Below are 126,097 nucleotides of genomic sequence, written 5' to 3'. Positions count from 1 at the left end.
ATAATGAATTATACATATACAGTCTACACTCCCCCTTCAGAGTCACCCTGCTACCGTGAAGACTTCTTTGAGAAACTCCACTCTGAGATCACTCATTTCCAGGCCCGGAGTAATGTACTGTTGTGTGGAGATCTTAATGTCAGAAAGGTATCTCAACCAATAGATCCTACAGGTAATAGTCATATTTTCAGAGAGGCTTCTCTATACTTGACTCCCACCACTACACAAAGAAACAACCCTGACAGTGTTGTGAGCAACAATTATAGAGTTAGTGCTTCTCTGTTGAGCCTTAGGCCTGTACATGCTTAATGGTAGGATCAGAGGGGAGCCTTTAGGGAGTTCACATAGCGTTAAGCTCCTGGGACTAGTGGTGTCAATTATGCAATTACTGACATGGAATCCTACTTCATTAGTGCCACTAATGCCTGAAAACACACCACTATTTTCCCACTGTCAAATATATATTTTAAAAAAAGAACAAGAATAACGAAAGTAGTGAGAATGCTGTAAATGAGTTTCAAACAGACCAATAAGGAATAAACGTGGCTGTAAAAAAAAAAAAAATATTGAAATCTTTTAAAAATCATTCAATAAAGTTGAACTAAACAAAACCAGCTCCTCATTCCAAAACCTCAGAAGGAAAGTTTGGTGCGGACCACAGAAGTCTAAGAAAAGAACTGAGACACTTGTCCAGTCAAAAACACCATCAACCACAAAATAAAGACCTGGGTCAAAATTACACAGAAGCGCTGACAGAATATAAACTGATCCTAAAGCAGTAAAAACAAGAATATTATAACCAGACAGGGAGGAGGTGGACGGGTGGTTGAGATGGCAATAGCTTTCTGACATTGTTATTATTAACCTTTATTTAACCATAAAACAAGAAATTGAGCACTCCACTGACAAAAACAACTGTGGGAGAGATGGAACACTGTAAGTATCAAAACGCCACAAAACCTGGTCACACAAAATGGCAACATCTGGAAAGAACACATTGAAACTTCATGAACAAATATTACTTAGTGATCTCAATTCTGAACAGAAAACTATCCAAGAAAATGTTAAAAACCTAGAATCAAACAAAAACAATCAGAATCAAACTATCACATGTCAGTGAAAGATCTTAAACAAGCGTTAAAAAGTTAAACATAGAAAAACTTGTGGCCCTGACATCATAAAGACACAGACACTTAAACACAGCCTCCCTGAGCTGCAGCGAGCATCGTAGTTCATCGTAGTTCTTCCAACCAGCTCTTTCCCTGACATCTGGAATAAAGGCTATATTTGTTTTCCCAAATCACCACACTACTGACCATATTTACACCCGACACACCTTAGTGTGTCAGCATATCCGCTAACGAAATAGAGGAAAATCATTTGCATGCTGCTTTGATGTTAAGAAAGCATTTGATTCAATCTGGGGAGAAGGGTTATATTATAAAAGTCTTCATAGTGGTGTAGAGGGTAAAAGTCTATGACCTAATCAAATCAATATTTGTCAACAATAAATGTGAAGTGAAAACAATGAGGAAGTTAAATTTCTGCTCCATGCAGATGATCTAGTGCTGCTGTAACCCACCAAATGCACGCAGACACATCTTCACTCTCTAGGAAACACAGCACTAGAGCACACTTTGTCTTATGATGACCTGGGACTGACAAGCAGTACTTCAGGAACATTTGATCTGGCAATGGAAAAGGCCAGCACAACTTTCTGCATAGTACGAAAGAATTCACCAACTCAATGCATCGTTTATAATATTGTCTAAAATCTTTGCCAATTGCTTTACAAGGAAATGAAGTATAGGGTCCACTCAGTCAGCACAACTAGATGGGACAAGCATGTAGAATTCTGTAGAAATTAGAAGGAAGACTCTAAAAAGCACATGCATGAACAGAATTAAGAAGATTTCCACAGATAATACATGATCTATTTTAAATCAATCCCCATGACACATGCAATTCCAGGCATTTCAAACCCAAGAGCCGAACCCTAAAACAAGGCCCCTCAGTTGTTCCTGGGAATTTCTAACCATGTAGCACCTAACATTCACCAGTCTCAGACTAACACTGCTTTGCAATCACAGATTAGAGTGAACCAAATGGTAAACAAACTCAAATTACCTGAAACGCTGGAATAGCAAAACCAGAACACAACATAAAACTTAATTGCTATCTGGCCCTAAAAAGAAATTACAAAATTTACAATGTTTCATTATTGTCTGAGAGCAAAGACAGATCCTTACCAAGCACAGGCTTAGTGGCCACAGTCTAGCCCTTGAAAAGGGCAGGCACTAAAAATCATGGGTATGAAATGAAGAAAGAATATGTGGTTACTGTATGACAGGTGAGGCTGACACAGAGATGTACTTTTTCCTTGAATGTGAGAAAATTGATAGATCTAAGGAAACAGTACTTCAGTATATTTACTAGAATCATTTCAAATTTTAAAGAACCGGATGGTCTAGATGAGCTGACCATCCTCTCAGGAGAGGAACGGACAGCAACTCTCGCTGTGCAATATGTGTCAGAATGCAATAACCGAAGGGACAGCGGCCGACCAACCTGTACACTGTCAAGGTCACTGTTATTAATATTGTGTATTTTTTGTGTTTTATTTGACATTATCTTTACAGGAAGTATTTTGTTACTTTGTTCTCCAGGAGTGCAGACTGAAAAACAGAACAATGGATCTGATATGTCAACCTCACTAGAGTGCCACTTCCACAAGTGGCTGTACACCATACACAAATCACAACATGTAACACCAGAATCAGCTGACGCCAAAATATTTTTATGCTTTGTGTGGAGCTCATTGACACCTATCTAGAGTGACTGGGAGAAATTTTGGATAATCCCCATCCACACAAGTTATTTTGCCAAAGAATTTAGAAACTGGCTCAAGATCTAATTTCAGAACAGGTTCACGATCGTTCAGGGAACTAGAAGTGTTTGGCAACACAGTCATGTGATGACAAAAAGAGAAGGAAATAGAGTTCAGTGTTAAGCCCAGTGTTATTTTTGCCCTGCAAGGCCACTCCTTGGTTAAAGGTTAAGCTGAAAGAGAAAGTAAATGCATTTCTTTTTCCAAAAAGCCCCTAGCAACTGAGAAACCCCCTATTACTGCAATAGTGCGGAATGTGTCCTGACTGTTTTACAGATAAATCTCCCCATTATACTACTGGCCTGCAAAGGTGTATAATCTTCATATCATAGAGTCTTCCAATGAGTGTTACTGTAGTAGAGCATGTTTTTTGCTAAGCGCTGTCAGTTATGGGCTTGTTGGCAACAGATTTATTTTGTAAGAAGACAGCTTCTGTCCTCACTATGTGGGGACACCAGCCTGAGGTGTTGCTCAGCTCTCCCTGCGGGTGTGGCTCGTCTGACTCATTTGGAGTCTCCGCTCCAGGTGATTCCCCGTTACACTCCATCAACTGCCTCACCTCGACTCACAAGACAAATTTAATAAGTACAATTTAATAAAGGAATTCATAACAGCTTCACATTAGTAAAGTGAGAAAGTTTTTTTTTTTTTGCAAAACAGTTGCAAACTTCACATTTAAAACAAAAATAGCTACTAAAATCACCAGCATGAGATGGACTTCGTACACTGTTAATGGAGGATAGCGCTCTGCTGAGTTGTAACCTCTGAGCTGTTCTTTAAAAATGCCATAATTAAGATTTGTGAAAGTGCAAATTAGCAACTTGTCATTAGTCTAATTTCTCCATTTTTCCATAACTTTTGGTGATAACAACACATTCCAGACATAAAATTGGACCCCTGGTCTGACTGAATGGACTTAGGAAGACCAAAAACAGAAAAAAAATTTTAGTAGGGCTTTCACCACCACTTCAGCAGTAATCTTTCTTCCTACCATCTGACAGTTCTTTTTCATTTAACTCTGGGCGAAAATAAATAATTGGACTTCACTCTTCTCTGCAGTAAATGAACTCCTTTCTCAATCTGAAGCTGATTTGTAGGGTGTATCCATTGAACCGTGTCATTGTAGTGTATTGATAGTGAATAATGTTCACTATCAAATCTTCAAATCCATTTTTCTAACAGAGCTCAGGGTGCACTGGGGAAAGTACCACTATAGTCTGACTGGGGAAAGAAGAGCTTTGACCACCCGTCAGCTAGCCATCCACATTATTCAGGTTAAACACAATACAGAGAAGCTGTCTGCATATGCTACAAGCAAATGCTGATGCCTGCACATGCTTGGGACATTACATAATAAAAGGGGAACTACACACAAAAGTAGAAACATTATTTATTACCCCAAGGACAGCCTCGAATTTTTCATGTGATACATCCAGTGCTATATTGTAATACTGTAGTGTTTATCTTGGCAATATGCCCTCTCTGGTACATAGGTGGGATACATGAGGTTTTGCTCTCTCCTTATTTCCAGTTTGGCATGTACAGTTGTTGCAAGTCTCTCATTTTGGGCATTAATCCAAACAGCAAAATTGTCTAAATAATGCAAATGTGTTTATGTGCAAAACAGAAGAAACATTTAGTTCATTGGAAGCTTTCTTTACTGTCAGTGAATCACAAAATCTCAGTCACAACAGCAATGGGCCAATTCTCCCTTGAATACTGAGAAGAACTTTCTTGTTGACATCAGAGAGCAGTTATCTTCCTTTGCAGCTGCTGCTGGTAGCCTTGAAATAAATTGCTACTTTTAATACTTCCTTTGAGTGAAGCTGTTTTTGAAAAAAAAAAAAAAATCTATATCTGTTAGTTACTGCTACATACCTACAGTAAAACTAAAACATATTTGAAAAGAATGGCTCTTTAATTATGAGTAATCTTTACAATTATGTGACATTGATTTGTAATATGTCCAATTGTTTTGTTCCATAATGTCCGTGTTTCAGAATTCATAAATGAAATCATAAAAAAAATCAAAGTGGACAATCGTATATCTGTCATACATGCAGTTATAAGATCTTTATGCTGTGGGTTCATTCCCTTTGTCTCCTCAGACACCCTCTTCCCTGCCACAAGCTCATACGAGCTCCCATCACTGCCTCCAACGGCTGGAGTCTGACCATACACTCTTATGACAGGAGACGCATGTCCTGACGGCCCATTCAGCTTTGGGTTATGAACAACATTGCTTCTCATGTGTGTTTTGAACTCAGCTGCATTAAAAGGCATCTTAGTGTGCTCTATGTACTGTATTCAACATTTTTGTTTACCACCACTTACAGTCATACATCTAAAAGCATCAGATTCCTATAGTGCTTTTCATACATCTGATGAAGTTCCTTAGCGGTTGAAAAAAGAGTCTTAACCCCACTGAATATTTGCTTTTGTGGTTATGACAATGAAACGGCCTCCTTTAAGGTAAAAATCATAGAAACCCATTTTGAGCATGGATGGTGGGGAATTGTCTTTTCATTCCATTCTGTAAAAAGTTTATTACAGAAGTCACAATAACTTTACAGTTACCTACAACACAAAAAAGTTGCCAGTGAGGTATGGTAAAATTGTAAGGATTTACTGTAGAAATTACAATAATCTGTTACAGTGCAAATCCTACAGGTTTGGCCAGGTACCTGTCTATCAGCAACTGTGTTTCACAACGCAATGTGATTGACATGTCAACATATTTACCATTACTGAATGAAGAAGACAAGCAAAACTTTCCTGAACTGAACCAAGGCACTGAAATGCTCAACTGGACAAACATTACTCCTGAAAAAGCACATCATACTTGGTGTAAAATAAATTTAAACGACCAAATCTGATCTTCCTAGGAACATCTAACATCAACACATGGAGTGTGAAACATATAGGTTTAGTCAATGTGTTATAAATGTTAATCATTGACTCATGATTTCAGATCTTTGAGTTTCATCTGGTTAATCAGTCTACCGTTTAATCAAAGAAACAACCGCAAATGCTGTTTCCCCCCTGAGTTTAGTTCAGAAAACACTTTACTTCTCTGTGACTATTGTAGTTTCCTCTCTGTTCCCCAGTGATACTTCCCTTCAAAGAGAATCTATGAACTTATATCTGGGGGTGAGTGGGTTTCACTTCTGTCACAGGTTCCTCTTTGTTGGCATATATTCAGCCCACACTTTTCCGCTTTGCTGATGGGCACGTATGCATGCACACACGTCACACACACTCACTCACATGCAAACACAGACAAGCATATACAAAATAAAAACTACCGAGGCAAAAAACAGGTTTTAAGTTTGAATCAATTACATTCTGCCATACATGGAGTCCATTAATACTAGGAAAAATCTTTATGTCTGTATGATTGCATGCTATCACATCCATAAATAACATAATAACGTGTTTATACATCAATAAGATGTAAATATTCAGCTGTAAAACACATCATTCAACACGGTGTTTATTGTTTTATCCCCACATTGTACCTACACACATATTGTATAAATGTACACATAAGGAAAAAGAAGAAACACACACGTACTCACGCAGACAGAAATAACAAATAACCCTTAAGTATTCATATAGGTTTTTCTGTACAAGATTTGTGGTTCAGGTTTCTGAGCTGGAGCAGGACCAGTGTGGATTTTAGTGTGTATGTATTTTTTTAAACTAATTTTAAAGTTGATGTAGCACACTTTGTTATGACCAGGAATCTGAAAGCAACATGACTCAGACCTGGTCTTGTGACTGACGCTTGTGGGGACTAGAGGTTTCCTGCCTCAACAGGTCTCGTAGACAGTTTTTTTTTTTTTTTATCTCTTCGCGTCATTAATAGGGGAGAAGTCCTGTTTCGCTTGCTCCATTCTCACAACTGACGCAGCCATGTACCTGAGAGTAGCCACACTGTGTCTCCTGCTCTCTCTCATCCCCGAATGCTGCCCTCGCGCCCTCGGTCGCCCGAGCAACGGGCTCCGGGAGTGCCGGGCCAGCTCCGGGACCACGCCTGCGCTGGAGGTGCTGCCCGGAGGGGGCTGGGACAACCTGCGAAACGTGGACGCGGGCCGGGTGATGAACCTCAGCTACTCGCTGTGCCAGACCTCCGAGGACGGCGCCTACCTCATCCCGGACGAGGTCTTCGTCGTCCCGCAGAAGATGAGCGGGGTGGAGACCAACTCGGAGATTATCACCAGCTGGCTGGAGCAGCGCAGCTCCACGGCCCACTCCATCAACGGGGACTTCTCCTTCCTCTCCGTGCTCAACGCCAAGTTCTCCACCGAGAACCAGCGCATGAAGACCCACCAGGTCAAGGAGGGGTCCGTCACCACCCGCGTGCAGGTGAGTGGGGCTTCCCAACCAAGCACGGAGAGTGCGGTTCAGCTTGTCACAGACAGACACAAACACTAGCAAAGCTTTACCTGTTATAAATTGACATCTAAAATTAAACAGCAGAGTTCACAAACATTTCTTTAAACAAAGTAAAAAGGGAAACCGCTTTGAGATTGTTAGTGCTTTTTTTTTCATGTTCAATGTCTTCGGTACAATGAAGAAGCTTAGAAATTGAGACATTGTCTGTGAAAGCCCTGCATCTTGGTTGAGATGCATTACCATTACTGGGAGAGCTTTATGAATGCTGTTTTTTGGTTTATTTGTTTTTGCTGAGAATGTAGTTTAAATGGCTTATTTAACCGTTCATATAGAGAAAAAACACCTTTAGTAATTTGCCTCTTCATTCTTCATGACAGTCATATTTAAATATTTCAGAAACCAATAGGATCCATGGTTGTGACTATACTTTGATCACTGAAAATAATGTAACAATATTAATACAAAAAGCAAGATAAGGAGTGGGAGATCTGCACAAATGACTGGCAAGTATTTGTTCTTTGGATTCCAGGGCTATTTTGAGTGCTTGTCTTCAGAGTTAAACTTCCACTTCATCCCTTCCTTCCCATCCCTTCATCGCTTCCTAACTCTGCCTCCCCTCATCTTTTCCTCCATTTATTTCTTATTGTTTATACCCCCCCTCCCCCAGGTGCGTAACTTCATATACACCGTGAGGGCTCACCCAGATTTCACGCTGGACACCCGCTTCACCCAGCAGGTGGCAGAAATCGCAGATGCCTTGGAAAACAACCGCTCACGGCACGCCACATACCTCTCTGAGAAGCTGGTGCTCGACTACGGCACACATGTGGTGACGTCGGTGGACGCCGGCGCCACCTTGGTGCAGGAGGACTACCTGCGGGCATCCTTTGTGTCCGACAGCGAGACGGCTCGATCCTCTGTCACTGCCTCAGCTGGCATAAACTTCTTTAACAAGGTCAACTTTGGCATAGGTGGAGGGGAGTCACATGAGACTGCAGAAACCCGCACATATGAGGGCAACACCACCTACTCCCTGACTCAGAGCCACGGTGGGGTCCCTTATTACCCAGGCATCACTCTGCAGAAGTGGCAAGAAAGCATCACCAACAACCTGGTGGCCATCGATCGCGCCGGACTGCCGCTGCACTACTTCCTGAACCGTGCGACACTCCCGGACCTCCCGGAGCCCACTGTTCAGAAGTTAGCAGTGTCGGTGCGTCACGCTGTGAGGCGTTACTATGACATCAACACGCACCCGGGCTGCGTCAAGCCCGACTCCAAAAACTTCAACTTCCAGGCTAACGTGGATGACAATTCCTGTGAGGGCCCGGCCACCAACCTCAGCTTTGGTGGGGTGTACCAGCAGTGCACTATGCTGTCCCCCAATGCTGGTCCTCTGTGTCAGCCACTGGCAGTGAAGAACCCAGACACAGGGGACTTCTCCTGTCGCCAGCCCTACAGTGCAACCCTGCTGCGCTCTGAGGTGCGGGAGGAGGGCTACAGCCAGTATGAGTGTCACACGCATTGTCACAGCTGCTGGCTGTTCTTCTCCTGCTGCAGCCAGGTGTGTGGGGATACCTACTATGTCCGACGGGCACGTGTGGACACTTACTGGTGCTCCACTAGTGGCGAAGTCAAAGAGTTCTCAGGCTACCTCTTTGGAGGGCTGTATAGTCCATCGCTCCAGAACCCTCTCACTAAATCTCACAGCTGTCCTCCCAGCTTTTTCCCACTGAGGCTTCTATCTGAGGGCCTGAATATCTGTTTGAGCAAGGACTACGAGGCTGCCACAAGGTTCTCCGTGCCTTTTGGGGGGATGTTCAGCTGCAGCTCTGGCAACCCCCTGGCTGCAGGCCAGCAGCGCTGCCCTCCACAGTTTAGCCAGCACATGGCGGCCATAAGCGATGGTTGCCAGGTGCTTTACTGTGTGCAGTCGGGTGTCTTTACAGGGGGGCAGCTGCTGCCTATCCGCCTGCCGCCCTTCACACGCCCCCCACTGATCAGCATGACAGCCACCAACACTGTGGCAGTGATGACGGAGGGTGACCGGGCCTGGATCAAAGTGGGAACGACCAAGATGTGGAAACTGGCTGAGCCGGGAGAGGTCCAGAGGATGGCGCAGATGTTTGACGAGTCGGCATCCCAGCTGTCAGGGGGCCAAAAGTTTGGGGTGGCCATTGGGGTGATTGCGGTGGTCGCCATGGTAATTGGGGGGATCGTCTTCATGATGAAGAGAAGGAGACGATTCAGACCGACAGAGAGCAGAGGGTACGCGGAGATTCGAAGCGAGGTGCAAGGTGAGGCAATCCCAGGCGCTGATACCAAGGCAGAGCCAAAGATGGAGCGGCAAGATTCCACCCAGCCTTTGCTTCCCTGAGAGCAGGCATATCACGGAATATCATAGCTTTCATAACTTTCACCTTACAGTTTCACCTAATGATTATAAATGTCACTTTTTCTTAAAAATTCTCCCAATCAACTGTTATCCATTCCTAATCAATGCCGTCTATACAATCCACAACAATTCTGCTGATAGGGAAGACAGGCCAGCAAAATGTGCATTAGGTGTAACTGAATTAACAAGTAGACAAGAAACATTGAACTAATGCATATATGCAGATAACCTGGCAGATGTTATGCACAGAATAATGGGAATTGTAGTATGGAAATGGAAAATTGTAATAATACCAGTTGACTTAACCTGTACTTTTTTATTAATTGTTTGTAACAAATTAATTAAACTCTGTGGTAAAATTACATTCATGCAATAAAAGTGTTCTTAATATTTTACTTGTGATAAGTCTGTGGTAACCCATAAAGAATCTGATAGTAGGCAAGGCAGATGGGCAAAAGATGTTTCCGATGCAGTGGAATTAACAAGCAGTCAAGAGACATGGAGACTATATGCTATAAAACAGATGATATGCTTATCCTATAGAAGAGAACAGTGAACTACAATGCTATGAGTTATTCTCATGAATTATTTTAGAAGGAATCGTGAATTCATTTAAAATATGTCATCTATAGTATATTTTGTATTGTTTATATCTGTTATGAAGGTTCATTTTCGCTAAAATGTAAAACATTTCTGGCAGTAGCCGACTAACATAAGCAAAGGGTATGTATAAAGAGTATGTATAGATGTATGCTGTAATAATAATTTTATAAGCTTTAAATTATGTTAATATTATCAGCTCCTACTGTCTGTTTAAATGATGTTTTTATGATTGAATATGTCCTGTGGTATCAAACTTTTTTATACCAAGACAATAAAAAATACCCTATACCTCCCTTGTATATTCTTCTTTTTATCTTCATTAAAGCATTTTAAATGCTCTTCAAATAGAAAAGGAAAATGTATATGAAATAGAACATATGGGACTAGTCAGATTTTTTTCTGCTTAGCTCTTCTGTAAATTCATATTAGAATCTGCCACAACATTAACAGAAGCCAGGAGTCCTGAAGGCAAATACACAGCCGCTACATATTGTATTAAACAATAGCTTTTGTGCTGAATACCAGGTAGACAGATTAAGCTTGTGGTTCCCACCTTCCTCCCTGCGGTTGGGTTTGTACAGCCCTATCTGGAAAATTTCAAGCCTCAATTCAAAGAACACCAGAAGCAGCAAATCCTTGTTCTCCATTTCACAGAAACACACATAATGTGAATGTTAATTATAAATGTTCATGTTGTTCCAGCAAACCCCAATTCATTTCAATGTCTGGACATCCAGTAAGAAAAGACAGCTGTTCAGGGGGGCTTTCACATGTTCCCTCAGCTCTCAAATGTATGCCTGTTTGTCCTCAGATGATGGAGACTGGGGCTAATGTGAAAACAAAGCAAATCTAGGGAGTTCAATATCTAACACTATTCAGTGGACCTGGATTCTCAGAACAATTCTGTAAACTCCACACTCCTTATGGTAGGTGGTGACATTGAATAAATCCATCAATGACAACGTAGCTGCTTGAACACCATGGTTTGGAAGTTTCATGGCCTGTTGCTTTCACTTTCTCCATTAATTTTGCAAATACCCATGTGTTGCTGTTATGATTCTGGAAAACTAAGTTTTGTGTCAGAAAAAAGGTTATTACTCAGATTTTTCCATACTAATAATTATTCATATTATAATATAGAGGCATCTAAAAAGTCAGATTTTTAAAACAAATAATTAATCTCTTTTCAGTGAGCCAACCACCTCAACCATTTTTTTTCATGGGGGAATTCCTTCATTCTGAGTGACATATTTTGAATAGGGGAACTATAGCCAGGAACTGCACCAGGTTCAGCATTTAATCAATGCGAAACTAAACTAACTTTCTCACATTTTTTACTGAAGTGATACATTAGGTGGTGGAATGTAAGAAAAAAATACTGGCTCCTTAAACTATGAGTTGATCTTTGTTTCCTTTACCTTTTGTCATTGTAAAAACATGTCTGTTATATATGAAAAACTAATCAGAACTTCCTCACCTTCTCTTTGTTTGTATGACTTTCTTCTTTTATGCAACCCTGTTTTGGAATCGCCAATTACTCTTTAGGCTTCTCTACATGCACCATGACAAACTCTGCATCTAGGCAGGAATGCTGAAGCAAGATGCGGGCGAGAGAACAAGAAGCAAGATATGCCTCTGACACACAAGGCAGGCATACAGCTTAATATGGTCTTCCTGAGGGACTGCTCTTCTTCAGACCTGAAAGCTAGCCCTCTCCACCTCCTTGACCACTACTTTGTCTCCTTTTCTCTGCCTCCTCCTCCATTACCCACCCCTGTGTCTACCTCTGTCACTCTTCACTATAATATACACAACCTCTCACCTTCAGCCTTCTCTTTCACAGTTCTCACTTCTCTCCCTCTCCTTCATTCTTTCAGCAAACTCCCTAATGATTCTGCTGCTTCCACCCTTCTCTCCTCTCTGTCATCTTCCCTTGAATCTCTCTGTCCTTTTACTTCCAGGCCTACATGACCCACTCCGCCGTGTCCTTGGCTAACGGATTTACTGTGGTGAAAATCCAGCTCTTTCACCAATCTGCTGGACGAACAAGCACTCCTCTCTGCCTTCTCTGCAAATGTAACTTCTGCTAAGGTTGCCTTTTATGAATCCAAGATTCAAAACTCACTCTCTAACCCACATAGACAGTTTTTTACCTTCTCTTCCCTCATCAATCCTCCCTCCCCCCCACCCCCTCTGATCTCTCTGCGGATTACTTCGCAGATCACTTCAACCAAAAGATTATAGACATTCAAACCTCCCTACAGTCAATCACAGCCCTCAGCCCTCACCTGTTCCTCTTCTTCCTCCCTCTCACTCTCCACCCATCCTCTCTCCTTACATCACATTGACCTACCACCTGTGCACCGGATCCCATTCCGTTGCCTCTCCTGCAGATCATTGTTCCCAGCCTTCTACCATTCATCTCTGGTCTGATCAACTTGTTACTCTCCACAGACTCTCTGTGTGCCTCTCTCCTTTCCTTGCTCTCTGAAACACTTGAATGAACAGGGGCTATCCAACTGTCCATCCTTCTCTCCCAGAACAACGTTCTTGGCCATTTTCAGTCTGGATTCAGGGCTGGCTATTCCACAGAGACTGCCCTATACTCCACTTCCATCAGCCAGAGCATCCTTCCGCTCCTCAGTCTTACTTCTTCTGGACCTCTCTGCAGCCTTTAATACAGTGGACCACACTCTACGTCTGTCTACCCTGGCTATGTTTGGGATCGCTGACACTGCTCTTCTTTGAGTTCAATCATGACTCTCTGAACAGGGTATCCGGGAATGGTGGGTTCTCTAGCCTGCTTACGGGTGTCCCGCAAGGCTTTGTACTTTGCCCCCTCCTCTTTTCTCTTTACATGTAATCTTTTGGCTTTGTCATCTCCTCCCACGGCTTTTCATACCACTTCTATGCTGATGACGCTCAGCTTCTCCTGTCTTTTCCACCATCTGACACACAGGTCTCTGAGTGCATCTCAGCTTGCCTGAAGGACATTTCACTGTGGATGGTGACCCACCACCTAAAGCTTTACATTCCATCCAGGTTCTCCCCATTTCAAAACCTATTCTTCAGCCTAGACAGCACTGTGAAAAGCCTTGGCATAATTTGTGATAGCCAACTGACCTTCCCCTTTCAGGTTGCAGCAGTGAGTTGGGCATGCAGATTCTTTTTGTACAACATCTGAAGGATCTGCCCCTACCTCACTATGTATTCTATGCAGCTCCTAGTCCAGGCCCTGGTCCTCTTACGCCTACACTACTGTAACTGCCTCTTTGCTTGTGTTCTTGCCCGTGCAATCAAACACCTACAACTAATCCAGAATGCGGTTGCACAACTTGTCTACAATCTCCCTAAACATAGTCGTTACACCACTCCTCACATCATTCCATTAGCTTCCTGCTATTGCTTGCATGAAGCTCAAAACCTTGGTGCTGGCATATAGGACAGTGAATGAGACAGCCCCCTCATACCTACAACTGGTCTTCAAACTGTATTTTCCACCAAGATCACTGCGCCCTACTGTTCCACCCTGACGGGGTCACCCCACTCAGACACGAACCCTGTCTCTACTGGTCCCTCAGTGGTGGAATGAACTCCCCACTCCTGGGTCAGGACAGCAGAATCACTGGCCATCTTCCGCCACAGACTGAAGACCCACCTCTTCAGACTGTATCTCACGCCCACCTCAATCCCCGCCCCCTAACAACTGCCACCTGCAATACTTGCTGTTTACTTTAAATTCAGTAAAATCGTGATGTGCTTTGGATTTTGTGATGCAGTGACTGATGTTGCACAAGTTAACTTGTGGGAGGGCTTGAATAGTGTTACACTCACACTCACTGGTCTGGGAGTGTGGTTAGCCTGGTCTGTTACTGTTGCTCATTCAACTTGAATGCATACTCTTCTGTTCTTTTGTGCTGGAAGTCACTTTGGATAAAAGCATCTCATAAACGAATGTAATATAATATTGAGAAACACTTGCACATAGCCAACAGCTATTTTCCCACACTACAAATGACTACAAAGCTAATTTGTGCTGTCTCAATGTTCACAGAAGAAATGCCTGGGATTGAACCTGATCCATAAGGCTTTGTGTGCATTCAAGACATGTGTCATGGACCTCCATTGGACCCCCTCAGGTTCAACCCTTGAAATGTTCTCTGGGAATATGGACTGGTAATTGAAGGGAGAAACTATCATTCGTGTGTAATCTTAACTGGTCTGGATTATGAGATGGAGACATAAAGTAGGAATGTAACAGAGTGTAAAGTGACATGATTAAACAGAGACAGACAGCAAGGTGACACTGGTGACATAAGAAACAAATAGACATACAGATGAATGTGTACAGTAGAAGTCTGGGGTGAATTTTTAAATGGGTGAGAAAACTGTGCAGTTTCGGGAATGAACATGTATTCAATGCTGCCATTCAGCAACATCATTGCACTGCCCACCCCAAGAGCCTGTTATGAATTTCACTGAATCATTATTAATATTCTGGTACTGGACCTGGAACAGGAAAGGTTGCAAAGACAGGTACCATCAGGTAATTCTCATGTCCATGTGTCATGAATCCACCAAAGGGCATAGTGGTCTTTCTCAAGCACAAAGTCCAGTCCAATGAGGTAATACATTAAGGTGTCCAAGGCCCATTTAATGACAAGAGCCCCCGGATTCCTCAGAGGTGGTCATAATGCCTTTCAAAGACCAATGAAGACCACAGTTTAGTGAGATTAGTTTGTCACTGCCACTCAGCTACAGTACGGATCATTCTAGTGTCCAAGATGACACCCTCGGAGGAGATTATTTGATCCAGGTATGGTGCTTGATGTTGAAAACAAATATTTGCTATCCTTCATCTTAAGGCTGTGTTCCTGGAACTGAGATAACATAAGATCAAGATGAATAAGGGGTTGCTGAGAGGAAGCGATGAATATGACCATGCTATCTAAATGAAGCAATGACTGGAAATGCTTATCCCCCAGATTCCTTTCCATGAGCCACGGAAAAGACCCAGAGGCATTGCAGAGACTAAAGGGTGCATGATTTAGCTCATATAATCCAAACAATATGTAGAGAGAGGTCTTCGGCTCATCTTTTTAAATCATTGCCATCTGGCTGTGTCCATTGGCCACAAATAATGCTGAGGTCTAATGGGCTCCACTTTAAAACATCAAGTGACTCCACAATTCTGGGAAGGGGATAGGCACCCATTCTTCAGTTTCCTCTAGTCCACAGACATATCTTCACAATGACCATACAAGAACAGTAGGGGATGCTGCTCTCACTCATGAAACACTGCTCTAAGAGCTGTTTTAGCCTCTTTGTATTGGCTAGGAGGTAGCCTGCAAATTTTTGATGGGGATGTTTGTTATCTTATGTCTATATGAAGTTCTACTGTATACCTACATCAGTGGTACTAACATTATCTACTGGGACCACTACGTGACCAGTCATGACTAGAGCAGGCTAATGTAAAGTTGTCCCATTGTGAAACCCTGTGGCAGGAATCAAGCGTATGGACCTGGCTGACACCTCAGTAGGACTAGGTGACAATACTTTCACAAAATCAAACATTCAGACAACTTTTGTGAAGGTAATTTTGACACCTTTGATAATGATTCCTCCCACACCTGGTACACAATGTGGAGCAGACCGAAAAAGGCAAGGTTGACAGGAGAAAAGCTTAATCTTTTATTCCTTCATCCTTAGTTTTCTCAAACTCAGCCAGGGACAGCTCCTTTTTTCATTTTAACTACAGTGGCAGTGAGATCTTCAAGAACCAATACACATCACTGTGGAAATACCTTTCCTGGTTTCTCCATACAGTATCAAGTTGCAAATAACCTAAGTATGGCATTGACAAACCATAAGCAGCTTTTACAGCCAGCCATTCACAATCTTCAAAGTACCTTGCACTTTACATTGGGAGTTTTCCATAAAAAGAGTTTCCATGTTATTGTTTTTCATGGAAGCAGTACCCAAAAACAGAGACACCCCGTGTTAACTTTAAAGACAGGGCTCTATACCACTGAAGTTTTATAGCTTTCTCTAGTTCACTTGCAAAATCCTAGTTGCTCCCTATCCCTACTTTGGCTCCCTGTCCCCACTCCTTACTACAGGCAGAAGTGGTTTCCCTCCTGTTCCTCAATTTGGATGACTACTCTCCCTGTATGGTCTTGGTGGTCTTGTGACATATTATTCAGTATTCAGTTAGTATTCTCATTAGGCAATGTGGTCCACTCCCTGGCACCTAAAACAAATAGGCTTACTGGAGAGGTTATACCTTGGTTCTTGGCTTTGATACCCTGACCGCTTCCCTGTCTGCATCTGCAACTGTGAAAGTTTCTGTGTCAAGCCATCTATGCCAATGCCAATGCCGGTGCCAATAATGCAATCTAGTTGACCTTGCTTTTTCATTGTGCCAAAAATTTCTAACAATAGAGGGTCACTGTTAGAGATTACATTGCTGGTTGCTAGACCAGAACATTCAGCCCGTGCAATCACTTGAAATTCTAGATGACTGGAAACAAGGCAGTATAGCACTGTATAATGTATGAGAAAGGGGATCTACATGATGTTTGTTATTAAGCAGCTTCAGGAGTTCATAACGAGTTGATCATTTGAATCAGCTGTGTTGGAGCAGGGAGAGATCTAAAATATGCAGGACAAGTGGTCCTCCAGGAGAGGTTTGGGAAACGCTGCCCTAGACTATAGATAAAATGATGCATTTTAGCTAAGCTGAATGGATATTGTTCTCATCATTAAATGTCTTGTGTTCTACCCCAATTAGATGTCTATGGTTGATTTTGTCCATCTCACTGCCTCTCTCCTCCTCCAACAAAATTGCTTCTCCTCTTAAGTCTAAAAAAGTGTCATGATTGGAGACTGTTTAAGCATACGTTTAATATCTCTTCAAAAAGACGCATCTCTCACATTCTAAGTATGTAAGCTCTCCCTCTCTTTCTGTCCCGTCAAAAAAACCTGGTCTGTGCTTTCACAGAAGAGCGTGGACGTCTGTGTATATATATCTATGAAAAGGTCAATCATGCAGTAGGGACTTTTCTGAATGATATTAATCAATGTTTTCTTCAATTTTTAGTTTCATCTTCTATGTGATCATAAATGTAAGCAGTTTGTACCACATCATCTGTAACTTTTTGCAAGCTGCAAAACTATTTCGGTGCATCAGCCCATTGATAATATAAACCCATTCGCTGAGAAAACATGGGTTCTCTATATCAGCGATGTGGGGGCAGCTGGTATGCCTATGAAACCCTCTGAAAGTCATTAGATGTGTCCTCATTTTGTTCCTTAAGTGAAGCCATCTCAGTCTTTTCAATAATGGGTTTCTCTTTAAGGCTTTTAAGTTCCTCCTCCAACTCTGCCACTGACATCTTACCGCCCTTCCATGTAGAAATGGGAATCATAGGAATCATAGACCTATGCCACAGCATGACTTACCACCTTCTTGTGTATCTAGGTTTATATTACAATATTACTATGATGGTCTAGACCACTCTGGTCTGTATAGCTCAGTCATGGTTCTTAATGGTAGTTTTCAATTCATCCACTATGCAAAATAAGGTGCATGCTAATCACCCTCTTTGCCTAGCAACAAGCACCCTTATGCAACTATCTTTGTGATGGTGTATGGCCAGATTGAGTACTCTGACGCTGATTCAAATGTGCTTCTCTGGCCTCTCCAGCAAATGCATAATATTACAAAACTGTATAAATGTAATATAATGTAATTTAATGTACAAATGACAAGTTAATTAGCACATTTATGTCTAAACATTTCTGCTGCTATGAAGCTGGAAAGTGTCTTTGTCTGAAATATATTTTATATGTGATCTTTTCATCTGACGTTAGTTGTATATTTTTGTGCATACTAATTTAAAAAATGCATTTCATATATTAAAAGTACCATAACATTTTCACAGATAACTATTTTGCAAAGTGCAAATTGTTTTACAAAATTGGTATTTTAATTTTGGTGAAGAAACACAATTTTTGGGGAATGTGTTTTAAGTAACTGATTGGAACTGAAATCTCATGGTGTCAGTTTGTGCAAAGAGGAAAGCCCACACATGCTCATTCATAAAGTGAATATAACATATTGTCAACATGATTTCTTTATACTGTAAACTGTTGAAAAGCGGGAAACTGGGCTTGTATCCAGAATCTGAAGTACCCTTGGGCGAGATTCCTTCATCAAAATATACAGCTGTGTATATTCAGATGTATAAATATAAACTATGGAAGTACCCCTGCATAAAACAACCAATCAGCAAATACGTAGTCATGGAAATGTGTTAGCTTGTCAGAATGCCCAGATAAGAGGCTCATTCTCTGTCCCCGGTCACAGATTCATGCAGGGCAGTGCTGAAATGAGAGGCCTTCCAGTCCTGCGCACCCTCCCCCCACACCACAGCTGATATTCCTAGAGCCAGCTGGTGCGTGCCAAAAGAAACCCCGCTCAGCTGGTATAAATGTGTGTCAGACCTCAGGAAGAGAGGCCTGGCAGAGGGAAACTCCCCTTTGCGACTGATGGGTCCTGCATTTAATGATCCAGCAGCGGTTTTGCGAGGACGGCTTCTGACCGGATTCATGGCCCGTCGCTGAGGCAGGCGACGGTATTAAGGAGCTGGACGGCGCTCTCGCTCCGCTCAGAGGGACAAAAGGATTTGCTGCATGGACCGAGCCTGACGCTGAAACTGAACATCAGTCACTCTCTGCATACCAGGAGCACAGAGAGAGACAAACACATTCCACTGGCAGGAAGGTAAGACTGAATTCCTGAGTGTATCTGTGGGTTGATGGACGCTTGCAGCTGCAGGGTTGCTCTGTCTCTATGGAAATGGTTTTTGTGGTATGATTACTTGTGCGAGGGATTAGCGCTGCAGTCTCCTTTACTCAGAAATCAAAGCCAGGGCATAAAAAGATCCCCTATCATTCTGCTACATCTAATCTGTGGTGACCATAAAATATGCTTGACTTAATGCCATGTTTTAACATAAATTAAAATTAGGTTTTTTTTTTCAAGAAGAATAGTCAGTTCTGCAGAGCTTACCTTACAGTTTTTTACAGTTACATTTCTTTTTTGTTTTTCAAGCAGTCCACAGTGGCTGGTGTTCTAATATTGTCTTGACAGCTGAGCTTCAAAACAGTCAGTTGCTGATTTTTTTCCTCCTTGCAAACGACTTCTCAGTCCCAGTATAAATCTGCCGATTGAACTGAAAAAGCTAAACAAAAACTTTCATAAAAACACCAGGCAGAGATGAGAGTAAAGCAGGAATTGAGCATGGGTGGAAAATCTGGAATTTAGCGATAAAAGTGGAGTGCAGTCACAGAGTACATACAGCCACTTGTAAAATGTCTGCAGTCAAGCATTCAAGTCATGCTGTTTTCAGTGAGGAGGTGGTAATTAAGTTCAGGTCAAGACCCAGGGATTCCAACTTCTGTGACTCAACATGAATTTCAGCAGACTGAACAATCTCTCATTTTGTTCACTTGACCAGCATTTAATATAAACAATCATGTTATGAGGTAGAGGACAAAACCTTTGTCCTTTACCTCATAACATGATTTACATTTGAATGTTGTGTGGGTAGAATGAGAAAAATGCAGTAATGAACCAAACTGTGTGTGAATAACATTCAAGAAACCGTGGCTCATTACCACATAAGCATACCAAGAATTCAGCTGAGCACCTACAATGTCTGCAAACACAAATAATGCCAGGATGTGAGACTGACCTGTACAAAAAATGTGTTTATCCTGTGATGCTCCAGATTGTCTACAATGGGAGCCATGGCCTCGGAGAGACACAGAGAACTCTTCCTGTTTACTTTGATTCTTCCATTCCTGGCGCACCTGAACAGGTGCATGGCCTGTAGGCTTGGATTACTCTCAGAGTGTGAGAAGGCCCCATTTGTGCCTGGATACAACCTGGCAGGGGAGGGGTTCGATGTGGTTCGGATGCATCGCAAGGGTGCCTACGTGATCAATGTCAAAGCCTACATGAAGCACAATGACACCTGCACGATCTGTGAGAACCGTTTCCTGGGGGGTCAGATGCAGAAGCTGCCCGCAAACGTGCTGGACTGGAGGCCCTTCAGCCGCTGTAAGAAGCAGCTGTCCAGCGCTCTCCACCACTCTGTTGACTCCCTGCTCCGGAGCTCCACCTCCCTCATCAACAACAACTGGGGGGTGGACCTGAACCTCGATGACCTGGGCAGGGTGATCCTGGGGGGCAGCCGCTCCGAAATCGCCCAGTTCGCCAGATCCCAGTTCAGCCTGGACAAGGCCACATTCGCTACGCATGAGCTGAGCTGCACACACTACAGGTTGGGTCAGAGGAACCACAAACTCTTGCACACCGATCTTGCACATTGTTAATTCTGAGGACATTTGTGGCATTGAACCAATAATATTTTTGAAATACATTTACACTTGACCACATTTATTTACAAGTAATCAGAGATAAACTTGCTGTTTTTTGAAATTGTTTTACATTGTTGATGGCAGTTTACTGTGAAAGATGTGAATGTGAAAAACAGAGAGGATAATTTTCTCATTTGCAGTTACAGGTTGGCTGATCATCCAACGCTGAGCACAGAATTCTCTAAGCACCTTCTGAGGTTGCCTCGAAATTATGATGTCAGCACAAAACCCCTGTACCGGCGGTTGATTGACACCTATGGCACACACTACATCCGTCAGGTCCAGCTGGGAGGCAGGGTGAGACGGGTTACTGCCTTCCGCACCTGCCTGGCCACTCTGAAGGGATTCTCTGAGTACGAGATCAAGAATTGCCTGGACATCGAGCTGAAAATGGCACTGGGGTTCCTCCCTGTCAATGCCTCCCTCACCCAAAAGTGTAGCCATATTCTCACGGACAACATGACAATGGGCTTCTACCAGGGGTTCATGACGCACAAGATGGAGGTCTTAGGCGGGGAGAAGTATTTCCCAGATGTCCTGTTTAACCAGGACCCCTCATCAGCCTACAGCAGCTGGATGAGCAGTCTGAATGTCAACCCTGACGTGGTCTCCTACGCTGTCTTCCCGCTTCACCACCTCGTCGGCGACCCTGAAGTGGGCGCCAACCTCAGGAGAGCTGTGCTGGAGTACATAGAGGAGAACAGGCTGGAGATGGCCCTCGGCAAAGCCCGAACGTGCTCTCCCGCCCCCAACCTGGACCACAACTGCTGTCCCCTGCGTGCAGGCCGTGGTTGCTTGAGGATTACGGTGGAGAAGGCCTCCGGCCTGAAGGCAGATGTTTTCACCGAGTCCGACGGTTTCGTGAAGGTCTGGTACAATGAAAGGTATGAAGAGACAGATGTGATCAAGGATGACAATAATCCAGTGTGGAATGACATCTATAATTTTGGCTCAGTGGAGCTGGGTCATGAGCTCACGTTTGAGGTTTGGGACAGGGATCTGCTTTTCAATGACCTGCTGGGCCAATGCAAAATTTACCCTGAGAGAGGCATTCACTCACACAGCTGTGAGCTATACAGAGGGGTTTTTTACTTTACCTACAGCATCACATGTGATATGCATCTGACTGGCTACAGGTGTGAAAGGTACTCCCCAGATGACACAGAGAGCCTTTTTAACACACTGCCGTGATTCTACCTAAGATTTGTCCTTCTGTAGACTGGAGATATGGGATCACATTTTGGAAGCATTCTTTTTTATACAGGATCTTAAAGTTACATTTGTGTATAATATTTCACAAAACATTATAGTTCTTATATTGCTCCACTTTCTGAAGTTGTCTGTTTGTTTCTGACCGTCATTGAATATATTTGTTTGCAACTATGCAATATACAGCACAGCTTTACGTTCTTAATATTGATGGGCAAATGTTCTACATGGGATATTAGTTTACTATTATTAATGACAATGATAAAGATAGTTCTTCAGTTCATTGAAATCATCTGCCTAAAATGTATTTTGTTCATAAAATTGATGTCATGAGTAGTTTTCACTATGTACTTCTTATCTGGATAAGCAAAAATAATCAGTTAAGGGTGTTTATTCATTGCTCATTATGTCACCTTCATTATGCATTATATATGTCCTATAATATGTTATGAACATACATGATATATATTGCTAGGTTGTACTTCATAGAAATTGTTACCAAACATGTCACTAATAATAATACAGGATGATATAAAACAGCTAAATTTTAGGTCATTATAAAGTAACTTTAAATAGTGTAATATTTGGATGCTATGTCATAAGATCTTTTGATATTTTTTTGTTTTGTTTCAGTGGTTTTGAACAGTGTCTTTTTGTTATAAATGGTATTTGTGAATAAAAAATGTTATGGAATTGGTTAATTTGTTACTGGAAATCAGTTATTATTTAGTTATTTGTAATCGGTTTTACAAAGTCACTGTCACTCCGCTTCTATTAGATCTACTGTTATGAAACATTAAAACTAAAGCATGCTTGTAAATTGAAACAATGTTTGATACTATGTGTTTACTCATCATATTGTTGTTTGAATATTAGATATGGTCTGATGTAATAAAATTGATCATTAAAAAGAAGCTACATTTAAGTACACCTACACATTTGTAAATCGTACTTTCTTTGTTGACAGTATTCAGCTCTGTTTTTATAATTCAGTGGTACTGCAGGCCATCAGAGTACTTTTTTTAAAGAAATTCAGCTGCTAACTGATTAGGGTAGTTAAGAACATAATATCAATTGTATAATTGATGGAGCTAAATTTTTCAGTTGATTACCATCAGTTTCTTCAGCGATTAGCCCTCTTAACTAAATGAATTGAACACACTGCCACCTGTGTCTGTAAAGTCGTGAACCACACAGACTAGAATTACATAGAACATATTAAGGACAACTTAACAATGGTTTTTTGACAGATACGTTCTTGCTGTGTCCTGGTGATCATGTTGTAGGCTTTTCCAGTGTTGTGGAAAAAATCATGTTGTATTGGCAAGCATGGAAAAAACATGGGAACACGTGTTTTAATGTGAAATACCCACATAGTCACCAGTGACTGTAATAATAAGAACATTATGTACCTATACCGTAAATAATGGAATAGGGCCAACGATCATAAATATTGCTCATGAAATATTTTACTCATAGTCAAGAACAAACATCTGGTCCCCATATACACTAGCAAAGAACACTGCTAAAATGCTTAACATTGCACAATGCAATGCTTTGCACATAATGTTTTGTTAAAGTAATAAAGGAGACAGTATGAGTGAAAACAACTAGAAAGGTAAAGGTTGCAGGAGAAACTTTACTTGCATGTGATCAGACTATTGATGGCTACAATGTATATTGTACACTATTGATATATACAATATTAATATTTCACACTGATTTCGAATAGGTGTTTCACTGCGTGTTGCAAGGCAAAAATGACAAGCAATAACAAAGATTTTAGCAAAGGGCTTTAGTTGTAATTAAATTAAAAGTAATTTAAATTAAATTGCAACATCAGGTATGCAAAAACTGGCCCACTAGATACCAAAGCAGTAACTACAGGGCTTTTCACATAGAGGTAAAACGACGTCTAAGTAACAGTTTTTCCACGGTCAGGCGCTCTTCTCCTATGACAAAGGGCTAATGGTCACCACACATTCTTGCTAGTTAATCAAGGTCACATAGTAAATACAAGAAAGACACTTTTAGCTCATGGAAACATCAGTAAAAACAATCAGCAAAACCTCCCTCATACTCTTCTTAGTGTTTTAAGTATACAGTGTAATGTAACAAAATCTAGCACCTCATTCTTTCATGGTGAGGGTTGCATGGTCCATGTCCAATATCATAGATAGACCATTTGCAATAACTCCTTAAATGTCTCCTCTGCACATATGCACAGGTTCCTTCACTATCACAGGTCCCTTTATCTTCTTAGGTTTGTTCAGGCCAGTGTATATCCCTGTTTTGTTTTGTGTTCAATACATGTAAAAACCTGGGAGCTTAGTTTGTATATTATAAACGTTAACATTTCACACTAATTTTAATTTGTGTTTCCCTGTGTGTTTGACAGTTTGTCTATGGGAATCGCAAACTTGGTGCATTGCATATCTGTCATGTCAACAAGAACAACAGAATATTCAGATCTCCATTGTTTGTATATTTGATTTAATATTTGTATTTGTCAGTCACACTAATAATAACCTAATGACTTGTTAAAAGTCAGTCAGAAGAGGAATCAAATCTGATTTATGTGTTTGTTTGGTCATAAGACACCTAACATAACCACTGTGGTCCAAGCAATGATCAAACCTATGACCCTTCTCAGTGTCCCGATAACCTAATTGAAAGGAGGCCCATGAACATTGCACAGAGAATAAAATGGAGCTGAAGTTAACAGAAGTATTTAGGTAGCTGTTTTAACAGTGAAATGCCATGCTCTCTTTGTCACTTTGACTAAGAGGCGTGAACAGGGACATAGTTTTGACGCAGAGGTTGAGAAGTTTTTGCCTCGGGTTTAAAAGCTGTTGCAAAACAACAGCTGCAGTCTATTTATTGCTGCTCCTGTGGAAGTAGAAGTTTAGAAATGTTTCATGCATGGAAATTATATTCCCCCCCAGGTAAAAATCAGTAAATTGCTCACTCAATACTAGATTAATACCAGATTAATATGTCATTAGTCAGTCAGGGCAAGACAAGTGGATCGAATGAGTGTTACCAGAAATGGTACACTTGGGGACTTGCATTAGGCACCTACAACACAACAGAAAAACTCCAGACATCGGATATCTTTTTGAAAAGAAAACACAAGCACTGAAAGAATCCTGCCAAGATCAACTATATTCAAGGTAAGAAAAAGTTTAATTTTTAAAATTTAACAGTTGTAAATAAGGCTCAGAGCAGCTAAACAAACACATACATATTCTGACAAGACAGATTGGTTTTATGCCTCTTGAATCAAACTCCTGTACTGCAGTCTAGGTTTTAAATTACTGTTTTTTTCATTTGTAAAATTAATGCTATTACATTTTTTTGCCAACATATACACTGTAATCAGGCCACACAGAAATAACATGTTATGTACATCTTTATTATGCCTGCATCAGAATTTAAAAAAAAAACTGTCTGAAAGACAAGAACCTACAACCCTGTAATGTAAACACACATTACGGCCTACTGAAACGATACAGCCAACATTGTGTGAAACATTATTGAATTAATGAATTAATCACTAATGTCAACATCAGCATTCAGTGTTGCAGTCGTCTGTCTGTAAATGATAAGGGGCATATGGCAAATAATTTGCTAGCTTTCACATTGAGTGTGTAACAAATAAAAATAACTGAGTACACATAAATGAGCAAAATGCAAATAACTCACTAAGAGTATTCAAATAGTGCACAAGGCTCATTTACAATGCACATTTATGCAGGCAGGGAAGATTGGGTACGCTGTGATATTAGTGAGAAGATTGTTTGGGGGGCACAGGTCCCAGCTTGCTTTCTTGAAAGGCCTGTGATGCCCAGAGACATAACATGTCAGTAGTTTTGTTAGAAGCAAATGAGTGAGATGTAATGGGTTGAAGACGTGGGGAAGGTGTGGCTGTATGTTGGCAAGTCAGAACGTATGCCACATTATCTTTTTCTGCAAGAATAGATAAGGGCACAAAAGGCTTCTCTGTGAGAGTTTCTCACAGGAGGAGATTAATGCCTAACCTCCACCCTGTCTCCTCATCAAACAGCTGTTTCACCCATGCTCCTCCCCCGAGGAAGAGGCAGACAGCAGCATATTAAACACATCTAACGGTGGAATGACTAGTGTAAATATGAAGCATAATTGTACTCTAGGATTTAATACGCAAGCTCTGTTCAGATGAAAAAGGCTCTTGCTATTATGGATGTGGGTGCAGTCGATGGCACAAAAGACATCAGAGAGACCATACAGAACCATAACTCCTGTTTGGCATGGTCCTGGAACGTGTAATGTCCAAGGAAGAATGAAAGTGCTCATTTTCATGCAGCAATGAGGTTTTTGTGACCTGCCATGAAGTAGAGGTGACACCCAGGTGCTGAAGTGACCCAGCAGGGTGGAAAGACAGGGTTCCTATCACCCCACAGCAAGAAGCAGGGAGTAGGAGTGGAAAGAATGCATTTGAACATCCACTGTTAGCATGCGGCTACTCTTTTTAGTTTCCGCTTAGCTTCTTGCCGTGTCATAAGCCACAATTCACTCTGACTTATATTATATATACAGTAAGTATATATATATATATATACTTATATTTTGTGCGACTGTCAGTGCCATTCATACAAAACGGTTATTTATATGTTACATAAAACACATGAGGAGACCAGATTCATTCAGTGGGATTTTCTGTGGTGTTTGCACCATCAGAAGGATGTTTCTGGAATGACAGGCTGTTGGCTCAATGTGTCTCTTGAAGAAATTCACTGTAATTGTGAATTCATGACAAGCTGGCTGCCGGTTGTAGCTGTTGTATTTCTTTATTTTTTTCAGTCAAGTTTAGGCTATTAAATGGGTCTTTTAAAGATTATTTTAGGATACACATGTAACTGCTAAAATGAAGGAAACACAGATACAGCCTTTCAATATGGCAGTGGGCCACTGTGAGCTGCCAGAACAGTGTCAATGTGGCTTGGCATAGATTCTACCAGTGTCTGAAACTGGAGGGATGCAACATGTTTCTTCCACAAGAAACTTCATTTAATGTTTTGTTAATAGTGGTAGAAAGCGCTGTTTCAGGCGTTGCTTCAGAATCTCCCAAAGAGCTCGCTTTGGTTGAGATTTTGTGACTGAGACAGCTATGGCATTGGGATTACATCGTTTTCATGCTCATCAAACTATTCAGGGATCACTCGTGCCAGCTGTGGATGGGGGCATTGTCACCCTGGAAGAGACCACTCCCATCAGGACAGAAGTGCTTCACCATAGGTTAGGGTGGTCACTCTGAATGGTTTTGTGTTTAATGGCATTCACCTTGCCCTCTAGGGGGTTGAGTGGACCTAAACTATGCCAGAAGAATCCAGAGCTGTCAGACCCCCTTCACCATGGGAAACAAGCACTTGGGCCTGTAGGCTGCTTTTGACATGCACCACACAGGCACTCGTTTGCTTGTTCAGAACAGGATGACAGATGACTCATTTGATCATATGACATTTTTCCACTGCTGAGTAAACTACTGCCTCTGTTCTTTGCACCACTTTAATTGCAAGCATGCATTTTTAGGTGCAATAAGGTGTTTGTGTTCTGCAACCCAACCACCCTCTCTGTGAAGTTCTCAACAGACTGTTCTTGATGAAACTGCCTGCTCATCAGTCAGCTGATTCACAGTTGCCCGACTGTTTTGCCCTGCATTTCGAACCAATGAACAGACATCGTGGTTGAGGAATTTGCGCTTTCAACACGCTGAACAAGTTGAGCAGTCTTCGTCACTGAAGGTCCTGTCCAACATGCCCCAACAATGACTCCTCTCTCAGAGTCACTGATATCTATTATATTATTATATCCATGGTAGCCTAAATAATGGGCAAACTGGTCCTGCTCAGTATTTTCATAAATAACCCTAAGCATGGTAGGATGTGAATTGCTTAATTATCTCCCGAACCACACCTATGTGGAAGCGTCTGCTTTCAGTATATCTTGTGTCCCTCATTTACACAAGGGTTTCCTTTATTTTGGCAGTTCCCTGTATGTTTTAATGACCCTTTTAGCTGCTAATGTCATAAATGCCAATCATGTAGAGGAAGCAGATCACAGGAGATAAGACTGCACTTATATCAAGGGCATCCTCCTTTGCTTAACAGCAAAGGCAACTGAAACTTCAAACAAGATTATGCTTCATGTAAGTTGATTTTTATCATTGCTAGACATGAAATCGATGTAGGGTGAGTTAATTTTGTGGTTTGCAGTTTTAAACTTTTAAAAGTGAAAACATTCATTTTCATCAGCTGTTTGTGTCTTTAATAGAATAGTATTTGCATTTATGAAGAAAACAGAGTGGTTACTTGAAAACCACAGGCATATAACCATTATGATGAAGAACTGCGTGAGACTAAAGTGTTTGTCAGTCCTACTCCTGGAGCCCCCCTGTCCTGCATATCTTCTGTCTATCCTTGCTTCAAACACACCTGATTGAAATTATTGCTCTTGCTCTTGATTAAATCTAATAATCAAAATTAATAATGAAAAGTGCTGCTGATGAGTTCAGTCAGGTAGGTAGAGCAGGGAAAGATGGAAAATGTGCGGAGCAGGGGGGCCCCAGGAGTAGGACTGAGAATCAGTAAACTACGTCTACTATGTGCAAGTGTGGAAAAAAATGACATGTTTGTATTTTCATATTTCATGTTTCTTGTCAGTAATTCCTTGAAATACATTACAATTTGATCTTCAAGCAAGGCTCTCTCTGGAAAGAATAACCTGTGAGACAGGTGAGGGCATGAACCCAAAGCCTTACGATGCTTAGTCAAATTTAAAAAAAAAAGAAAGAAAAAACAGAATGTGCAGACTACTGCGCCTTGTTTTTTCTTCTTCTGTGTGTGTGTAACAATGCTACTGCTAGCATCATGAGCATAGGCTGTGCGTAGACATTTTGCCTTGTTTCGCTTCGTTTTTACCGGGACAGCCAAATAAAATCATTACTGTTCAACACTGTGCTCCAGCTGCAAGCCAACTTGGAAATAGTGTTGGGTGACTCACTCTTCTGTCAAAAACTATTAATTAGTCATAATTCATGTCAGTGAAAAGCTAATCCAGCCCATGTTATTGGTCCTTTTTTTCATTTTTGAGGTCTGTCTATCTATCTATCTATCATGACCTTCTGCATTAGACCATATGGGTGAAAATTACCATATACAGATAAGAGAAATGCCAACTCGGCAAACCATGCTAAGAAAGTACAAAATGTTTTTGTGCAAAAGAACATTTAAAAGGTTCTGTTTATTTTTGATGTTCAATGACCATGTCAGTTTAGAGATGGCAATACTTATCTACAAATTCATACACATGATTTTTTTCCTGACTTGGGCCCCCAAATCATCTGAATATTTTAAACTATTATATGTTCTGAAAAAATTGATTGACATCTGATGCGGATGCTTATTATTTTGATTTGTACAGGCAACAAAGTCTATGTCAGGTTAAAATAGCTAACACTTGATCTTCAAAAACAAGGACAGCAACATTGTACCGCAAGGTCCATTTAACAGGTACTTTTGTGCAAAAAAAGGGCTCTTCCCCACTGTGCTCAAATGCACAGAGTAAGTCAGTAAAGAGAAATGTCAAAGTAGTCTCTTTCATCAGTGCCAACATTAAGCATAGCTAAATGGGTCACGTTGCTAGGTAATTATGATAATTAAAATGTCCTGCACTGATGCCCTTACAGAAATAATTCTATCGCCCTTGTCATGTAACCTGGCACTACATTGTTATAGTGCTTGAAAGGAGATAGAATCTGAGAAGTCAAAACCTGTTAATTGCATTTTCTCAGGACTGCTAAAATTTTACTCATACACATAACCACACCACATCAAATTTTGCATGTAACAAGAATAAATGAAGTCGGTGGGATTACAAGGGGACCAGCACTCTGCTATAAATGATAAAGAGTATGCATTGTTCAATGTGCAGTTATACAGTTCTGGCAATATTGCAGATCTGTTGGAAACATGCAGCCCTACAAGCTCACCTACTTCAATATGCGGGGGAGAGCTGAGCTGTCCCGTTATATCCTGGCCTATGCTGGGATACCCTTCAAGGACCAAAGGGTGGAGTGGAAGGACTGGCCATCCATCAAGCCCTGTGAGTAGCTGTACAATCCCTTGGCTTTCCTCAGCAGACACACATCAACATGGGTGCCGTTCACACAAATGCATCTTTTCAAATGAGTGAGAAGGTCATTAGATATCTTGACTCATCACTTGCTACAGCATTGATTCTTGTCTGTTCTGTATCTCCAGCTCTTCAGTGCATTGCAGTATAGTTCTGGCAGCGAGTCAACGAGAAATGATTGCGTGCTGTAAAAGAGATGTAGGGTGTATGAAAAGCAACAGACTGATAGATTGGGGTGCCTGAGATGTGAAATCCTCCTTAGGCCTCAGTGACACCAGTGACAAGGTCCATCTCCCGGCGGTCCCGCTGCAGGTTTGGCAGTTTCTGAGTTTTCTGTCCCCTCTGTTTCCTAGCTTTTCCCCTTGAACAGCTCCCGGTGCTGGAAGTGGAGGGGGGACTTCTGAACCAGAGCCTGGCCATTGCAAGGTTCTTGGCCAAAGAAGCAGGTAATCAGTGGCTTTGAGTTCACCTTCACTAACAAAGCTAATATTAGCTAACACCAAGATAATGTCGAACAGCAGGAGCAGATACATGCTGTACAAAAACACATGGTTCTCAGTTCCACTGAGATTCAGTTTATGGATGATATGACACACTCTTTCCTGTCAAGGATTAGAGAGAGCACGCAACCCAAAATTAGGGGGCAGAGAGGATACATACCTTGCAATCAGCGTACAGAGTAGACACACATTCTGTGATGATATTTTGATCTTAGTGGAATCAGCAAAAGTCAGGCTACACTGCATGCACTGTGATCATGCTATAAGTCCAGCCCACAAAACCAGTTTTGAATATGTGGTGAAGTTGAGTGCCTTGTGTTGCTATGGAAATAACCACATATGTAAGATGTGTCTGATGTAATGTCAGCATAGGGGAAACCATGAGGCATGTTCATGCAGTACATGAAGACATGTGATACTGTGTCTTGGACTTGATTCGGTTATGAGAAATAGGTTGGTTTGGAAGGTTCTGGAAGGGGTCCAGAATGGTACAAACACATTTTCACAAGTCAATTGCATCCTGGTGCACTAATTTTACAGTTTTCCTTCAGGTTTGCCTATTTTCAGACTTATTAATGTAATCCTAATTAAATTGTGTGGATTATTTCAGAAACTGTTCTATGTTTAGTCCACTTGCTGCTACTTGCAGTCTAGAATTCTATTGGCCTCACATCTGACACATCTGATCTACTGGTATCTGACTATTCAGCAGTATTCAGACGAACAGTGAGTTCCAGCTCGCGTGCTTTCACTGTGACCTCGTGAAGACACCGCAGTCCCCGGCATTGGCAGATGTAGGGAGGTGTAGCGCTTTGTGTGAGAGGAAAAGCTGCAGGCTGTGAACGTGACCTATTTGGACACATATGCACGGGTGCTGAAATGACTGTCTCTGTTTGTGTTTGTGCTGCACATCCGCTCCGCAGGTCTGGCGGGGCAAGGCCGGCTGCAGGAGGCCCAGGCAGACGCCATAGTGGACAGCCTCAACGACTTCACCCTCATGATCCCCTGGAGGGAAGAGGACCAGGAGCTCAAGGCAGGGCACCATTGAGCCCCTGTGTTTGAAGGGCTCTTCACCCAATCGATACGTGCATTTGCCTTTCTTTTGACTGATAGTTGTGTCCATCACCCAGAAACAAAAGATCGATGGGCTCTTCGATGTCCACGCCCCCAAGCTGCTTGGCTACCTGGAGAAACAGCTGGGCGACAGGGAGTGGCTGGTGGGCGATGCGGTAAGCATGGCTGGAGTGGGACAGAATGGGGGGAGGGCTGCTCTTTTTCGCTGACAAATAGCAAGCATGTTGACTGGGGTTTGTAGCGTCCGAGTAGAAGCTCAACGACCTAAAAAAACAAACCAGGCAAAGCTGGCAGCAAACCAGAACAATGTACGCCTGATACCTTGCATTTGCTCATTCTTCCTAGCAAGCTAGGTTGTTTGTATTATTAACGGGTAGCTATACAGTATTCATCAATCAGCTATTACATATGTAGCCCAGCAGGTAGGTAGCATTTGCTTTGTTGTATAAACACATCTACAATAAATATGAAGCAAGTTGGCAGTATCACGCTGAAACAGCCGAGAGATTCAGATGTTTGCACAGTCCCCCTGAGCTGCCTTCACACAGTTTGACCACGGCGCGGCGCATACGCCGAACATGCTGTTCACAGCCACGCTGGGGGGTTTGGGGCAGGAGGCCGGGGGGGGGGGGGAGCTGCACTCCTGCCTTCCGTCCACCTTTCCTCCCTCTGCCTCAGGTGACCTGGGCCGACCTGTACTGGCACGTGTGCTCCACCACCTTCAGCGTGCTGCGGCCAGGCTTCTCTGACCCCCACCCGCGGCTCTGCGCTCTGCTCCAACGCGTGGGGGGCCTGCCCGGGCTGGACCACTGGCTCCAGACGCGCCCCAAAACCGAATTTTAGACCAGGGCAGGACCGGGTCCTCAGGAAAACCGGGCAATCAAAAACCAACACACCGCTTGCTTTGTTAACAATCATGTTAAACAGCTTTGCTTCAGAGATGCAAAAACAAACACATATATCAAGCTCCTTATTTTGAAATGTAATGGTGCAAGTGTGTGTTTGTGTTTATCAAAATGCGCATACGTCATGAAGCTCTTTCAGCTAAAATGCTGTGTGTCCCATTATATCAAGGAACCTCCATGTCAGACATTTTCGCACAATGTAACCTGGGCGTTATGCATGGTCTAAAATCGCACGCGTATTTAGTGCAATACATGTGTTCCATACAAATAACAATATCCAGTTTAGCAGATTGAAATGTTTAAAATAGCCATTACCACCTTTGCAGTTATTGGGTATAAACTGTGACATGTATGTTCTTTGTGTACAATTGTGATGATGACCAAGTATGTGATGTTGTATGTGATGTTGTATCCGTTAGCTAAACATACTAGCTATGTCTAACTGATTTAATGGAAAACAATTCAACCAATGCTCTGCATTAATGCGAGAAACAATACCAACAGTTTAACGAGATCAGAATGCTGAAAATATCCATTATTATCTTCGCAATACTTAAATATAAGCTGTGACATGTATGTTCTGTGTGTGTAACTGTGATGATCAAGTATGTGAGGTGCTATCTGTTAGCTAAACATACTAGCGATATTTAACAGATTTTAAGTAAAACAAAAATCAATTCAATCAATTAAAATTCAATTAATGTGAATTCTTTATTTCAGTTTTTGACACTTTTGCAAATGCTGCAGCAACACAGTAACACCAAAAAATACAAAATACTTTCACAGACGAGATTCTGAGCACAGTGTTTTAACATCAAGTCACATCACAGAAACAAAAAAAAACCACAATGGAGTCCGTCCCCCTTGCCTCGTGCTCCCTGTAGTGTGGGAAGTCGGGGGAAACCGCAGTGGCTCCAGCTGTGACGCTGTTTGGACAGGCACACGCAGCTTGTCCTCACACTTTAAGTTCGCAGGGTGCCACACCGGGGTGCAAGCTGGCCCCGGGGCGGTGACACGGGGCATCCGGATGTGAGCTCCGTCCTGGGACGGGGGCTGACACAGTACTGGCCCAAGTTGGGGTGAGGTTGGAGGCAGGGTGGAGTGCTTACAGTCCCAGAGATGCCTTCAGCAGGGAGGCCATGTCCTCTGGCATGGAGCCCTCGTCGCCTGGGAGAGAGAGATGAGCCGCCCTGGTTAGAATCTCCAACACAACCTCAAGGTCGCATCTCATCAAGGTTACCAACACATCTGAACTAATCCCTCAGGCAGAACAATCCTGGGCTCCTCAGAACCCGGGAATCTGAAGCTAGCACTGCTCAGTCACCAGCACTACAAAACGCTACTGACAAAATGGCGGGCCTGGCTTGAGCAGCGGCTAACACTGCTTTCAATGAGGCCATACGACATGAGTAGCTGGATAACAGCAGGACCCTCTGGATGATAGGCTCTGTTACTGTGGGCGTGTGCTCACCTTCCTCAGCTGCGGTCATGTCCTGCTCCAGCTTGAGCTTCTTCTGGCCAACACGCAGCATGCAGTCCTCTATCGAGTCCTTGCTGATCAGCTTTATCACCTGTACTGTCCTGTGATAGGAGAAAAGTGCAGTACAGTGGTGAGGAACAGAAACTTCCCACTCAGGCTGCTGGTTTGATTGCCTGGAGGGCCACTGCTATTGTACCTTTAGGCAAGTTCCTTAACCTTAAGTTTGTGTTTTAGATTCTGTGATCTGGTGACTATGATCCTCGTATGGTGGTAAGTGTACTCGTCTTCCCCTAGCTTCTAGGTTCTCGCCTGAATAATGTTATGCTCACTCACTGGTCTGGGAGTGTTGTTAGCCTGGTATGACACTGATGCTCATTCAACTTCTGTTCTTTTGTGCTAGAAGTCACTCCGGATAAGAACATCTGCTAAATGAATGCAAAGTAATGTAATGCATGTCATGTCATGTAATGAAGAGCCTCAGTAAATATCTAGCTGTATAAGTGGAAAACCTGTAAAAAGGGAAATCTATACTGAAGTCTCCTTGGATAAGACTGTGTGCAAAGGTAATGTAATGTGGGGAGATGGGAGTGGCCCACGCCGCTCCGCACCTGGTCTGGCCAACGCGGTGGCACCGGTCCTCAGCCTGCTTGTCGTTGTAGGGGTTGCAGTCGATGTCGTGCAGGATGACCACGTTGGCTGAGGTGAGGTTGATGCCCAGGCCCCCTGCCCGCGTCGAGAGGAGGAACACGAAGATGTCGGGGTCCGTGTTGAACTCGTCGATCAGGACGATCCTGGAGCCAGGCAGGGAAATGAGATGGAGGGAAAGGGATGAACCCATGTGCTTAATGACTCCGTCACTGTCTGAAAGACAGAGGTGGGGATGGCTCGGGTAATGGTACATTCAGACGGTGCTCAGTTTGCGCCCACCTGTCCGCCATGGGCGTGGAGCCGTCCAGTCGCACGTAGCGGTGGCTCAGGTGCTTCAGCAGGACCTCCACGATGTCCAGCATCATGGTGAACTGGCTAAAAAGGACGACCCGGTCGCCCTGCGGAGAGACAACGCTGATGTCACACCTCAGGTTACACTGCAGGCCAGACAGAATACTGAGGAGAGATCACACTAATGTTACACTGCAGGCCAGAGAGAATACTGAGGAGAGACCACAATAATGTTACACTACAGACCAGAAGGAATACTAAGAGGAGACCACACTAATGTTACACTGCAGGCCAGAGAGAATACTGAGGAGAGACCACACTAATGTTACACTGCAGGCCAGAGAGAATACTGAGGAGAGACCACACTAATGTTACACTGCAGGCCAGAGAGAATACTGAGGAGAGACCACACTAATGTTACACTGCAGGCCATACAGAATAATGAGGAGAGACCACACTAATGTTACACTGCAGGCCAGAGAGAATACTGAGGAGAGACCACACTAATGTTACACTGCAGGCCAGAGAGAATACTGAGGAGAGACCACACTAATGTTACACTGCAGGCCAGAGAGAATACTGAGGAGAGACCACACTAATGTTACACTGCAGGCCAGACAGAATACCGAGGAGAGACCACACAATATTTTTCCATCCACTGAAGCCTCTAAGCATAGGAGACGCAGTGGAGCTGGGCGATGTGTCCTCCCCCTCCCCCTACCTTCTCCTTGAGGGAGGCCAGCAGCTGGGTGAGCAGGCTGAACTTGCCCGAGTCCAGCAGCTGCTCGCTCTGCAGCTGGTAGCGCTGCAGGGCCAGGTACTGCAGGCAGAGGCGGTGCAGCTCAAAGTCCGACATCACCTCCATGTCCTCCTGGATAAGTGCCGGGTCGGCGTCGCGGTGCGTCGGCTCCTGGGGGAGACACGGGGGAGCACAGGCTCCATAAAAACACCTCGCAACCTCGTGCCTCCTGCTCTTTAATAGCATGTTTACCTTACCAGCTGCTCATTCACATAACTGTGGTTTTTCACCCATTCACACTCCAGCCTGTGCTGGGACTGGTTTCTACAGGCTCCCATTCTGACCCAGCAGAAATTCTTTCCTTTACAAAAAGCGCATTCTCTTTTGTGAAATGAGGAATCTGGGCATTTGCACACATCTTGCTCAAACAAACAGTACGTAAAAAGTGTACTCTATTTTATTGCTTTAGAGAAAGTCATGGTTTATAAATGAAACCAGCGTAAAATAAGCATAAAATAAGTACAGTTCATCCGAGATATTACTGAACTGAGCAACTCATATCTAAACAGAGCCCTTATCCACTGAGAACTAGCTTCATTTAAGCAAAGATTTGAACAATTCTGGTGCTACCGCCACAGCTCAAACAAAATCTGCAGCACACCATAAACTTCAGCAACTCTCACGATCCCTGCTGGAGAAAACATGTTTTTCTACCAATAAAGACTGTCCCATATTAAAGATGTGTTGCTCAACTAAAGGAAAATGAACTCAAATAGCAACAGCTAAAAATAAGCTTTTGAAAGGTGAATCAGCTAGGCTTTGTATACGGTAACAAAAAAGGACATAAAAATCAAAAATACAAGCAAAAACAACAGAACACTGGTTACTAGTTATAAGCTTAATCATTACATTTCCACAATTTTCCAAGTTTTGGGAGGTTTAAAGTGACATTCCACACATACAAGCACGCACAAGGGCGTACTGAACAGACGTTCACCTTTGGCCTCTTTCACTGCTGTATGAGAGTACACTACAGCTGTGGAAATCCATCAAAATCGCAACCGACAGCCCTGAACAGGCCACAAGCGCACCTGAGTGCAGCCACTGACAGTCACAGGCAGTCAGATGCCATCACACGCTAAAAGGTGATGGCATCAGTCAGTGGCAAGGCAGAACTGTGCAGCACAATGCGATAAATTGCAGCAAACTCTTTTGTTGAGGTCTGTTTCCTCTGAGATTGGCCGTGCAGTTACACAACTTCCTCCAGCAGTGCTTTGCTGTATCAGGTAAAATGCAATTTAGCTGGATGGCAGCATGGTTTCTTTGGTCCCAAGTAATTGTTATTTCAATGCCATCATAACCATGTTTATTTAACACGCTTACTACATTATTTTTTTTATCAATACTGCTGAAATACTCTAGATGTTGGAAAGAGCTGTGAAATCCTCAGGTGCCGTATCAAGAGAAAGACAGTGAGCAACAACTTCATGGAGTATTGATACGTTATTACTCATTCAATGCGTTTACGCCTTTGTGCCTAAATGCAAACGTCAAATATAAATCACCAAATCCACACAGCTCAAGACACATTTTCAATGTGAGCAGAAAAAAAAAAGTCTTGTAATAATCTTAGTACTGGGTTTTCTTCCTGGTTATCTACATGCTACATGGCCTGTACAGCTGTTTTTTTTATCACTTTATTTGCAAATAGTCTGAACTAATCGTAAAATTAGTAAGTAACAATTTTAGAAATAATTTTTGCACTATTACAAATAAATAAATTATTACCATGCAGGATTTATTTTACTGTTACGAATGCATCTGACCAAAGGAGCCCTCTGTAGATTGGAGAGACCCTAAGGTGGAGCCTGTGCTGGACTAGGATCTGACTTCTCTATGTAAACCACGAGCTACTGAACAACAAGGGTGATCCACTGCCTGTACTGTGACTTGAAAAAGGAACGCTGAACCTCCCAAGGTGAAAATCCTGTTGAAATCTAACTTGTTCCTTTTTATAGCCTTCATTTTTCACTTCATTTTTCAATCGCAGTGTGAGTACCTCATGTTGCCATGTCTGTTGGGTTATAAAATGCATTCAACTCCCTTCAACACCCCCCCCCGCCAACCCACCCCACCCCACACCACCCCACACCACCCCACACCACCCCACACCAACTCCCCTGGATACTGTCCAGTTTACCTCAATATCCACGGAAAACACTGACTCGGTTACAATCACACACACTTCAGCCCTATCTATCACACGGGCTGATTCAAGTATTTAGCAGAAGAAACACTGTCATACTTTCAACAATGATGTTGATTGAAATCAACTCTGCCTGAACTGAGAGAGGAAAGTGCAAAGCTCCTTACTTTCTTTTGCATTACATTACATTACTGTCATTTAGCAGAAATTCTTATCCAGAGCATTTCACATAGATTAGTTTTTACATGATTTAACAGCTTTTGCATTTATACAGCTGGGAATTTCCTGAAGCAACTGTGGGTACCTTGCCTGAGGGTACAACAGCAGTGCCCCAGCTGGGAATCGAACCAGCAACCCAGGTTATGAGCTCTGCTCCTTACCACTACATCAGACTGCTGCCCTTATCCCTGAAACCCCTTACAAGTGTTTAGCCTATGGCATGAACATTAATGAGCTTGTTCACCCACTCCACGTGGATGTGTTTTTTCTGAATGAAAGTGGGCGGTGGCCTGACCTTGAGCATGAGGCGGCTCATGGCGGCCAGCCTCTCTGTGTTGTAGTACTGCCTGTGCAGCAGCGGGTGGTTCGCCATCTTCCTCAGAGCCATCATCACGTTACTGAGGTCCCGCTCTGAGGAGGGAGGCAGAGATGGGGTTAGGCTTAGGGTCAGGGTCAGAAATGAAAGGATGAACCGGAGAGAAACGGATGAGAGGAAGAGAGGCACGGTGAGCCGAGAGGAAAGCACAGCGGGAATGAAACCTGCGCGCGGCTCTAACAGCGGGGCGAGCAGCGCCCGGTGGCGGGTATTGGCTGCTGGATTTCGGGACGCGCCGGACAGACTTACTCTCCCCGCTGGAGCGCTTGAGCTTGTCGAACAGGGCGGAGTACAGCTCCTGCTGCCTCTGGCTCATGGCGCAGAACTCCACCCTCTCCTCTTTGGCAGGCAGCTGCTTCAGCACCTGAGGTTGAACACAGACGCACGGGTCCTCACGCAAAACCCATTTACATTTACATTTATTTATTTAGCAGACGCTTTTATCCAAAGCGACTTGCAAAAGCGCATACAGTAAATATAGCGACACTACGGGGACAGGATGTGTACAGTTCCACAATGAGACAGTTCTCAGCTGAGAGCAAGGTCTGTTTGCGGACACAGTACTATCAGATTTGTACAACTACAGCGTATAGGGCAACTAATACGATACACCTTCAAACCCCATCAAACCCCCGCTGTCATGCTACAACACCGCGGCCCTCCTATAAGCAACCGCGGGACCTCGTGCATGGGGGAGGTAGCGCTGGCGATGCTGTGTTCAAGCAGCTCTGTCTGAGTGACACCTGTGCGATTAGCTGTGCGATTAAGCGTGTCTGTGGCGTTGTGGATTCGGCGTGCCGCACCTCGCTCTTGACCCGTCTCAGGATGAAAGGCTTCATGATTCGCTTGGCGTGGGCGATCCGGTCCTTCTCGAAGCTGCTCTGCTCCTCTGAGGATTTCTGACAAACAGGAGAAAACACTATGTGCGCCGGCTGCAAATCAGCAGGGTGAGAGGCGATACAACAGCTCTGAGTTATCGCTAAAGGTCTGTTCGGTAAATCCCACGCTGACTGGTTAATTCAGAACTATAGCACAGTATAGACTACTCTATAAACACAGTGTGCTCTTGCCTGAAGCGGTCCCCACTGATTTCTTGTTAAAATGAAATCTCTCCCACTGTAAAACAGGCCACAAAAGTACCAGCACTGAGCTCCTACAGACACCCACTGTTAGTATGAGTCTATTTTTGCCAGTTAAGAGGTTATAAGAGGTTATCACTTCAAATAGATCAACAAGCAAAGTATCTTCTGAGCAGCTCTGGGCCAAGACCTGGACTAGCTATTTCATCAATGCTGGCTGTTATCTGTACTTAAAATTGAAAGCTCCGACCCCACATTTGCGAATGTACAGAGTTCTAATGAAGATAAACACTTTTGCATATTGATCATGAGATTATGAGGCTGTGATTCTAATCATTATGGGTGCACACAGCCAATCAGTTACAGCTGAAAATACACTTGAGCCTACTTGTGAATACAGCGAACGCCCAACACTGGAAGCTTCAAGCTGCAATTTGAACTGTATTTACCAGACACCGGAGGGGATGCAGCAAGCTGGATTTGGCCGGCTGGGTTTTAATCAAGCTTACAACCATTCAACCTCAGAACAACTGACCCCCCACAAAGAGCGATCTGACCAGTCCCCTTCATCTCTGAGGCCCAAGACTCAGACCTTATTGGGAAAAAAGCAAAAAAAGGGGCGGGGAGGAGGAGAGGCAGGGCAGAGTGAGTGTGCGGTTGACGTATCGTCTGTGCTTGTTTTCAGTATCTTAGGGTGCACTGACGTTGATGGCCATGAGGTGGCGGTAGCGCAGCGAGTTCATGTTCTTCAGCATGTGGCCCTCGTCGAAGACGGCGCACTGCATCTTGAGGTTGCGGAACAGACTGCGGTCACTCTCGTTTCCGATCGCCATGTTGTAGCTGCAAGGCATCGAAAGCATTAAGCACACACACATATTTTATATACACGCACACAAACAAACAAACATACATACATACATATATATGATTACTACACTCACACACATCTATGAATTTTCATAAAAGTATATACACCTATACAGACATCTGTATACCTACACCTGTACTAAGAGTACACTAGGTAACAATACCCTAATGATTAGGTAGTGTACTTTTGTAAAACATAGAAAGACATAAAAAACACATACAGTCTGGCACAACTGCCATGAGACACACTTGTGTACAGTTTTTTTTTTGTCTGAGAACCTGTGATACTGCCAAAGTAGAGCCCTCAACAAAATAAAAATGTTGCAAAAACATACTGTGTGACCAGAAACCCTTTAACACTGTTTCAGAGACACATCACCATAGTGAGGAAGGGAGTCATTCCTACCCTTCAGCAGTGCAGGAGCTGCTGCAGGCTGGTGCACTGCCCCTTCTGCAAAGACTATGTGTATAAACCCAAGACCATGTACCATGTGAGGCGACACATAGAGACCCACCTGAAGTCTGGAGTGCACCATGGAGGTTTGTTTTACATTTGTGTGGTACACTGAGGTTCTTTTAAGATTATGCCTTAGCTCTGTCAGTCATTTCATTTATTTGAAGTATAGTTTTATTTATTTTAGTGTTAACATTAGAAAAGGCTTCACTACTGCTTTTCATTGTGGAGAAATACAATGTGGCGGGTGTGCATAATTTATGAAAATACGCCTTTTACAGCGCCTGCCAGTTTTATTCACAGCCTTAAAAAATATGAACAAAAGGGATTGTATAAAATGAAAAATACAACTACTGAACAGTTTTGTTGTTCTTCAAAATGAATATAATTTCTCAGGGGAAATTAGTTGGTAACAGAAAACAGTAGGACCACACACATTCACATCTTAAAAAAATACTTTTAAATGAAATCCTACAAAAACAAATGTACATCAATACTTGTACTTTCTGTACAGCCATTCAAAGCTTCTGGAACTATATATTGGCCCCTGAATACTTACTGGGTGTTTACCTTTATGGTTAAAACAAGAGAGCACTGTGAAAATGCTATGAAAACTGTAGCTGAGGTGGCAGTGTAGCATAGTGGTTAAGGAGCAGGACTTGCAATCAAAAGGTTGCCGGTTTGATTCCTCATGGGGGTACTGCTGCTCTACCCTTAGGCAAGGTACTTAATTTATAATTGCCTCAGTAAAAATATTCAGCTGTATAAACAGAGAACATTGTAAAAACCTGCAATTAATGTAAGTTGCTCTGAATAAGAGTGTCTACTAAATGCCAATAATGTAATGTAATGTAATGTAGATGAAAGGCTGTTGGGCTCTGCAAGTTTGGACGTGGCTCTAGTTCACAGTTTAATTTACCACTTCCCACTATAGTTTCCATGAAACCTGCTGCTTTCAAACTCTCAAACACCACCATTTAAGGTCACCTGCATGAGTGTAGTATTTATGGTAGTTTTGCAAGGAAGGAGCTTTTTCTGAGGGCTTGTCATTAAATTACAGTTAGAACAGTATCTTGTTGTCAGGTCACAGAAGAATGAATGTCTTTGGACATGCCCATCTCTGATTTATTTGGTGTCAGAGGGGTAAAACATATTTTGGAAAAAAAAACCCCTTATGCTTCCTGTGAAATATGGTGGGGGGGTTTTATTATTTTAGGATTGTTTTGCATCTACCAATCCTGGGGCCATTCTTAAGATAGATGGAATCGTGCATTCCATTTGGCATCAAGACATTTTGACCAAAATCTGAGTAGCTCAGTCAGCAAAATGTTTCCTTTAAGCACAGACGGAGCCTCATGTCCTGAGTACAGCTACGTCATTTGCCAAATTGGTTAGGATCCCACAAAACAGACAGATTTCATTCTGCTGACCATACAGGTGGGTATGTTTGCAGGGGTTGCTCGTCTCATCTCTCTCAGGCGCTCTGTGATTCGTCTGACATTTTGTGAGTGCAAAGTTTGTCACGTTGAGAAGGATATAATCCTTCTGTTAATACTTACCAAGGGCATGAATAAAACTGGGGGGCACTACATGTTCTGAATTCCAAAAGAACATTCTTAAAACAATCCTGAATTACACTGATTGTAAACTATAAACAAATCTAATGTTTATTCAGTTTCATGGCTTAGGAAGTGATTCCAGAATGCAGTGAATATTTTTTACCTGCAGTTAATAACAGCCTTTCTCCATAATGGTATCACTATGCTACTCTATAGGCTGTTTTCACACTTGGTCTTTTTTTCCTGGTCCAAACTCAATTGCTATTATTCCCCCTCCCCCTGCTCCCATTGGTCTCCTTTCACATTACATTTTTTGGTTGCGAACCCTGAATCAGTCACGTCATCAGCACGTAAGGAACTTGCAGCTTTTATTTACCAATGTTGCTAGGTAACGACACAAAAGGGAGGCAAAATAGCGTTTACTTCCTGGTTTAAGATCGGATAGCTTTCACACCAAATGCGAACCGCACTGGAGTTCAGGTGAACTGTACCCCAGACCTGTTTTCTGGAGGACTCAGGTTCGGTCCCCTGGTGCACGCCCGAGTTCAGAAAACAGCTTTCACATCAACAAAACGAACCAAACTAACAGCTCAAGTGGACCAAAAGCTCTAGTGTGAAAGCACCCTTCCTCTACTGTTTTGTACTTCCTGTGAAAAAGCTATTTAACAAGTATTAGCCTTTGCTACTTACAAAATGTGAAAATGTTGACAGGAGTGTGTCTTCAATAATGAACAGTAGTTTCAACACTGCATTGATGTTTACCTAATGCATACATGCATTTTGTCGTTACACAAAGGGTAACATACATTGTTGAATCAAAATCTTTTGCTCATTCATTTCCATACAATAATTTGTTCAAAACATTGCTCTTTTATTTAGTTAGTAAAATGGAAATTGGACAATCACTGCGTCATCATACTTACAGTTGTTAGGATGACCTTTATGTTGTGTGTTCCTTTCCTTCGTCTCATCAGATTACATCATCTGCCGCTGCAATCTGGAGTGCCGCAGAGGGGCCCACTTCCACTGCCTCTGGTGCTCGAAGACATTGTTACGCAGAGTTGACTTCCTGAACCACCTCATCGTCTGTCAGAAGAAGAGCTCCCTGTTCACCCAGCTCCTGCACCAAGACAGCCCACTCCCTGCCACAAGCTCATACGAGCTACCATCGCTGCCTGCAACGGGTGGAGTCTGACCATGCACTCTTATGAAAGGAGACGCATGCCCTGAAGGCCCGGTCAGTTTGGACTTAAATAGTGTCTTGCTAAAATAAAATGAATACTTATACCATTGTTTCTTATGTAAATTCACCATTTTTAATGTGTCTCTGTTACTGTTCCACCTTGGTTGGCTTTATAAAAAATAAAATCTAGGGAAACCTATTGGTTGGGCATACCTGGTGATAAGTTTTGTAAGGGCTTTTGACTTTATTTGCGCTCTGTATGTCCACCTACAGGGCCCTGTTGTCAAATTCTGCCTTTTTTAAAAAAAAAAAACACAGCAGGGATACAACATTATGAGCAGGTATAACAGGAATTGGTCTTCAAGTGTTTTTCATACATATGAGGTGTTTGACTTTCTCAGATCATTTCTACTGCCATTCCTTCTACATTAGTAAACTGCATTTAGTTGTGGCATTTGTAGATTTCATAGAATAAAATCTGACAATTCAAACAGAAGTCATAAAACAAAAGTGTTGCAACCATTGAACAGATGAGATTCCTAAATCAACCTAATATTTAAAAACGATTCAACAGTGATAGACAAATGATGAAATCGGTCATAACCTTTCTCAGCTCAAAGGCCAAGATACCATTGATTTAAACTTTGCTGTTTCAGTGTTCCCACTAAAAAAAAAACACGCACACACACAGGCAACACCGCCAGTTACGTCCCTTAGTACACAGAGGCACCGCCTCCTGCCCAGCCTGGGGCGCTTTCCCTCTCATTCCCCAGCCGGCTTCCGTTGCCTTGTCTGCCCCGGGCGTCACTTCGGGAAGCGGTCCAGGTCTGCAGAGCTCCACGATCACTCGCTCTGCACTTAAATCCCCTCCCAGGACTTCCCGCCCTCAACTTAAACCAAAAAGACAACGAAAGAAACGAAACTTAATATCCGCAGAAAGGAAAGAAACCCGACCGAAAACGCAAAACAAAACCGAAACCGAAAGTAACCAAAAAACAAAAAGAAAATGAACAAAACCGAAAATAATTTCTTCTTCTCCCCCCCCCCCCCCCCCCTCTCCTTAGATCTCCGCCTTTTAAACGCCCCCTAATTAATTTCATTGGCATATAAAGGAGCTCGAATCAAAACCCAAATCCTCTACTTGATAATGACGAGGTGCAAAAAAAAAAAAAAATTTAGTGAGGCCGAAATCGAAGTCCTGTTGGCGGAGGTGCAGATGCGTGCAGGGACGCTGTTTGGGAGCCTTTCCAGTGGCGTTACGGCTAAAAACAAGTATGTGGCCTGGCAGTCTGTAGCCTAGGTTGTGAACGAGGTGGAGGGAGGCTAATACTTGTTAAATGTCATTGTTTTATTCACATTATTTTGTGTTTATTTTTCATACAAAGTGGGATGTAATGTCAGCCATATGTTGGAGACAATGCAGAAATTTGCTGTGATTTCAAAACCGGATAACTCGACAACGCTTTGTCGCACAGAGAAACAACTAGTAGGCTGTCAGTATCGGAAAGGGTAAGGCTGGGGCCACACCAGTTGCGTCGCTGAACTGCTGTGGCTCGCATGCGTGTGTTCCTCCACACCGCCAGCATTGCTGCTGCAGCGTTGCTACTGCCAGCCCTATCTTTCTACATTGATTTTGCCTTTGATAATGGCCATCAATAATGGAATGTTTAATTTCATTTATATTTAGTTTAGACAGAGTTTGAAACGGATACAGGAACTGAAAAGGTAAGGTAGGGAATTGTTGAATTATACCAATGTATCATTTATAATATTGTCTAAGATATTGTCATTCTGACCACTGCTTTACATGGTAGTGAAGTATGGGGTTCACTCAGTCAGCAACTGATGGGACAAGCATGTAGAATTCTGTAGAACTTATAAGAAAGATGCTAAAAAAGCGCACACATGACAGAATTAGGAAGATTTCCACTGATTATACATGTTGCATTTTAAATCATTCCCCATGACACACTGAAATTTCAGGCACTTCAACCCAAGAGCTGAACCCTAAAACGAGGGCCCTCAGTCAGTTGTTCCTGGGAATTTCTAACCATGTAGCACCTAACATTCACCAGTCTCAGACTAACACTGCTTTGCAATCACAGATTAGAGTGAACCAAATGGTAAACAAACTCAAATTACCTGAAATGCTGGAATAACAAAACCAGAACACAACATAAAACTTAATTGCTATCTGGCCCCAAAAAGAAATTACAAAATTGAGAATATTTCATTACTCTCTGAGATATAAAGCAAAGACAGATCCTTAGCAAGCACACGCTTAGTGACCACAGCCTAGCTGTTGAAAAGGGCAGGCACTAAAAATCATGGGTATGAAATGAAGAAAGAATATGTGGTTACTGTATGACAGGTGAGCTTGACACAGAGATGCACTTTTTCCTTGAATGTGAGAAAATTGATAGATCTAAGGAAACAGTACTTCAGTATATTTACTAGAATCATTCCAAATTTTAAAGAACCGGATGGTCGAGATGAGCTGACCATCCTCTCAGGAGAGGGACGGACAACAACTCTTGCTGTGCAATATGTGTCAGAATGCAATAAGTGAAGGGACAGCGACCGACCAATCTGTACACTGTCAAGGTCACTGTTATTAATGTTGTGTTTTTTTTGTTGTTTATTGGACATTATTGATCTATTGATACTTGTTATATGAAATAATTACTTTAGCAATACTGTTATTATTGAAACAGTCATGCCAATCACACATTTGGGAGATACACAAGTTGTAACCACAAGTACTAAATTTCTCCAGACAAGATAAAAACACACATTTATAAGTCCTTTTGTAATATATACTTTTTAAGAAAAAGTGCCTCCTTACTTTTATTTGACATTATCTTTACAGGAAGTATTTTGTTACTTTGTACTCCAGAAGTGCAGACTGAAAAACAACAATGGATCTGATTATGTCAACCTCACCAGAGTGCTGTTTCCACAAGTGGCAGTACGGCATGCATAAATCACAACATGTAATACCAGAATCGGTTGACGCCAAAATATTTGTCTGCTTCGTGTGGAGCTCATTTACTTCTATCTAGAGTGACTAGGAGAAATTTTGGATAATCCCCATTAGGGATGTAACGATACGCTCAGCTCATGGTTCGATACGATTCACGATACAATGTTTACGGTTCGATTCTTCCACAATGTTTTTAAGGAAATCAATCGAACACTGGAATGAAAACAATGGATTTATTTTTGATGCATTAACAATGCTGAACTATTGTTGTCTTTTTGTACCATTAAAGTGATGACAGCTTGACCCTAGGAGGAATTCTTTGAAAGCTAGACAAAAATAAATAGTCTTCAAACATAAAATAATATTAAATTGAATGGGTCTGTCTGTATTACATTAATATGAAATTATGAAAATTGTACCTCAACACACAACGTTCAAATTTAGACACAAGTTAAGATACTGACTGAGAGAGATTTTTCAGTATGGCTTTCTTCATATCAGCCACAGTGGTGGAGTCATCCTGGTTGGGTACCATGCTCTGCTCAATCATGTATTTCAAGGGTACAGTAAGTGACAGTGTGGCACTCTTTTCATCAGACAGCACAGTGGTGGCTGTTTTTATAGGTTTCAGAAGCTTCACTGTGTCCTTGGCATCACTGATGTCAGAGCTATCCAAAGTATCAAGTTGACAAGTATTTTTGCGCACCTTTGTGCTTACCAGGGCAGTAGCAACTGCTTGTTGCTCGAGATAGCATTCCAGCATGTCCATACAGCTGTTCCAGCGTGTGACAACATCCATAATTAGCTTATGTCGTGCAATCTCAAGCATCTTTCGGTTTGCAGTGAGCACAGTTGTTGCTGTGGCACATCGGTTAAAGAAGTCAGAAGGTTGTATTTGGGTATTTGGGTTCTAGTGTCTTAAGTAGTAGGCGAAATCCTTCGTTGTCGACTACCGAGAATGGTCTCATGTCATTAGTGATAAACACGCCTATGGATCCGGTGATATCTTGTGCTCTTGCACATATGTGAGGCAACAGGGATGCAAAACTTTTTTCAAGAGAAGTTTGGCCTTTAAGCACTTTCATTCTCACATCCCCTGACCGAAGTTTGTTGTTGTGGTGGCATTGTAGATACTGCATCATATTCGTGGTATTAGCAGTAGTGTGGCTGATAGTTTTCCTACAGTGTTAGCATACCGTCTTCATTTTGTCAGTTAATTTGTCGCCATTCGCCTGTTGAATGATCAGAAAGCCAAAATGTTGCCACACTTCTGATTTAAAGGAGGGTGGCGCATCTTAGATTTCAATCTCAGCTCCGACACCGAGGACAAGCTGGTCGGCTGCTGGAGGGAAGAGGGAGAGTGCCTGGATGCATGCACCGCGTCCTTCGTCTGTACGCCCAGCGTGGGTACCCATCCTTTGATGCCACAACACAGGAAGAGCACGCTCTCCAGGTTGCAGCAGGCGGATTGCAAAGGGAGCGACAAGGAAGAAGCGACTCACCAGGCCACCACTACACTGCCACCACGACCTCGGCAGGGAAGCAGAAGAGCAGCTGGGCAATTGACAGAGGCCACATTGCACGTCACTGCCTGGCACCAGCCCCATGGAGCACATCATCCCAACCGCTATTAAACTGCCACCTGTCAACAACCCTCCTTCCCTCGCCAAGTGACCACTGCGGTGCCATCGGCTGGGCTAGACACATGGGCTATACCTGGACTGGGACCTCAATGGCACCCCGTGCCAAGCTCTGGTGGACATGGGGTCCACCATTTCTCTGGTCTGCCCCAGAACCCTGCCTGGTACGGACGGGCGGAGACCACGGCCGGAAATCCACCAGGCTGCATATCGCTGTGGTCACCGGCGAATGTGCAAAGATGCAAGGGGAAAGGTCACTCCAGGTGTCAGTCGCTAGCCACAGCGTCGACCATCGGTTTTGGCTAGCTGACATCCAGGACCCTTGCATCATTGGGCTTGACCTGCTGGCTAAGTGGGAGGCCATGGTGGACATACCCAGGGCTATGCTCTACCTGGGTTTGGAAGCCGTGGTACTCCGCACCCCCGCCGAAGAGGGGCTGCGATCCACCTCCCCATCACGGCTGCCAGCCAGGAGGTTCACCATGCCACCGCTGCCACCAGCAGGAGGGCCCGCCCCATCACTGGTGCCAGCCAGGAGGTCCACTGTAGGACAGTCAGTCACAACTAATGAGGGAAGTGGTGGCTGTTGAAGGCAGATGCGTGTGTTTGTGTCTTTGGAAGTAGTGATGTTAAAATCTGCCTATCAAATATTTCAAATCTGACTCCATTTTATGCCAACCTATGTTTTAGTTCCCCAATTCCCAATTCTACTTAGCATCCCAGGAATTCTTAGTTCGCTTTGGCTTGTAGGTGATCAGGCTACATAGTCCACAACGTAGGATACCGTACCAGCACATTTAATATAACTCGCTGCCGTGTTATACTCTAAATCATAGAATATACGTTAGGTGGCCCACCTAGGGACTGCAGACTCGTCAGAATAGTGCAATACTTAAGACTGACTATGAGCGTAAGTATCAGTGGGTTTCGAGCAGTACGGCAAGAACATACGGAAAAACCTCGAATCCTGCTACGTGCGTCGCTAGAAATGGCCAAATGAGAAATCACAAACAAAGGTTATGGCTAATATTTTTATTAATCCAAATTGTCCCAATTAAAAGTATTCCAATCAGGTAGAAGTTCCAGAATTACAGTAAACAGTATGGCAGAGTGCAACTGATGGCAAATATACACAGCTTACCTATGCGGAGTCACGTGGCTATACGCTTGGTGCGCAGGAGTCCGTGCTAACGGTGCTCCCTATACAGAGTCACATGGCTATACGTTTAATGCGCAGGAGGCCGTTCTGACAGACTCCCTGAGTGCAGAAATCTTTCCCTTTATATACCCGAACCTTAAGAAGTTGGTCAGCACATGAGGTGGGGTCATGGACAGAGCCCCAATAGGTTTTGTCCGTATCTAGCTATTGATTGGTGCCGGTGTTTATTCTTGTCCCGTTATTTGGGGCATGTGCATTGGTGTTCATTCTTTCAGCTTGCTGAGCGGATTTTCAGACTAAGGGTTAGGAGACCCTCTACTGTTATAGAACTATCACCCCTTTGCTACTCGCATTGTATGGATCGAAATGAGACCAAACAAGACATGTGTACCTTGAACCAAACAGAATATACAGAAATAATAGTTGATAGTTGCAGGTTGGGATTTCACCACAGGTCAGGAGGAAGGGTCCCTGAGGGATTTGGGATCATCAGGATCCCATGCCCTCTGACTCTCCCTACCCCCTGGTGACCCATCCTGTTGTACAGTTCCTTGGTGTGGAGGAGCGGGGACACATTCCTTGTCATTTATGGCCCAAGAGTGCTTACTTGAGCAACAGTCCCTTATTTTAGTGTGCCACAGTCCGTATGTTGCCTGGCGTCTCCCATTCCCACCTTACACCACAATGCCGCCGCCACCAGTCGGAGGGTCCACCCTGCCACTGGCGCAAGCCAGGAAGTCCACCATGCTGCTGCCAGCAACAGAGGGGGTCCCACTGTCATCGCTGCTACTCCAACCCTCGCCGTCGATGAGCTGTATCAATGGAGTTGCAGGGGCCTCGAGGCAGACCAGAAGCGTCAGCTGCGGGAGCTACTGGAGCAGTTTGCTGACATCTTCGTGGCCAGGGACGAGGACTGCACACACACCAGCCTGGTAGGCATCAACACTGGTGATGCACGTCCCATCCGCCTCCGCCCCCGTCACCTACCCCTTGCTAAGCGGGCTGCAGCAGGACAAAAGGTTAAGGAGATGGCGGAGGCGGGCGTCATCGAGCCCTCCAGTAGCCCCTGGGCCACTCTTGCTGTCCTGGTCCAGAAGAAGGATGGCACCTGGCACTTCTGCATTGATGACCACCGCCTCAACGGGGTCACCCATAAGAACTCCTACCCCTTGCCACGCATCAATGACGCCCTCGAATACATTGCCGGGTCCTGCCGTTTTAGCTCCCTCAATCTCTGCAGTGGCTACTGGCAGGTGGAGTTGACACTGGAGGCACGCCCCAAGACTGTCTTCTCCATCGGCCAGGGGCTGTGGCAGTTCTGAGTCATGCCCTTCGGCCTCTGTAATACCCCGGCTTCCTTCGAGCGCCTGATGGAGAGGGTTCTGGCTGACATCCCCGAAGCCGCTGCGTCATCTACCTGGACGACCTCCTCGTCCATGCTGCAGACTTCGAGGGTGCCCTAGCCAACTTGAGGGACGTCTTCCGTGCCATCCGCCGGGCCGATCTACACCTTCACTCGAAAAAAGTGCCACCTGTTTTATCTGTTTATCACAGATAAATTTCCCCATTATACTGTTGGCCTGCAAAGGTGTATAATCTTCATAGAGTCTTCCCAATGAGTGTTACTGTAGTAGAGCATGTTTTTTTGGGAATTCCCTCAACAGATTGATAAGCGCTGTTAGTTAAGGGGTTGTTGGCAACAGATTTATTTTGTAAGAAGTCAGCTTCTGTCCTCACTATGTGGGGACGCCAGCCCGAGGTGTTGCTCAGCTCTCCCTGCAGGTGTGGCTCGTCTGACCCATATGGAGTCTCTGCTCTAGGTAATTCCCTATTACACTCCATCAACTGGCTCGCCCGGTTGCCTCACCTTGAGTCACAAGCACCTGTGAGTCAACTGGGATGAAGGAATTCATAGCAGCTTCACATGAGTAAAGTGGGAAATGTAACACCTTGTTTACAACCATTTGTATTCTTTTTGATTGGTTTCTTTTTTTTTGCAAAACAGTTGCAAACTTCACATTTAGAACAAAAATAGCTACTAAAATCACCAGCCTGAGATGGACGTCATACACTGTTAATAGAGGATAGCACTCTGCTGAGTTGTAACCTCTACCCTCGAAGTTTCTTGTCATCAGTCTAATTTCAAATTTCTCCATTTTCCCATCGCTTTTGGTCATAACAACAAGTATCTTCCTACCATCTGACAGTTCTTTCTCATTTATCTCTGGGAGAAAATAAATAATTGGACTTCACTTTTCTCTGCAGTAAATGAACTCCTTTCTCAATCTGAAGCTGATTTGTAGGGTGTATCCATTGAACCGTGTCATTGTAGTGTATTGATAGTGAATAATTTTCACTATCAAATCTTCAAATCCATTTTTCTAACAGAGCTCAGGGTGCACTGGGGAAAGTACCACTATAGTCTGACTGGGGAAAGAAGAGCTTTGACCACCCGTCAGCTAGTCATCCACATTATTCAGGTTAAACACAATACAGAGAAGCTGTCTGCATATGTTACAAGCAACTGCTGATGCCTGCACATGCTTGGGGCTGTTGTGACGTTACATAATAAAAGGGGAACTACACACAAAAGTAGAAACATTATTTATTACCCCAAGGACAGCCTTGAGTTTTTCATGTGATACATCCAGTGCTATATTGTAATACTGTAGTGTTTATCTTGGCAATATGCCCTCTCTGGTACATAGCTGGGATAAATGAGGTTTTGCTCTCTCCTTACAGTATTTCCAGTTTGGCATGTACAGTTGTTGCAAGTCCTTCATTTTGGGCATTAGAGCAAAATTGTCAAAATAATGCAAATGTGTTTATGTGCAAAACAGAAGAAACATTTAGTTCATTGGAGGCTTTCTTTACTGTCAAGGAATTACAAAATCTCAGTCACAACAGCAATGGGCCAATGAGGGTAAGTGGTAGAGATACATGACCAGATCCAGTGAAAAAGTGCTTGATTTGTCATGTTTCCAGTTCTTAGATTAAGTAACAGCATGTCTGTTTCTGAATTTTGGATGGACATCTGACTCAACAGCTGTACAATAAACATGTTGGCAAGTGTGTTTCACCTGTAACTAGGCTCAGGCTAATTTGCTGTCACAGTGGGGTGTCGGTCAGGACACAGGAGTCAGGTTCCGGGTTCAGTTGTTTATTGGGGATTTGGAATGGGTGGATGTGAGGGTTTGTGTGTGTTGTTTGTATGTGTGTGGTTTCCTGCAAGGAGTAAGCAGGGAGAATAAGTCAGGACTGATGGTTCATATTTGAATGTGCAATATACAATGCCATATGATAATGTAATTATAGCATTTATAAAATATACATTTACCATCTATGCACAATATGTACAAGCAGGCATTCTAGCAGTATTGCAAAGTACATTGCACCAGGATAACATGTATGGGACATACAGGCTTTGACTGCATTAATGGGTATGGAAACATTTATACATCAAGGCATTCTAGCAGTATTGCAAAGTATATTGCACCGGGACAACATGTATGGGACATACAGGCTTTGACTGCATTAATGGGTATGGCTATCGAAACATTTATACATCAAGGACACACTATCTTAATTAACATGCACACACACCCTTCTCTCTCTACAGGCAATTGTATTACAACCAGTTGAACTTAGGCATACTACTTACTTTGGCACAGACGCACCCAACAACAGCACAATGCTTGGTCCCCAAAGGGCTTGGTCTCCCCAGTTCTTCACCTCCCAGGTATTGTTGCCATACTGAGGTGGGGGAGGTCACCACCACCTCTATATTGTCTCGTATCCTTGGCCCTATTGAGGCTCTGATTGGTGGACGAAGGATACGGGCAGGTCTGAGGGCAAATGGTGACCTGGGGGCTGTCCTTGGGGGTGCGCCTGTACCTCGGGTTACCTGCGGGGGTCCTGCTGATAAGGAGAGCAGCAGGACCGGGTTGGGCAGGTTTCAACTGAGTTGTAAACAAGTACCTATGAGAGGTGCGGTTGTGTGCAAACAAAGACAAAGACAGAAACAGAAACATGTGGCCCTTTTCTACAGTGCAAATCCTACAGGTTTGGCCAGGTGCCTGTCTATCAGCAACTGTGTTTCACAACGCAACGTGATTGACGTGTCAATATATTTACCATTACTGAATCAAGAAGACAAGCAAAACTTTCCTGAACTGGACCAAGGCACTGAAACACACAACTGGAAATACATTACACCTGAAAAAAACATCATACTTTGGGTAAAATAAATTTAAACGACCAAATCTGATCTTCCTAAGAACATCTAACATCAACACATGGAGTGTGAAACATATAGGTTTAGTCAATGTGTTATAAATGTTAATCATTGACTCATGATTTCTAATCATGAGTCAATGACTCATTTGAGTTTCATCTGGTTAATCAATCAATTGAGTTTCATCTGGTTAATCAGTCTACCGTTTATTTAAAGAAATAACTGCAAATGTTATTGCCTTTTATTCTGTGCCAAACCTATTATTTCCCCCCTGAGTTTACTTCAGAAAAGACTTTACTTCTCTGTGACTATTGTAGTTTCCTCCCTGTTCCTCAGTGCTACCTCCCTTCAAAGAGAATCTATGAACCTATATCTGGGAGTCAGTGGGTTTTACTTCTGTCACAGGTTCCTCTTTGTTGGTACATATTCAGCCCACACTTTTCCACTTTGCTGATGGGCACGTATGCATACACACACGTCACACACACTCACTCACATGCAAACACAGACAAGCATATACAAAATAAAAACAACCGAGGCAAAAAACAGGTTTTAAGTTTGAATCAATTACATTCTGCCATACAAGGAGTCCATTAATACTAGATCAAAATCCTTGATGTCTGTATGATTGCATGTTATCACATCCACAAATAACATAATAACGTGTTTATACACAATAATAATATAATATAATATAATAATCATAATAATAATAATAATATAATAATCAGCTGTAAAACACATCATTTAACATGGTGTTTATTGTTTTATCCCCACATTGTACCTACACACATATTGTATAAATGTACACTTAAGGAAAAAGAAGAAACACACACGTACTCACACACACAGAAATAACAAATAACCCCTAAGTATTCATATAGGTTTTTCTTTGCAAGATTTGTGGTTCAGGTTTCTGAACTGGAGCAGGACCAGTGTGGATTTTACTGTGTATGTATTTTTTTTAAACTAATTTTAAAGTTGATGTAGCACACTTTGTTATGACCAGGAATCTGAAAGCAACATGACTCAGACCTGGTCTTGTGACTGACGCTTGTGGGGACTAGAGATTTCCTGCCTCAACAGGTCTCGTAGACAGTTTTTTTTTTTTTATCTCTTCGCGTCAGTAATAGGGGAGAAGTCCTGTTTCGCTTGCTCCATTCTCACAACTGACGCAGCCATGTACCTGAGAGTAGCCACACTGTGTCTCCTGCTCTCTCTCATTCCCGAATGCTGCCCTCGCGCCCTCGGTCGCCCGAGCAACGGGCTCCGGGAGTGCCGGGCCAGCTCCGGGACCACGCCTGCGCTGGAGGTGCTGCCCGGAGGGGGCTGGGACAACCTGCGAAACGTGGACGCGGGCCGGGTGATGAACCTCAGCTACTCGCTGTGCCAGACCTCCGAGGACGGCGCCTACCTCATCCCGGACGAGGTCTTCGTCGTCCCGCAGAAGATGAGCAGGGTGGAGACCAACTCGGAGATTATCACCAGCTGGCTGGAGCAGCGCAGCTCCACGGCGCACTCCATCAATGGGGACGTCTCCTTCTTCTCCGTGCTCAACGCCAAGTTCTCCACTGAGAACCAGCGCATGAAGACCCACCAGGTCAAGGAGGGGTCCGTCACCACCCGCGTGCAGGTGAGTGGGGCTTCCCAACAAAGCACGAAGAGTGCAGTTCAGCATGTCACAGACAGACACAAACACCAGTAAAGCTTCACCTGTTAGAAATTCACATCTGGAATTCAACAGCAGAGTTCAGAAACATTTCTTTAAACAAAGTACAAAGAGATAGTGCATTGAAATTGTTAGTGCCTTTTTATTTTTCAGGTTCAATGTCTTCAGTACAATGAAGAGCTTAGTTTAGGAATTAAGAAATTGTCTGTGAAAGCCTTGCATCTTGCTTGAGATGCATTACCACTACTGGGAGAGCTTTATGAATGCTGTTTATTGTTTTTTTTGTTTTAGCTAAGAGTGCAGTTTAAATGGCTTATTTAACCCTTTATATACAGAAGAAAAAAGCACTTTTAGTAAATTGCCTCTTCATTCTTTATGACAGTCATATTTAAATATTTCAGAAACCGATAGGATCTATGACTGTGACTACACTTTGATCACTGAAAATAATGTAACAACATTAATGCAAAAAGCAAGATAGGGAGTGGGAGATACCACTTCCTCATTCTCTTTGCTCTGCACAAATGACTGGCAAGTATCCAATGTTCTTTGGATTCCAGGGCTATTTTGAGTGCTTGCCTTCAGAGTTAAACTTCCACTTCATCCCTTCCTTCCCAGCCCTTCATCACTTCCTAACTCTGCCTCCCCTCATCTTTTCCTCCATTTATTTCTTATTGTTTATACCCCCCCTCCCCCAGGTGCGTAACTTCATATACACCGTGAGGGCTCACCCAGATTTCACGCTGGACACCAGCTTTGCCCAGCAGGTGGCAGAAATCGCAGATGCCTTGGAAAACAACCGCTCACGGCAAGCCACATACCTCTCAGAGAAGCTGGTGCTCGACTACGGCACACATGTGGTGACGTCGGTGGACGCTGGCGCCACCTTGGTGCAGGAGGACTACCTGCGGGCATCCTTTGTGTCCGACAGCGAGACGGCTCGATCCTCTGTCACTGCCTCAGCTGGCCTCAACTTCTTTAAAAAGGTCAACTTTGGCACGGGTGGAGCGGAATCGCATGAGACTGCAGAAACCCGCACATATGACGGCAACACCATCTACTCCCTGATTGAGAGCCACGGCGGGGTCCCTTATTACCCAGGCATCACTCTGCAGAAGTGGCAAGAAAGCATCACCAACAACCTGGTGGCCATCGATCGCGCCGGACTGCCGCTGCACTACTTCCTGAACCGCGCAACACTCCCGGACCTCCCGGACCCCACTGTTCAGAAGTTAGCTGTGTCGGTGCGTCACGCAGTGAGGCGTTACTATGACATCAACACCCGCCCGGGCTGCGTCAAGCCTGACTCCAAAAACTTCAACTTCCAGGCTAACGTGGATGACAATTCCTGTGAGGGCCCGGCCACCAACCTCAGCTTTGGTGGGGTGTACCAGCAGTGCACTATGCTGTCCCCCAATGCTGGTCCTCTGTGTCAGCCACTGGCAGTGAAGAACCCAGACACAGGAGACTTCTCCTGTCGCCAGCCCTACAGTGCAACCCTGCTGCGCTCTGAGGTGCGGGAGGAGGGCTACAGCCAGTATGAGTGTCATGAGCAGTGTAACAGCTGCTTGCTGTTCTTCTCCTGCTGCAGCCACGTGTGTGGGGATGCCTACTATGTCCGACGGGCACGTGTGGACACTTACTGGTGCTCCACTAGTGGCAAAGTCAAAGAGTTCTCAGGCTACCTATTTGGAGGGCTGTATAGTCCATCGCTCCAGAACCCTCTCACCAAATCTCACAGCTGTCCTCCCAGCTTTTTCCCACTGAGGCTTCTATCTGAGGGCCTGAGTATCTGTTTGAGCAAGGACTACGAGGCTGCCACAAGGTTCTCCGTGCCTTTTGGGGGGATGTTCAGCTGCAGCTCTGGCAACCCTCTGGCTGGGGGCCAGCAGCGCTGCCCTCCACAGTTTAGCCAGCACATGGTGGCCATAAGCGATGGTTGCCAGGTGCTTTACTGTGTGAAGTCAGGTGTCTTTACAGAGGGTCAGCTGCGGCCTATCCGCCTGCCGCCCTTCACACGCCCCCCACTGATCAGCATGACCGCAACCAACACCGTAGCAGTGATGACGGAGGGTGACCGGGCCTGGATCAAAGTGGGAACGACCAAGATGTGGAAACTGGCCGAGCCGGGAGAGGTCCAGAGGATGGCGCAGATGTTTGACAAGTCCGCATCCCAGCTGCCAGGGGGCCAAAGGTTTGGGGTGGCCATTGGGGTGATTGCGGTGGTTGCCATGGTAATTGGGGGGATCGTCTTCATGCTGAAGAGAAGGAAACGATTCAGACCAAGAGAGAGCGGAGGGTATGAGGAGATTCGAAGCGAGGTGCAAGGTGAGGCAATCCCAGGGGCTGATACCGAGGCAGAGCCAAAGATGGAGCGGCAAGATTCCACCCAGCCTTTGCTTCCCTGAGAGCATGTATATCACAGAATATCATATCTTTCATAACTTTCACCTTACAGTTTAACTAATGATTATAAATGTTTTCTCCCAATCAACTGTTATCCAGTCTTAGTCCATGCCATCTTTTACAATCCTCAACAATTCTGCTAATAGGGAAGACAGGTCAGCAAAATGTGTATTAGGTTAACAATTAACAAGCAGACATGAAACATGGAACCAATGCATATATGCAGATAACCTGGCAGATGTTATGCTCAGAATAATGGGAATTGTATGGAAATGGAAAATTGTGATTATACTAGTTGACTTAACCTGTACTTTTTTATTAACTGTTTATAAGAAATTAATTAAACTCTGTGGTAAAATTATTTTCATGCAATAAAAGTGTTACTGAATATTTTACTTGTGATGAGTCTGTGGTAACCCATGAAGAATCTGATAGTAGGCAAGGCAGGTGGGCAAAAGATATTTCTGATGCAGTGGAATTAACAAGCAGTCAAGAGACATGGAGACTATATGCTATAAAACAGATGTTATGCTTATCCTATAGAAGAGAACAATGAACTAAAATGCTATGAGTTATTCCCATTAATTATTTTAGAACAAATGGCGAATTCATTTAAAATATGTCATCTATAGTATATTTTGTATTGTTTATATCTGTTATGAAGGTTCATTTTCGCTAAAATGTAAAACATTTCTGGCAGTAGCCAACTAACATAAACAAAGGGTATGTATAAAGAGTGTGTATACAGTAGAGATCAAAATTAGATAACAACTTACATTTTCCTGAATTTCAAAGTCACTGCTTATCCCAATTTAAAGTTATCCTAACATGAATAGAGGGGATGTAGTTGAAGCATATTTCATAATTTAAAAATATTACATATCACAATATAAAAAACTTAAATGAGAAATTTGAAAAAGAACTGTGATCAAAATTAGAGAACACTTTGGGATACTTATGGGTGCTAATCTGGCACCTGGTGCTAATTTCCTTATTTATCTGGCAACTCGTAATCATTTTTCCAGATGGCGAGCTGCTCCAAGGTGACTGAAACCCTGCAACAGCAGGTTGTTCAGATGAAGGCCAAAGGGATGACCCTTTCAGCCATTGCAAGTGAAGTTGGTCGTTCCAAGAGCGTGATTTCTAGAATATTGAAGCTTTTCAATAACACTAATTCATTCAAGTCCCCAAAAAATGCTTGTCGTCCACGTAAGATAAATTTACTAGAGAACAGGATAATACGGAGACTCTCGATGGGGAATCGGTTCAAGACTGCAGCTGGAATTGCTCATCAATTCAGCGCTGAACGGAGCAAGGTTCTGTCTCGGCATACAGTGTCTTGCCGTCTGAGAGAATTTGGACTGAAAGCCCACTCCGCAGTGACCAAGCCTCTCATCAGCAGAAAGAATCAAAAGGCTAGACTAACCTTTGCTGAGGAGCGTGTTGTGTGGACGGAAGAGAACTGTTCCAAAGTTCACTTTAGTGATGAGAACAAGTTTAATTTAGATGGGTCAGATGGGAAACATTATGTTCAGCTTTGAACTGGGGAAAGACTGAACCCAAAGTGTGTGGAAGAAGTCAGTTAAGTTTGTAGGTGGAAGCATCATGGTTTGGGGGACGTTTTCTGCAGCAGGAGTTGGGCCTCTTATACAGCTACATGGCCAGGTGAATGCAAATGTTTATCAGAACTAGAAATGCACCGATCCGATACTGACTCTAATAGCTGGATCGGGTACCGGTGACAATGGGGCCGATCTATGCAGTTCAATTCTATGTTATTCTATGTTTACGTCTACGGGGACATACTACATCATGCGTCAGCAGTGCGCCGGTAGACCCGTACATTTTGCTAGTAGGATAGCTAATATAGCAGTCCCACCTTATTTGCAGTTTCAGTTACCTGTGGTCAACCGCGGTCTGAAAATATTAAATGGAAAATTCCAGAAATAAACAATTCTTAATTGTTAACTTGCGCGCCAAATCTCGTGCCTTCCCGCCCAGAATGTGAATCATCCCTTTGTCCAGAGTATCCACGCTGTATACCCTACCTGCCAGTTAGTCGCTTAGCCCTTTCACGCATACAGTCACTCCGGTGTGATTACCTGTTTAGCGAGTATGCTAAAACAGGTGCAATTAGAACACTACATTGGAAAAAATCTAGCTAATATTAGTTTTGAGGAAACAGCCATTTAATGTTAAAAAATATAGCAAATGGTAACTGAAAACTATGAGAAGCTTAATAATAAAAACATAACGAACCATGTAATGTAACACGCGTGCTACATAGCATAAAAAATAAGTTGCATGTGAAAGAGTTAGTAGCCATCTCAGTTATCAGATCAACTGTCGCTGTATCGCAGTGCTTGTGTTCAAGTAACCGTTTTTTTAATATAAAAAAAAAAATATTTAAAAATCAATGCTGTATATTGTTATAATATAATATTGTTGTAATAAAGGAAAAAACATAGTGTGTATATATAGGTTTCGGTACTATCCGTGGTTTAAGGCATCCGCTGGGGGTCTTGGAACATATCCCCCGCACATAGTATTTCACACTTGCTACGCCAACAAGTTCCACGGCTACTTGCAATATCTGCAAAGCCAATGTTTCGAGGGATGGTGGTGGCACTGCAAAACATAACACAAACAACTTAATCAAGCTCCTCCAGAAGTAAAAGAACACGACGAGTTCAACCAAACAAAAAAGGGGATGATTTGAAGAAGCAATCAACTTTGTCGAGTGCGTTGCAAAGATGCGAAAAACATCCCAGAGATAGTGTGAAAACTGTGGCTGGATAATGGCTCCTTAAACTATGAGTTGATCTTTGTTTCCTTTCCCTTTTGTCATTGTAAAACATGTCTGTTAAATATGAAAAACTAATCAGAACTTCCTCACCTTCTCTTTGTTTGTATGACTTTCTTCTTTTATGCAACCCTGTTTTGGAATCGCCAAATACTCTTTAGGCTTCTCTACATGCACCATGACAAACTCTGCATCTAGGCAGGAAAGCTGAAGCAAGATGCAGGCGAGAGAATGAGAAGCAAGATATGCCTCTGACATACAAGGCAGGCATACAGTTCAATCTGGTCTTCCTGAGGGACTGCTCCACCTCAGATCAGAAAGCTAGCCCTCTCCACCTCTCTTGCCCCTTTTCCACCAACGCATTTCGAGGGCCGGCTCGGAGCCAGTGCCTAATCTCTAACCAGTTCTTTGCGTTTCGACAGCCAAAGCACTGGCTCTCAGCCACAAAAACTGGTTCGAGAGCGGCACCAACTACTTGCTGGTGTAGATTCAAAGCACCGCTACGTCAGGGGCTGGGAGCGGGATTATCGTAACCAATAAGACCAACAAAACTTTGTGACCCGCCATTTAAAAGGAAAAAAAAAAAAACAGAGATAGTGTAGCGTCTTTTAAATGTTTCGCCTTGTTGCCAGCCAACATGTATTTCTTAGCTGTTTAGCGAGCTACTAATTTCTCACGTCAATGTTACGAATGTAACATTGATGGCTAGCTAGCTAGCTGTTGGTCAGCTAACATTATCCAAGCAAGCATAGCTACTCATTTCTCACATCAATGTTACGTTCGACGTTCGTATCATTGATATGAGAAATTAGTAGCTATGCTTGCTTGGGTAATGTTAGCTGACCAACAGCTAGCTGGCCAGCTACCATAACCTTGGTAACAGTAGCTAATGTTAGCATGCTACTTTCTAACATTGCCATTGAGTCACCTACCAATGTCACTTAACATCTGGCTTTACAAAAGGCTAACATTGTATAAAGTGCAGTAGACAAGTTTGTTTTTTAAAGCGCTGCTCTCTTGTTTTTGTTGTTTGTTCCTGCTAGCTTGCAGTGGCAGCAGCAAGCTAGCCAAACACTATGCTCGTGAAACACCGCAGATTGTCTGAAATTTGTGTGCTATTGTGAAAGCTACAGCATGAGATTGTTTAATTAACAAGGATGGCAATTTGAATAATTAAGTGGCACCTAATCTCAAAGCCTTCTCTTTAAATGTGTCACATTATAGCTTTCCTTTGTTACAAAATTCAAATTACAGAACGGAGCTGAATTTAGTTAAATCGATTTAAATTACTGAAAATAAACTTTTAGGTTAGGTTGAATGCAATGAACAATAACGTTTGGAACACAGACCTCACAAAAGCTGTGATGTGTCATGAGCATTTAACGTAATTTAATGCGTTAAATGTCGTCCTTGTTAATTAAACAATCTCACGTTGTAGCTTTCGCAAGCACACAAACTACAGACAATGTGCGGTGTTTAGCGAGCATAATCATTTACTCTATTTACACAATTGGTGTCAATTATTCTGTGAATTATTTGTTTTATTGTTAATCAAGGAGGATAAAGTGGAACAGGTTGAAAGTAATGATAGATAGTGTAGGTAGTGTTTGGGCTTCCCGTTTCCAGCTCACCAGCCATCACTGCTAGCTTAGCACTAGCGGGAAAGTGGAGACGTATACAGTGACGTAATGACATGGCTCTATGGTGGCTCTCTAGCCCATGGAAAAGCAAACTGGTTCTTAGAAGCAACTCGGAACTAGCACTAGCACCTATTTTGCATTGGTAGAAAAGGGGTATCTGACCACTACTTTGGCTCCTTTTCTCTGCCTCCTTCTCCATTACCCACCCCTGTGTCTACCTCTGTCACTTTTCACTGTAATATACACAACCTCTCACCTTCAGCCTTCTCTTTCACAGTTCTCACTTCTCTCTCACTCCTTGATTCTTTCAACAAACTTCCTAATGATTCTGCTGCTTCCACCCTTCTCTCCTCTCTGTCATCTTTCTTTGATTCTCTCTGTCCTTTTACTTCCAGGCCTTCCAGACCCACTCCCTCGTGTCATTGGCTAATAGATTTACTTTGCCAGAACAGGGCAAGACTTCGTGCCACAGAATGGAAGTGGTGAAAATCCATCTCTTTCACTAATCTGCTGAACTATCAAGCACTCCTCTCTGCCTTCTCTGCAAATGTAACTTCTGCTAAGGCTGCCTTTTATGAATCAAAGATTCACAACTCACTCTAACCCACATAGAATGTTTTTATCTTCTCTTCCCTCCTCAATTCTCTCTCTCCCCCACCCCTCTGATCTCTCTGCGATGACTTTGCAGATCACTTCAACTAAAAGATTATAAACATTCAAACCTTCCTACATTCAACAGCCCTCATCCCTCAGCTCTTCTTCGTCCCTCTTACTCTCCACCCATGCTCTCTCTAAATTCTCTCAAAAATCAGATGTTGATGTTACTCATATCCTTACATCACATTGACCTACCACCTGTGCACTGGATCCCATTCTGTTGCCTCGCCTGCAGACCATTGTTCCCAGCCTACTACCATTCATCTCTGGTCTGATGAACTTGTCACTCTCCACAGACCCTCTGTCTGCCTCTCTCCTTTCCTTGCTCTCTGAAACACTTGAATGCACAGGCTACCCAACTGTCCATCCTTCTCTCCCAGAACAACCTTCCTGGCTATTTTCAGTCTGGATTCAGGGCTGGCTGTTCCACAGAGACTGCCCTATACTCCATCACTGAGGCTCTTCAATCAGCCAGAGCATCCTTCCACTCCTCAGTCTTACTTTTTCGGGACCTCTCTGCAGCCTTTAACACAGTGGACCACACTCTACTTCTGTCTACCCTGGCTATGTTGGGGATCGCTGACACTACTCTTCTTTGAGTTCAATCATACCTCTCTGGACAGGGTATCCAGTCAAATAGACAGATGAATGTGTACAGTATAAGTCTGGGGTGAATGTTTAAATGAGTGAGAAAACTGTGCAGTTCAGCAACATCATTGCACTGCCCACCCCATAAGCTCATTATGAATTTCACTGAATCATTATTAACATTCTGGTACTGGACCTGGAACAGGAAAGGCTGCAAAGACAGGTACCATCAGGTAATCCTCACGTCCATGTGTCATGAATCCACCAAACGGCGTAGTGGTCTTTCTCAAGCACAAGTCCAGTCCAATGAGGTAATACATTAAGGTGTCCAAGGCCCATTTAATGACAAGAGCCCCTAGATTCCTCAGAGGTGGTCATAATGCCTTTCAAAGACCAATGAAGACCACAGCTTAGTGAGATTAGTTTTTCACTGCCACTCAGCTACAGTACGGATCATTCTAGTGACAAGGTGACACCCTCTGAGATTATTTGATCCAGGTATGGTGCTTGATGTTGAAAGCAAATATTTGCTATCCTTCATCTTAAGGCTGTGTTCCTGGAACTGAGATAACATAAGATCAAGATGAATAAGGGGTTGCTGAGAGGAAGCGATGAATATGACCATGCTATCTAAATGAAGCAATAACTGGAAATGCTTATCCCCCAGATTCCTTTCCATGAGCCATGGAAAAGACCCAGAGGCATTGCAGAGACCAAAGGGTGCATGATTGAGCTCATATAATCCAAACAGTATGTAGAGAGAGGTCTTTGGCTCATCTTTTTAAATCATTGCCATCTGGCTGTGTCCACTGGCCAGAAATAATGCTGAGGTCCAACGGGCTCCACTTTAAAGCATCAAGTGACTCCACAATTCTGGGAAGGGGATAGGCACCCATTCTTCAGTTTCCTCTAGTCCACAGATATATTTTCACAATGACCATACAAGAACAGTGGGGGATGCTGCTCTCACTTATGAAACTCTGCTCTAACAGCTGTTTTAACCTCCAAATAACAGGGACACCCCATGTTAACATCAAAGACAGGGCTCTGTACCACTGAAGTTTTATAGCTTTCTCCTGTTCACTTGCAAAATCCTAGTTGCTCCCTATCCCTACTTTGGCTCCCTATCCCCACTTTGGTTCCTCACTACATGCAGAAGTGGTTTCCCTGCTGTTCCTCAACTTGGATGACTACTCCCCCTGTATGGTCTTGGTGGTCCTGTGACATAGTATTCAGTATTCATTCAGTATTCTCATTAGGAGATACAGATGCATGTGGCTTTTAGCCCCTCTCTAGTAGCTCCCTAGCTTTGTCAAAAAAAAAAAAATATGGAAATGAAGAACATTTTTTTACATTTTGCTATCATTGTTGTAGGCCTAAAGTCATTCTTACATAATCCAATGTTCAAAATTTATTGCGTGTCATTCATTTCGAGAATGATAAAATAACGCATGAATACACAAACACACACTACAGTAAACAAAGAACAACCGGCTGCTTGTTTACTGAAGTCTCGCACAATAGACCAATACTTCCATGTCGTCACACAGGGGGCTGGTGGCAGAAAGTGGCTTTGGCTCCCGTAGACTTAAATGCACGACTTTCTTAATGTTATTAAATAACTTTACCATGTTTCTATAGTGTTGGTATAAGTTTTTTGCATTCTAGCAGTCACATACTACAAAATATATTCCCACCAACATGATCACATGAGTAACGTTTGAGATTTATTTTAACACAGGTTTTCCCCCATAAAGATAGCTGGCCGAATGCATGTGTCAGCCAGCACTTTAACAGTCACTGACCGTCTTGGCTAGTTTTGAGGTAAATTAACTTATTGATTATCTAAGTGCCTTAGATAAAACATAAAACTTCACATTGGGATTTCATGTCTTATTAATATTACACCTGACTCGTCTCTATTACTATTACTGGGGATCCGTTGACATGTGGCTAAACTGCTGCCTAGCTGCTAACGCTAGGTAACATTACTAGCCTGTTTCCCCATAAAATCATATGGTTTTCCCCGAATCGGACACGTTACCTTTACAATTTTTTTTTTATTGTAGGCGCACAGAATCGTTACTGTAAACAGATATTATTTAATATACATCTGATAAATTGTGTAAAAATTATGAAATGTAACATTACATGATGATAACAAAATAAAAGACACTGTCGAGAATGGTCAATTTTCTGCTGGTACCAGTTACTGCCTGGTGGCTTTCTGCCACCTGCTAGTGCTCACGCGCCGCAATGTTTGTAAATACAGGAAATGCAAAGTTAAAATACCAAATAATAATAAATAGCCTACCGCAGCCACCTTGTGGTAAAACCTATGAATGAATGCTCATTTAGACCTATTTGTAATGTTGGCAGGCTAATTTACACTAATAGGATGTGGTACCTGCATTTAAAGGGCTGAAATTTTTTTTGCGGCTCCAGACAGATATTGTTTTTTTCTTTCTAGCCAAAAATGGCTCTTGAGATAGTAAAGGTTGCCGACCCCTGGGTTATACCTTGGTTCTTGGCTTTGATACCCTGACCGCTTCCCTGTCTGCATCTGCAACTGTGAAAGTTTCTGTGTCATGCCATCTATGCCAATGCCAATGCCGGTGCCAATAATGCAATCTAGTTGACCTTGCTTTTTCATTGTGTCAAGAATTTCTAACAATAGAGGGTCACTGTTAGATGTTACATTGCTGGTTGCTAGACCAGAACATTCAGTCTGTGCAGTCACTTGAAACTGGTGAAATTGGAAACAAGGCAGTATAGCACTGATGTATAAGAAAGAGGAATACACTGATCCAGGGAACTCTAGGCCAGTTAGTTTAACTTGTACCTCATGTCAGATGTTGGATTATAAGGGACAGGTTAGGTTAAAATTATTCCTGGAAAAAAAAGAATCATAAAAAGAGAGTCAGCATAGTTTCAACAGAAACCTGAAGTGGGTAGACACCTAGCAAATAAAGTTTAACATTGACAAATGTTACACACGTGGGCAATAATGATGTAAGGCAGAATTTTTTAATGGGTGGCACAAAACTAGAGTGTATGCAACGTGGGGGAGCAAAAGTTAGCACAGGTCTATCTAGATGAAGGCACTGTGTTGAAGAGGTAAATAGGATTCCAGGAGACACTGCAAGAGTATTGATTACAAATCAATCAAGGAGATAATATTATATGCCTTTGTCAGACCACATTTAGAGTACCCACTTCTGCGCACTAAATGAAAAGGACATAGTAGCCCAAAAAAGGGCAGAGAAGGGCAACAAGCCTGGTTCCAGGTATCAGACATATAAGTTATGAAAGGAGACTCAAGGCACTGTTTCATCTAGAAAGAAGGAGGAATGGGGGATATCTGACTGAGACTTTTACATTTTTTAAAAGGGATAAATGAAGTGGGCTATACAGAGGCTATTTAAAGATTTGTTCTGTCAGCAGAACAAGGCATCATAGATGGACATTTGTTATAATTTAATACTTCCTAGTATCAGGTCAATTTCATGCTGCTTCTTTCACAGAGGTAGAAAACAGAAGAAACAGAGACACTCACAGAATAGGCTTGATACAGTCCTTGACACACTCTAGACTTTAGATAAAATGATGAGCTTAGCTGAGCTGAATGGCTTGTTCTTGTCATTAAATTTCTTATGTTCTACCCCAACCATATGTCTACGGATGATTTTGCCCATCTCACTGTCCCCCTCCTCCACCAACAAAATTGCTTCTCCGTGGATGAAGACTGTTTAAGCATATGTTTAAGCCCTCTACAAAGAGAGGCATCTGTCGCATTTTCAGTATGTAAGCTCCCCCTCTCTTTCTGTCCCATCAAAAAACTTGTCTGTGCTTTCACCGAAGAGGGTGGACATCTGTATATGAAAAGGTCAATCATGCAGTAGGGACTCTGAATGATATTAATCAATGCTTTCTGTAATTTTTAGCTTCATCTTCTAAGTAGGGCCATCGATCGATTAAAAAAATTAACAAATTAATTGCACAATTTGCTGTGATTAATCACTTGTTTTCTTCTTAAGACTGAAGCTTGTAATAATGGATATTTATTTAAATGTAAAATCACGGAATTTTTAGAAAATCACAGCATCAACACAAAGTAAGTATATTTAAATTCAAATACTATTGTTTAATAGCATCTTTCCCCAGTAATGACACATTGTTTGAGAAATCTTTCCAACTAGGTGTGAGGAACCTGGCTTTAGATGACCCATGGCCCCAAATGTGTTTGTTGTGTGTATGGCATTTTATTTGAAATGTACTATAAAATATTAAAAAATATTTTACTGCTCTTGCAGTAGAGCATTGTGTGTGTGGATATTCTAAACAAAAATGCACAATTCTGCTATTGTCCTTAAAGAGAGAAAACACATCAGCTTCATGTTTGGACATTATCTAAACCACATGCCTTTATAATATCTATTGGATTTCTTGTGTGTGCTTTGTGACAGTCAACTCACAAAATGCAAAACCAAACATAAGTTAAAACGTAATTATTTCAACCTGCACGTTAATGCTGCCCGAGTGCATTCATGGTAATTGTACAATATTGCCACCTACTGGTGAAAATGAACTTCATACAATTTCGACCGAAGTAAAGCTGCGAGTGGTGCCTGTATTTATTAGTTGAAAGCGAAAAGCGAAAGTGAAACTTTACGCCTAAAACTCCATCCTTGTCCTTATACTTATAACGCAGCTGCGTTAATTGCGTTAATTTTTTTAACGCGTTAAATGTTTCAAATTAATCGCAAAAATCAACGCGTTAATTTTGACAGCAGTACTTCTAAGTGATCATAAATGTAGTTAGTTTGTTCCACATCATCTCTAACTTTTTGCAAGCTGCAAAACTTTCAGAGTATTTTGGTACTTCAGCCCATTGACTCAGAACCCACCAGAAAACATCGGTTCTCTATAAAATCTGTTATTCAGTAGCTTCAGGAGTTCGTAACGAATTGATCATTTGAATCAGCTGTGTTGGAGCAGGGAGAGATCTAAAACATGCAGGACAAGTGGCCCTCCAGGAGAGGTTAGGACACCCCTGCTGTAAACTGTTGAAAAGCAGGAAACTGGGCTTGTATCCAGAATCTGAAGTACCCTTGGGTGAGATTCCTTCATCCTTCATCAAAATATGCAGCTGTGTATATTCAGATGTATAAATATAAACTATGGAAGCATCCCTGCATAAAACAACCAATCAGCAAATACATAGCCATGTAAATGTGTTAGCTTGTCAGAATGCCCAGATAAGAGGCTCATTCTCTGTCCCCGGTCACAGATTCATGCAGGGCAGTGCTGAAATGAGAGGCCTTCCAGTCCTGCGCATCTAATCTGTGGTGACCATAAAATATGCTTGACTTAATGCCATGTTTTAACATAAATTAAAATGAGGTTTTTTTTTTTCAAGAAGAATAGTCAGTTCTGCAGAGCTTACCTTACAGTTTTTTACAGTTACATTTCTTTTTTGTTATTCAAGCAGTCCACAGTGGCTGGTGTTCTAATATTGTCTTGACAGCTGAGCTTCAAAACAGGCAGTTGCTGATTTTTTTCCTCCTTGCAAACGACTTCTCAGTCCCAGTATAAATCTGCCGATTGAACTGAAAAAGCTAAACAAAAACTTTCATAAAAACACCAGGCAGAGATGAGAGTAAAGCAGGAATTGAGCATGGGTGGAAAATCTGGAATTTAGCGATAAAAGTGGAGTGCAGTCAAAGAGTACATACAGCCCAAAACTAGTAAAATGTCTGCAGTCAAGCACTCAAGTCATGCTGTTTTCAGTGAGGAGGTGGTAATTAAGTTCAGGTCAAGACCCAGGGATTCCAACCTCTGTGACTCAACATGAATTTCAGCAGACTGAACAATCTCTCATTTTGTTCACTTAACCAGCATTTAATAAACAAAACCTTTGTCCTCTACCTCATAACATGATTTACATTTGAATGTTGTGTGGGTAGAATGAGAAAAACGCAGAAATGAACCAAACTGTGTGTGAATAACATTCAAGAAACTGTGGCTCATTACCACATAAGCATACCAAGAATTCAGCTGAGCACCTTCAATGTCTGCAAACACAAATAATGCCAGGATGTGAGACTGACCTGTACAAAAAATGTGTTTATCCTGTGATGCTCCAGATTGTGTACAATGGGTACCATGGCCTCGGAGAGACACAGAGGACTCTTCCTGTTTACTTTGATTCTTCCATTCCTGGCGCACCTGAACAGCTGCATGGCCTGTAGGCTTGGATTACGAAATCGCCCAGTTTGCCAGATCCCAGTTCAGCCTGGACAAGGCCACATTCCCTACGCATGAGCTGAGCTGCACACACTACAGGTTGGGTCAGAGGAACCACAAACTCTTGCACACCGATCTTGCACATTGTTAATTCTGAGGACATTTGTGGCATTGAACCAATAACATTTTTAAAATACATTTACACCTGACCACATTTATTTACAAGTAATCAGAGATACACTTGCTGTTCTCTGAAATTGTTTTACATTGTTGATGGCAGTTTACTGTGAAAGATGTGAATGTGAAAAACATAGAGGACAATTTTCTCATTTGCAGTTACAGGTTGGCTGAACATCCAACAGAGCACAGAATTCGCTGAACACCTATTGAGATTGCCTCGAAATTATGATGTCAGCACAAGACCCTTGTACCGGCAGTTGATTGACACCTATGGCACACACTATATCCGTCAGGTCCAGCTGGGAGGCAGGGTGAGACGGGTTACTGCCTTCCGCACCTGCCTGGCCACTCTGAAGGGATTCTCTGAGTACGAGATCAAGAACTGCCTGGACATCGAGCTAAAAATGGCACTGGGGTTCCTCCCTGTCAATGCCTTCCTCAAGAAAAAGTGTAGCCATATTCTCACGGACAACATGACAATGGGCTTCTACCAAGGGTTCATGACGCACAAGATGGAGGTCTTAGGCGGGGAGAAGTATTTCCCAGATGTCCTGTTTAACCAGGACCCCTCATCAGCCTACAGCAGCTGGATGAGCAGTCTGAATGTCAACCCTGACGTGGTCTCCTACGCTGTCTTCCCGCTTCACCACCTGGTCGGCGACCCTGAAGTGGGCGCCAACCTCAGGAGAGCTGTGCTGGAGTACATAGAGGAGAACAGGCTGGAGATGGCCCTCGGATCACATTTTGGAAGCCTGCTTTTTTATACAGGATGTTAAAGTTACATTTGGGTATAACATTTCACAAAACCAATATTGTTCTTATTGCTCCACTTTCTGAAGTTGTCTGTTTCTGACTGGCATTGAATATATTTGTTTAGGACCATAATGAGATCATAAAACTATGCAATGTACTGCACAGCTTTACCTTCTTAATATTGATGGGTAAATGCTGTACATGGAATGTTGGTTTACTATTATTGATGACAATGATAAAGGTAGTCCTTCAATTCATTAAAATCATCTGCCTAAAATGTATTTTGTTCATAATGTTGATGCCATGAGTAGTTTTCATAATGTAGGTCTTATCTGAGACAGTATGTGGGTAAGTGAACATGTGGATAAGCAAGAATAATCAGTTAAGGGTGTGTTTCATTGCTCATTATGCATTATGTCATCTTCATTATGCATTATGTATGTCCTGTAATATGTTATGAACATACACATGATATATTGCTAGGTTGTACTTCATTGAAATTGTTACCGAACATGTCACTAATAATAATGCAGGATGATATAAAACAGTTAAATTTTAAACAGAAAAAGTGCAAGTCTTAACCACCAACAATGTGGAAAAGAAAGGTTATTATAAAGTAACTTTAAATAGTATACTATATCTACCATTTTGGATGCTATATCATGAGATCTCTTGATTTTCTGTTTTGTTTCAGTGGTTTTGAACAGTGTCTTTTTGTTATGAATGATATTTGTGAATAAAAAATGCTATGGAATTGGTTAATTTGTTACTGGAAATCAATTATTATTTAGTTATTTGCAATCCATTTTACAAAGAGTCACTGTCACTCCACTTCTATTAAATCTACTGTTATGAAACATTAAAATTTAAGCATGCTTGTAAATTGAAACAATATTTGATACTATGTATTTACTCATCATATTGTTGTTTGAATATTAGATATGGTCTGATGTAATAAAATTGATCATTAAAAAGAAGCTACATTTAAGTACACCTACACATTTGTAAATCGTACTTTCTTTGTTGACAATATTCAGCTCTGTTTTTATAATTTAAAAATGGTCTCACTCCCCTCCGGAAGCATAGAGAAGCTCAGCAGCATACAACTAGCATCCTCACAAGGTGAGAAACCTAGCTACTGTAGCTCAACGATCGCGGGATGTCTTAATTCCCATCGCATTCTCTCCTTATGGAGCCGCGATATTTATTTTGAATCAGCAGAGACAGAAACAGAAAGTTACAGAAAACGTTATTCGCTGTCCTGTGTCGTTGTAAGTGTACAAACACAAAAATTATGCACTCTGCTCGATTCCCAAAGCAGGAACTAGGCGATCGCGGGTTGTCTTGTTTAATTTCAAATCGCATTCTCTCCTTACGGAGCCGCGTTATTTAAAAATGGTCTCACGCCCCTCCAGAAGCAGAGGAATGCAGCACACAGAGCTTCCTCTACCTCTAGCATCCTCCCGGAGTGAGAAACTTAGCTATATATTTTACCCCTCCTCACATCACTGGTGCTTTACAAACATCGCAAAAAACAATTTTGTTATCTGTTTCAGATACTTCAAAATACTTCCATACAGCTGACATGCTGAAGCTTGTTGCTGGCGCTCATAATAAACATTTAGCGTCATCGCGTGCGCATAGTCAACGCCTGATCTTATCGGCCAGGCACATCGGGAGAAATTTTCATATTGGCCGATGCCGATAATTAACTTCTAAAGTTTTTATCGGCCAATACCAATGTCATGCCGATATCATCGTGTATCCCTATCCAATATCATAGATAGACCATTTGCAATAACTTCTGAAATGTCTCCTCTGCTCATGCACAAGTTCCTTCACTATCACAGGTCCTTTCATCTTCTTAGGTTTGTTCAGGCCAGTGTATATTCCTGTTTTGTTTTGTGTTCAATACATGTAAAAACCTGGGAGCTTAGTTTGTATATTATAAACGTTAATATTTCACACTAATTTCAATTAGTCTACGTGTTTTCCTGTGTGTTCCAGCTGCAGTATGGAAAAGACACACAACACCATATTCAGTTCATAGTGATTTGCAGTATGGAGATTACTTGTGTACAATCTGTTTCACACCACCTTGTTTCCTCTGAACATGCATAGATTGCTTGACTGTCACAGCTCCCTTCAACCTCTCAGATCCTCATACATCATAAGTATGCTCAGGAATGTGAGTGGGTTTGTGCAGGTAAATGTATATTTAGATTTAGTTTTGTGTCCTTATGTACATTTGTGGACATGTGTACATGGTTTTGAGTGGGTCTGTGCGTATGAGTGCAAGCGAGTTTGTGTTTTTATGTGGTAATGTTTTGTTTGTGTTTGGACCACATGCAGGAACAGTTTGTCTATGGGAATCGCAAACTTGGTGCATTGCATATGTCATGTCAACAAGAACAACAGAATATTCAGATCTCCATTGTCACACTAATCATAAGCCTAACCTAATGATTTGTTAAAAGTCAGTCAGAAGAGGAATCAAATCTGATTTATGTGTTTGTTTGGTCATAAGCCACCAGGGTTGGGAGGGTTACTTTTAATACGTATTTCACTACAGATTACAGAATACTTGCCCTAAAATGTAATTTGTAACGTACTCTGTTAGATTACTCAAGGTAAATAACGTAGTCTAAATACTTTGGATTACTTTCTGAACACTGTATTTTTAATTTTTAAAGGCATGTAAGTAAAAGTGTGAATGTGGCATACAGCCTACTGGTTGGGTCCAAGTGATGTCAAAATCTAAATAGCTAAACTTGAGTTATGAAAGTTTTACAAGGATATGCACCAGTATAATTCATTACCAATATGTTTTATGACGAAGGGAAAAGACAAATTAAAGGTCTATTTTACTGAACTTTTCACATTTAGACAAACAGGTGCATGAAATGATCACAACAGTAGCCTACATTAAAAGTAGTTTTCAAAATATTTTAATAGACTTAAACATGCAGTAAGAGAATAGAATAGAAGAGCAAGATGGAATTCGAAGAACGTTTTGAACGGTTTTTTAAAGAATGTTCATTCTACTAAAGCTAGCCTATGTTCACACTAGCTACATTTACATGCACACATTTTTTTCATTCGGAATGAAATCATTCCCATTCATGATTCCGAACGTACTGTTTATGTAACGGGTGATATCTTGCGTTGTGTTTAATTTGATGTTACGAAGGTCGGCGAGCGAGCGAAGTTCTCACTGCTCGCTACCAACCCTTTACCCTCGCCGAGCGAGTATCACACGATGATACTTAAAAACAAGACGGAGTTGAGCTAAAGGCAAATTGCCCTTAGCCTGTCGGCAACAACGCTTCTTAACCAGGTCGTATTTCGTACAATCGGAATAGACTGACATGCGCAAAATCCCGCATCCAGCATCCCGCGTAGCCGTCTTCAAATAGCCTATGGACATGCTGCGTAGGCTATTATAGCCAATTTTTTCTCAATTCTAATAAAGCAACAATTCGAAAGAAACCTCCGCTTCGTACAGATATTGAATGAGAGAAGGCGAGCACGGGATGTTTTGTGCCGGGATACCGTCCTGTACAGAACAATACCTTTGCTGCCCATTCCGTCCACCAAAACAAGACGGATGTGGATGAAAGTCCGAAGCAAGGACTGGTGTGACAAAGTTGTCCTACATGTATTTACAGATCTGGAATGGAGAGACAACTTCAGGATGACACGACAGTCATTCATGAAGTTATGCTCAATGACGGAGGGGTACATGACACCAGTGGAGGTTACAGTTATAGTTCCCATTCCTACCACAATGCGAGTCGCAACTGAACTATACAAACTAGGTAGCTGTGCAGAATACCGCGCTATGGTATTCACAAGAGTCCACAAGAGCACTGTGAAAAAGTTTGTGTAGCTATTCTGTCAGGGTATGGTGAATGGACCCATCAAGCAGCTGATCCGATCGCCAAATGAGGAAGAAGCATGGGACATAGGCTAATGTTTAACATAAGCGTGGTCTCTGTCGTCAATCAATTTTTCGCACTTGCCGCCATGTTCTTTATTCATTTATTTATTTATTTTTTAACTCTGTCATGCATAGTAAAACACCAATACATCATTAAGCTACTTCGCCTAATGAACATGCGCATAACGTTCCAAATGCAGAAGGCAATCCGATTGAGCGTCAACATTTTCCGATCGAATGGATTATGAGAAACCTACACCACCTCTTTCAATCCGATTGAATTCTCAATCCGATTGATTTCTCAATCGGATTGGGGTAGACCATTTCATTCCGATCAAGGTGTTTACATGAGGCATTTTCATTCCGATTGATCTTGAATACAATTATTACGGAAACGCACCCACTTTCAGTCCAAATCCGATTTATGTGCATATCCGATTGGAATCCGATCATAGGCTATGTAGCAGTTGAACAGCCAAAAATCACATGAGATCCCATTTTTACAAATCCGTATGTGGTTTGAAATCCGATTCAAGCGCATTTTGCAAATCCGTTTAGGTCTGAATGCTCTGATCGGATTTCAGGTGTGTTTTTTTTTTGACGCCACGTAGCCTACAGTTCACGTGTAGGCTACATCACACATAGGCTACAGGAAAAAATGCTAGTTTGGTGGCGGAGGGAGCCATTGAAAAGTGACACCGGCGGTGAAGGCTGCTCGAAATAAAACGGAGCAGGGAAGCCCCCTCCGTCTCTGACGCTGTCTCATTTTTTTTTTAATAAAACATGCGCCGCGGCTCCACATTGCCATGTTGTCCTAAATAAGCAAGCCCATTTCATTACCGTCCAATTTGGTTTGTTTAGTCAACTACTTCTACTTCCGGGCGCATGGATAAGGATTACCACCCGGACCACACAGATCGGATCTGATCACTTGCAACTGGCTTAGGCTATATACTATGCGGACAGTCAATCAAGAAGATCGGGTTCTGATCGGATATGCAAAAAATCGGATTTGGCCTGACAGTGTGAACATATCATAAGGTTCTGAACGGTTATTTTTAGACTGTTCACTTAGCATTGTTGTGGCTAACATTTTGGCACCCCCATGTTAAGTCTATGGGCATTTCATCGCAGTTCTTCAGAATTGTAGGCTAAAGGTTAATTCAAAAACTGTAGGCTACATTACACGAAAACATGTTAGAAAAGGCACCAGCCACCCTAAATACATTGTGAGTGAGAAAGGAGTAGCCTAACAATTTTATGTAGGCTATATGTAACGGGTGGGAGCTTGCGTTGTGTTTAATTTGATGTTACGAAGGTCGGCGAGCGAGCGAAGTTCTCACTGCTCGCTACCAACCCTTTACAGCCAGCGTCGTTACCAGTTGAGCTAAAGGCAAATTGCCCTTAGCCTGTCGGCAACAACGCTACTTAACCAGGTCTCGGGGGAGTGACGTAGCCGCTACCTAAGGCTTTTTATGCAGGACTCACACGAGTCAATCACTTCAGCTCTGCTACATATAATATGTGTAGTGTAAAATTGTTGGAGTGGGCCTAATCGCAGTTTTGAACATATGAAATTTCATTTTTTGTCACTGTATCTACTCGTTAGCTAGTTAGCGTTAATACTATACCTACTAGCCTACTAGCTAGCTGAATAGCTAATCCAGTGCAGCCAAACTGGCTAGCGATCAATATTATCTTAAATAATGAAAAAGAGGACTTACTTCAAGATGCTTCTTCAGGTTAGAGGTCGACTCTTTTGAAGCGGATAGCAGTTTGGTTGCTGGCAAACACAGTTTGAATTGTAGCCTACTGTTTTGTTGCGACCTTTCCCAAATTTGAAAGTAAAATGGTCCCAGTATTTCCATGACATAAACGCGTTGCGCTGGTTGCTTTCTGTCGCATTCCATTCTGTCTTGTGAGTCAGGCAGGCTGCACGCTTTTTTCTTCTTTTTTTTCGTGAGGGGCATATGGGAGATACACCCCGGAGTTGCCTATCATTGGATAGATTTGCTAACTGAATAAACATTAAATGAAAATAAGTAAATAAATAAATAGATGAAATTAAATGAAAAAAAATCCAATGTAATCCCTTCTAAATATTTTTAAAATGTAACTGTAATTGGATTACCATCAATTTAAATGATAACTGTAACGGAATACAGTTGTATTTTAAATACGTAACGCCTTTACATGTATTCCGTTACTCCCCAACCCTGTAAGCCGTCTAGCATAACCATTGTGGTCCAAGCAATGATCAAACCTATGACCCTTCTCAGTGTCCCGATGACCTAATTGAAAGGAGGCCCATGAACATTGCACAGAGAATAAAATGGAGCTGAAGTTAACAAAACTATTTAGGTAGCTGTTTAACAGTGAAATGGCATGATCTCTTGCTAGCGTTTGTGAATAATTATTATTACTACATTCCGAGTATACACTTTGACTAAGAGGTGTGAACAGGGGTATAGTTTTGACGCAGAGGTTGAGAAGTTTTTGCCTCGGGTTTAAAAGCTGTTGCGAAACCACAGCTGCAGTCTACTTATTGCAGCTCCTGTGGAAGTAGAAGTTTAGAAATGTTTCATGCATGGAAGTGATATTCCCCCCAGGTAAAAATCAGTAAATTGCTCACTCAAGACCAGATTAATATGTCATTAGTCAGTCAGGGCAAGACAAGTGGATCGAATGAGTGTTACCAGAAATGGTACACTTGGGGACTTGCATTAGGCACCTACAACACAACAGAGAAACTCCAGACATCGGATATCTTTTCCTGAGAAAACACAAGCACTGAAAGAATCCTGCCAATATCAACTATATTCAAGGTAAGAAAAAGTTTAATTTTTAAAATTTAATAATTGTAAATAAGACAGGCTCAGAGCAGCTAAACAAACACATACATATTCTGACAAGACAGATTGGTTTTATGCCTCTTGAATCAAACTCCTGTACTGCGGTCTAGGTTTTAAATGACTGTTTTTTTCATTTGTAAAATTAATGCTATTACATTTTTTTGCCAACATATACACTGTAATCAGGCCACACAGAAATAACATGTTATGTACATCTTTATTATGCCTGCATCAGAATTAAAAAAAAAAACTGTCTGAAAGACAAGAACCTACAACCCTGTAATGTAAACACACATTACGGCCTACTGAAACGATACGGCCAACATTGTGTGAAACATTATTGAATTAATGAATTAATCACTAATGTCAACATCAGCATTCAGTGTTGCAGTCGTCTGTCTGTAAATGATAAGGGGCATATGGCAAATAATTTGCTAGCTTTCACATTGAGTGTGTAACAAATAAAAATAACTGAGTACACATAAATGAGCAAAATGCAAATAACTCACTAAGAGTATTCAAATAGTGCACAAGGCTCATTTACAATGCACATTTATGCAGGCAGGGAAGATTGGGTACGCTGTGTGAGAAGATTTCTTGGAAGGCCTGTGATGCCCAGAGACATAACATGTCAGTAGTTTTGTTAGAAGCAAATGAGTGAGATGTAATGGGTTGAAGACGTGGGGAAGGTATGGCTGTATGTTGGCCAGTCAGAACGTATGCCACATTATCTTTTTCTGCAATAATAGATAAGGGCACAACAGGCTTCTCTGTGAGAGTTGCTCACAGGAGGAGATTAATGCCTAACCTCCACCCTGTCTCCTCATCAAACAGCTGTTTCATCCATGCTCCTCCCCCGAGGAAGAGGCAGACAGCAGCATATTGAACACATCTAACGGTGGAATGACTAGTGTAAATATGAAGCATAATTGTACTCTTGGATTTAATACGCAAGCTCTGTTCAGATGAAAAAGGCTCTTGCTATGATGGATGTGGGTGCAGTCGATGGCACAAAAGACATCAGAGAGACCATACAGAACCATAACTCCTGTTTGGCACTTTCCTGGAACGTGTAATGTCAAAGGGAGAATGAAAGTGCTCATTTTCATGCAGCAATGAGGTTGTTGTGTCCTGCCATAAAGCAGAGGTGACACCCAGGTGCTGAAGTGACCCAGCAGGGTGGAAAGACAGGGTTCCTATCACCCTCACAGCAAGAAGCAGGGAGTAGGAGTGGAAAGAATGCATTTGAACATCCACTGTTAGCATGCGGCTACTCTTTTTAGTTTCCGCATAGCTTCTTGCCATGTCATAAGCCACAATTCACTCTGACTTATATTATATATACAGTAAGTATATATATATATATACTTATATTTTGTGCGACTGTCAGTGCCATTCATACAAAACGGTTATTTATATGTTACATAAAACACATGAGGAGACCAGATTCATTCAATGGGATTTTCTGTGGTGTTTGCACCATCAGAAGGATGTTTCTGGAATGACAGGCTGTTGGCTCAATGTGTCTCTTGAAGAAATTCACTGTAATTGTGAATTCATGACAAGCTGGCTGCCGGTTGTAGCTGTTGTATTTCTTTATTTTTTTCAGTCAAGTTTAAATGGGTCTTTTTAAAGACTATTTTAGGATACACATGTAACTGCTAAAATGAAGGAAACACAGACATAAAGTGTTTCAATATGGCATTGGGCCACTGTGAGCTGCCAGAACAGTGTCAATGTGGCTTGGCATAATATCTACCAGTGTCTGAAACTGGAGGGATGTTTCTTCCACAAGAAACTTCATTTGATGTTTTGTTAATAGTGGTAGAAAGCGCTGTTTCAGGTGTTGCTTCAGAATCTCCCAAAGAGCTCGCTTTGGTTGACATTTTGTGACTGAGACAGCTATGGCATTGGGATTACATCGTTTTCATGCTCATCAAACTATTCAGGGATCACTCGTGCCAGCTGTGGATGGGGGCATTGTCACCCTGGAAGAGACCACTCCCATCAGGACAGAAGTGCTTCACCATAGGTTAGGGTGGTCACTCTGAATGGTTTTGTGTTTAATGGCATTCACCTTGCCCTCTAGGGGGTTGAGTGGACCTAAACTATGCCAGAAGAATCCAGAGCTGTTAGACCCCCTTCACCATGGGAAACAAGCACTTGGGCCTGTAGGCTGCTTTTGACATGCACCACACAGGCACTCGTTTGCTTGTTCAGAACAGGATGACATGACTCATTTGATCATATGACATTTTTCCACTGCTGAGTAAACTACTGCCTCTGTTCTTTGCACCACTTTAATTGCAAGCATGCATTTTTAGGTGCAATAAGGTGTTTGTGTTCTGCAACCCAACCACCCTCTCTGTGAAGTTCTCAACAGACTGTTCTTGCTGAAACTGCCCGCTCATCAGTCAGCTGATTCACAGTTGCCCGACTGTTTTGCCCTGCATTTCGAACCAATGAACAGACATCGTGGTTGAGGAATTTGCACTTTCAACACGTTGAACAAGTTGAGCAGTCTTCGTCACTGAAGGTCCTGTCCAACATGCCCCAACAATGACTCCTCTCTCAGAGTCACTGATATCTATTATATTATTATATCCATGGTAGCCTAAATAATGGGCAAACTGGTCCTGCTCAGTATTTTCATAAATAACCCTAAGCATGGTAGGATGTGAATTGCTTAATTATCTCCCGAACCACACCTATGTGGAAGCGTCTGCTTTCAGTATATCTTGTGTCCCTCATTTACACAAGGGTTTCCTTTATTTTGGCAGTTCCCTGTATGTTTTAATGACCCTTTTAGCTGCTAATGTCATAAATGCCAATCATGTAGAGGAAGCAGATCACAGGAGATAAGACTGCACTTATATCAAGGGCATCCTCCTTTGCTTAACAGCAAAGGCAACTGAAACTTCAAAGAAGATTATGCTTCATGTAAGTTGGTTTTTATCATTGCTAGCCATGAAATCGATGTAGGGTGAGTTAATTTTGTGGTTTGCAGTTTTAAACTTTTAAAAGTGAAAACATTCATTTTCATCAGCTGTTTGTGTCTTTAATAGAATAGTATTTGCATTTATGAAGAAAACAGAGTGGTTACTTGAAAACCACAGGCATATAACCATTATGATGGAGAACTGCGTGAGACTAAAGTGTTTGTCAGTCCTACTCCTGGAGCCCCCCTTTCCTGCATATCTTCTATCTATCCTTGCTTCAAACACACCTGATTGAAATTAGTGCATCTAATCTAATAATCAAAATTAATAATGAAAAGTGCTGCTGATGAGTTCAGTCAGGTAGGTAGAGCAGGGAAAGATGGAAAATGTGCGGAGCAGGGGGTCCCAGGAGCAGGACTGAGAATCAGTAAACTACGTCTACTATGTGCAAGTGTGGAAAAAAATGACATATTTTTTATTTTCATATTTCATGTTTCTTGTCAGTAATTCCTTGAAATACATTACAATTTGATCTTCAAGCAAGGCTCTCTCTGGAAAGAATAACCTGTGAGACAGGTGAGGGCATGAACCCAAAGCCTTACGATGCTTAGTCAAATTTAAAAAAAAAAAGAAAGAAAAAGCAATCAGAATGTGCAGACTACTGCACCTTGTTTTTTCTTCTCCTGTGGGTGTGTAACAATGCTACTGCTAGCATCATGAGCATAGGCTGTGCGTAGACATTTTGCCTTGTTTCGCTTCGTTTTTACCGGGACAGCCAAATAAAATCATTACTGTTCAACACTGTGCTCCAGCTGCAAGCCAACTTGTAAATAGTGTTGGGTGACTCACTCTTCTGTCAAAAACTATTAATTAGTCATAATTCATGTCAGTGAAAAGCTAATCCAGCCCATGTTATTGGTCCTTTTTTTTCATTTTTGAGGTCTGTCTATCTATCTATCTATCATGACCTTCTGCATTAGACCATATGGGTGAAAATTACCATATACAGATAAGAGAAATGCCAACTCGGCAAACCATGCTAAGAAAGTACAAAATGTTTTTGTGCAAAAGAACATTTAAAAGGTTCTGTTTATTTTTGATGTTCAATGACCATGTCAGTTTAGAGATGGCAATACTTATCTACAAATTCATACACATGATTTTTTTCCTGACTTGGGCCCCCAAATCATCTGAATATTTTAAACTATTATATGTTCTGAAAAACTTGATTGACATCTGATGCGGATGCTTATTATTTTGATTTGTACAGGCAACAAAGTCTATGTCAGGTTAAAATAGCTAACACTTGATCTTCAAAAACAAGGACAGTAACATTGTACCGCAAGGTCCATTTAACAGGTACTTTTGTGCAAAAAAAGTGTGCTCAAATGCACAGAGTAAGTCAGTAAAGAGAAATGTCAAAGTAGTCTCTTTCATCAGTGCCAACATTAAGCATAGCTAAATGGGTCACGTTGCTAGGTAATTATGATAACCTGGCACTACATTGTTATAGTGCTTGAAAGGAGATAGAATCTGAAAAGTCAAAACCTGTTAATTGCATTTTCTCAGGACTGCTAAAATTTTACACATACACATAACCACACCACATCAAATTTTGCATGTAACAAGAATAAATGAAGTCGGTGGGATTACAAGGGGACCAGCTGTACACTCTGCTATAAATGATAAATAGTATGCATTATTCAATGTGCAGTTATACAGTTCTGGCAATATTGCAGATCTGTTGGAAACATGCAGCCCTACAAGCTCACCTACTTCAATATGCGGGGGAGAGCTGAGCTGTCCCGTTATATCCTGGCCTATGCTGGGATACCCTTCAAGGACCAAAGGGTGGAGTGGAAGGACTGGCCATCCATCAAGCCCTGTGAGTAGCTGTACAATCCTTTGGCTTTCCTCAGCAGACACACATCAACATGGGTGCCGTTCACACAAATGCATTTTTTCAAATGAGTCAGAAGGTCGTTAGATATCTTGACTCATCACTTGCTACAGGATTGATTCTTGTCTGTTCTGTATCTCCAGCTCTTCAGTGTATTGCAGTATGGTTCTGGCAGCGAGTCAACGAGAAATGACTGCGTGCTGTAAAAGAGATGTAGGGTGTATGAAAAGCAACAGACTGATAGATTGGGGTGCCTGAGATGTGAAATCCTCCTTAGGCCTCAGTGACACCAGTGACAAGGTCCATCTCCCGGCGGTCCCGCTGCAGGTTTGGCAGTTTCTGAGTTTTCTGTCCCCTCTGTTTCCTAGCTTTTCCCCTTGAACAGCTCCCGGTGCTGGAAGTGGAGGGGGGACTTCTGAACCAGAGCCTGGCCATTGCAAGGTTCCTGGCCAAAGAAGCAGGTAATCAATGGCTTTGAGTTCACCTTCACTAACAAAGCTAATATTAGCTAACACCAAGATAATGTCGAACAGCAGGAGCAGATACATGCTGTACAAAAACACATGGTTCTCAGTTCCACTGAGATTCAGTTTATGGATGATATGACACACTCTTTCCTGTCAAGGATTAGAGAGAGCACGCAACCCAAAATTAGGGGGCAGAGAGGATACATATCTTGCAATCAGCGTACAGAGTAGACACACATTCTGTGATGATATTTTGATCTTAGTGGAATCAGCAAAAGTCAGGCTACACTGCATGCACTGTGATCATGCTATAAGTCCAGCCCACAAAACCAGTTTTGAATATGTGGTGAAGTTGAGTACCTTGTGTTGCTATGGAAATAACCACATATGTAAGATGTGTCTGATGTAATGTCAGCATAGGGGAAGCCATGAGGCATGTTCATGCAGTACATGAAGACATGTGATACTGTGTCTTGGACTCGATTCGGTTATGAGAAATAGGTTGGTTTGGAAGGTTCTGGAAGGGGTCCAGAATGGTATAAACACATTTTCACAAGTCAGTTGCATCCTGGTGCACTAATTTTACAGTTTTCCTTCAGGTTTGCCAATTTTCATCCTATTTGCCTATTGTAATCCTAATTAAATTGTGTGGATTAATTCAGAAACTGTTCTATGTTTAGTCCACTTGCTGCTACTTGCAGTCTAGAATTCTATTAGCCTCACATTTGACACATCTGATCTACTGGTATCTGACTATTCAGCAGTATTCAGACGAACAGTGAGTTCCAGCTCACGTGCTTTCCCTGTGACCTCGTGAAGACACCGCAGTCCCCAGCATTGGCAGATGTAGGGAGGTGTAGCGCTTTGTGTGTGAGAGGAAAAGCTGAAGGCTGTGAGCGTGACCTATTTGGACACATATGCACGGGTGCTGAAGTGACTGTCTCTGTTTGCGTTTGTGCTGCACATCCGCTCCGCAGGTCTGGCGGGGCAAGGCCGGCTGCAGGAGGCCCAGGCAGACGCCATAGTGGACAGCCTCAACGACTTCACCCTCATGATCCCCTGGAGGGAAGAGGACCAGCAGCTCAAGGCAGGGCACCATTGAGCCCCTGTGCTAGAAGGGCTCTTCACCCGATCGATACGTGCGTTTGCCTTTCTTTTGACTGACAGTTGTGTCCATCACCCAGAAACAAAAGATCGATGGGCTCTTCGATGTCCACGCCCCCAAGCTGCTTGGCTACCTGGAGAAACAGCTGGGCGACAGGGAGTGGCTGGTGGGCGATGCGGTAAGCATGGCTGGAGTGGGACAGAGTGGGGGGAGGGCTGGTCTTTTTCGCTGACAAATAGCAAGCATGTTGACTGGGGTTTGTAGCGTCTGAGTAGAAGCTCAATGACCTAAAAAAACAAACCAGACAAAGCTGGCAGCAAACCAGAACAATGTACGCCTGATATCTTGCATTTGCTCATTCTTCCTAGCAAGCTAGGTTGTTTGTATTATTAACGGGTAGCTATACAGTATTCATCAATCAGCTATTACATATATAGCCCAGCAGGTAGGTAGCATTTGCTTTGTTGTATAAACACATCTACAATAAATATGAAGCAAGTGGGCAGTATCACACTGAAACAGCCGAGAGATTCAGATGTTTGCACAGTCCCCCTGAGCTGCCTTCACACAGTTTGACCACGGCGCGGCGCATACGCCGAACATGCTGTTCACAGCCACGCTGGGGGGTTTGGGGCAGGGGGCCGGGGGGGGGGGGGGGAGAGCTGCACCCCTGCCTTCCGTCCACCTTTCCTCCCTCTGCCTCAGGTGACCTGGGCCGACCTGTACTGGCACGTGTGCTCCACCACCTTCAGCGTGCTGCGGCCGGGCTTCTCTGACCCCCACCCGCGGCTCTGCGCTCTGCTCCAACGCGTGGGGGGCCTGCCCGGGCTGGACCACTGGCTCCAGACGCGCCCCAAAACCGAATTTTAGACCAGGGCAGGACCGGGTCCTCAGGAAAACCGGGCAATCAAAAACCAACACACTGCTTGCTTTGTTAACAATCATGTTAAACAGCTTTGCTTCAGAGATGCAAAAACAAACACATATATCATGCTCCTTATTTTGAAATGTAATGGTGCAAGTCAAGTTTGTGTTTATCAAAATGCGCATACGTCATGAAGCTCTTTCAGCTAAAATGCTGTGTGTCCCATTATATCAAGGAACCTCCATGTCAGACATTTTCGCACAATGTAACCTGGGCGTTATGCATGGTCTAAAATCGCACGCGTACTTAGTGCAATACATGTGTTCCATACAAATAACAATATCCAGTTTAGCAGATTGAAATGTTTAAAATAGCCATTACCACCTTTGCAGTTATTGGGTATAAACTGTGACATGTATGTTCTTTGTGTACAATTGTGATGATGACCAAGTATGTGATGTTGTATCCGTTAGCTAAACATACTAGCTATGTCTAACTGATTTAATGGAAAACAATTCAACCAATGCTCTGCATTAATGCGAGAAACAATACCAACAGTTTAACGAGATCAGAATGCTGAAAATATCCATTATTATCTTCGCAATACTTAACTATAAGCTGTGACATGTATGTTCTGTGTGTGTAACTGTGATGATCAAGTATGTGAGGTGCTATCTGTTAGCTAAACATACTAGCGATATTTAACAGATTTTAAGTAAAACAAAAATCAATTCAATCAATTAAAATTCAATTAATGTGAATTCTTTATTTCAGTTTTTGACACTTTTGCAAATGCTGCAGCAACACAGTAACACCAAAAAATACAAAATACTTTCACAGACGAGATTCTGAGCACAGTGTTTTAACATCAAGTCACATCACAGAAACAAAAAAAAACCACAATGGAGTCCGTCCCCCTTGCCTCGTGCTCCCTGTAGTGTGGGAAGTCGGGGGAAACCGCAGTGGCTCCAGCTGTGACGCTGTTTGGACAGGCACACGCAGCTTGTCCTCACACTAAGTTCACAGGGTGCCACACCGGGGTGCAAGCTGGCCCCGCGGCGGTGACACGGGGCATCCGGATGTGAGCTCCGTCCTGGGACAGGGGCTGACACAGTACTGGCCCAAGTTTGGGTGAGGTTGGAGGCAGGGTGGAGTGCTTACAGTCCCAGAGATGCCTTCAGCAGGGAGGCCACGTCCTCTGGCATGGAGCCCTCGTCGCCTGGGAGAGAGAGATGAGCCGCCCTGGTTAGAATCTCCAACACAACCTCAAGGTCGCATCTCATCAAGGTTACCAACACATCTGAACTAATCCCTCAGGCAGAACAATCCTGGGCTCCTCAGAACCCGGGAATCTGAAGCTAGCACTGCTCGGTCACTAGCACTACAAAACGCTACTGACAAGATGGCGGGCCTGGCTTGAGCAGTGGCTAACACTGCTTTCAAAGAGGCCATACGACATGAGTAGCTGGATAACAGCAGGACCCTCTGGATGATAGGCTCTGTTACTGTGGGTGTGTGCTCACCTTCCTCAGCTGCGGTCATGTCCTGCTCCAGCTTGAGCTTCTTCTGGCCAACACGCAGCATGCAGTCCTCTATCGAGTCCTTGCTGATCAGCTTTATCACCTGTACTGTCCTGTGATAGGAGAAAAGTGCAGTACAGTGGTAAGGAACAGAAACTTCCCACTCAGGCTGCTGGTTTGATTGCCTGGAGGGCCACTGCTATTGTACCTTTAGGCAAGGTCCTTGATCTTAAGTTTGTGTTTTAGATTCTGTGATCTGGTGACTGTGATCCTCGTATGGTGGTAAGTGTACTTGTCTTCCCCTAGCTTCTAGGTTCTCTAGTTAGGTTGCACAAGTTAACTTGTGGTAGGGCCTGAATAATGTTATGCTCACTCACTGGTCTGGGAGGGTTAGCCTGATATGACACTGATGCTCATTCAACTTCTGTTCTTTTGTGCTAGAAGTCACTCCGGATAAGAACATCTGCTAAATGAATGCAAAGTAATGTAATGCAATGTCATGTCATGTAATGAAGAGCCTCAGTAAATATCTAGCTGTATAAGTGGAAAACCTGTAAAAAGTGAAATCTATGCAAGTCTCCTCGGATAAGACTGTGTGCAAAGGTAATGTAATGTGGGGAGATGGGAGTGGCCCACGCCGCTCCGCACCTGGTCTGGCCAACGCGGTGGCACCGGTCCTCAGCCTGCTTGTCGTTGTAGGGGTTGCAGTCGATGTCGTGCAGGATGACCACGTTGGCTGAGGTGAGGTTGATGCCCAGGCCCCCTGCCCGCGTCGAGAGGAGGAACACGAAGATGTCGGGGTCCGTGTTGAACTCGTCGATCAGGACGATCCTGGAGCCAGGCAGGGAAATGAGATGGAGGAAAAGGGATGAACCCATGTGCTTAATGACTCCGTCACTGTCTGAAAGACAGAGGTGGGGATGGCTCGGGTAATGGTACATTCAGATGGCGCTCAGTTTGCGCCCACCTGTCCGCCATGGGCGTGGAGCCGTCCAGTCGCACGTAGCGGTGGCTCAGGTGCTTCAGCAGGACCTCCACGATGTCCAGCATCATGGTGAACTGGCTAAAAAGGACGACCCGGTCGCCCTGCGGAGAGACAACGCTGATGTCACACCTCGGGTTACACTGCAGGTCAGAGACAATGCTGAGGAGAGACCACACTAACAGTACACTGCAGGCCAGAGAGAATACCGAGGACAGACCACACTAATGTTACACTGCAGGCCAGACAGAATACCAAGGAGAGACCACACTAATGTTACACTACAAGCCATACAGAATAATGAGGAGAGACCACACTAATGTTACACTGCAGGCCAGAGAGAATACCGAGGAGAGACCACACTAATGTTACACTGCAGGCCATACAGAATAATGAGGAGAGACCACACTAATGTTACACTGCAGGCCATACAGAATAATGAGGAGAGACCACACTAATGTTACACTGCAGGCCAGAGAGAATACCGAGGAGAGACCACACTAATGTTACACTGCAGGCCAGAGAGAATACTGAGGAGAGACCACACTAATGTTACACTGCAGGCCAGACAGAATACCGAGGAGAGACCACACTAATCTTACACTGCAGGCCAGACAGAATACCGAGGAGAGACCACACTAATGTTACACTGCAGGCCAGACAGAATACCGAGGAGAGACCACACTAATGTTACACTGCAGGCCAGAGAGAATACTGAGGAGAGACCACACTAATGTTACACTGCAGGCCAGACAGAATACCGAGGAGAGACCACACAATAGTTTTCCATCCACTGAAGCCTCTAAGCATAGGAGACGCAGTGGAGCTGGGCGATGTGTCCTCTCCCTCCCCCCTACCTTCTCCTTGAGGGAGGCCAGCAGCTGGGTGAGCAGGCTGAACTTGCCCGAGTCCAGCAGCTGCTCGCTCTGCAGCTGGTAGCGCTGCAGGGCCGGGTACTGCAGGCAGAGGCGGTGCAGCTCGAAGTCCGACATCACCTCCATGTCCTCCTGGATGAGCGCTGGGTCGGCGTCGCGGTGCGTCGGCTCCTGGGGGAGACACGGGGGAGCACAGGCTCCGTAAAAACACCTCGCAACCTCGTGCCTCCTGCTCTTTAATAGCATGTTTACCTTACCAGCTGCTCATTCACATAACTGTGGTTTTTCACCCATTCACACTCCAGCCTGTGCTGGGACTGGTTTCTACAGGCTCCCATTCTGACCCAGCGGAAATTCTTTACTTTACAAAAAGCGCATTCTCTTTTGTGAAATGAGGAATCTGGGCATTTGCACACATCTTGCTCAAACAAACAGTGCGTAAAAAGTGTACTCTATTTTATTGCGTTAGAGAAAGTCATGGTTTATAAATGAAACCAGCCTAAGATAAGCATAAAATAAGTGCAGTTCATCTGAGATATTACTGAACTGAGCAACTCATATCTAAGCAGAGCCCTTATCCACTGAGAACTAGCTTCATTTAAGCAAAGATCTGAACAATTCTGGTGCTACTGCCACAGCTCAAACAAAATCTGCAGCACACCATTAACTTCAGCAACTCTCACAATCCCTGTTGGACAAAACATGTTTTTCTACCAATAAAGACTGTCCCATATTAAAGATGTGTTGCTCAACTAAAGGAAAATGAACTCAAATAGCAACAGCTAAGAATAAGTTTTTGAAAGGTGAATCAGCTAGGCTTTGTATACAGTAACAAAAAAGTACATAAAAATCAAAAATACAAGCAAAAACACCAGAACACTGCTTACTAGTTATAAGCTTAATCATTACATTTCCACAATTTTCCAAGTTCTGGGAGGTTTAAAGTGACATTCCAAACATACAATCATGCACAAGGGCGTACTGAACAGAAGTTCACCTTTGGCCTCTTTCACTGCTGTATGAGAGTACACTACAGCTGTGGAAATCCATCAAAATCGCAACCGACAGCCCTGAACAGGCCACAAGCGCACTTGAGTGCAGCCACTGACAGTCACAGGCAGTCAGATGCCATCACACGCTAAAAGGTGATGGCATCAGTCAGTGGCAAGGCAGAACTGTGCAGCACAATGCGATAAATTGCAGCAAACTCTTTTGTTGAGGTCTGTTTCCTCTGAGATTGGCCGTGCAGTTACACAACTTCCTCCAGCAGTGCTTTGCTGTATCGGGTAAAATGCCACGTAGCTGGGTGGCAGCATGGTTTCTTTGGTCCCAAGTAATTGTTATTTCAATGCCATCATAACCATGTTTATTTAACACGCTTACTACATTATTTTTTTTATCAATACTGCTGAAACACTCTAGATGTTGGAAAGAGCTGTGAAATTCTCAGGTGCGGTATCAAGAGAAAGACAGTGAGCAACAACTTCATGACGTATTGATACATTATTACTCGTTCAATGTATTTACGCCTTTGTGCCTAAATGCAAATGTCAAATATAAATCACCAAATCCAAACAGCTCAAGACACATTTTCAATGTGAGCAGAAAAAAAAAAGTCTTGTAATAATCTTAGTACTGGGTTTTCTTCCTGGTTATCTACATGCTACATGGCCTGTACAGCTGTTTTTTTATCACTTTATTTGCAAATAGTCTGAACTAATCGTAAAATTAGTAAGTAACAATTTTAGAAATAATTTTTCCACTATTACAAATAAATAAATTATTACCATGCAGGATTTATTTTACTGTTATTCATGCATCTGACCAAAGGAGCCCTCTGTAGATTGGAGGGACCCTAAGGTGGAGCCTGTGCTGGACTAGGATCTGACTTCTCTATGTAAACCACGAGCTACTGAACAACAAGGGTGATCCACTGCCTGTACTGTGACTTGAAAAAGGAACGCTGAACCTCCCAAGGTGAAAATCCTGTTGAAATCTAACTTGTTCCTTTTTATAGCCTTCATTTTTCACTTCATTTTTCAATCGCAGTGTGAGTACCTCATGTTGCCATGTCTGTTGGGTTATAAAATGCATTCAACTCCCTTCAACACCCCCCCCGCCAACCCACCCCACCCCACACCACCCCACACCACCCCACACCACCCCACACCAACTCCCCTGGATACTGTCCAGTTTACCTCAATATCCACGGAAAACACTGACTCGGTTACAATCACACACACTTCAGCCCTATCTATCACACGGGCTGATTCAAGTATTTAGCAGAAGAAACACTGTCATACTTTCAACAATGATGTTGATTGAAATCAACTCTGCCTGAACTGAGAGAGGAAAGTGCAAAGCTCCTTACTTTCTTTTGCATTACATTACATTACTGTCATTTAGCAGAAATTCTTATCCAGAGCATTTCACATAGATTAGTTTTTACATGATTTAACAGCTTTTGCATTTATACAGCTGGGAATTTCCTGAAGCAAGTGTGGGTACCTTGCCTGAGGGTACAACAGCAGTGCCCCAGCTGGGAATCGAACCAGCAACCCAGGTTATGAGCTCTGCTCCTTACCACTACATCAGACTGCTGCCCTTATCCCTGAAACCCCTTACAAGTGTTTAGCCTATGGCATGAACATTAATGAGCTTGTTCACCCACTCCACGTGGATGTGTTTTTTCTGAATGAAAGTGGGCGGTGCCCTGACCTTGAGCATGAGGCGGCTCATGGCGGCCAGCCTCTCGGTGTTGTAGTACTGCCTGTGCAGCAGCGGGTGGTTCGCCATCTTCCTCAGAGCCATCATCACGTTACTGAGGTCCCGCTCTGAGGAGGGAGGCAGAGATGGGGTTAGGCTTAGGGTCAGGGTCAGAAATGAAAGGATGAAACGGAGAGAAACGGATTAGAGGAAGAGAGGCATGGTGAACTGAGAGGAAAGCACAGCGGGAATGAAACCTGCGCGCGGCTCTAACAGCGGGGCTAGCAGCGCCCGGTGGCGGGTATTGGCTGTTGGATTTTGGGACGCGCTGGACAGACTTACTCTCCCCGCTGGAGCGCTTGAGCTTGTCGAACAGGGCATAGTACAGCTCCTGCTGCCTCTGGCTCATGGCGCAGAACTCCACCCTCTCCTCTTTGGCAGGCAGCTGCTTCAGCACCTGAGGTTGAACACAGATGCACGGGTCCTCATGCAAAACCCATTTACATTTATTTATTTAGCAGACGCTTTTATCCAAAGCGACTTGCAAAAGCGCATACAGTAAGTATAGGGACACCACGGGGACAGGATGTGTACAGTTCCACAATGAGACAGTTCTCAGCTGAGAGCAAGGTCTGTTTGAGGACACAGTACTCTCAGATTTGTACAACTACAGCGCATAGGGCAACTAATACGATACACCTTCAAACCCCCTTAAGCCCCCGCTGTCATGCTACAACACAGCGGCCCTCCTATAAGCAACCATGGGACCTCGTGCATGGGGGAGGCAGCGCTGGCGACGCCGTGCTCAAGCAGCTCTGTCTGAGTGACACCTGTGCGATTAGCTGTGCGATTAAGCGTGTCTGTGGCGTTGTGGATTCGGCGTGCCGCACCTCGCTCTTGACCCGTCTCAGGATGAAAGGCTTCATGATTCGCTTGGCGTGGGCGATCCGGTCCTTCTCGAAGCTGCTCTGCTCCTCTGAGGATTTCTGACAAACAGGAGAAAACACTATGTGCGCCGGCTGCAAATCAGCAGGGTGAGAGGCGATACGACAGCTCTGAGTTATCGCTAAAGGTCTGTTCGGTAAATCCCACGCTGACTGGTTAATTCAGAACTATAGCACAGTATAGACTACTCTATAAACACAGTGTGCTCTTGCCTGAAGCGGTCCCCACTGATTTCTTGTTAAAATGAAATCTCTCCAACTGTAAAACAGGCCACAAAAGTACCAGCACTGAGCTCCTACAGACACCCACTGTTAGTATGAGTCTATTTTTGCCAGTTAAGAGGTTATAAGAGGTTATCACTTCAAATAGATCAGCAAGCAAAGTATCTTCTCAGCAGCTCTGGGCCAAGACCTGGACTAGCTATTTCATCAAAGCTGGCTGTTATCTGTACTTAAAATTGAAAGCTCTGACCCCACATTTGCGAATGTACAGAGTTCTAATGAAGATAAACACTTTTGCATATTGATCATGAGATTATGAGGCTGTGATTCTAATCATTATGGGTGCACACAGCCAATCAGTTACATCTGAAAATACACTTGAGCCTACTCGTGAATACAGCGAACGCCCAACACTGGAAGCTTCAAGCTGCAATTTGAACTGTATTTACCAGACACCGGAGGGGATGCAGCAAGCTGGATTTGGCCGGCTGGGTTTTAATCAAGCTTACAACCATTCAACCTCAGAACAACTGACCCCCCACAAAGAGCGATCTGACCAGTCCCCTTCATCTCTGAGGCCCAAGACTCAGACCTTATTGGGGGGGGGGATGTCCTAGATTGTACATCACGCAACACACATTCTGGGCGAGCGGCCTGGTGTCCCTACCATGGAGAACATCTTGGCGATCTGCGAGGTGCTGCTGGAGAACATGGTGGGCATGATGAAGTTCAGCAGGGACATGAGCTCCAGCAGGTTGTTCTGCAGCGGGGTGCCGGTGAGGAGCAAGCGGTACTGGGCCTGGAGGGGAGGCAGGAGGAGAGGCAGGGCAGGGTGAGTGTGCGGTTGACGCATCGCGGTCCTTCTCGTGCTCGTTTTCAGTATCTGAGGGTGCACTGACGTTGATGGCCATGAGGTGGCGGTAGCGCAGCGAGTTCATGTTCTTCAGCATGTGGCCCTCGTCGAAGACGGCGCACTGCATCTTGAGCTTGCGGAACAGACTGCGGTCACTCTCGTTTCCGATCGCCATGTTGTAGCTGCAAGGCATCGAAGGCATTAAGCACCCACACATTCGATATACATACACACAAACACACACACATATACGTATATGCTTACTACACTCACACACATTTATGAATTTTCATAAAAGTATATCTACCTACACAGCTTAAGAGCACACCAGGTAACAACACTCTAATGATCAGGTAGTGTACTTTTGTAAAACATCAAACACTATGAAATGAGCCTTAAATTCAAACAACGGGTCGCAAAAATGAAAGAAAAATGTACATTTGGTGAACATTTTGGCAGAGCTGGCTAATCGATATCTCCTCTAAATAAACACTACATCTGGGACACCAAGACCTTTTCTATATTGAAGAGCGAACAGATTTGTTGTTAGAAGATAAATCTAACACTGCTAGTACCTACAAGAGTATTAGAGGCATTAACCACACACACATATTTTATGGATATTATACACACGCACACGCGCATGCGCGCACACACACACACACACACACACACACTTACTGTATGCATCTCCACACCAGTATATTCATCCACACAGAACACAAGGTGCATTTTAAAACCCAACACACACAATAATTGGGTAGAACATTCTTTTGTCTAATATAAAACACATTACAAAACAAAACACTGTGTTCATGGCGACTGGGGAAGCAACTTCCACACAGTATCTCCTTGTGTTTTTTTTCCCACCAGTATGCACCCAAAGAATGTGCTGCTGCCTAATTGACTCATCCAGTTCAAGGATTAATGCCATCAAACAGGATTTCAGATGTAATTTGTAAGACTCAGCCGTGCCTCCATTTCCCATATGGCTGTTTTGCACTGTGTGATGCTCAATTAATATCAATAATTAATGCATCACACGCAGAGATTCCCAGCTTCATTATCAGCCCCAGAGCCAACAAGACAACCCGTGCAGCCAGTGGTAGTAAACAGGTGCAATGTGTGCTCTATTAACTGACCACTAGATGGCAGCGAGTCCTGGATGAAGCCCCCGGTACTACAAGTGATGAATGGGCGACAGTTACGAGTACTCACGTGGACACGATAATGTTGAATTCCACCTGCTTGTTGAGAATGTCGTGCCGCAGGTATTTGCGATCCTCTGCAGACCCTAAACATACGCAGGGGGGGCACGTTAGCCGTTCAGTGAAAACAGGAGGCACAAGCTGCAATTACTGCGCCCTTGTACCATCTGAACTGCTGGTAAAGCAAAGCAAACTATCAATGCTGAGTTGTGGGGAGCGGCAATTGTTTCCAAAATTCTTATGGTGGTGAGATTAGACCAGCCCACGGGAAGTGACGGGCAGCGGAACAGGAAATTGACTCACCGTAGTAGACAAGCACCTCCAGACTGGGACACCACAGCTTCAGCTCTCTGACCCAGTTATCTGCAAAAATGGGGGGAATATCCTGTTCTATCAATAATATTAGGAAAAAAAAACTGTGATACTAATTTTGTATTTCCTACAGTTAATTCCTCCTGTTAGAGGAGTCACCCCATCAACCTCCTGTCTGTGGGGTCCCTTACCCAGAGTGGAGGAGGGTACGATAATGAGGTGGGGGCCGTTGTCGCCCTCCTCGAACAGCTTGGCGAGAAAGGAGATGGCCTGGATGGTCTTTCCCAAACCCTGTGGGTCACACAAAGAAGCCTGGGGTTAGAGAGAGAGTGGCGTGTGTGCACCCACAAGCTGCAGCTGGAAATCCGTAATTCATGCTGGACCAAGATGTTCACTGCTGTGGTGGTTGTGCGGTATGACAGTTATTTGGATCCCCATTATTCAGAATACCTTTGTTACCCCAAGTGTTGTATTACAACTATACAGCATTGGAAATACTTATTAATCTGTGCCATAGCTTACAGCCTGAAATCCAAACCGTTATCTACCCAGACAAAATTCTGAATTTTCTGTCATTTCTGTCAAAAAACTGTCATTTTAAGGAAGGGGTGTGAACATTAAACTGGTGGTTCGCGACGCTCTTGGAGGTACTCACTCTCCCCGCGTCACCATTTTCACTCGTTTTAAAAACTGGATCAGACATCTTCAATAAAACGGGTGGCATTTGCTAATAAGAGACCCCAAAGTTAGCCACCCCTCAACACTGCCGAAGGAAACTTTACTCCACAACAGGATCCTGTGTTTTTATGTCAGGAACAAGTCAATATCCAAAACCTCTTTACCACGAACCAGTCGCAGAGTAATAGTTTAAAAGGTGAGGGAGGTCTCACAGCATTCTTGCTGTAATTATTCTAATAATAAAATCATCTTACTACTGTAGTGTTGGGAAATCATGAAAACACAACATATTGTCTATGAATATTTTATATTCAATCACAGTGAGCTGCTTTCATGGTTTTAAGGCATGGCATATTAACACTGACAGAACAGCTCTTTGAACTAGGGCATGTTTCTCTGCCCTGAGCCAGGCTTCAATGAACCACATCTGCAAAAAGGTTGTAGTCCAAAACCCCAGCGTCAAAAAATGCGCAGCAAAAATGAAAAGAAGGCTACATGAAAACCGTCTTTATGTTGAGGAGTCAGACAGCAAATCTTCTATAACGAGATCTAAACAGTTCCCACATATAAGTGACCGATGATATACAGACCTATCTAAAGGAACAGTTACAAGCCCCTTGAGTTCAATTAAAGCAGTCACTTCACAGTCGAAAACCACGGCCAGCCAAGTAGCCAAGTAATGGAGTGCAGTCTGAGAAAGCTGTTTTCAAAACAATGTTTCCTGGAATTACACCGACACGTTTATGGTTCTGACTTGTTCAAAATGGGACTGTATTTGAAGAGGAAAGCAAACATAGCAGCAAAATATACTGTTGGTAAAGTAAAACACCTTTATGTTTCGTCTGAAGAGGCACTGCCACCTGCGGCCACACCTGCACCCACCACGCCCAGTGTGACTGACTGGTGATATCTCTTTCCCGTGTATTTTTTGGCAAGCTGAGCTGTGTCCTGCCGTCTTGCTCTGAATACAAACACTCTGACCTCCTGGCACAAGGAGCTTTTATGGCAGTTTGCTATTTCAAAGCCACAGCACATATAAAAACAGTGAAAACATCCCCACGTACCCATCAACTGCCGATCATTTTAAGGACCAATGCCTGAGAACACCGTGGGCGTTTTGAACGCTCTAAAGGATTGGGGTAAACGGTCATTAATTCGAGAGATTCAACGACCAAGTGCTTTAAATGCCTTTTCTTGGGATCTGGGGTGAGTCATCCTCATGCAGACACACGTGCACGATCACACATACAAGTACAGACACACAGGCACAACCGCACACACACACACACACACACACACACACACACACACACACACACACACACACACACACACACACACACACACACACACACACACACACACAGAGGGGAGGTGTGTGTCTCACCATCTCGTCAGCCAGGATCCCACTCAGCTTGTTCTGATGCAGAAGGACCAGCCAGTTCAGGCCGATCAGCTGGTACGGCTTCAGCTGCAGTCTAGCAACGGCCACATGAAATAAGCAAGGAGTGAACAATGTGTCTTAAATCTAACAGTAGTGGTACATCACAAAAAGGGGGGGATGGCAGGGGAGGGCAACAGGTACCTGTGTGTGTGTATGTATGTGTGTGTGTGTGTGTACATGTATGAGTGTGTGTATGTGTGTGAGTGTGTGTGTGTGTATGTGTGTGAGTGTGTGTGTATATGTGTGTATGTGTGTATGTGTGGGGAGGGGGAGGATTTGCCTGTAACACACCTGCTGTTCAGCACAGCGGGCGGCTTCATGGAGCCCACGCCCCTCTCCACCACCCGCGTCACGTCCTTGGTCATCTTGCGCGAGATGGTCTCGCACTTTCCCATCAGGCCCAGCACCACCTCGCGCTCCTTCAGCACCACGCGGCAGCCCCACACCAGCTCCATGGACAGGCCGTTCCCCTTGTGGAACGTCTCCTTCTGGGGGGAGAGGGCACACGCGCATAGCTTCAGTCCCAGGTGGCTAACGCTCCCCTGGCTGACGCGCTGGCAGGGATTCAGCGCATTGCGCGTCCCCCCCTGTGCGGCTACGTGAAGTCTGACTGCGTGGGGACCGTCGAGGCCTCCAGGGGGTTTTGTGGTTCTCTCCTCGTGTCACCTTTGATTAACCCTCACCGATTTGATTCAGACTCACTGCCCCAGGAAAGGCACCTGCAGAAACCACAGCAGCCTCTGTCCCTGCTGATTATTACAGTGCCGTGGGGTGGTACAGTACATAGATTGGGCTCACAACCGTGTGTGTGTGGGTGTGTGTGTGTTGGGGGGGTGCAGGAATTTTCCGTTGCTCTTGTACAGTTCCCTGAACATTTTCAACATCAGGCTGTCATCTTGTGCTTGCAAGAAATACTCTGCCTCTATGGAAGTATACGGGTGTCTGCTAGTGACTTTCCCCACACGTGTGTATTCAACAGAGGTGGATTAAAAGTTGTAATCAACTGTTACAGCGCCTACCTGTCATAGTTGCACTAATTCTATCCCCTCTATCCCAGTATATTCAACAGGTTACATTCTGGTTACCTGGTCACCTTTTACACTTTTAATAATAGTAATAATTTAATTAATACTAATAATAATTTAATAAATAATAATAATAATAATAATAATAACAAAAATTTTAATTTGCATCACTCTGAATTAATATTAAGTAATAACAGCAATACCACATTTTCTTCTCCTGTTACTCCCTCTACTAATTACTGTATCTGAAAGAGTCTTATAGTTTACTGACCTATATTAACTGTGTGTAAGTGACATTTGCACTGTAAAAAGACAATGTGCAAAGCATCTTCAAACCGGCCTTGATTTTTAAATGACGCGGCTGCATTGCTGACCACACGAGAGAAAACAAAACCAATTACAAATTCTGCCTTCACACTTCACTGGTTTTACATCTAAATAAAAAACCGGTACTCTCCTCACTGAGTAGTAACTAGCTTCACTTCAAAGACTTAAGTACTACACCTCTCAGTTACAAAAGGGACAACAATGAGCGCAAATTTTCCTCATTGCTGTTGTTTTGTCTGAGGTTTTACGTTGCACAGTTATGTATTTAAATACAAGTGTACTGATAAGATTTGCTGCTTTTCCAGAGAAACCGAAATTTGTTTAAATGGGGAAAACCACGACCCCCCCCCAGGCTTACACCCTCATGCCCGAGAGGGGAAGGTGTTCTTTGAGACTGTTGAAAAAGGAGGAAACGACAGAAAGTCTGAGAAACACATCGATGGAAAAAGTAAACAAAAGTTTGAGAATTCAGGAAAGTTTTTTTCTTTTTAAGACAAACAAAATTTGGAAGGTTCTACAGAAGCCAGTAACTTTTTTTAATTTCCCGGACAGGTCTCCAACAAAGCAAACACACGTTTGGTGAAATCTGGCTGTGTTCTCAGGTGTGAAAAAGGACCCAGTTCCTCCAACACGTTAAAAGGAGAGAATTTTGGCAAAACACTGAGAATCTGTCAATTGCATTTTTTTTCTGGGATTGAAACACTTTGCATACAGAAGAACATAGAACAAAAGAAAGAAGAACAGACAATTTGAATAACATTCAGAATAAAGTTGACAAGCATGGGGGGTACTTATGTCATAACTATGGGAAACCTACATGAAGCCACATACTAAATACAGCAAAACACTTCATCTAATCTGCGATCTTACTACTTTCATGTTGAGGAAGTAAACATCGAACACTTCACAATTCAATTCTCCCCCCAAAAACTGCAGCAACCAAAGCTCCTGTAGGCTAGGACCGCGTTTGCATTGACTAACACACAGAGTTAATTTGCTGCCTTCTGTGAGTGTTATGTTTGGGTATGTGCCAGTCAAATGAGGTTTCAGCAACGTAGTTTAATTAAAAAAAGAGCTCATCTGAGAAATGCTGCTTACTGGTACAGCGTCGCTGAGCAGAGAATTTTGTTTGGCCAAAACCAAAACAGTGCAGCTAATCTATTAAGCAATACCGACTTGGTGAAACTGATGTCACAACTAATGGGAGTTCAAATACTATAGACTCTCTGGCTGCATACTTATTTAACAATGACTAAACAGGTCAGATTAAAGAAAGCAGAATGGACAAATGTTTACAAGTGTTACAAAATCTTTGCTTTAAATGCCTTAAATAAAGCAAAATGGTATGAAATGAACTTGGGGCAAATATGAATTGAAACCTTTTAAAGTAAAGTGTTTACAGGTTGGTTACCATGTTCCTCATTAAAAAGCAGTTAACATCCCTGTTTAGGACCTGTGCAAACAGCAGTTCAGCCATTAAGTATGTAAAAAAATAAGTAAATAAAAAAAATTGCACTACTCTGATACTTGCTCAAATATGTAACTGCATTATGATCACAGTGTACAGTGTTTGAAATTTTTACATTTCTCATTCTCATTTTACATCCATGTCTGAACTATTCTCGCTGACCAAGTAGAAGCAGTTCTACACGGAATACACACTCTTACTCGAACGGCCAGAATGTAACAAATTAAATAAAACATGAAAACTGGTCCAGGTGAATTTGTTGACAATAACTAGAGCTCTAAAATTTGGGTACCAGATTTAAATTTTCTAAATCTTGAGCCGTGGAAATATAATTCCACCTGACTTTTTTTACTTGATTTTGGCTTACAGAACCCAACTGTACTTTAAATGATCACATAAAATGTAACTGTTCTTGACCTTCTCACTTACTATCAAACCAGAGCCATGTAGAGAGAGAGTCACGTCAACGGAAGTTCAAAATGCTTGATCGTCACGTGATTCGCGTAGACTTCAGATAATTCCAGGAAGTTCTTGGCGGGCAATTTGAATGCGTAAATACAGAGGGACAGAACTGCGATTTTTGGTAATTAGTAGTCAATAAATGCATTGATTTACTATATTTATATAGCACACCGACATGCGTATGTAGTTACATCAATGTTTTTTTAAAAAAAGTAAAATTCGGTACTATTTGAGGATTAGTGTGAACAGCTAACGTTACCTGCCTTGTTGACATATTTTAGGCTATCGTTACCTCGGTTAAAGAGCATGTTGCTGTTTATTGCTTTGAATTCTTTTTATTATTAATATGTTCTTAAACTTGTATGGAAGTCAAGAGCAATCATATTCTAATATGATATATTTAGAGGGAGGGGAAGGGATGTTTCAAAATTCAGATTAATTTTCTAACACTTCTTTAATTCATGGTGGTTTCAGTAATCCCATAGTAACTGAGGGCCTAAGTAATCTTAATGACTAATGTAATCTTTATGACTTCGAGATAGGACAGAAGGAGACTGACAGGTGACTATCGATGATTGTCATGAATTCATTAAATAAATCTCTAATAAACTCAGAAACATGAACAGCATGTCAAGCAGTTTGTCTGTGCCCTTTCCTCCGTGTTGTCCTTGCATATAGTCTCCGCCATGGTTTGCTGTGCTGCATGGGGATGCTCCAATTGCTCGGAGAAAGGAGCACGAATGTACAGTTTCCCCACTGACACGGAGAGGAGAAAAAATGGCTGACTCAAGTCAGCAGGAGCAATCTTACCATCAGTAAACATTACAACAACAAAAAAATATGTGAGGTAATCATATTAATAGGCTATTCATGGTTAATGTTATGTGTTGCTAACCTTATCCAGTATCCTAGCCTAATCTGTTATCTAATGTTCCCTAAATAATTCCCTACTAATTTATACTACTAAAATAGTTCCCTACTAATTTAGTGGGGGATAAATAATCCGTTAACATGCTTTAATGCACATGTTAATTTGATTCAGATGTGCTGACAATACACAATCTGTTTCTTTAAACGTCTTACCCTTTAAAAGTGCATCACAAACGATTTATTCTGCTGCAACTCTACTGCGCTGCTAATATTTGCTGGTAACCTCCGGGAACTACTGAGAGGCTCCACAATCCGCCATTGCTGTAAAAAAAAAAAAAATGGTCCATTGGAGTGAATGGAGTTGACACGACTCTCTCTCCACATGGCTCTGTATCAAACAACTTACATTTACTACACAGATGCTCTTAAAGTAACATTACTTGTACTGTACCAGAGCCATGTAGAGAGAGAGTCGCGTCAACTCTGTTCGCTGGCAGGAGGAGGAGCAGTGATGGGTGTTGGAGCACTTGTAGGAGCAATGGTTACTCCAAATGTTTCCATTGCAAACGACTAATGGGTTCGATAGCACCTTTGGAGCTGTTTGGGGGTTGTCGGATGTTGAAGCTACTGTTGTTCCTTTTCACCTTTTTGGATTGGCTCTTGCTTCCAAGATGGCCGTCTTTTAAGTGTTGTTTTTTTCTGTCATTTCGCATTTTTGTTGCCTCAATTCTCAACCTCAGCCGTATGAATCTTTTAATGATTTTTTTCTTGTACTCCACAGCATGACGGAAGCCTGCTGGAGAGTGCCTGAGCTTCTTTCTCCAAGACACTCACTGCATTGGGGAGCTCCATGAGGGAGGAACCAGTCTTGGTCCTAAATAGCTCCTCAATTTGGTGAATGAAATCATAGGCTTCTTGGGAGGAACGACAAAGAGCACCTGCCTTGAACTCTTTTAAGTTCACCAAGATGCTGTTTTCTCCAGCAGGACTGTCATCATTGTGCTCTGTTGCAATTTTGCATTTTTCCACAGATGCTGGCAAACCTGATGACTTTGTGGACGGTGTAGCCTGCAAGATGGAAGAGAATACATTTCTCAGTTTTTGTGAGGTCAGGTGCTGCTCTGTTCACCGCCATCAGCTGATCCACTCTGACTGACGGAGTGATATTTTGCTCCTCTGTGTCCAGGAAGTCTGCCAAAAAGCTACTGTCATCTTCCTGGTAGCTCCCAGACCTGATGGTGGTGAGGAACTGCCCCACAGATATGATTCTCAGTGCATAATGGAATTCCACTGGAGTTGGGACAGGATTTTTCGACCTCACACAGCTGAATGTGTTTTCATGGCAGCCTTGTGTGAACCCTGACGTTAACACAAACCTCTGTTCTCGTGTCAGCATCTCCTCCTGTATGGCCAAAATTGATGTTGTCGCCATTATCACCCCTGTTTGAACAGGCTTCCAACCTCCCTTCTGACCAATCTTCATCCCACAGAACAGATGGATGATGTCCTGGAGGAAGGTGATAGCCTTTTGGTACTCCTCCATCTTGAGCCTGCTCAGTGCTATAATTGGATGGCGAGATGACATGAGATCAAACCAATGATCAGCTTGCTCCAGGAACCACGCTGTAGTCATGTAGGTCAGAGGGTGATTTCTTGCTGCACCATGTATTTCAGCCCAGCACTTGTTGCCTTACTGAATACATTTAGAGCAGGACCAACCTTATCAAAATGACTTGGCTCGATGGCCGCAGCTGATAGATGGGGAGCTATTTTTAACGCCATCCCTTCTTGAAAGGTCAATAAGTCCTTAATAGGGACCACTGAAACCTTGTTAGAGAGGAGGTTCTCTTTGTTTACAATATCCTCAGGAATTATGAACACCTGTCCACAGACAAGGGCACTTTTTAGATTTTTTACCAGATGTGGGACATCAGGCATGAAATAGAGCTGCCTATCTGGTGTTGCTGGATGTGGCACTGATGTTTTAGTGTGGTCGACCCCAAAGGATTTTCACACGGCTTGGTTAGGGCTACCCACGTCGGTGGTGAGCCCTAACCAAGCCTAACATCAAGCACATGTAACCCTATGGATGCTGCCCTCTGTATTATTTCAGTAATTATTAGCCTGTACTCTGCTCCATTGGTAGGATTGCCACTGTAATGATATGCCACTACTTGCTTCCACCATCTTGTGTTTCCGGCCAAATTAAACACAAGGATGTGTTGCTATTCCTGTGTGACCTCACCATAGTCAAATCACCATACAGTTTGCCTGTAAGCATGTGCAGTCAATGTGTTTTGACTGCCATTTCGTCCAAGGTCAACACACACTCCCTTTCAAGCTCTGTCAATCCATCTACCTTCAGTTTTAGGAAATCAAAGACCTCTGTCAACACACCAGGCTCAAATTTTGCATCCTTCTTTGCAGGGTTCTTATTCCTGGCAGGGGAATCTGCAATTCCTGCAGGGTCTTGTAACCTGTTGGACCGGCAGCAAAGCAAATTTTTAACGCCTTCTTAATTGTGTCATTGCTCCATTTCATCCCTTTTGTGGTTAGTCTGCCTAATGCCTTAATTTGGTCTTTTAAAAAGGTTTTCTTGAATTCTTTATCCCTAGTTTTCAATGTCTTCTTGAGAGCGACATTTTCCTTCCTTCTCGTTCTTAGTGCTGCCTTTCTTTTTTGGTGATTTTTTCTTGTCTCTAATTTTTTCAATAGATCCGATTAACTGGCTGCTGGCTCACTGGTATGCTGACTGGTTGCTGGCTGACTGGGTGGAGTCAGCTCTCTCTGTCTCTCCTCACTAGCCATGTCCTCTCTTTCTTCATTCTCACTTTCCCTTCTCTCAGTCTCCTCATCCCTTCTTTCCTCAATCTTTGAAACTGATGCAACTAGAAGACATGGCACTGTTGATTTTTAAATATTCAAAATAAGAAATATTAATATAATTATTAAGAGTTCATACTTATTATACCTGTGTCACTTTTAACACTATAGCTGTGATCAGCAGCTATGGCCTCTATATTTACAGATCCAGGGGTGCATCGTGGTGCAGGGCCCTCCTCTTTTTGAGCACAGAGCGATGCACGAAGATGGCGGGAATAGCATCTGCTCTCAGCCTAGTCTTGCCCTTTTTGGTCTTGACTTCAGTCTGCTTCAAAATGTGCCTGCAGAGTGCCTTGAGTTTACTTCCCACATACAACAGCTCAGTTTTGTCTGTCCACATACATATCCCATAGTGGTTGAATGCACAGCATTAGGGAACACTTTATACTTAGTAGACATGTATACACTCATTACATATCTAAAAGACAACTAAGAACATGATACAACTTTATACAAATTCATATCACATCAGTAACTGATGCCACTTGTCATACTTTGTATGCCAGCAAAAGCTGTTGATGATCACAACTAATGAAGTTCCATAGCTTAAGTTGGGGAACAAAGACCACACCTCATCTCCCAAGGCAATTCCCCATCCAAGCCTATATAGGTGTGTCTAACCCCTTTTCCTGTCTTTTTCTCCCTCTTTCACTCTCTCTCTCTCAGCACAAGAACCACGGGGGGATTCAATGGAGCCTGAAGACTCCCTGCAATGAGACAGCACCCTCATCCTGCACCCTCTCAGCTCCCTGGGTTTTGCAAGCCTTTCCCTGTTCCTTATTTTTAACAAACAAAACATTAAGCTTCCCAATGGTGTGGTCTTTGTTTGTGAAAAAGTGCAAATGCAGTGGTTGAATACGACTACCTCACATATTGTTTTGTTGTTATAATGTTTACTGATGGTAAGATTGCTCCTGCTGACTTGAGCCAACCATTTTTCTCCTCTCCGTGTCAGTGGGGAAACCGTACATTCGTGCTCCTTTCTCCGAGCAATTGGAGCATCCCCATGCAGCACAGCAAACCATGGTGGAAACTATATGCAAGGAGAAGGAAAGGGCACAGACAAACTGCTTGACATGCTATTCATGTTTCTGAGTTTATTAGAGATTTATTTAATGAATTCATGACAATCATTGATAGTCACCTGTCGGTCTCCTTCTGTCCTATCTAAAAGTCATAAAGATTACATTAGTCATTAAGATTACTTAGACCCTTAGTAACCATGGGATTACTGAAACCACCATGAATTAAAGGAATGCTAGAAAATTAATCTGATCTGAATTTTAAAACATTCCTTCCCTTCCCCTCCCTCTAAATATATCAATAAACGTTAGGATATGATTGCTCTTGACTACCATACAAGTTTAAGAACATAATAATAATAAAAAGAATTCAAAGCAATAAACAACAGCAACATGCTCTTTAACCGAGGTAACGATAGCCTAAAATATGTCAACAAGGCAGGAAACAATAGCTGTTCACACTACTCAAATAGTACCGAATTTTACTTTAAAAAAAAAAACAAAAAAAAAAAACAACATATTGATGTAACTACATACACATGTTGGTGTGCTATATAAATATTGTAAATCAATGCATTTATTGACTACTAATTACCAAAAATCACAGTTCTGTCTCCCTGTATTTACGCATTCAAATTGCCCGCCAAGAACTTCCTGGAATTATCTGAAGTCTACGCGAATCACGTGACGATCAAGCATTTTGAACTTCCGTTGACGCGACTCTCTCTCTCTACATGGCTCTGTACTGTACTACTTGTTAAAAGGGACTCTAACCACAGTGTGTAGAATCTAACTGTATCTGACCTGGTCATAAGGTATCAAACTGCACTTGACCTGGTCATACGGTATCAAACTGTGTTTGACCTGTTCATATGGAATCTTGGACCCCTCCACAGGCCCAGGCAGCTCTTATCAGGTGAAAGAGCGGCAATGTCAACACACTGAATCCCAGACAGAAAAACACCCACGTGTGCAAGTGATGGCAGGCAGGTGAGGTGGAGGAGAAAGGGCAGTAATCAATCCTGCCAATGGGCACAAAGATGGGCTCACGGGCGAGACGAGGAGGAATGTCTCCCTCTGAAAGAAAAGCACGCGCTGTACAAACAGAGAAGCCTGACCGAAGACAACAAGCTCAGCGGCAACAGATGTCAGACGTAGAATCCCTCCCCAAGAACACCTTCTTTACTTTGCCCATTTGCCAATTTCTCTCACATCTTTCCTCTTTTCTGTAACTTCTTCATACATGCACAAGACCAGAAAGATACAAATCTCAGATTTGCATCCTTTTTTCCCCTTTATAAGGGGGTTGTGATTGAGGCTGACAGCTATGATCAGATACAGTCCTAATTTTCGAGGTGCCAAGCTCAGAAAAGAGAAAATATCATCTGCCATGCATAGCGAAAGAAAACTTTTTTATATCCCCTACATTGTGTCACTGTAAAAACATGGCTAAAGATAGGCCATTTATGATAGTCTTCAATATTAAACTGGAAAACTCGAAACTGGAAAATGCATGGTACACTTGCTTTGAATGTAACACAGAAATGGCTTGACAATATCATTACAGTTTTAAATGAAAACACAGAAAAAACAGGGAATACTGGTACTTAAACCTAACCAAGAGGAAAAAAAAAAACAACTTTTCCGTTAGCTGGATCCATTACCAAAACATGTATCAGCCTACATAGGGCTGGGAGGTATGGCCTAAAATTTATATCACGGTATAATTTGAAGCACGAACGGTAACGGTATATATCACGGTATATTCATTTTTCTTAAAATTTCAACATAAATGCTTCTGAAGGGGTAAAGCACTGGTATGGCAACGGCATGGCAGCTTTTACTGTACTCTTAACTGTATTACTAGGACATATTTCACATAGTACAGAGGTATTTTAAGAACATTTAGTGTGCCAAATGGCAATAATAAACAGAAAAAAATACAAAACCTACAATACGAATACGAAAGTGTTAAACTACAGTTAAAAATAAATTGCTTTGGAATACATTTAAATTTAATGCATTTTTGTATATTTTTGGCTCTTTTAATAAGAAGTGCTGTGTGGTTTACTACAGTCTCATGTAACCTTACACATAATACCAACAACAATAATAATAATGATAATAATAATATTAAAAGATAATAGTATAATATAAAAAGAGCTCTGGTATCGGTATCGGCAGATAGGCTATCCAAATTCCAGTATCGGAATCGAATCCGAACTGATAAAAAGTGGATCGGGGCACCTCTAGTTTATACCGCCCACCCCAAAGCCTACAAGCATTATCACAGCTATAAAAGAACCCCCGGTTTTCTATGATCAGAGGATCAAGAATCACTAAAATTATCTGTGGAAATGGAAAAGGCCAACGGAGATGAAAAACTCCCCAAATATAAATAAACATTCAAACATAGAATTTGCCACCTTTTTGTGTAATAACCTTGGATAGATTTAAACTAGCCTTATCCACTGATTTTGCCTATTAAAAACTTCACAGAACACCTTTGTGCTTTTCTTCCTTTATGCAGCCCTATTTTGGAATTGCCAATTGTATACCATAGATGGCTCGTCTCACCGCAACAACCTCCACACTTGTGCAGGAGCGCCAAGGCGAGACGAATATAATCTTCCAATACACCCACATGCTGCCAATGGCTATTTCTCGCGCACAGCACACTATAGAGGATAGGCACTACTCTGCTGGCATTTTCCGAGCAACTTTCAGGCACAACACTTGCCATAACAATATAAACCAACCAGATTGTTATGTAAGCAAATTTTATGCTCCATACATCTACCCTGTACACATCACACAAACTGGACCCCGTTCCAAAAGAAAAATGCTCAGGAGGCACTAATTAGCTGCCCATGAAAAGTAATGATATAAATACACACGTATTTCATTATTGTGGAATTCATTATCTAGCTAACTTTAGAATAGTAAATTTAAAAAACCTTATCTTAGCTCCTTTCTGGTATACTGATGGTTTATCATCATCCCTCTCTATCTATCTATATATATATTTAGGGCTGTAACGGTACGCAAAAGTCACGGTTCGGTACGTATCTCGGTTTTGAGTCACGGTTCAGTACGTTTTCGGTACGGTGAAAAAAGACATGCAAAACATGAAATTATGAACTTAACTTACGAACTTAACATGAACTTAACTTGTAAACATATAAACTTGTACAAACGTGTAAACAGTGGCAAACTGGCCATACTTTCCTGAACACATAAGGAACGCGCATAAAGTCAAACACCTATGGTGTTTGTTATTGCTTTTGCCCGATCTAAATTAGCAGAGAGAGGTTGCTTAGTTAAATGCCACCGGGGGCAGTGTTTGCACTCCACTGTTTTTTCCTTGTACCGGTGATATTCACATTTCGATGATTCTGTCTCAAACGAGTAATCATGTTCGACGTACTGCCAGCAACATACACAATTTCAGTTGAATAATGATATGAACTACCGATTATGCTATGGTAGGACATTACGCTACTGAACATGTGCTAATTCAGTTGCTGTGTTCACACGCAGCGTCTTTTTTGATGAAAAACGCTGGCCAGAGAATTTTTTCAAGCAAAAAAAAAAAAAAAAAAACGCTGGCAGCGTTTGTTCTAAAAAGCAGTTCAGGGCGTCTTTTGTTGCCATAACAACAGCAGCATGTACATTGTTACCGATGGTCTAGCTAGCTATACATTGTTGCAGAGCTAACGTTAGCTAACAGGCTAGCTTTGCTAACGACAACTTCAAGCATTAAACACAAACACTTTCCAGAAACTCCTAAGATCTGTCCAATTTGACTCCAAGCGGCCTCTTTGTGATAAATGTTATGATACAGTTTAACTGTCATGTTGTACAGTTCACTGTGCTCAGAAACTAGCACAATTAACTTTTCCACCACTGCCTTCTCCATTTTTCGTGGTTGCTATGGGAAACGACAGGTGTCACTACTCCGCTTGTGATTGGTCATCTGTCAAAAAAAGCGCTTGACGTAGGGAGTTTTTTTCTGAGAAGTTGAACTTTTTTCAACTGGGAAAAAACCCCGCCCTGAACTGCAGAAAAAAGCGTCGGCGACGGTGTTAAAAAAACGCTCAGGACATTTTTGAAAACACGGTCTACTCCATAGGATTATGTAAAACAGACGCTGACAGCTTCAAAAAAGATGCTACGTGTGAGCACAGCCTTACAGCTCCGTTATGAAATGGGAAAGGAAACTGAGTTTTTATTTTTTTAAGTTCCGCACACAGAAATGTAGAAGAGAGAGCACGCTGTATCTTAAGTATCACTTTATTCGCTAACGTTTCGGTCGACTGACCATCAGAGCATAAAAAGCTATGCACGTAAAGTGCGTGGTTAAAGCTAGACTCGGATCACAACGCGCACCGAACTGAGCGTCCTGTACCGAACGGTACGGTACAAATACGTGTACTGTTACACCCCTATTAAATAGAATAATAATTTCGTGATTTACAAGTGTTATAGTGTTAATTGTGAAATGAAAAATGAGCTTTGTTACATTAGTAACGTAATGAGAGCTGCAGCGGGTTGGGGTTGGTTGGGAGGTCGCGGTTCCGGACACGAGACCGTGGATGTTTGTATTGTGGTTTCGGTTTCGGTTTCAGAACCGTTACACCTCTAAAAAATTTATATATATATATATATATATATATATATATATATATATATAAAAAATATATATATATATATATATTCCACCCCATGGAATGTTGTGAGATGACCCTACCATGTACACATTAAATCAATAGCCTTTATAAATGATTTATAAATGGATATAAAAATGTTAATAGGTATGAGAAAGAGGTTAAATATTGAAAAAACTCTGCACATTATGGAACTGCTCATTAACATTTTGAATTCTGAATTTTAAAAACAAATTAAAATTTTAAACAAAAGATACTGTCTTGGGGATATACAGTAAGCACTGGCCGTATTTTTCCAAGCATGACAAGAGATTAGTAATCTCACCAACTGTGGGCAGCAGTGCTGTGTAGGTATCATCAGAACTTTTTGGTCTTTTAGCCAAGTGTCCTCTGTGTCATCATTCACGTTCCTCTGAGGAACCAGCCATGACACGAAATGTCAAGATGACCTTTTTAGATGTTAAAAAAAGGTCTGAATTAGCTTAAAGCAACCTAATGTGGTTGAATGAAACAACTTCATTCAACCACACTAGATCAATTTGGTCAGACATATCAGTCCTTTTTAAATCAGCCATAGCGTTGGTGTGCAGCCGGCCAGTTTAAATAAAACCATTTAACTAATGGGGGTCAATTTCAATTTGTTTGAGAAATTTCCATCATTTCTGACTGTTATTACACAGACATTTAAATGCCCCATGACTTCTTGACTGTTTTTGAGGCACACACACAAATTACATTTCTATCCTCTGTTTCAACAGGTTTGAACTTGCCACAAGTTTTCAGTGACTGTTGAAATTTGCTATGTGCATGCTGAAGCTGTGTACCAGCTGAACACCTTGGATGGCATATCGTGGCAGATGTTTTCATGCAACTTTAACTGCTCCTGCAGGCACCTATGAGCTGTGAGTGAATTTCTACCAGAAGTGAACTTACTGTTGACTCTTGTACAGTGTTGACTTTCACAAGCCATGGGGGACTGCTAACAGCTAATGAAAACAAGCATTCGGTAATGTAACATGTCAACTAGAAACAGCTGTTTTGTACAAGCTGTTTCCTGTAGAAGTAACAGGAAAACGCAGCGAGAGACCCTTGTCAGAAGAAAGATACGCTCCAAAAGACACAAGCCTCAAGCAGAAAATACAGGCTGGACAGAAGAGGAAGTGGCAAATTTATTTCTCTGTGGCAACAGCAGGAACGCTTGTTTGATCGAATCTGCAGATACGTACCACAGTAAATGGCAACACGACAGCAAAATAAGTGAAAGAAACAGCCAGGCAGCTTGGCTGAAATGGCTGGCGATTTTGTGTCAGTTTATAGCCTGCATTATAACCTTCTTCACTGATCTGTGGGAGATACTGAGTGGCTGAAAAAATCACCACAGACTCCCGAGGTGATAAATATGACTCCTGGATTGGACTGGTGCTCGCCCCCGACTGTACCGATTCCACAGTGGGTTCGCTCGTGATTTTCAACAACTGCCATGTGTGTCCTTTGGAGAATTGCCCTGGGCGCCCTTTAAACGATAATGCTTAGGGCATCTGGATAAAGTGGCCACACCAAAACAATCTGTGGCAAGACTATCCAATTTAGACACTCCTGCGCCAGTCCACTGACGTATCCTACAAACTGAGCCCTAAGCAATACAGCTTAAATGGGTTCCATTTCAATGGACACCATTTGACTCTGCTGCAAGCCGACATTACAGCACAAGGTAGATCCTGGTCTCATCTGAACGTCACGTAAACCTACTACAATTAAAATATATTATTGTACAATTTTAGAATCATACTGATTTTCACCGTTTTAAAAGTGAGCTCTGGGGTTGTGTACGGTTTAATTTACCCCTCTATGAAACATATACTCCCTGTGGAAACTTGTCCTTCCATTCTTTCCTTGGGTCATGTGAGTTCACGCTCGCACAGCGAGGCAGAGAGGGAGGAGAGGCAGACTCCGTCCTGTTTGAACTTGCAGCCGCAACCAGTGCACAGCACTCCAGCACACACTGCACTGCATCTACAACCATGACCCCCGCTGCACAGCACACTCCAGAACACCTATTTTCTAAGTGAAACATTTTCACAGATTCACACCGAAAACACCTTCTGAACGCAGTCAAGTTCTTCTCCATCACCGCACCATGTCATGTTGTCAGACAAAAGAGGCGCAGATGTGCATGCGTGGCTTGGTGTGCATTGTCTGCAGGGGACTATCTACCTGTGACTGTCACAAAGCAGAGAAGAACAGAGACAGAGACAGACAGACAGAGAGAGAGCGACGGCCCCCGTCTCCACTCCAGGGTTATGATTATGAACTCCCTTTCAGGTCGCTGTGCTTGCCAAGTGCACAGCTGATGCAGACGAGCACTTACCACTACAGAGAGTGAAGCGTTCCACAGCGGCTTGCGGGGGTCGGCTGTCTAACAGCCAACAGCTGTCTCACAGGCAACGCGGAGCCCCCAGCACGAGGAAGCGGTGCACTGGGAGGGAGTCCACTCCGCAAAATAGCACAAAAAAACAGGCAAAATCTATTGCAAGCTGGACATTGTTGCCCACTTCCTTCATCTTGCAGGCCCATCTTGTGGCTTTGCTGAGAGCTTCAAATATCAGCCCGGACTACTGTCTCTCCTTAAGCTGTATTGCTCAGCTCCAGCTCTCTCTGCTCCACACACTGTCTCCCCTATCTCAAATGCACACTCACAGACACACATAAGCTCTCCCTGCATCGAGCCTGAGTGAAAGTGGCAGCAGCCAATCAGATGGGCTTCTTCCAAGACCATCAGCCCACAGCTGGTCACATGATCCAATTTGGAATGCCATTGGTTCAGATGGTAATACATGAGAACCTAATAAGGCTAAGGCCACCCAGTTCTGAGAGTCTTACCTGAGCTGAACACACCTTTACCTAGTAACAGGGAGGCAGCAACTCAGGAAAAGACAAAGAGCATGAAGGAGGGAAATGGAATGAAAAAGAAGAGGCATAAAAGGAAGAACATGAATGACAGACACACCCAGGGAGCAAGGCTGGCAGGTTGAGGTGAGCTAGGTGAGCAGACTGTCCTACCAGATCCTGCCACGTGTTGTACGGCCGCAGCTCGGCGATCTTCTGGGCCTTCTTCACCGAGCACCCGCCGATGAGGGACAGCTCATCCACCGACGCCTCCTGGAAGAAGCCCAGGATACGGGCCCTCATCTCGGGGCTGACACCGTCCTCGCTGTCCGAGTCAGAGTCCGCGGACGAGCCCTCGAACTCGCTGCTGACCGCGTCCTCGTCCTCGGAGCTGCCGTCTGGCTGCGCGGACACTGCCGCCGCCGCGCGCGCCTGCTTCTTCCTCTCCGCCGCCTGAGCCTTCGCCGCGCTCACCCCGCCCTGCGGTTTCCGCGGCGCCGGGGAGGAGGGCCGGGGGCGGGCGGTCGAGAGCCAGCCCGAGATGCCCGAGGACCGGCCACTGTGAGCGCTGCCCTCCCCGCTGTCTCTTTTGTCCTTGCGGGCAGAGGGCTGTTTGGTCACTTTGGGGGGGCTGGCGTCTCTTGAGGATTTGGCCGCTTTGGGTCTCTTTCCCTTGTCCTCTGGGGAGGTAGAGTCCTCATCTGCAGCAAAAGAGGAACATTTACATAGTTAACCCACTAATACACATTGTGTCCGCCTTTAACCGTTCAGAATAATTGTAATTTTATGTTATTCCATTACCCAAAGCCAGTATAAACATACAAAATGACAAGAACAGACATTCTAACGTTTTTACACACACACGCACACGCACACGCACACGCACACGCACACGCACACGCACACGCACACGCACACGCACACGCACACACAGAGAAAGACCATTCTAGGTTCATTACACAGAAGCAATCAATAGAACAGAAAGAGATCCAGCGTTTCACACACTGTTGTCACTTGTTATTTGCTTGCCTTAAGTAAACCCCTTTTCCATTATGTTTTTCACAACTAATGGTAAATGACAATGGTGTGTGGGAGAATCTGTTAGCTGTGCTGTTACAGGGTAAAATGCGACTATTGACTTACTGCAGATTTGATTGATTGACTGCATATTTCTGCTATGCACTTTTGCAGATAATTGGGAACGCTAGTCAGCTGTAGCACTTCACATAAAAATCTGGACAGCTGATAAAATGGTGCTATTGCTATAAAACAAAACAACAACAAAAAAAAAAAATTCAATACATAGGCAAGGCTTTGCAGTCTTGAAAACCACAGCACTTCTTGCCAAAGTCAAATATTGCAATAAATTTTGCATAATGCACATTCTGATTACAAATTAGCAAAATACAAGAAATTAACCAACCAGGATTTTTTAAATGAGACTGCAATCTCCTATACTGAATTTGTTTCAGGTATATATTAAATTTGATAACTTTAAGCATGCTTTAAATGAAATTCTCTCCATGCGTTAGTACTGTGGACTGTAAGTTAATTAAACTCAGAGTTAACGTACAGGGTTCCAACATGTAGCTGGACTACATACTGGCCTATATTCAGCCCTGACATATATAGGATGCTGAAAATGGGGCTCCCAAGTGGCTCAGTCAGTTCTTGTTCACTAAACAGGGTCAGCCCCATGACCCAGGTTTGATTCATAACATACATTCCTGCATAACACCACTGTATTTATTTAATGAAATTACATGTCTCCACAAAAATAATGAGTTGGCCTATTAAAAAGCCTAGACTTTTCTGTATGAAAGTCTTCAAAATTCTGCTTTCTTGTACACATGAAATATTGCTAGCTAGATGCTTTAAACTTCTTCAGTATTTCTACTTATCAAGCTAAAGGCTAGCTAAAAGTATTTTTCCCACTTAGGCCTGAGTAAGTTGGACCATACAGCAACGTCTTTCTGTACTGTGGAGTCACGCCGCATTCTTCTTCTCTACGTTCATTCTTCCATGGGTGTGATTAACTAGTTTATACCAATTTTAAATGACTAAGCCTCAGATTATTACAAAGAACTGAACCATTTAACAGCAACTGAACTGAAGCAAAGTTATTTTTGTGTAAAAGAACTCTCTGCAGTCACATGCTATTGCAAGTAAAACATGTTCCTCCACACAGTATTGCTGCACAAGATAGCCATCCGTTCAGCAGAAAAGCTTGGAGTGGGAAACAGAAAACCCCACCTGTCTCAGAACACCATAGTGTATCACCCAATAAGATTTAAGATCCTCATCTTTTCAACAGTTTGTGAGAAAAATGGGATGATTAAATTTTACTGTCGACAAGTGTGCTTATGACTGACAGTCGATTATTTGACAGATTGGACACATCCCTACAAGACAATTTATCAATTTTATGTTGTTTTTTTGTAAACGACTGTTTACTGAGTTCTTTTAGTCCCCATGCTCAGACATACTTCCATACAGACAATTGCATTACTGCATTGATTGCTATCTCTCAAGCCCTGTAAAGCCCAATGTAACCGATCTATAGACCTTTCAAGTAGTGCTACATCTAAGAAACAATTCAAATATACTTCATTGAAAAAGGAAAGAGGTTCCATCCAGCCCCTCAATATCATTTTCAGCGCAGCAGTCAACCCTGCCAGAAAGAGTTTTTTTTGCCACCACAAACTGTCAAAACAATACAATCCTTCCCAAAAACAAGACGACAAGTTCCAATCTCCCCCTCCGTACACCCCAGGGCAGACAGGATCCGTATCAAGTTTCATCTGATGCCACCTTAGTGCAGTTATGTAGAAACGGTGAGTCACTTTATAATGACTAAGCTGGTGTGCCAAGTTCTTGTGACGATGAGAAAACATTCCCCAGTTTGCTGTTTCTTCACTAAATCCCAACTGTTAATCTCTCAGTGCAACCATAGCGTATCTGACACGTTTTTAATGATAATTTTTAATTTTATTATATGCAAAATGAGACAAAGCTTGTACTGTGTGGAATATTATCAAAACAGATTTGGAAGGAATAGGAAATAAAACATTAGGCTGCTTCCCACATTAAGTGCAGGGTTACCTCAGCACCAGAATTTCGCTGCAAAAACTCATTTAGACCTTTGGTTCACAAGACACTATCAGTAATTAAATGCAATGGGGAAGGAGTTTATGTTCTCTAGCTCTGTATCTGGATAACTTGCTTAATACTTGCAACTGCTTAAATTACATGCACAGGACAGAACATAACCTATCAGAGATCCACCAATAAGATTTTTTGGGGGGGCTGGCTGACGCTGACTCGGGTGTTAGATTTAACAGAATAGACAGACCGATGGCCCGACTGCATATTAAAACAGTCCTCCTTACTGGCATGCTTTACTTTGTTCTTCTTTCTCAACTTCGTGACAAGCAAACAAACCTCTTGTATACGTCTAACAAACACATTTAGCCAATGTTTTGATAGCTAGTTAGAAAGAACTGCCTCCTGCCATCATGCTACTGTGACAAACTGCTAATTTACATATATACTACAAGTGTAGTCAGTGCCCTCGCCTGTAGTCTGTTAAAAACACCAGACTACTCAGAAAATGGAAAATACTTGTCCTAGTTTTGTGACTTACAACGATGTACCCCAATGATGCAATATGAGGCGGTACTGCTGCTACTAGTGGATGAGTTATAGATCAGCTTATATTCAGCATTTCTTACATTATAAACCTTCACACACAAAACGTTTCCCCTCTGTCAGCAATAGATTGACCATGCTTATAGCATGAGCTGAATGTGGCTCAAAATCTCACCTGAACATTTATGATATTGTTTGTTATATTTTTGGACGGGGCTTTAACCGGAATATACGCTACAGTAGTTTCTTACAATGTACCATTCAGTTCCGTAATTGTGTATCAAAAAAAATTAACTGAGAAAGCTATTCAGCTCTATCAGGCAACATTCACCTACATTTTAAGTCGTTACACTGTATAAACGTTTGCTGGCCTCTCACCCAACAAATCATTTTATCACAGGCTCTAACAATCAGGAATCAACTGGCCCATTGTCAGCACCTGTGCTGCAAGAGCCACCACTTGATAAGAAAACATTGTGGCATCTGCAGCCCTATGCAAAGTGCACCCACATGCATTTCCTCCAAATTAAAATCCAAGTTTAGAAACCACAACTGAATAAAGAGTAAGATAGAAGTAAGATAAATTACTGGCAGAGTAAGCAGTTATCTATTAGCTGATTATATAAACAGCTAAACAAGCAGTCACTCACAAACTTGAGGTGCAACCTGGCACCAATGCCCCTGCTTATCCAACCAACATATGCTTGCTTGTTCAGTATTGTTTGTGAAAATAGAAGCGGTGAGACCGTTAAGAAACTGCCGTACAGCCACTCAGCACTACAAGGCTGTTACATGTTTCTTATTCACAAAACACTAAAAGCAGGATATCTACAAAACAAAGAGGTTTTACATGACAATTGTGGGATAAAACCAGGTTCTCACAACAATCAAGGGATTAGTTTCATGAGGACATAAATGTAAATGATTTCTTCAGAAATTTTCATGTCTCATTTCTAGACTAATAGTCTTGCGGTCTACTATTGGCACACTCACAATCCTGGCCAGGCAGCAACCTGCCGGCAGATATTCATTAAAATCTTCTGATCTGGAGATAAGGCCTTGCCAAGAAAAACACGGGGCATTTTTAAACGCGAGATTGAGAGATATCAGCCAATTATTCTTAGTCGTGGTACCGCCGCGTACCCTTTTCACAAAAGCTAAGTGGAGCAAAACAAAAGAACAGTTGTGCTGTATACCTCAAATTAAATGGTCTGTTTCACCTGAGAGCAAGGTTGGTTGACTGAGACCCACAAACACCCCAGCGCGCACGCGCGCACACCCACCCACCCACACACACACACACACTCTTCCTTCAAATGTGATCAGCCGATCTCTGACCGTTGAAATAAATTTAAAAAATAAAACAGCGCATGGTTGCACCTTGATCGGAGAAGACGCGCAGCACCTCCAGCGCATCGTCGAAGTCCCAGTCGTGCTCCTGCAGCACAGCCCGCAGCTCCTGAGGCACGAGGCACACACACACAGGCACCGGGTTACGCAACTGTGCAGCACAGACTCCCAGGGTTACAGTGCAGTTTCTCAGGGCCTCTGTGCTAACATTTTCATATGCGGTGTAATACTTCTGATACGCTACTTGCTTGGCATGCCAGGGCTGCATGCTACACAAAGTAGCTTACTCAGCGGGGATTGGGAGTTTGGTACTCATTTTACCCTTTAAAACTCATCAGTCCTGTCAGGATGCTTGGGAACGTATAAAATCTTTTTCCCCCACAATGTTTGCTTGATGGTGGTCCTCAGTTACAGTATTGGTATTTAGTAGGTACTGGTATTTATTGACAGTTTCCCCATGGGCTGTGTTAGTGGGGCAGAATCTCACCTCTTTGTCCAGGTTGGGGAATTTCCTCTGCAGTCTCCTCACCATGGCTTCCTGCTTTTCCCAGGTCGGCTCTGCCCCGTCCTCATCAGAGTCACTGGCCTGATTGGTCAGGGAAAAGGTGCAATTTAAGCACTGCCCATTCCATTTAAGTACCCTGCAGTCCAGACCAATGAAGCAACCTCTCACCACAGATGCCCTCCTCTTCTTACTGGGCTGAACCTCATCACTGTCTTGCGAGCTGCTGTTAGACCCATTCTGCTTCCGCTTTCGGGATGTGTCTGGACCTGTACAAGCATTAGGTTTGTTCAGTTGTACACATTATCTGTGCTGTTAAGCATTAGCTGCATTCCAAAGGGGATATTAACAACTGTGCCTCTGACAAAAACTTCATTAAGTTACAAAGGGAGCAAAGAATACTATAATTATAGCACTCTGTCACATATACTTTTGTGAAAATGCCTGCAAACAAACACACACACACACACACACACACACACACACACGGAGCGAGTTAATATCACTCCTCCAGCGTTTCAACCTCCTTAATGTCACATTATTTCAAAACAACCTGTACTGCACCATTAGTTTCAATATTAAATGAACTCTTATCACGAGACCCAATTGCCGTTAACCTCTGAGCAGCTATCGATAGCTTTTTTGCCTTTTTTGGTATAGTAAAAATAGCGGTTATAACTTGCAATACCATACTCACAATCAATGTGGGCAGCCAATAAAAAAAAAAAGCAGTAAACAATGTACGCACACCAGACAATGTTGACTTTTGATTTTGAGGCCTGTCAGCACATAAAGGGTGGGAGCAGCTGCCTGAACCAGCACCGGAAAGCGTGGGGCTGCTGCAGCTCTGCCTGCTGCATCACTGGCCGTGCCTCAGCAGCCTTGGAGACAAGTGTAGCGCGTGTGGAGAAACCCCGCGACGAGCATGTGCAGCTCACAGACACGCGTGTGGCCCCCTCCCCTCTCGCTCCAGTACAGTAGCTGCAGCCCTAGGCTTTGAACGCCGCCTCGGGTGGAGGCGTGGGATCCACACCTGCGGTTTAGGAGACGCTCAACGGAGCAAATGTGCGACGCTGTTTGAGCCTGAAGACACGGGAGTGCGGCGGGCGCGACCACCGGCGCTAACGCTAACGGCGTCGAATTCAAAGGGAGGATCGTTCTTGGCCAACAGGACTGACAACTAACCTCACTCCCGGATCGCGGGGAAGCAGGGCGAGTCTTGTTCTATCAGGGGAAACCCATGCACAAAACATGTGACCTGCTACACAACAGCTAAAATGGCCTTCCCTGGAAATGTACACTATATCTGAACTTGTGGCAAGACTAATGTATTCGGCTGAGACCCGAGGAGCGGATGGATTTATCTGGATTAATGAGCTGAGGCGGTGCGCAGGGGACAACAAAAGCTGTATATTGTTTTCAGGCTCCTAATATCTCCACTGAAACAGGGAATAATTCCTTAAGCCTGGGGGTGAGGGGGGGTGCTGCTGCACGGCCCACGGAGCACAGATCATGTGGCAGGGGTTTAGGGGTGTCATGGTTTGAGGGATTAGCACTGGCTGCCTCTCATCTTGTTTTCTCCAAATCACATCGGTGTGTAACCGGTAAAAGCTGCACTCTGACTGGGCGATGAGGACAGACTCAGATGGGCGTTACTGCAGACTCGGTGGGCAATCGGGCCTTTACCTTCATCCCCGAATACCACGAGACAGGAAGCCACGGCTCCATCCAAAGTGCTTGTGCTTTTGATCACCTGAAACAGAGAATGATAGGTGGTGGCTGACTCGAACCACAGTACCTGCACGTTCACGTTCTGCGATCTTCCTAGTGCCCCATTAACTAAGCTGGAGCCGCGGGTGTCCCACATGCAGGCGTTTTTACCTCCAGTAGTTCCTTTCTGTCTCTGCGTGGGAAAATCTCCTGCAGTTTGGACAGTTTCTCCTCTGTCGACTTGTCCTCTTTGTCTGGCCCGGACGACTGTTCACACTCATCCTCCACCTCACACCTCTTCTCCAGGACCTGTCCGGGCATCCTTAACAAAACACATCGAACAAACTGGAGCCAAACTTGCCATGTGTAATACATCACGCCACATAACCGACAGGCCAGAACTCTCGGCAAAACCGGCAAAGCATTCGCGTCCCATAACCTCATCCTCTTCTACCCAGGGCACGAAGCAAGCGTGTGGGTGAAGTGCATTACGCAACAGCGCACTTCAGTAAAACCACAAAAAACACAGCACAACCTGAGAGAGACATGTAGCGACAGATTGCTTTAATGTTTATTTGCATGGCTTGACAAGGATCATTCACCACCCTGTCTTTAAAACTCTACCCACAAGCAACGGTAAAGACCGAGGAGCAGTGTTGTTGTCAGGCTGGGCTCAGGACAGTGCAACTGAAAGTGTGAGGTCCCGAGTGGCTCAGGCAGCGAGGCGTTGGCTTTCAGTGCCACCTGAGCCCTATGGCTGGGGTTTGAAACCGGCCCTGCCGTTTTCCTCAGTGACTGCGATCCCACAGCGGGGGTGTGAATCGGCTTCGTTACTCATCCACCACCTGTGAGCTGCTCAAATGACATCAGCGGAACAGAACCTATCCTTCAGAGAGCGCCCACATTACCATGGCACACTGTGGGACTGGTAGTGTGAAAAACAGCTGCACTGGTGTGTAGACGTATTGCAGGACTGCATGTGCTTAATGCTCCACTTCTACAGCAGCATAAAACATCAGCATAAAAATATGGTTGCTGAGTCCAGAATAGGGTATATGAAGTGGAAAAAACACGCAAGAAAATGTGGGTTAGATGTGATACCATTTTCTTTTTCCCTAACAGGGGAACACTTTGGCTAACACAATTCAGCTGACTGATGTATTAAAATAATATTACATAACATGCACTTTCCCTAAAAACGTTATCTAAAAATAGAAGACTTAATTACATGAAGCCTAACTTGTTTTTTTTTTCCTTTTAACACTTGCCTATATTTACAGTTTATAAATAATTCACACTGCAGAGAATAAAAAGGGGGTAATACTTTCACCACAGCAAATGACAACAGAAAGAATACTGTAAACATCTTTCTACATGAAACCTTATTCAGAGACACAGGACTACAAAACAGCAAGTGTTCTGTACATTTTATGACAGTATGCATGACAAGCATGCAAACCTTCCATTGGCTCTCAAGGTTTCAGACTTCAGTAGGATTTAAAAATGTATATGCTTGGCATCGTATTCAGTATTATACAAGGTTCAGCACTGTGACCAACACCTGAAGAAGACTGAACTTGGGCAGGCTAGCAGATTAAGGTCTCTGTCTCACAGCTTTTTAGCAACCAGTTTGTGGTCTTAGTCGCTGTATTGAAAAATGTGTTTATTTTTTGGCCCCCTGAACAAATGATGTTATACACTCATTACGCTGTACACTTTATCAAACTTCACGCTGTCCCTACTTTTGCCGTCCTGTGATGCTCAAATGCTCCTGTTTTCAGAACTAGTTTAACAGCTCTTTAGTCTCTGTCTCAAAGCTAGCGGTGTTAGCTTATGGGCCACGGCAGATCAACGGGTAAAATAATATGTAGTGTGTCACAGCAGTACTTAAGGGAAGTGCAGCCTATGGCAACCTATCCCATAATCTCTGGCAGTGAACTTCATTTCCCATCAGCACCACTTCAAAACATTGGCACCATACATCAGATTCACCTCTACACATGTGCACTTTTGGGATGAGGGGAGCATGGACCACAACACATTAAAAAAAAAATGGACCTCACGCAATTATAAGGAACAAGAATGAGGAGGTGTTACTAGCTACAAGATGCAACAACGATACAATGCAATGTAAATGCACGAAAGGGTAACCTCAGGCTGATACTTACTTCCCCCTTCTCACCAGCCCTTCTCTTATGCAGCCCCCTGCCACAGCATCATCCTCAGATTCAGAGTCCGAGTCCTCAAACTGCACACCCCTCTCCTGCTTTTTCCCACATGGCCGCTTGTGCACTGGGATTTCTGGGACTGTGAACACCAAAAAGAGGCAGAAAAGTACGCTGGAGATTTCAGGGAGAAACCAAAGGGTTCATGCTCCTGACTGACCCCTGACCTCAGGATGACGTAGATAGAGGCTATACTGCAAAATGACACGAATGTCGCAGATTCCTGCTTATTGGTAAAAAGGTGCTCAGTGTTTTCTCAGTAACTCACATACTATTAAAAACAGCCACTCAGTGTCAAACCCGCTAGATTGCCATTAACTGACAAACTGACATATTGATTAGGACATACTGAAACATAGCTACTGTAGCTAAAAAGGGCCACTTCGTGTTAAACCAACTAAATTAGTTGGAAGATTAACATCAAATACACAAACAATAACAGCTACAGTTAATTTAACAAGCACGTAAACTAACTGACATGCATTTTCTCGGCTCTACGATTGTGGGGAGCTTCTTGGGGCTCACAAGTCAGTTACCTAGACATTCAACTAAATGAGAAGCAGTCAACTAGCTAAACAATTAGCTAGATTAGCGAGCAAGCTGACGCTCATTTAGCTGTGTCAACCGCCTTTAGATGGTCGTGCTCGCTACAAAGCTAACTACTAAGCAACCTACTTGGTTTATTTTCTTTTTCCGAGTCGGGACTTGCCGATCCGCTGCTGTGTTCGTCCTGTATCGACGTTGAGGTATTATTTTTTATCTTATTGTGCGTCTTTTCTCCCCCGTAACGGAAGCGGTCCAGATTGAATAAACTCATATTCTTTCCGAACACTAGCAAGCAGGCTAGCTGGCAATAGCACCCTACAGAAGACAGCGCTCTTTGTTCCCTGCTAAAAAAAAATAAATAACAAGCAAAAGGTAGCTAGCTGGCTAGCTTGGTGGATCGCTAACGGTGTCACGGTTTCTGCGAGAAGATGAATGACTTAATAATGACAATACTTTTTCTTGTGCGAATGTAATACTATGAGTAAGAGTAAGCAGAAAGAAATGACAATTATATTTGTTATTAGCAGTGAAATAACAGTCTAAACCCGAAATTGCTTCATGCTAGCTTTTGCTCCCCGTGAAAATGCCTTTTTTCCCGCGAACCGGCGGTGCCCTAGAGGCTCTACTAAACATGCTTGCTATTGGGCAGCGCTTCACTAGAAAAACGCTGCACCAATCGCAAAAGACAAGAGTAAAACCCCAAAACGGAGGATGATTGTTATTGGCTACAATTCCGGCTACCGGCAGGAAACCATGGATACAAAATGGCGACAGGATCAAGCGGAGGGGAATGAGTGTTTTGGATGCTGCCTGTAATTCAGACCTTGACGCAAATTGTTAAATTAAACAGCTATATGTACTCTACTTCAAGCAGAGTTAGTTGTCTGTTTAGTCACTAGGTGGCTAAATAGCTAGCTGGCTATATGCCTCAGATAAATGAAAGCAAGAACGGAGGAGGGGGTAGCAGAGATATAATTTGAGAAGGTAGTTGACGTAGTAATAAGTTATTTCACAGCTAGGTAGTGTAACGAAGTAAAATCGAATAAAAATGTAGACAAAAATAATTTTGGCTTAATACACAATGTAGCCTGATTTAATTTTGATGCTGGTAAAATAGTAAATTTGGGAAATTATTATTTATTCATTTACTTAGCAGACTTAAACACGCACGCACACAAAACATTTTGAACCACCCCTCCATTCACCTGTACAAAACGCTGTGATAATCTGAAGGTGTCACAAAGGTTTGGATGAATGCAATTTTACGCACTGCTATACACAAATTTGTATCCCACTTCACGATAATACCTTGTAAGAGAGGATTTCCATGTAAAACATATGCTTTGTTAGTTTGTTTATGCAAGGGCATCTGCTAAACAAATAAATAATGACATTAAAAACATCTGATATCTCAGCATTCCCCATATTTTATTTACTACCGCATTGGTCGACATATTTTAAGAAAAAGTGTAACAAATTGTCCTCATTGTCTTACAGGTATGGCAATGTTAAGGATAAAGTTATTTTGTAATTGTTTCTCAGTGTCCAGTTTGGTTCCAGGATGAATGTACTCTGGACTTTGGTGGGACAGGGCAGATTGAGGTGCATCTAATGTATCATTTTTCATTTTCTTTCCTTCTACATCGTGGGCCCAATGCCTCTGTTTGTGTTGAAAAATTATGCATTATGCATGTTGTGCTTTATATGTTTCTGGTCCAGTGGGACATTACAACTGTAGTCTAGTTCAGTAGTGAGCACATACAAATATTGTTGTACCTTCTTAAGTAACTGTTGAATACCATAAAAATAATCCCCTGCTTATTAGTAAACACTCCAGTGTTTTCTTGTTTTAGTTGATGTAAAACTACTTCCTTTCCAGAATTGTGGGGAGAGGTATCAAATTTGGATGCCTTTTGAGCCACTGGAGTTTCACGTTAGCCCCCAGTATCCGCAATCAAAGTGCAAAGAGAGGCCATTTGAATACTGTGGTTTTAAATGAAAGGCCCTTTATTTTGTCTCCGGAGTGAGGTAAAACAAGAACACAGTCTTATTTAATCCAACTATTTAAGTATGTTTCCTAAAATGCAATATCTAAAATGTTAGTTGCCCTACTTGTTGTCTTGCCAGTAAGAAGGGTATGATAACTGCATTTAAATAACTGCACTTCCATTACATCCATATGTTTATCCTTTTTTCTTCTTTTGTATGTGTTAATTGCTGTTTATTATGTCACTGAATAATGTGCATGCCATATACAAAAGGCTGAAAACCCCAGCCTTGGCTATAAAGATGTTGACAGTTTTGAAAAACAAGAGTTATCTTGAAAGCATTTTTTTTTTTTTTTTTAGAATTAACTACTAACATTAACATAACACCTGTTATAAGAAAAGGTCACAACTCATAAGTGTAGTTTTAGAGACTGGAACAGACAACCACCTTCAGATCTGATAACACAAGAATAATTTGTCTAAGTGCAAATGCAAACTGTGTGTGTGTGTGCGCGCGCGCGCGTGCGTGTGTGTGTGTGTGCATGTGTGTGCATGCACGTGTGTGTGTGTGTGCTCGTTTGTTTGTGTGTAAAGGGTTCTGTGGTTTAAAAAGGTGTAGCCTACCAGTGAGCAAAAATAAGTTGGAAACTTAGTGACGTGTGTGGTGTTGAGAGCAGCTCTAAGGCCTGAATGTAGGACTGCATGTGCAGGGCTCCTGTGATGGGAATGTCCACTAGGTGACAGACTTGAATAACAGAGGAAGGATCGCCTCGGCCTTTTGCCTGCTCGTGCCGTAAACCGAGGACACACAAAAAAAAATACTCGTTGTTGTTAGAGGGAAAGTGAGTCAACAACCACAATGATTCTGTGCAACTGGTGTGCAGCAAGTGCTTTATCATTACTGTGGATTCAGCTTGAGGCATAGACGAAAAAACAACAGCGATACAATCACTTCACCTCCAGAGATTCTAGAGTTGGCAGGACTCTAATTCTGTACCACGACTTCCAGTGCTCCGTGGTCCCACCGCGAGTGGGTTGCTGGCAGTCTTGAAAAAGAGAACATTATGATCTCCACATGTTTGTTTTCTCAGCTGGTGGTATGTTTTGTTTCATGCTTTTTTATGTTTCAGATAATTAAATAAGCTTAATAGCTTGATGTGGTCTGGTCAAGTAGAGTTATGGCTTAGCATAACTGCATAACACAAAAGCTCTTTATGCACAATAATATCAGGTAAAGCAAACCCAGGGTGGATCCGCCTGAGTGGCATTGTAATAACTGTTATCATTGGACTGTGAAATCATCAATAATGTATGAGACAACCCATACTCTGTAATATAAGCCCATAAAAACATGGGCTCAAAATAAAGAACTAAAACAAAAACGTTGTAGTAAGTTTGATCGTTTTTCTAGTCTTTTTTTGTATGTTTTGTGATTTTTTTCTTCCATAAAGCTTGTTTGTGTTTCAAGCTTTTTTTAAAGAATATTTCCTCCCTTGGAATAAGAACAAAATAGTGAAGAATTAGTTTACAGAAAAACTTTTGGCCCCCTAATCAGTTTACTGAAAAAATGTGTCAAGTTTATGTCATGTTATGTAACCTTAGCGTTAAAAATACAGATGCAAGGGCCCTCCTCTCTGCCAGCTGTGTGTATATATATATATATATATATATATATATATATATATATATATATATATATATGTGTGTGTGCCAAACTTGCTGTGAGATACAATTATTGGAACAGGTCTGTTTAAACCCACAGACTGTTAACTCTCAGTGGTTAAACATTACAGTTTAGATCAGTTTCACATGCAGTGGAAGTTAACTGCCACCCGAGTTTATGGCTAGAACACAGGATGGCTCTTTCTGGAGCAGAGGTGTTTACGTTGTATGTTTTCTGTGCACTTCAGTGCCTCAGAGCGCTAGCATTGCAGTGTTTGTGTAGTCTGGGACAGTCTTTAGACTGTACAGTGCTGGCTTGCGTCAGTCGCTCCCCACCGCCGCCACTCTGTCTCCACTTTCCCATCACTATGGAGACCCTATAACTTACACTGC

The 126,097-nt window shown here is 42.9% G+C and overlaps 7 protein-coding genes across 7 annotated transcripts; 5 read left to right on the top strand and 2 right to left on the bottom strand.

Annotated features, from left to right (window-relative positions):
• The first annotated feature begins 6,797 nt into the window (after nucleotides 1-6,797).
• Nucleotides 6,798-10,217, top strand: mpeg1.1 (macrophage expressed 1, tandem duplicate 1). The gene is made up of 2 exons (XM_036527326.1): nucleotides 6,798-7,255; nucleotides 7,953-10,217. The coding sequence occupies exons 1-2, from the start codon at nucleotides 6,803-6,805 to the stop codon at nucleotides 9,660-9,662; spliced, it is 2,163 nt and encodes a 720-aa protein (XP_036383219.1). The 5' UTR covers nucleotides 6,798-6,802; the 3' UTR covers nucleotides 9,663-10,217.
• A 9,873-nt stretch (nucleotides 10,218-20,090) lies between these two features.
• On the top strand, nucleotides 20,091-21,923 carry prf1.5 (perforin 1.5). Its single transcript, XM_036526854.1, has 2 exons — nucleotides 20,091-20,635; nucleotides 20,873-21,923. The coding sequence occupies exons 1-2, from the start codon at nucleotides 20,091-20,093 to the stop codon at nucleotides 21,921-21,923; spliced, it is 1,596 nt and encodes a 531-aa protein (XP_036382747.1).
• Nucleotides 21,924-28,099: 6,176 nt separating this feature from the next.
• Nucleotides 28,100-32,573, top strand: LOC118775940 (hematopoietic prostaglandin D synthase-like). The gene is made up of 7 exons (XM_036525920.1): nucleotides 28,100-28,128; nucleotides 28,643-28,714; nucleotides 29,938-30,083; nucleotides 30,467-30,559; nucleotides 31,537-31,646; nucleotides 31,744-31,842; nucleotides 32,366-32,573. The coding sequence occupies exons 3-7, from the start codon at nucleotides 29,951-29,953 to the stop codon at nucleotides 32,528-32,530; spliced, it is 600 nt and encodes a 199-aa protein (XP_036381813.1). The 5' UTR covers nucleotides 28,100-28,128; nucleotides 28,643-28,714; nucleotides 29,938-29,950; the 3' UTR covers nucleotides 32,531-32,573.
• An 819-nt stretch (nucleotides 32,574-33,392) lies between these two features.
• Nucleotides 33,393-40,481, bottom strand: LOC118776492 (SWI/SNF-related matrix-associated actin-dependent regulator of chromatin subfamily A containing DEAD/H box 1B-like). The gene is made up of 9 exons (XM_036526853.1): nucleotides 40,335-40,481; nucleotides 39,355-39,519; nucleotides 38,801-38,915; nucleotides 38,471-38,586; nucleotides 35,733-35,921; nucleotides 35,000-35,118; nucleotides 34,681-34,863; nucleotides 34,064-34,173; nucleotides 33,393-33,759 (listed from the first exon to the last, which is right to left on the bottom strand). The coding sequence occupies exons 1-9, from the start codon at nucleotides 40,479-40,481 to the stop codon at nucleotides 33,698-33,700; spliced, it is 1,206 nt and encodes a 401-aa protein (XP_036382746.1). The 3' UTR covers nucleotides 33,393-33,697.
• A 14,408-nt stretch (nucleotides 40,482-54,889) lies between these two features.
• On the top strand, nucleotides 54,890-57,786 carry LOC118776491 (macrophage-expressed gene 1 protein-like). The gene is made up of 2 exons (XM_036526852.1): nucleotides 54,890-55,342; nucleotides 56,077-57,786. The coding sequence occupies exons 1-2, from the start codon at nucleotides 54,890-54,892 to the stop codon at nucleotides 57,784-57,786; spliced, it is 2,163 nt and encodes a 720-aa protein (XP_036382745.1).
• Nucleotides 57,787-80,354: 22,568 nt separating this feature from the next.
• Nucleotides 80,355-84,987, top strand: LOC118775931 (hematopoietic prostaglandin D synthase-like). The gene is made up of 7 exons (XM_036525897.1): nucleotides 80,355-80,383; nucleotides 80,887-80,958; nucleotides 82,122-82,267; nucleotides 82,651-82,743; nucleotides 83,727-83,836; nucleotides 83,934-84,032; nucleotides 84,560-84,987. The coding sequence occupies exons 3-7, from the start codon at nucleotides 82,135-82,137 to the stop codon at nucleotides 84,722-84,724; spliced, it is 600 nt and encodes a 199-aa protein (XP_036381790.1). The 5' UTR covers nucleotides 80,355-80,383; nucleotides 80,887-80,958; nucleotides 82,122-82,134; the 3' UTR covers nucleotides 84,725-84,987.
• Nucleotides 84,988-85,876: 889 nt separating this feature from the next.
• smarcad1a (SWI/SNF-related, matrix-associated actin-dependent regulator of chromatin, subfamily a, containing DEAD/H box 1 a) lies at nucleotides 85,877-122,636 on the bottom strand. Its single transcript, XM_036526758.1, has 23 exons — nucleotides 122,184-122,636; nucleotides 121,452-121,590; nucleotides 119,455-119,605; nucleotides 119,260-119,326; nucleotides 117,745-117,842; nucleotides 117,559-117,657; nucleotides 117,102-117,180; nucleotides 112,248-112,774; nucleotides 96,755-96,951; nucleotides 96,407-96,497; nucleotides 94,533-94,632; nucleotides 94,333-94,392; nucleotides 94,040-94,115; nucleotides 92,868-93,003; nucleotides 92,636-92,767; nucleotides 91,693-91,788; nucleotides 91,145-91,259; nucleotides 90,815-90,930; nucleotides 88,079-88,267; nucleotides 87,207-87,325; nucleotides 86,888-87,070; nucleotides 86,243-86,352; nucleotides 85,877-85,938 (listed from the first exon to the last, which is right to left on the bottom strand). The coding sequence occupies exons 1-23, from the start codon at nucleotides 122,323-122,325 to the stop codon at nucleotides 85,877-85,879; spliced, it is 3,084 nt and encodes a 1,027-aa protein (XP_036382651.1). The 5' UTR covers nucleotides 122,326-122,636.
• Between the last annotated feature and the right edge of the window lie 3,461 nt (nucleotides 122,637-126,097).

Source organism: Megalops cyprinoides, chromosome 4, assembly GCF_013368585.1.
Source record: "Megalops cyprinoides isolate fMegCyp1 chromosome 4, fMegCyp1.pri, whole genome shotgun sequence".
Lineage (NCBI taxonomy): Eukaryota > Metazoa > Chordata > Actinopteri > Elopiformes > Megalopidae > Megalops > Megalops cyprinoides.
This window is presented reverse-complemented; position numbering and strand designations above follow the sequence as displayed.

Bases quoted from the DNA above. Each gene is read 5' to 3' on its own strand.
- LOC118776491 (XM_036526852.1), top strand. From the start codon at position 54,890: ATGTACCTGAGAGTAGCCACACTGTGTCTCCTGCTCTCTCTCATTCCC. The intron at 55,343-56,076 runs GTGAGTGGGGCT...CCCCTCCCCCAG, and splicing joins CCGTCACCACCCGCGTGCAG to GTGCGTAACTTCATATACAC.
- mpeg1.1 (XM_036527326.1), top strand. From the start codon at position 6,803: ATGTACCTGAGAGTAGCCACACTGTGTCTCCTGCTCTCTCTCATCCCC. The intron at 7,256-7,952 runs GTGAGTGGGGCT...CCCCTCCCCCAG, and splicing joins CCGTCACCACCCGCGTGCAG to GTGCGTAACTTCATATACAC.
- LOC118775940 (XM_036525920.1), top strand. From the start codon at position 29,951: ATGCAGCCCTACAAGCTCACCTACTTCAATATGCGGGGGAGAGCTGAG. The intron at 31,647-31,743 runs GCAGGGCACCAT...TCCATCACCCAG, and splicing joins AAGAGGACCAGGAGCTCAAG to AAACAAAAGATCGATGGGCT. The intron at 31,843-32,365 runs GTAAGCATGGCT...CCTCTGCCTCAG, and splicing joins AGTGGCTGGTGGGCGATGCG to GTGACCTGGGCCGACCTGTA.
- smarcad1a (XM_036526758.1), bottom strand. From the start codon at position 122,325: ATGAGTTTATTCAATCTGGACCGCTTCCGTTACGGGGGAGAAAAGACG. The intron at 117,658-117,744 runs GTGAGAGGTTGC...CTGACCAATCAG, and splicing joins AGAAGAGGAGGGCATCTGTG to GCCAGTGACTCTGATGAGGA. The intron at 91,260-91,692 runs GTGCGGCACGCC...GTTCAACCTCAG, and splicing joins TGAGACGGGTCAAGAGCGAG to GTGCTGAAGCAGCTGCCTGC.
- LOC118776492 (XM_036526853.1), bottom strand. From the start codon at position 40,481: ATGCCTTGCAGCTACAACATGGCGATCGGAAACGAGAGTGACCGCAGT. The intron at 39,520-40,334 runs GTCAGTGCACCC...GCGATAACTCAG, and splicing joins GCCACCTCATGGCCATCAAC to AGCTGTTGTATCGCCTCTCA. The intron at 35,922-38,470 runs GTCAGGCCACCG...TGTCTCCCCCAG, and splicing joins TGAGCCGCCTCATGCTCAAG to GAGCCGACGCACCGCGACGC.
- prf1.5 (XM_036526854.1), top strand. From the start codon at position 20,091: ATGGGAGCCATGGCCTCGGAGAGACACAGAGAACTCTTCCTGTTTACT. The intron at 20,636-20,872 runs GTTGGGTCAGAG...TCTCATTTGCAG, and splicing joins CTGAGCTGCACACACTACAG to TTACAGGTTGGCTGATCATC.
- LOC118775931 (XM_036525897.1), top strand. From the start codon at position 82,135: ATGCAGCCCTACAAGCTCACCTACTTCAATATGCGGGGGAGAGCTGAG. The intron at 82,268-82,650 runs GTGAGTAGCTGT...TCTGTTTCCTAG, and splicing joins CTGGCCATCCATCAAGCCCT to CTTTTCCCCTTGAACAGCTC. The intron at 82,744-83,726 runs GTAATCAATGGC...TCCGCTCCGCAG, and splicing joins GTTCCTGGCCAAAGAAGCAG to GTCTGGCGGGGCAAGGCCGG.